The sequence below is a fragment of the Salvia hispanica genome, chromosome 6 (assembly GCF_029641045.1).
Source record: "Salvia hispanica isolate PSC_SH4W2 chromosome 6, Shi_PSC_v1, whole genome shotgun sequence".
NCBI lineage: Eukaryota > Viridiplantae > Streptophyta > Magnoliopsida > Lamiales > Lamiaceae > Salvia > Salvia hispanica.
In genome coordinates, this window is record NC_142697.1 from 14,509,846 (window position 1) to 14,652,005 (window position 142,160).

Consider the following 142,160-nt stretch of genomic DNA (forward strand, 5'->3'; position numbering starts at 1 on the left):
TTAATAAATTGTATCCTCCTTTGGAGGTTAATACGCATTAAAATTTTGACAATTTTACTGGTCACAACACTGACGCATTAAATTGTATCCTCCTTTGGAGGTTAATACGCCTAATGTTGCCTAAGCACGACCATCTGATTTAGCATTTCAAAATTTTATTTCTACAACACACTCCCATAACAATGTTCATGTGCTGATAACAAAACCAAGCTATCTCATAAATTCTGATTGAACCCTGAAACTCGCAGTTCCTTAGGATTATTGTCCCTACTTTGCAGGTGGCAATAATATTGGGAACCACTTTCTAGTTCATTCTATTTATTATGTGAGAAGTCCGCCCTTATGAACTTACTGTTTTCGTAGGATTATTGTCCCTACTTTGCAGGTGGCAATAATATTAGAAAATCAGCTTCACAAAATTTGGCAGTCCAACCGATGGAGACATTATACAACACACTTGTTGTAATCATCACTTAGATATTTTGTATGGTTTTTGCATAATTATCACTTAAGCAGATAAAGCAGATAATCCACTTAAAATAGATAAACACCAAATAAACAGATAAATCCATTTAATGCATGGCATTTAAACACACATGATAATTAACGACAATTATTTAATCCAGTCAACGGAGAATCAATTATATAATTAAGTTTTATCTTGGATAATGTTTATCCAATTCATTTAGGATTTATCAAGATAGTATGTACTATCTAAACCCATTTAGGATTATTCTAGATTTTATTTCGATAAAATCAAATCCTACAATTCAAGATAACGTTGATATATGATAATCATTATTTAAATCGTACTAGGATATTACCAGATAGAAACAATTCCACCATTATCCATAAGATAAAAATAAAATCCTATCAACCAAGATTTATACAAATCTAATTCTATTTAGAATAGACATCCAGAATATATCAAACATTTCTTATGATTTCTTAGATAAATAAATTTATCTAAATCCAATTAAATAAGGATTTCTTATATATCATCAACATCCTAATCTATCTAGGACATAAATCCAAAAGATAAGGATAACTTGGATTAATACTTATATTAATCCATCTAAGATTTGTCTTAATAGAATTAAATCTATTCAAATCCCTAGGATAAAATAAATTAATATAAATATTTATTCTAATTCATCTAGGATTTATCTTGGAATAAATTCATATAAATCCATAAAATAAGATAATATTATATTATATTTATTCAAATCTATCTAAGATTTAACTAGGAACAAATCCATATAAATCTAAAAGATAAGAATAAAATATTATATTATCATTATGCAAATCCACCTAGAATTTATCTATGAATATAATTCATATACACTCATAGGATAAGAATAAAATAATATTATCATTATCTATATCCAACTAGGATTTGTCTAGGGATAAATCCACATTAATCCATAAGGTATAAATATATGTTAGATTGTCATTATCCAAATTTAACTAGGATTCATCTAGGATTTAAATCCCTACAAATCCATAAAATAAGGATAAAATCTATAATTAATCCATGATTTAATACAAAATCAAATCTTATATAATATATAAAATCCACAAAAGATATATTCAAATTTTATTTCCAAATTAATCTTGAATTATTTCCAAAATTGAATCCAAGGATTTGGAAACCCTAATCAAATTTGGAAACCCTAATCAAATTTGGAAACCGAAGTCACAGGACAAGACATCGCGATGTCGCGCGGCTGCTCACAGAGGGATGCTGCTGCTTCGTTTCCAACACTGCTCCTGCGTCACCTCCGACAGCCTGCTGGGTATCGCAGCCGCTGCTGCCCGGAACTCCGGCACTGCTGCATCCTCTCCGCCGGCGCCTGCTGCTGCTGCGTCGACTTCGCTACTGCGACGTCGCCTTCGCAGCGCTGCAACTCGCTGCGCGCGGAGCTCCCACTGCTCCGCCGGCGCTGCATGTTCACCGCAGCTGCTGTCACAACAGCCCGTGTACTCGCGAGTCCGAATCATCACTGGCGTCACACTGCTGCTATGCGTCGCGCAGACTGCCCAGCCCGAGAGCTTGGGTTGCGACACAGCTTGGCCAGCTCGCCGATGATCGTACTACCTTTGCGAGCTATCACCGATTTGGGGCTGCTGCTGCCATGATCGACCAGACAGCCATCGCTGCTGTCACGATCATAGGTCAGCCCCACCGCCGAATGAATTGATTCACGGTTGGCGCACAAACAATATTGCATACATCAAAGAATTGATTCACGTACACAATAATTGTTGTAATCACACACGCCATCATATAACATATGCATAATCATAATTCCTAGTAATCATGGCGTAAAGATTACTTTATTATGAGAATTAGATTCCACCGATTTTTCCAAAAGTCACGGATAAAAACAACGCAATTTGGTGAGAATTGGTTTCGCAATTTATCAAACCACGCAACGAAGAAAACATGCATTCCAGAAATTCACATAACATGAAATTAATCCACATAATCAGAGCCAAAAATTGGCTCTGATACCAATTGATGGGGTTTTGATGCCCCTTGCACAGCGGAAGACTTGTACAAACAAATAAATCAGACACGGATCTATTTGACCGATTATGCGATTAATCAATTCACATGTTAAACAGATAATTGCATGCTAGAACGCAAATAATTCATGCTTAGAAAATATAAATCCTAAACATGATTTCTACGGTTTAGAGTTACCGATTTGATTCTCCAAAGAATCGTCGATTGCTCGCGCCTTCTCCACGTGATGATCTTCAATACTAGACCACGGATCTTCTCTCTGGTTCCCGAACTGCATCTCGATATCAGGGTGGGCTGATCTTATCAAAATACTAGGACTTAAATAAAGAAGACAGAAGAAATCATTTTGGGAAAAGGTGAAGAATTCGAAATCCTCCACAGCTGGAGAGTTCGAAATTTTCGAAAATTTTGAGAATAAAAATTGTGATTATTCTGTCTCCTTTATTCTCTTATTTATATTAAGTTCCTTTTGGGCCCAGACAGGGATCTATGGAAGGTTTTGGATATGGGCTCGCCCAATTAGCTTTTTACTAATTAAATTGAACCCACAATTTAATATAAGTTTATATTGGAATATTATGAGCAGACACTACAGAAGTAATATTGAACTCTCCCCATCCAAATCCGAAATTACAAGTAATCTGGGTTTCCACTTTGTTTATTATTTATTTCTCGCGATTAAGATATAAATGTCCATTAATTAATTAATGTCTGCTATGGACTTAATTAATTAACATCTTATTAATTCCAAGAGTGGACTTAGCAAGAAATATTTATTTATTATTCATAGAGTAATAAAACTCCAACTGGCCAGTTTTCCGAATAATAAAACCTTGTTCGAGCTCCTCTTGAGGACATTATCAAACGAGACTCACCTCGCGCACGTTTCAACATAATAGCAATCCTAGCACCGCTAGATATTAATCACCACTACCCAATATATCAGGATTATTGGGTTGCGAAAAACCTGCACCATTTGATAAGTCAAAGTAGTGCATAATCAATATCGTATGCTCAATGCTAACATATGTAGATTAAGAAATAGTATTTTATCAAGACCTAGTCTTTCAGTAGATAGCATAAAGACACGTCTTGCTGTTAGATCCGTTCAGTGCTATAACACACCAATGTCATTTTATTTCAGTAAGGCTTAGAAATATGCGGACTGACATTGCAACCTTTCACGATAGGTAGCCAAAGCCTATCTAGGTTGTGAAATTCTTCTTTTTCTTTTGCAAAGCATTGCATAGATCTGACCGTGTTACCTTAAAGTGGACGACGCCCACAACCGGTCTACTAAGCAAAAGACTTAGACTTTGTTTACTTCTTATGCATTTAAATGTTTATAAAACATCATATAAATGTACAAGCAAACACAATGTAATAATTATAGTGATTCTATTCGTGCGAGACTGCTCGAATAATACTGAGTCGGGTTAAAAGTGAATTGTAGAGTTTTACGTACACAAGCAAGATTCTATTCGCGCGAAACTTGCTCAAAACATGCTTTTTAGTATACCAAACCTAAAAGGAGAAGTCCAGGGTAAGGTGTTATAAGCTGGACGAAGTCCAGAAGAGAAGAGAGGAGAAATGGAGGAATAAGCTGGACGAAGTCCAGAGAAAGAAAATATATATATATATATATATAAAGAGAAGGGAAAAAATAATATAAAAAAGGAGGAATAAGTTGGACGAAGTCCAGAGGGAAGTTGTCTAGAAGGCAGGAATGATAATAGCCTGACCTAGGAAAAGGAGGAACTCTCATAATCCGACGCTTCAGTGGTGTAGCATTAACTTAAGAGAGCATCGATCCTAACATCCCAGGTGAGGAATGAGTGATCGAGTGAATCCAACAATCGAGTAAGTAAAAGGCTATCTTGACAAGCTGACAGATTGGCTAGGTAAGGGAAGGGAAAAGGCCTATTTGGAGGAGTGCAACCTATTGAATTGACCTTAATCTTGTGGGGACAGATGTCTAAAAGTTGAAGCTAGCTCATGTGTATGTGTTTGTATGTTTTTCCTAAACTTTTTAAGTTTTTAATTGTGTCTAGGTCTAGGAGTCGGTCAGGAGATAACCTTGCTTGAAATTCGTCTTATTCTTTTTCTTTTCTTGTCTTTATACTTGAGGACAAGTATGGTTTAAGTGTGAGCAGTTTGATAAGGCTAATTTCATGCATCGGTTATATGGTGAAAAGCGTTACAATTTGTTGGGTCTAACACGTTTCCTAAGCCAGGTGTGTGATAAAATCGCTAGATCGAGGGAATGCTGAAGGAAACGGTCTAGCAGAGGAATGAAGTGAAGTGAGCAGAATTCAAAGGAAAAGAAGGTGTGACGGAGGGAGTCAGTAGCTGAGGGCAACAAAGTCTATCTATACCTCGCTGGGCCCCACTCCAACGCCTATATATAGAAGAGCATGCAACGCACAAAATATCACTTTTCACTCTCTTTAGCTCACGCACACAACACACTTGGGAATGGGAGATCTGGGGTAGTTCGGGTTACGAAAGGGTCATTTCTTTAGAAAATTCTCAGTTGCAACATCGTCCGCGTGTGGACGAAGAAACAATCTCTTTTAATTTCAGTTGTTTTGCACTTTTGCGGTCGAAATTCACTTTCGGGAGTGACTTGACTGTTGATGTTACTTGTTATCTTTTCGCTTCTGTTGGTTTGCGTTTAGTTGTGATATTTCAAGTTGATTTACGTAGATATTGCTGCTGAGAGTTTATTTTAACAAGTTTTATGTCGATCTCTGTTTTATTTTGATGTTGTGGTACTCGATTTGGGAATTTGGTGATAGATCTGTGGTTTGTTGACTGATTGGAGGTTGTTGTTTAAATCTGAAGTGATGAAGTGTTTCTGTTGGGTGGAGTTCGTGTCGGACGCTTGGATCCGGAGTGGATTTAGCGTCTGAGGCTGGATCTAAATTGAGAAAGGGAAATTGTTGGATGGATTTTTTGAGTTTTCTGCTTGTTTCCTGTTTTACTTCGTCTAGCATCTGTATATCCGTTTAGTTCTTTGTTGTTATGCATCAATTTGATTTAGATTTAGTTTGCTCTGCTCTGATTTCGTTCATGTTGTTTTTCTTATGAGTTTTTACGCAATTTGGTTGAAGAAGATGATGTCGCTGTTAGTTAGTACCCGAGTTAGTTATTCTGCCAGTTTTTCGTCCGTACCCTGCTTTTTCAGTCATGGTCCCCACAGTCAGTTTGTTTCCTAGGTCTAGGTAATTAGAGTAGTTTTCTTAGATCTGGTAATTGTGCGGTTAATTTTCCTTGCATCGTTTTCTTTGTTACTTCGCCTAGGTCTAGTTGTTAGCGTAGCCGTTTTAAAATTCCCAAGTCAAGTTTATTTTGTTTTTCTCAACCCAAGAAAAATGCGTGGCAGCAGCCAACACCAAAAACAAGTCCAAATCCTTGAACATAATTATTACGCATCCTTCTCTGTGGGATCGATCCCTACTTCCCTATACTAAGTTTAGTAAAGTGGTTGAGGGTCTTTGAAAGAGTGCTCTGTGTGTCCGACGACCAGGATTTCCTACGACCAATGAGTTCCTAGACCGCGTGATCTAGTGGATTTGCTGGACTAAGGGAACCTGTTTATTTCATTCTGTGCGCACTGTGAACACAACGAAATACGTACTTTCACTACTCTACCTTCATCCACCAAAATTTGTCCCACTTTGACCCGACACGGATTTTAAGAAATGTAATGGAAAGTGAGTTGAAAAAGTTAGTGGATTGTGGGTCCTGCTTTTATATATTAGTTTTATAATAAAATGTGAGTATAAATGAGTTAGTGGAATATGAAGTCCACCATAAAAAATAGTAAAAGTGAAATGGGAAAAATTTTGGGGGACGGACGGAAATGAAGAAATGGGATAAATTTTGGTGGACGGAGGTAGTATCATATCGTCACATCTTCACTAACAACATTAGAAATAAATTATCCTTAAATCTCAAACTATGAAAGGCAAAACCTTAGGGTTCATAAACTCATGAATTTATGAGTTTATTGTTAGGTTTGGTATACTGAAAAGCATGTTTCGAGCAGTTTCGAGCGAGTAGAATCTTGCTTGTATACGAAAAACTCTACAGTCCATTTTTGACCCGATTCAGTATTATTCGAGCAGTTTTGCACGAATAGAATCAGTATATTATTACATTGTGTTTGCTTGTGCATTTATAAGATGTTTTATAAACATTTAAATGTATAAGAAGCAAACAAAGTCTAAGTCTTTTGCTTAGTACACCGGTTGTGGGCGTCGTCCACTTTAAGGTAACACGGTCAGATCTATACAATGCTTTGCAAAGAAAAAGAAGAATTTCACAACCTAGATAGACTTAGACTACCTATCGTGAAAGGTTGCAATGTCAATACGCATATTTCTAAGCCTTACTGAAATAAGATGACATTGGTGTGGTATAGCACTAAACGGATCTAACAGTGTCTTTATGCTATCTACTGAAAGACTAGGTCTTGATAAAATACTATTTCTTAATCTACATATGTTAGCATTGAGCATACGGTGTTGATTATGCACTACTTTGACTTATCAAATGGTGAGGGTTTTTCGCAACCCAATAATCCTGATATATTGGGTAGTGGTGATTAATATCTAGCGGTGTCAGGATTGCTATTATATTGAATCGCGCGCGAGGTGAGTCTCGTTTGATAATGTCCTCAAGAGGAGCTCGAACAAGGTTTTATCATTCGGAAAACTGGTCAGTTGGAGTTTTATTACTCTATGAATAATAGATAAGTGTTTCTTGCTAAGTCCACTCTTGGAATTAATAAGATGTTAATTAATTAAGTCCATAGCAGACATTAATTAATTAATGGACATTTATATCTTAAGCGCGAGAAATAAATAATAAACAAAGTGGAAACCCAGATTACTTGTAATTTCGGATTTGGATGGGGAGAGTTCAATATTACTTCTGTAGTGGCTGCTCGTAATATTACAATATAAGCTTGTATTAAATTGTGGGTTCAATTTAATTAGTAAAAAGCTAATTGGGGGAGCCCATATCCAAAACCTTCCATAGATCTCTGTCTGGGCCCAAAAGGAACTTAATATAAATAGGAGAATAAAGGAGACAGAAAAGACACATTATTATTTTCTTAAAATTTTCGTCTACTCCATCACAGAGAAGGGGACGATAAGATCAGCCCACCCTGATATCGAGATATAGTTCGGGAACCAGAGAGAAGATCCGTTGTCTAGTATCGAAGATCATCACGTGGAGAAGGCGCGAGCAATCGACGATTCTTTTGAGAATCAAATCGGTAACTCTAAACCGTAGAATTCATGTTTTAGGATTTACTTTCTTTGAGTATGAATTATTTGCGTTCTAGCATGTAATTATCTGTTTTACATGTGAATTGATTAATCGCATAATCGGTCAAATAGATCCGTATCTGATTTATTTGTTTTGTACAAGTCTTCTGCTATGCAAGGGGCTCCAAACCCCAACAATTGGTATCAGAGCCAATTTTTGGCATTGGCTCTGACTATGTGGATTAATTTCATGTTATATGAATTGTTTGAATGCAGGTGCCAATTACATATGCGATGGTTTTCTCAATTTTGCGTGAATTATTTGTGGCCTGTTCAAGAATCAATCGATTCTTATTATTATTCACATGATTTTGTTCAAACAAATATGTAATGATGACGTGTTTGCTTCTTTGATTATATACGTGTGCAATTGCTAAATGATTGCATGTATATTGGCCATTGAATAAAAATCACCACCTAATTAAATCGCGAAGGCTGTACCGTCGCGCCTTGTGCAACGATTATGACCGCGGCGCTGGCTGATCGGGTTAATCGTGGCAGTAGAAACAGGCAACTCCGTGCAGCAGCGGCGGTCTGGCAGCGACGCTTGCAACAGCAGCGTCGGAGATCGCCGAGACAGCAGCCGCTGCGCAGGCAGCGTTGCAGCAGCAGGCTTGAACGGAGAGGGTTTCCCGGGCTCGAACGTCGACGGAGATGGATGCATTGTGAACGAATTTGTGACTGCAGCGACGTCTCCGAGCAACGACAGTTTTTTTGTTCGAGTGGGAGCCGAAAGGTGGGTGCGTGCAGCGGTGACAAGGACGACGCAGCAGCGACGTCGTCACGTAGGCAGCAGCGGCGAATTTCGAGTGGGAGTACGGCGACGCAAGATTAGGGTTTCCCTATGCGTGACGTCGTTTTGTCTCGTTTGGTGACTTCGCTTTCCAAATTTTGATTAGAGTTTCCAAATCCTTGGATTCAATTTTGAGAAATCAAGATTAATTTGAAAATAAGATTTGAATATATCTTTTGTGGATTTTATATATTATATAAGATTTGATTTTGAATTAAATCATGGATTAATTATAGATTTTATCTTTATTTTATGGATTTGTAGGGATTTAATTCCTAGATGAATCCTAGTTAAATTTGGATAATAACAATCTAATTTTTATCTATATCGTATGGATTTGTATGGATTTATTCCTAGACAAATCTTAGTTGGATTTAGATAATAATAATATTATTTTATTCTTATCCTATGAGTTCATATGAATTTATTCATAGATAAATTCTAGATGGATTTGGATAATGATAATATAATATTTTATTCTTCTCTTATAGATCTATATGGATTTGTTCCTAGATAAATCTTGAATAGATTTGAATAATTATAATATAATATTATCATATTCTATGGATTTAACTCCGAGATAAATCCTAGATGAATTAGGATAAAATTTATATTAATTTATTTCATCCTATTCATTTGAATAGATTTAATTCTATTAAGACAAATCCCAGATGGATTAAAATAAGTATTAGTTCAAGTTATCCTTATCTTTTGGATTTATATCCTAGATTAATTAGGATAAAGATGGTATATAAGAAATCCTTATTTAATTCGATTTATATAAATTTATTTATCTAAGAAATCCTAAGAAATGTTTGATATATTCTGGATGTCTATTCTAAATAGAATTAAGATTTGTATAAATCTTGGTTGATAGGATTTTATTTTTATCTTATGGATAATGATGGAATTGTTTCCATCTAGTAATATCCTAGTACGGTTTAAATAATGATAATCCCAGATCAACGTTATCTTGAATTGTAGGATTTGATTTTATCGAAATAAAATCTAGAATAATCCTAAATGGATTTAGATAGTTAATACTATCTTGATAAATCCTAAATGAATTGGATAAAGATTATCCAAGATAAAACTTAATTATTTAATTGATTCACCCTTGACTAGATTAAATAATTGTCGTTAATTATCCAGTGTGTTTAAATGTCATGCATTAAATGGATTTATCTGTTTATTTGGTGTTTATCTATTTTAAGTGGATTATCTGCTTTATCTGCTTATGTGATAATTATGCAAAAACCATACAAAATATCTAAGTGATGATTACAACAAGTGCGTTGTATACGGTCTCCATCGGTTGGTCTGCCAAATTCAGTGAAGCTAGTTTCTAATATTATCGTCACCCACTTTGTGGGGACAATAATCCTACGAAACAGTAATTTCATAAGGGTGAACTTCTCACACAATAAATAGAATGAACTAGAAAGTGGTTCTCAATATTATCGCCACCCACTTTGTGGGACAATAATCCTAAGGAACTACGAGTTTAAGGGTTCAATCAGAATTTATGAGATAGCTTGATTTTGTCATGGGAGTGTGTTGTAGAGATAAAATTCTATAATGCTAAATTTGATGGTCGTGCTTAGGCAACATTAGGCGGCCATGCCATGTTTTGTGGTCTCTGGACTATTCGTCGGTGTTGTGACCAGTAAAATTGTCAAAATCTTAATGCGTATAAACCTCCTTTGGAGGGTACAATTTTTTAATTTTGTTGTTGTAAGATACATAATTGTTTTGTGGTTATTTGTGATTATGTATTGAGCATAAGTATGTGATAATAAGTTTATTTGCCAAATCTTCATCATGTCATTCAACTTTAGTCTGCGAACTTTAAAGAAAGTAAACTCGAATGCCTAAATTATGTAGACCGGAAACGAAAATGGATAAGATTCTCATCGCTGAAAGCTTGGAGTTTATACTCAATGATTCATGTCCTCCATTTCCTCGACATAATTCCACGAAGAATGTTCGAGAATGCATTATGCATGTACTTGACAAGCTCTTTGAGGAATAAGGTCAAGCTATTTTCCTTTAAGTAGCTCGACAAGTATTGTTTAATGACGATGAAAGATGGATATCAATAGAATCTGTCAAGATGATTCGATTGGAATATCCTAGAGTGACAAAATGTTTTGAGGATCTTTTGATCACTCAAATAGTTTCTGACACAAGTCATCGCCTAAAGTAACAAGAATTGACTACAAGAAGGTTTAATTGAAAAGTAGAAAATCTTCAGAATAATAGTCATTATGTTACTGTTAGAGGAAAGTAACATGATAGATGATGAATTCATAAAGACTGCATTTTTCTTATGTCCTAGTTCATTTGAACAAAAGACTAGATATGGAAATGGGAGAGCCTGGATTGTCATCGAAGTTCGTTTAAAGCGAGAAAAGATGCTTTGTGAGTTGGATTGACCTATTTTATAGAAGGACAATGACTTACATGACAATGCAACTTCTAAGTAAAAGATCTTGATCTAGTTAGGTTATTTTTGTTGCAGTGGGAGCTATTAATGCTCAACTATTGTTTTATGGTTGATGCTTAAGGCATCATAGTATTAAAATAATATAAGTGCGACAAGGTTGAGTATTCAACAACACATCAACTTCTTAATCATTGAATGATAAAGTATTTATGGCTCTTAGCCTTAAGGCCAAGAAAATACTTAGAAGTTGTTCGAACTGATCTAGACTATTAAGATTTTAACATTTCGTTAAATAGCTTGAGAGTTGAGAAAGTCTATTTGATGCACTATGAGTTAGAATCATTTGATTTTTCAAGAGATTCAGAATACTTATAGAAGTGCAACATAGAAAGACTAGCAAGTCTCAATGGTTTACACCATAAGGAGACGAGCAAAGGGTTATGATCAGTAGTGGGAGTCTAATCTCCATTAATAAATCCAAGCATTCATCTAATGAATGGGATAGTTATGTAAGAAGGAATCGAAGTCTTTCTAAGACATGTTTGATTATGTGATGAGTTGTACTCATTAAAATCTTATTATTGATGGGATAAACATTAAGAAACTACTAACATCAGTACCTTCTACAAAACACGAGTTGTGGACTAGAGCGTCTCTAGTCTAGCACATCTCAAGGTGTAACGTTGCTCCAACACGTGTTGGAAAAGTATCCAAGAAATTGGAGTTGAGTACTAAGGCATGTTTTAAGGTTTTTCCCAAATGATGTAAGGTTATAAGTTCTGTAATCTTCAAAGATATAATTCTTGTATGAAGATCAAGAGATGAACTACAAGCCTAACAGCGTGATAACTCTCAATATAAAGAGAGAGATATCGGATTTTCCACATTACCAAGAAGTCATACCATTAGAAAATTTTGCACTAATAAAATCAACTTCAGTACCTAAGATTGTAAGAACCATATCGTAGTGGGAGCGTTCCACTGGAACACAACAAGTTCATGGGACTAAGAGTGTCGTAAGACTCAGTCTTAGATTAACTTGAACATAATCCCTTTAACTACAATGTAGTGTTGGTTAATTTGGATAATCATCTTTGAAAAGATGATAGATTCCATATTACAATCTAAGATAGACAACATGTTTTACAAGACTTGCAATACTACCTACAGGCTGTGTCAGTCAGTGGGAGCAAGTATCTTTGCAAGTGTAAATGTGGATCTCAAATGGATAGACAATGACAATGGGTTATGCCCAAAGAGAATTATCTTCTCGCTATCGTTGTGCCAGGATTTATTCGATCCTATTGTCTATTAGAACTTACATAAATTAGAATGTATGTATTATGATTGTCTAGACAGCCTTCTATAAATAGAAGTCTTGAGGAAATCATCTACTAGAACGTCCTAATGGATATGTAATTAAGGGCAAGAAACACATGATTTGAAGCTTATAAAGACCTTCGTGGTCTTAGGCAAGCATCTAAATCAGAGTGTATGTGTTTTATCAAAATTGTCAAATATTTGGAATTTGACTTTTGCCCATAGCAGTGTTGTAAGCACAAGGAAGTTGAAAGTGCATTAAATATGGTATTATTGGTACTCTACGATGATAAAATCTACAAAAGTTGCAAACAACTAAGATTGACATCTGGCGTAGGAAACTGGTTGTCTGCCCAGTTTAAGATTAAGGATTAAAGAGAAACTAATTACATTCTGAGTATCTAAGTCTGTTTAAGATTGCTAGAAAGAATGATGAGATTCTCTTTGGAATCCTATATATACTGCTTGGAACGTTTTAGCATTAGGATTTCCATGCAAAGGTTTTACCTTTCAAGATGGAATTGTCTTGTCTCTAGTCGAGTGTCGTTTGACACTTAGTGAGATCAAGAATAATGAGACTAGTTTTGGAGATAGATGTCTCATGTATGCTATTATGTGTACTAAGTTTGATATTAGTTGTACTTTTGCATAGCAAGTATATATCGTATTAACCATGGCAAAGGATTTTGATTGAAGTAATGAATATACCATAGTGCTTGAGAAAGACTAGTAACTATATTCTAGTTTACCAGTCATTCATGTAATGTCCTTGGGGTTACACTGTCTTAGTTTTATGACTAATCAGTGATCGAGTAAGTCGTCCTCTGAATATGTGTTTACTTTAGGAATATCTTCATAATTGCTTTAATCGTAAGTTTGAGTATGCATATGAGTATTATTTTTTTATTACTCTAGTGAAGGCTAACTCAAGGGACACACGAGTTTATTAAGCTAAGCAATCACATATGAGGATGAAATTAATTAAAGATCAAGTACGCAGCAAAGACATTATGGTGAAACAGATATAATCAGAGAACAACCAAGCAGATTTTTCTTTCACCTTGTGAAATGAATGGTAGTTCGATATATCTAGTACAAAGACCTACTTTGAGTATAAGTGGGAGAGTTTTTGGCAGTGGGTGTGGGTATACTCGAAAGCATGTTTTGAGTATAAGTGGGAGATTGTTAGGTTTGGTATACTGAAAAGCATGTTTTGAGCAGTTTCGAGCGAATATAATCTTGCTTGAATACGAAAAACTCTACAATCCATTTTTAACTCGATTCAGTATTATTCGAGCAGTTTTGCACGAATAGAATCAGTATATTATTACATTGTGTTTGCTTGTGCATTTATAAGATGTTTTATAAACATTTAAATGTATAAGAAGCAAACAAAGTCTAAGTCTTTTGCTTAGTACACCGGTTGTGGGCGTCGTCCACTTTAAGGTAACATGTTCAGATCTATGCAATGCTTTGCAATAGAAAAAGAAGAATTTCACAACCTAGATATGCTTAGACTACCTATCGTGAAAGGTTGCAATGTCAGTCCGCATATTTCTAAGCCTTACTGAAATAAGATGACATTGGTGTGGTATAGCACTGAACGGATCTAACAGCAAGACGTGTCTTTATGCTATCTACTGAAAGACTAGGTCTTGATAAAATACTATTTCTTAATCTACATATGTTAGCATTGAGCATACGGTGTTGATTATGCACTACTTTGACTTATCAAATGGTGCGGGTTTTTCGCAACCCAATAATCCTGATATATTGGGTAGTGGTGATTAATATCTAGCGGTGTCAGGATTGCTATTATATTGAATCGCGCGTGAGGTGAGTCTCGTTTGATAATGTCCTCAAGAGGAGCTCGAACAAGGTTTTATTATTCGGAAAACTGGCCAGTTGGAGTTTTATTACTCTATGAATAATAAATAAGTGTTTCTTGCTAAGTCCACTCTTGTAATTAATAAGATGTTAATTAATTAAGTCCATAGAAGACATTAATTAATTAATGGACATTTATATCTTAAGCGCAAGAAATAAATAATAAACAAAGTGGAAACCCGGATTACTTGTAATTTCGGATTTGGATGGGGAGAGTTCAATATTACTTCTGTAGTGGCTGCTCGTAATATTCCAATATAAGCTTGTATTAAATTGTGGGTTCAATTTAATTAGTAAAAAGCTAATTGGGGGAGCCCATATCCAAAACCTTCCATAGATCCATGTCTGGGCTCAAGCAATCGACGATTCTTTGGAGAATCAAATCGTTAACTCTAAACCGTTGAATCATGTTTTAGGATTTACTTTCTTTGAGCATGAATTATTTGCGTTCTAGCATGCAATTATCTGTTTAACATGTGAATTGATTAATCGCATAATCGGTCAAATAGATCCGTATCTGATTTATCTGTTGTGTACAAGTCTTCCGCTGTGCAGGGGGCTCCAAACCCCAACATTTATGCTCTATTAAAATGTGATAGAAGAGATTAGCTACCTTGATTTAGCTATATTCTACCGATTACATGCTTGATTTACCAACGAGCACCCTAAATTGAAGAAGAAAAATGCAATGTGTAATGAAGGAGGGGATTGTCGTTCCTGCTTCCCCTTAGTCCCACACTCTCCAAAGATAATTATTTCCTCAATAATATCTTATATACACATTGTACCATCATATCATCATTTATTGGAAATTTAGAATCAAATAATAAAACTTGGAGTTGGGAGAGGAAAAGTGCTGATCTTAGAGGATGAAGATTAAGGAAGAATGGTGTATTTAAGTGTATTTATGTGTGTCCTCCAACTATTATATTATTATGTGGTATTTGCATATGCCAAGTGGCACTATTTTATGTACTCCCTCTGTCCCCGAATAAGAGTTACTAATTTCCATTTTGGTTCGTCCCCAATTAAGAGTAACACTTCATTTTTACCATAAATAGTAAGTAGGTCCCACATTCCATTATCTCATTTCACTCACATTTTATTATAAAACTCATATAAAAAAGTGAGTCACACATGCCACTAATTTTTTCAACCAACTTTTCTTTTACATTTCTTAAAACTTGTGCCCGGTCAAAATGTTACTCCTAATGGGGACGGAGAGAGTAATACATTTGTCTTGATTTCACTAGAACTTTCTACTAAGTAAACATTTAGGGCTAATTTATCTTCTAAAAATACATTAAAAAAATCGTTCCTTTCATTTATAGGACATAATTTCTTTACAACTTTGAAATAACTTGCCACAATGTCATATCGATAACTTACAATTCAAACAATAATTTTTTTTTTTTTTTCATTCTAAGTCATATATACACTTTAATTCAAGCTGCTCACAATATTTAGACATATGAAAATTATCATTCATATTTATTAATTATCACTATTTTTGATATTGTATCATTCACCGCAAGCCCCGATTCATCAATCACTTAATTAGAATAACAAATTTCTTCTAGGAACATTTTTGGGGCGTTACATGTATGAAGCCGCAGATTACATGTGCATAAGACGGTGCGCGATAGGATCGAAACAAGACACACAATGCGCGATACCAAAACCCACATTGAGCTACTAGAACACCTATTCCAACACATTTGTTAGCAAAATCCGGACACGAGTAGTGGATTTTTTAATTTTATGAATTTAACTGTGTAATTTTTATTTTTTATGAATTTCACTATGTAATTTTTAATTTTAGGATTTTAATTATGTAATTTTTAATTTTTAGGGTTTTAATTATGTAATTTTTAATTTTTTAGTAATTGGTAATAGTATTTCGGGTATTTGTAACGCAATATAATATTGTGGAAACGTTTTTATTTAAATTGAATAATAGAATGGTGGGACCCTTGAGCATGCTCTTGCGGAAGAGCATGTATATGGGTGTTGTGTTCTTGCGGAAGAGCATAGAGTAAAAAATGAATAAAAGTGGGTCCAGACCCACATCCATGCTCTTGCCAAAGAGCATGGATGTGGATACTCTACTGGGTTGCAATGGTGAGCTATAGTGGTATAAGTGTAAATAAATTGACATATATAGGTAATGAGTTGGAGTCCACAAATGGAAATGCCATATTTTTATGAAACAACGTAAATGGAAAGTGCACATAATTTTTATGGGACGGAGGGAGTATAATGAAGAAAAAAATGACATTTATTAACTCCATAAATGATAACCCCCCCCCCCCCCTCCCTTGAAAAGTATGAACTATTTTCTTATTAGTTTGTCCCTGAAAAGTATTAAATTTCTAATTTTGGAATAGTTAAACAACACATTACCCCTACACATCATTATATTTACAACTTATATCATTAAACTACACTACTAATGATATGTAGTTCATTCTCCACTAACACTACTAATGATATGGATAACACCGGTGATGATGATTGTTACAACCTTGAATGTGAGGGGTATGAAGTGCCCCAAGAAGCAACCGGCAGTTGTGGACTTCATCAAACAAAACAGAATGGATGTTTTTGGCCTCCTAGAGAAAAGATGGACATTGATAGTATGATGGACTTTATGGGGGGACTTTTTCCTACGTGGAATTATGTACACAACTTAGCTCAGCTTTCCGGAGGAAGAATTCTCCTTCTCTGGAACCCGCAAGCAGATGACGTTGACATTTTTAAAACTGAAAAATAGGTCATTCACACAAGAATCAGGTGCACTCGTACGTTGAATGAGTTTAACTATTCTATTGTTTATGGCCTCTACACTGACAAGGAACGAGACCAAATTTGGAGTTCGGTTGTTGATTTTTGTGGACAGGTGGACCCCTATCTCATCAGTGGAGACTTTAACTGTGTCATATCTCCGGAGGAACGAACTAGAAGAACTCGACGCACTCCTAACAAGGAATCCAAGGAGCTTGTTGCTACTTGTGCAATTCTTGGTTTGCAATTCTTACTTACAGCCTCAGGCTGCGAGTTCACCTGGACGAATGGTCGGGCTACCTCATCTCAACACGCTTCCCTCCACTAGGAGCTAAAACATACCACTCACCGGCTATCACTATCCTCTTTGGGAAATTTAGGTCCCTTCCTAAACCCTTCAAGTTTTTCAATTTTTGGCTAACACATGCAGGATTCGAGCCTCTCTTGAGAGACCACTGGAGGACACCGATCCAAGAATGCAAGCAGTTCATTCTTATGGAAAGGGGAAAGGAATTCAAGAAGATTCTCAAGTCTTTCAATTTCAAGGAGTTTAGCAATCTTTCACCGAGAGTTAAGGACTACACCAAGGAGTTGGAAGATCTTCAGCTGGTAGCAGACAGAGATACAAGGAATGCAGGGATTCAGGAGCGTATCAATGAAGTCAGATCGAAAGTTCTTTTCTACAACACATCAGAGAAGGCTTTCTATGGACAGAAATCATGCCTAAAGCACCTTCTGCAGAGCAACAGGAATACAACTTTCTTCCACTCTCTTGTCAAGAGGAACAACTCGAGGAACATGACCACACTCTTTTGCAGAGAAGATGGCTCTATGACGAACGATCAAGATGAAATTATGGAGGTACTTGACAGAGGATACAGACTTGATGATGAAGACAATGGAGGCCTCACCCGAGAGGTAACCACAGAGGAGATCAAGGAAGCACTCTTCAACATCAGTATTGATAAGTCACCGGGTCCGGATGGGTACACATCAGCCTTCTACAGGAAGCATTGGGAGTTCGTTGGGGAAGATTTGGTAAGGGGAAGGCTCCTTAAAAGCCTCAACACAACAGCCATTTCTCTCATCCCGAAGACAACCATGAACCCAACGGTCAGTGACTTCAGACCGATTACCTACTGTAACGTGGTCTACAAAGTAATCACGAAGATCATCTCGAAGCGGCTCGGGTTGCTGCTTCTCAAGATTATTAGCCCAGCTCAATCGGCTTTCATCTCGGGGAAGAGTATCATGGACAATATCTACATTGCTGAGGAGATCATGAGAGGTTACACAATTAAGAGAGGATCACCGAGGTGCACTGTCAAGATTGATCTCCGGAAAGCTTATGACACAGTCGACTGGAGTTTCTTGAGGGACGTGCTCACAGGTCTCAACATCCACCCTTCCTTTGTCCACCTTATCATGGGGTGCGTCAAATCACCTTCGTACATGGTCACGGTGAATGGTATCAACCATGGCTACTTCAGAGGTAAAAGGGGTCTTAGGCAGGGAGACCCCATGTCTCCTTCTTTGTTCATTTTCTGTATTTGTCTCGTTTGCTTCTTGTTCGCACTTCTAGGGACTTTCAGTTCCATAGTAAGTGTGAGCACGTGGGCATTACTCACCTTGCTTTTGCAGAACTGTTCGGCAGGGGAGACTTGATTTCTATGCAGATTCTGGCAGACACCATAGACGAGTTTTCGGCGTGCTCAGGGCTTGGGATCAACCAGGGAAAGTCTAACATGTTTACTGCAGGCACCATCAATGTACCCAAGGAGACTTTGCTGTAAGTGTTTGGCTATCTAGAAGGCTCCCAATCAAGTATCTGGGCATTCCGCTTGCATCGAAGAGGCTAGCTTCCTCAGACTATGGCCAATTGATCGATAAGCTGGCGGACAAAATAAAAAAAAATGGCCAAGTAAGACTCTTTCTTTCGCTGGGCGCTTGGAACTGATTACATCTGTCTTGTAGGGCGTGGAAGCTTACTGTCTTCAAGCCTTTTTGATACCTGAGACGGTCATCGAGAAGCTCATTGGGAGTGCCCGTACTTTTCTTTGGGGAAAGAAGTGTGGTAAAGTTGTGTGAGATGATGTTTGCAAGCCGAAGAAGGAAGGTGGTTTAGGAATTAGAAACCTCAAGGCTTGGAACTCGGCACTTTATGCCAAGATCTTATGGAACATTCACTCGAAGAAGGACTCTCTCTGGATTCATTGGATTCATGCAGAATATATTGGGAACAGAACGATCGGGGAGTGGATGTCACACAAGAAGAGAGACTCCTTGTTCATCAAGAAGATCTTATCCATCCGGGATGAAATGTTGGGAAAGTGCACTAGAGGAGATCACAGCCCTCTGGAGCACATGGTTTGTGGGAAAAGGGGTTAATGAGGCTTATGACTGGTTTAGGCCTAGAGGTGAGAGACTTTTCTTGGCTAAGTATGTTTGGAAGGACTTTGTCCCACCTAAGTACTCATTCATTACTTGGCTTACACTTCGAGAACATCTTTCCACACGGGATCGCCTCCACCTTTTGGATAATTTGGACACCACTTGTCAAATTTGCCTACAAGAGGAGGAATTAGTGGATCATCTTTTCTTCAAGTGCTCGAAGACTTGGGCAGTTTGGGAGAAGATCATGCTTTGGCTTGACATTGCGAGGAGAACAACAACGATTAGGAGCGTCATCAAATGGGCAGGACGACAAACTCAAGGTTCACAGATTGTCCAGATGGTGAAAAGGATTGCACTCATGGCTACAGTGGCGATCATTTGGAGGACCCGGAACAAGAATATCTTTGATGGGAAAACTTAGGACGCAACTAAGGTCATCTTTGAGATCAAAGAAGTTACCTACAGCATCTTGTACTCACACTTTACACATGAGCAGGCTCTTCTCCACCTTCCAGACAAATGATGGAGTTCACAAGTTTTGGATGGTTGGGTATTCGACGCACTTTGAGTCACTCATCAGGGTATTCTTTTCCCCCTTGGGAAGTTTTATCCCATGGGGTTTTTTTCCCAAGGAGTTTTAACGAGGCCCGCCCACTCTGTGTTTAAATGGGTGACTTGAACTGTGATCGTCCTTTTTGCGGGCTGACCCTATGTTGTTCGTTTCTTGGTCTTTACTATGTTGCTTTGTACTAGCTAACTTGTGGCTACTTCTCTTTTATCCTCTGGTATGCCCGAGTGTATGATGTAAACGTTTGGTTTTGATTCTTTTTGTTTTATTTATTCATAAAAAAAAAAAAATCTCCACTAACACTACTTACACTATCATTCCCCCCTCCTCCCCCGTTCTCTCTCTCTTATTCCACCACTTATACATTAAAACTTTTATCGAATTAAATATACATACTTTTCAGTAACATATAAAAATAATAATAATGAGATTATAACATCTTTTCAGTAACATATCAAAATAATAGTAATGAGTTTATAACATGTATAAAAGGACTTATACATCTCTGAAATATGATTTTCCTATTTCATGGATTCAAAATATGTAAACCTCATTTTCAAAAGACCAATTTTAAAATTCACTCTTAAAATAATAAAAAATTACATATGGCATGTGCATGTATCATTGGATTACACGAGTACTCCCTCCGTCCCTCATTTAAAGAATCATTTTAACTCGGCACGGCTTTTAAGAAATTGTTTGTCTTTATGAAGGAAAGTAAAGGGAGAAAGTGGATGGAATGTGAGACTCATTTAAAGTATTAGTTTTATATTGGATTGTGAGTGTAAAAAGTTGGTGGAATGTGGGATCCTCATACTAAAAGTGGAATAAAGTAAATAGTTCTATAATCGTGGACAAACTATAATGGCAAAAGGATTCTTTAAATCGTGGACGGAGGAAGTAATATCTAACAAATAAAAATGAATATGAGTTCTCATTAAATGGCACTGTTATATTACTTACCATTGTTAAAATTGTCATAAGATCATCTCCAGCCATACTTCAAAAATGAGTTTTGACGTGGAAATCTTCTCTAATCATACACTAAACTCAAACTTATTTTCGGTGTTTTTTGTGAAACAACACTAATTATGGTGTTACAGCAAAAATTTTATGAGACAAAAACTAAAAAATGGTGTAACTTTTGAATTTGGTGCAAATGATTGGAGTAAAACTACTTTTTGATATGACGTATACTCAAAAATGCGTTTGAGTTTGGTTTAAATGGTTGGAGATGGTCTAAGACACATTAATATTTTTATTAGGTTGGATCAGTAGATCACTCATACACCACATTTTATTTATTTATAAATAAAATAATTAATACTCCATCCGTTCCATGTTAATAGAGTCATTTTTATTTTGGGAAGTTCCAAGTTAATTGAGTCATTTCTATTTTTGGCAAAAAGTAATTCATCTTTTTACTTTATTCTCTCATCATCTCACTAACTTTACTCTCTCTTACTCTATTCACCATCCATTTAACACACTATTCTTAAACTCCGTGCCGAAAAGAAATGTCTTTATTAACAAAGAATGGAGGGAGTAAAAGATTTCATGAAAATAAAAATACAAAAATTAAAAAAAAAAAGTTTACAAATCTGAACAAAACAAGATGTTACTATACTCACATTATTTTTTCAATATGAGTTTCCAAAGTTTAGGGCTGAATTAGTATTATAATTCATATACGTACTCCTCTACATCCCTGACACTGAATCGTTCCTACACAATTGGTTGACCAATTCCCAATTTTGTAATTTACCAATATGAGAAACTTGAATATCTAGCTCATTTTAATTTTTTTTCAATCTTGATTTATTCTTGCAAGATAGTTATGAATATACGAATCGAGTCGTTGACCATTAAATTAATTTATAGAATTTCAAGAAGTCGTGCTTGTTGCTAATGCGATTGCTATGATAATGTGGGCAAGGATTTATTGTCCCTCTGCTAGACCGAAAAGCTTAATATTAGTATTTTATTAGTCAACTCTTGATTGAGTTTTACGTGATACAAAATGAGTAGTCCATTTATTTAGATTGAAATTGCGGTGCACTCTATTAATTCACCTGCTTCGCTTAATTTCTTATTGTTAAGACCATGGTTATTGATACGTTTACGTATGCGTTATACCTCTTGTCGAAATTTTGCTCTTTTCACCCCCTAAAAGATCAAAAAGAAATTGTCGTTTTATTATTAATTAGCTCAGCCAATTTCGACAATCTTTATGAGGTTTGTGGATCCAAATATAAGTGAATTAATTCTCTTTTAATATGCTAGAAAGCTACTTGTTAGAAAATTATTCTAGCTACTCGCATTAGGCAAAATGAAAATGGTCTTCATGAGTTTATCTTGAATCGTATTATATGTTTGATAAAAAAAATAATCTAAAGTTGTAATTGATGGATTGACTATTTTCAAACTTATTTAATCATTATATACCTTCAAATATCCAATCCTATTTTTTTATTAAAGAAACATTTAATTTGAAAGTTTATACAACATGATTGAAGGTATTAGGTTTGGCTCATAAGAATTCATAACTTAGTTATAAATGGATAGCTCATAAGAATGAATTTCATAACTTAGTTATAAATGAATAATCATATGATAATGAGTTATAGTCACTTCTCCAACTTAATAATCTCACAACTTCATCCTAGATGGATAATCATATGATAATAAGTTATAATTACATTCAACTAAAATAAATTTATAATTTATCCTAAATAAATAATCATATGATAATAAGTCATAGCTATGGGTGGCGAAACGGGTTACTCGCAGGTACACCCGATTTCAACCAAATTTGTTGTCCCAATACCCGCCCCGCGATATATCGGGATTACCCGATACCCGTGTCTAGTATCTCGTACCCGACAATGTGGGTACCCGTACCCGACCTGAAATCATGATAAAAAATTTGAAAACCATAATAGTCGTCAATGTTCCCTAATCTACTTAATTAATATCAATGGTAAGCTTTGAATAGATTGAAAATAAAAGTGAGAGAACACTCTACTATAGCTAGTTCCGGTGAGTTTTCAATTGTATGTTCATTGGAATTTAAAAATGTTTCAAAAGAACTCTTAGATTATAGTATAAAGTACTCTCATTGTTCCACCTTAATAGAGGCGTTTCATTTTCTTCACTCATTATGAAAAAGTAATACTAATATAAATACTCTTCTGTGCATTATTATCTCTCTTACTTAACTTTTTCTCCATTTTAACTATTTATTTATAATTTTTCAAAATGAGTGCATATATGGCTATTATTATTTAACTATTTACTATGTTTTCTCCACTTTAACTATTTGAAACGCCTCTTTTAATATGGAACTGAGGGAGTATTAAAAGATGGTATATGGCTAATACTAATGATAACGGGTATTATCGGGATTAACGGGTATACCCGCTACCCGCAAAACTCTAAAACAAACTACCCAATCCCCCCCTATTTTCCGTTATCGTCGGGTAGCGGGTACCCGATACCCGGTGGGTAACGGGTCGCAATGAGAATTGCCCATTCAGGGGCGGAACCAGGAATTTATAAGGAAAGGGGCAAATTTATCTATGAAGAAATGTTAAGAATTTGAGGAGGGGCATATAGTGAGAGATTGCAATAAAAAAAATTTATTTTGTACTCCCTCCATCCCACATAATTCGTCCCACTTTGACCGGGCACGGGTTTTAAGAAATGTAATGAAAAGTGAGTTGAAAAAGTTAGTGGAATGTGGGTCCTATATTTATATATTAGTTTTACAATAAAATGTGAGTAGGAATGAGTTAGTGGAATATGTGGTCCACTACCAAATATCGTAAAAGTGAAATGGACAAATTATGTGAGACGAACCGAAATAGAAAAATGAGACGAATTATGTGGGACGGACCGAAATAGAAAAAATGAGACAAATTATGTGGGACGGAGGGATTATAACATATGTGTGTAGAAAAATATGAGGAGGGGCATTTGTTAGGATTAGTATACTGAAAAGCATATTTCGAGCATGTTGCACGGATAGAATTGCTTGTATACAATATATTCTATAATCCACTTTTAACCCAGAGCGAGAAGAAGTATTTTTATCGCATTGGTGTTTGTTTGTGCATTTATAAGATGTTTCTCAAACATTTAAATTTATAAGAAGCAAACAAGTCTAATTCTTTAGCATAGTAGATTGGTCGTGAACGATGTTCACAGAAGGTGACGCAGTCGGTTCTTTGTAGAAGAGAAATAGAATTTCACAACCTAGTTAGGCTTTGGCTACCTATCGTGAAAGGTTGCAGTGTTAGTCCGCATGTTTCCTTACCTTAGGGAATAAACGACACTGGTGTGGTATAGCACTGAAGGATCTAACAGTTGAGATAAGTCTTTCTTGCTATTTACTGAAAGATGAGGTCTCGGTGATTGTTATTTCTTAATCATTGTTGACATAACATTGAGCATACGATATTGATTGTGCACTACTTTGATTTATCAAATGGTGCGGATTTTTCGCAATCCAAGAATCCTGATATCTTGGGTAGTGGTGATCAATGCCTAGAGGTGCTAGTATTGTTATTGCAATGAATTGTGTGCTATGTGAGTCTAGTTTGATAATATCCTCAAGAGGTGTTTGAAAAAGGTTTTATTATTCAGACACCTGGCCGGTTGGAATTTATTCCAGAATAATAAATAAAGATTTTGAACTAGACAACTCTTGGAAAAAGATATTAATTAATAAAGTCAAATAGCAGACTAAAATTAATTAATGGATATTTATATCTTAAACACGGGAAATAATAAATTAAAGAGGTAAAGCCCGGATTACTCGTAATTTGGGATTGGACGGGCAGACAATATTATTTTACTGTAGTGGCTGATTATAATATTATGTTGAACTTGTATTAAATTGAGGCTCAATTTAATTAGTAAAAGTCTAACAGGTTTGACCCAAGTCCAACCTCCATGGATCGCTAATCTAGCCCATAATAACTCTATATAAAAGGAGATTAGAAAGGAGATTAACTGATTTTTATTCATTATTTTTCGTGCTCCCCTCTGGGAGTGGACGAAAAATCAGTTTTCTCAAAAACTGATATTCTGTCTTCTTTTTATTCAAGCCCTTTTCGATTCTGACAAGCTTTGCCCACCCAAAGGTCATAATCTGAGTTCGGGATATAGATTAGAAGATTCGTGGTTGAGTACAAAGAACATCACGTGAAGAAGGCGCAAGCAATCGACGATTCTTTAGAGAATCAGATCGGTAATTCTAAACCGTAGAATTCATGAATTAGGGTTTAATTTCCTTAAGCATGAATGTACGTGCCTTCGTGAATGCAATTGATTGTTTAACATGTGGTTAATTGATCCCATAATTAGTCAAATAGATCTAAATGCATGATTTATTTGTTTATGTGTGACTTCCGTTGTGCAAGGGGCACCAATCCCCAACAACATTTACCATCCCATAAGATAGATTCGCCCATGTACCCATTATTCGCTACCTATTTTGCCACCCCTAGTGTTGTGACAGAATAGAGCTATTGTATAATCGAGGTAAACAGAAACATAAAGAAGACACAGATTTACGTGGTTCACCAACGTTGTTGGCTACGTCCATGGGCAGGAAACGGAGAACAAATTTTATTCAGAGTGTTTTTAGATTATGGCTACAGATTGGATCTGATTGGATTTCAGATTACAGAATTATGTCCTCTACTCCCGTATAAATAGGCACACATGATAGACTGGGCCTAGAATGACAATCATATCCCAATTCGGAAACATAATCCTATCTCAATTAGGAAACATAATCTATACAGATTCAAGGCATACTAACAAATCTCCACCTTGACTTGAATTCTCCCTTGCAAATGCATCATTACAATGCTAGAAACCAGACTTCTCCTTCCTTGCCTCAGATTTTCCATAAACCGAAACTATTTCTCCCAGTGAATTTATCGACCTTCACGTTCAGAGCAAACATCTTGATCAATTAACACAGAAACCCTAACAGATGCGGAAGTCAGAGACCCTAGGTTCGAAAATCAGGCTCTGATACCAGTTTGTTGTGACAGAATAGAGCAATTGTGTAATCGAGACAAACAGAAATGTAAAGAAGACACGGATTTACGTGGTTTGCCAACGTTGTTGGCTACGTCCATGGGCAGGAAACGGAGAACAGATTTTATTCAGATTTCGGATTATGGCTACAGATTGGATCTGATTGGATTTCAGATCACAGAATTATGTGCTCTACTCCCATAGGCACACATATGACAGACTGAGCCTAGGAAACATAATACTATCTCAATTAGGAAACCTAATCCTATACAGATTTAAGGCATACTAACACCCAGTCATAGCAATCAAACCACATCCAGCGCGCGAAAGTGTAGGGTTTATATCAATGTAGCCGCATTTAATTTGCGTTCGATCACTTTCCTATTTTGAATGTATCTCACCATTCGCCAAAATCACATTCCATTGAAGAAATACAAAACCAAAATTTAATTAAGGACAAGATACATTAATCATTAATCCATAATTACATGCTCTCTTCGTCCCCGATTAAGAGTCACACTTTTTCATTTCGGTCTGTCCCCAATTAAGAGTCACACTTCATTTTTACCATAAATAGTAAGTAGGTCTCACATTCCACTAACTCAATTCACTCACATTTTATTACAAAATCAATATAAAAAAATGGGTCACACATTCCACTAATTTTTTCAACCACATTTTCTTTACATTTCTTAAAATTTGTGTTTGGTCAAAAGTGTGACTCTTAATCGGGGATGGAGGGAGTATTTTGCAAATCCGCGGGACTGATTTGGGTATGTTATTGTTTTTGTAGCACAAATACGAAGATATCAAGTTTGTTTGTTCTATAATCTTTGAACACGGTGGGAATAATTGTATTTGTGCAATCCCCATATATATTTAGTTGCCGGCTACAAACAACCATTGCTACTAATAAATTCTTTTTAGTACCAATCTCATCCTCCGCCACGATATGTGACCCAAAAATCTAGTTGGTTTCTCCCAACATGCTGATGCTCCTCCTAAATCCAAGCCTATTTTTGGCGGCATCTTCCTCCATCATATTTCTCATATTTTTGTTCCGATTATTTCTCCAATGGGCGGACGTTCACCACCACGTGAAGGTGCCCCAGCTCGACGATTCGACTCAGAAAGAGAACCCGTTCTACCGCCGAGTCGCGCTCTACATCGACTCGCTCCCCTCCCTCCACGACTCCGACTACATCAACCTCCTCTCCGGCCACGCCCCAAACGACATCGTTTTATCCCCCGGCGAGGATCAGGTCATCCCCGACACCTTCCTCGGCGCCCGCCTTTCCTGGCTCAACCGCGTCGACAGAGACGAGAGGACCAACGTCGTCGCGCGGAGCTTTGTGCTTCGGATCAAGAGGAAGGACAAGCGCCGGATTCTCAAGCCCTACCTCCAACACATCCACGCCGTCTCCGATGATCGCGGCCGCGAGATGAGGATTCACGTCAACGGCAGCGGCCGCTGGAATTCCGCCCCCTTCGATCACCCCGCCGATTTCGAATCCCTAGTGATCAGCCACGATTTGAAGAGCAGGATTCAATTGGAATTGGAGATGTTCGCCCGCTCCAAGCAATACCACCACAAATTAGGGCGCGTTTGGAAGCGGAGCTACCTCCTCTACGGCCCCTCCGGCACCGGCAAATCCAGCTTCATCGCCGCCGTCGCCAATTTCCTCAATTACGACATCTACAGCGTCAATCTCTGGCAGGTCACCGACGACGCAGATCTCATCTCCCTGTTAACGCAGAGCTCATCGAAATCCGTCGTCGTCGTCGAGGATCTGGACCGCCACGTCTCGGAGAATCCGGCGAGGGTTTCGACATCGGCTCTGCTCAATTTCATGGACGGATTGCCGAATTTCCAGGACGAGAGGATCATGATCTTCACCATGAGATCCAAAGAAGGCGTGGTGGATTCAGCCCTGCTCCGCCCGGGAAGAATCGACGTCCACATTTACTTCCCATTGTGCGATTTCAATTCATTCAAAACTCTAGCCACCAATTACCTAGGCGTGAAGGAGCACAAATTGTTCCCGCAAGTCGAAGAAATCATCCAGAGCGGCAGAACCATGAGTCCCGCGGAGATCAGCGAGTTGATGCTGGTGAACCGGAGCTCCCCGAGCCGGGCTCTGAAGAAGGTGATATCGGCTTTAGAGTTGAGCGCTATGAAGGTGGTGTCTGGCAGCGCCACCACATCTCCAACGGCGGAGTCGTTGCCCAAGGAGCTCCGCAAGGTGTACTCAATGTTGAGGTCGAAGAGCGCCAAGAAGTCCGCATCGTTTGAACCTGACCATGAAATTGTTGATAGATGACAACTGATTACTACTTTCCAATAGATTTTAGTTTTAGTTTTTAATTCGTCTGCATTTGTTAGGTTGTACATTGTTAATGCAAACCATTCATGAATAAATAGTGAGTATGGATTTCAATTTTTTTTCTCCTATGTGAATGAGTATATAAGTTACACTTAATAGCATTAATGGTTTGAGGTTAGATTTATAAAACACAGATAGAAAGGTCCTATACATTAGGTGAGTGATTATTGGTGAATGGCAATGATTGTGTGTGTGTGTGAAGTTCTTGAGCTGTCTCATTCTTATAGTAATAATGATTTTGAGTTTAGGCAACTGCCGTCGCAAACGTTGGCATTATAAATTAGACAGAAAATGAATGTTTATTCAGGTTACATGCAAGTTGTCTCAAGCGATAAATGCACGAGTAAGTAAATGGCTGTTCAATACCATTATTGTATCATATGCCTATCTATGATTGACCCATGCTGTCATTTGCACGAGCAAATACCTCACTATTTATTTCATTAAATCTATGTATAAAATACTTCAAGCTAAAATCAAGTTTGCTTGTTTGCAACGCAACATTAAGCATTTATGTATTGAGTAAATTGTCTAACAAATCATAAGCTTTGATGAAATTTTAATCCATCATAAAATTTAAATTTATTCACAAAAAATTTAAATTTATTCACAATAAAATTTAAATGTATTCACAATTATTTTATGACGAACATTTTTTATGAAATTACATTTAGTATTGTACTTTAAGGATATCTTCGTACTGCCGATAAATAAATTAAACAATGATGTCTAGAGACTAGACATAAAAAAAAATAGTTAACAAACATCAACAATAATATGTTTTGCCTATGGATAATTTTTATCTAACAGATATGATTATCATCAGCCACATGATGCCGTAGGGATATGAGTGGCAAATTTCCTCCGACAGCGATGGTTTAGCCTCTTCCCTCCGGATAGCATACATACAAACACATGACAATAATACTATGGCATTGTTCGATTGTCATGACTCATTATCATATGATATCCATCTAGGATAAGTTGTGAGATTATTTTAATCTAACAGAATTGCCCATGACTCACTCGTTATCACGTAAACATAATATGCATTTAATCATAACATATACCAAACAAATCACATTTGTACTAAAAGAATCTACCGGTTTGAGCTCATCAAAAAGCATTTGAAGCCAAAACACAATCATGATTCATGGTGAGTTATACTAATATGAAGATCGAAAACACAGCAAAACTAGCACATACTGAGAAACAAGAGTCAGCAAGAACAGGTAGACAAGTTCTTCATCTCACTAACTTCAGACTGAGCAGCTTCGATCTTCAACCCTGACAACAGCCCCCCATTGGGCTTCACCAAATTGCTGCTATCCAAGGCCTTCTTAGAAACCACATCATAGATTTCGTGAAGCAGCTTCAGAAACGCAGGCTCCACATTCTCACCGCTGAGCGCCGACGTCTCAAAGAAGAACAAATTTTGGGTCTCTGCGAACTCCACAGCATCCTCAGCGGGAACAGCTCTGGAGTCGACGAGATCAGCCTTGTTACCGATCAACATAATAACAATAGAGGCGTCGGCGTGAGCCCTGAGCTCATCCACCCATCTCGCCACGTGGTCGAAGCTCTGCCGCTTCGTCACGTCGTACACCAGCATTGCCCCCAGGGCTCCCCTGTAGTACGCGCTCGTCACAGCTCTATACCTGACTTAATTAATTTTACAACAATTATTACTATCCACCAAAATACAACAATTATTGCAACAATTACAGACCTCTCCTGGCCGGCGGTGTCCCAGATCTGGGCCTTGACGAGTTTAGAACTGATGGAGACGGTTCTGGTCTGAAATTCGACGCCGATGGTGGACTTGGAGTCCAAGCAGAACTCGTTCTTCGCGAACCTCGACAGCAGCTGAGTCTTCCCGACGGCGGAGTCGCCGATCACCACCACTTTGAACACGTAGGCTATCCTCTCCTCCTCGCTCATCTCTTGATTCATTTTTCGTCTTCAAAATCAGAGGAAACAATTACAAGGGGATGTCTGATAAAGTAAAGGCGGTTGAGTTAAATAAATAACGCGGAAAATGAAATGAGTATTGATAGTGATCCACTGCTTTCACTCTGCTTCATCAACTGTTTTCACCTTTTTCCTCAATTCAATCACATTTTAGATCATATTTTGTACTTTTCATTTTTCTATTGTTTTTATTTCTGCATTATTTTTATTTATGTACATCTGGACAGTCCTACACACAGTTGGATATATTCATTTAAATTAAAGTTTTTTTTCTCAATTTCTTACTCCAGATAAAGAATATAAACGCTTAATAATGAGCAAAGTATATTTTGGTTAGGTTTTATGGGTGTAAAGGCTAGCACTTTACCATAATCTCGGCCGTGATCCAAGGACTAATTCTGTCTTCGTTATACTACAAATATTCGGCTATATTTTCAGAGATTTCAACTCAAATCAACTTTATTTTCTTTTTAACCTTCTAATCAATTATGTTAAAATTCAAAATTTTCTGAAATTCGAAAGTGAAAAAATCTTGCTGAGAAAAAAAAAAGGAAAAAAAAGAGGAAATTGAATACGTACGAATATTTACCAAATAACCCATCAAATAAATCATAGTATCACACTTGATCGATTCATGAAATTTTCTCCAAAAATTCAGTAAAAGATTTAAAGCTAAAATTAGTAGCAAAATATATAAAAATGTTATTTTTATTTATTGAATTTCATTCTTAGATTATTATCTATCCTACCTAACATGCTAGGACAGGAGCCTTATAACTTATAGTACTAGTAAGATGCACACTTTTACCAAAATTGAACAGCCCATATCACAAAAGGTAAAATGATTTAAAAGTAATGGAGTTTGGCCTTTGGGTGTTGACCTCTCAAATATAAGAAACGGGTCATGACTCATGACTCATGATATACAAGCATACCACAGGGGCTATAAAAATAAATCAATGTATTCGTACTATCTCGGACGGAAAAAGGTTTGTAGAGGAACCGATGGAAAATGTAATCACATTCTACAATTTGTTGTCTTGCAGAATATATCATCATACAATATAAATGATGTTATCTATAAATCTATAATTTTATGGCCTTTAGATAATGAATGTTTGAAAACCTATTTTCCTTGAATTAATATTTCATTAAGTAATAATTATTCACAATACAAACATAATTTTTGGACAAGACAAAAAGTAAAACAGGAAATATGCGTTCAATCCTCTATTCTCTTCAAATTGCGGGACCCCTTTTTGGATGTCGGTGAGAGCTGGCAGTGGCATTGCACGGCTCCCTTGTCCTATCTCTTCACATCCTTGTTTTCTCGTTTGCTTCCCCTTTTAATTTCATACTCCCTCCGTTCCACAATAATAGAAACATTTCATTTTGCGCACTCATTTAGAAAAATTATTATAAATAGTTAAAGTGGAGAAAAAGTTAAGTAAGAGAAAGAATATTGTAAATAAGACTCGTCTCTATATTATTCTCTCTCTTACTTCACTCTCTCTCCACTTTAACTATTTAATACTCCCTCCGTCCCGGCTAAGATGATACATTGCTTAGCCGGCACGGGATTTTAGGAGTTATTGGTTAAAGTGTTTAATTGGAGAGAGAAGGTGAGTGCAAATATTAAAGTATAGATATAAAGAAAGATGGATATTTTAATAGGAGTGAGAAAAAGTGGTTGAGTATATTAATTGGAGAGAGAAAGTTACCAAAAAATGAAATGTGTCATCTTAGTTGGGACAAACTAAAAAGGAAAACGTGTCATCTTAAGCGGGACGGAGGAAGTATCATTTTTTCAAAACGAGTGCAGAAAATGAAATGTCTCTATTACTTTGGAACGGAGGGAGTACTATCTTATTCATTTCAAATAAAAGTCACATCTCATAATTTTAGTCCATCCCACAATAAAAATTACTATAACTAATTTTTATAAGTATGTCTCACATTCCAGTAACTTATTTCATTCACATTTTATTATAAAACTATCATAAAAAGATGGACCAAATATTCCACTAACTTTTGAAATCCACTATTCTTAACATTTCTTAAAATTCATGCTTAAACCAAATGTGAATCCTATTGTAGTACAGAGAGTGTAGTAAAAAGTAGGTGGAAAAAGTTAATGAAATATTAGTCCTAGTTTTATATACTAATTTTATAATAAAATGTTTCTATAATAAGTTAGTGAATATAAGGTGAATTACTAAAAGTAGTAGATATAAGGATTTCAACTAATTGGGTATAAACAAGAAAGGAAATTGAATTAATGAGGACATGGAAGGAAATTGAATTAATGAGGACAGATGGAGTACAAGTCCTCAAACATCATTTACCCCACCTAGTTTGATATGGAGTATCATATAGGAGTAATATTCATCTTGAGTATCCATATTGCGAAGTTACCATACCTAGAAAACTTTTCAATTGAACTCTTTGTTATCCCATGATGACTAAAGAGTATTTTAGAACTGAAGACTTTGGCTCTGATACCATCATATTATTGAATCTAGTTTCGGTTCAATCTAATACCACGAAAATTGAATAATAAACAAATAAAATAGTATAAAAATTTGGATGATAAAAATATTATGTGATTCTGTCAATGTCATCGATCAATTATAATATATAGAAATAATTAATAAAAGACTAACACCAGTTTTGAGATATAGGAATTAGAAAGCTAAGTAGGGGGGAGAGCACAGAAGCTCTGTAACCGTGCTGATGTACTATTGGTTGATCTAAAACCATTCTTCCCATGCCCATTCTATAGCCAAAAGGTAGAAGAGAGAGTCCACAAAATTTATTTACACACGCACATATCTCAGCTAAAATTTTAGGAGCCAAATATTCCTTGTTTGAATTGCACGCGAAGTGAAAAAAGATTTTACTATGCATTTAACGCACTATCGTCCAATAGATCTCCACCTTATCACCTCTGATAAAGCCCTAACGGGCTAATCCACCAAGAGGTTCTTAAGATTCTCGATGATCTTACTAGTGATTTGTCTTGCACATTTCATAATTGAATGATAAATTGGTGTCCTCACATTAGTACTCATTTGTTTCACTATTCATTCACACTACTAAAATTTTACACGTGTATGTTAACTTTACATCGCATTGTCCGAAGAAAATCATGGGAAATTGATTATTCAAATTTTGAAAAATCCAAAATAAATCAGAATTTGACCAAAATTCGTGAATTTTCATGTAATTAACCCATATTACTATTACTTTTGGTAATTAACCCATATTACTATTACTTTTGGACGTAGATGGAATGACTCCTTAAATGAATTTGTATACAAGTACAACGACAAAAAATATTATAGAATGAAATTGTAAACATTGCCACAACTATTTTAAAAAAATTCCCATTTGAATTTATGTGGAGTCTATTTGTTGAGACTCCACAAGCTCCAAAATCATCCAAACCTGACCCCATTCCATTCCCATCGAAAGCCAAGCCATGGACACCCTCTCAACCTCCCTCAATCCAATCTTCACTATCCCCAAATCCAATCTCAAAAACCACCACCACCACCCTTCAATCCCATCCAAATCCAAACCCAAAACCACCAAACTCTCAAACAAAACCACCTCTTTCACCACCCAAAACCACTTCCTCCCTCCCCACATCAACTCCTCTCGACCATCCTCGCCGCTCAAACAGTACCCCAAGCCACCGGAGCCCCACCACCGCCCTTCCACGGGCTACGCCGTCGCGCTGCTCGACGCCGCACGGCGCCACAACGCGGTGGGCGCAGTCCGCAGAGACGTCGGGCGGCTGTTGAGATGGCTGCGCGACGACCAGCTCCGCCACGTGATGGCGGACCCTGATTTGACGGCGAAGGGAGAGTTAGTGAAGGAGGTGGTGAAGCAAGGCCGGTTTGAGAAGCATTTGGTTAAACTGGTGAAGCTCTTGGCGGAGAAAGCTAAGCTGGATTTGTTGGTGTCAGTGTTGTCGGAATTCGGAAGGATTTGTGACGAACTTAGCGTGAGGAATGATCAGGTGGTGCTGGTTCCATGTGGGGTGAAAATGGAGGAAACTCAGATGTTGGAGATAGTTGAGAGGATTCAGAGGGTGACTGGAGCCGATAAGGTCACTTTAACAAAATTAGTTCATCCTATAATTGTGTAATAATACTCCATTTTGAATTCTCATGCTCTGTTTGATTTAATTTGTCCCCGGTTTTCAGTTATCATTAAAAATACAACATATTTGCGTTTTCTTTCTAGTTTATTTGTATATCGTGGTTCGATGGTTTTGATACTAGGATTTATTAAGGCCGTAATTATATCTCTAAGAGCACTCCCAATGCTCTCCCTAAAAACTCCCTTATTTCTCCTTAACTCCTGCCACATCAGCGCCACATCAGCACCAAAATTTATCTCCAGTTTTTAGCCAACTTTTAGCCAACTGCTCCAATGGTTTCTCCCTTATTTCTCCCTTATTTCTCCCTAACTCAACATTTCATTTTTACATCATTACTAATTTAATTGTTTTATTTTTGTATATAATAAAGCTAGCTAATTTAATTTATAAGACAAAACAAATAATAGTAATAAAGTTCGTTGTATTAAACACGAGTAAACATTACAACGACGAAAATTAATAAAAAAAAATAGTACAGGAATGGAAAAAAAAATTCAAAGTAAAAAAATTCAAGGGCGGTGGGCGCGGTTTCTATTTGCCCACAATTCTTCGATCATATCGTGTTGTAGTGCTCGATGGGCCTCCTTTTGGTGTATGTCCATGAACGCCTTGAACCGTTCATGTTCGTTGTACGGTACACCCAGGCGGGCGGACTCGGACTCGGTTGAGACACCGTGACTCGATGATGCAACACTGGTGTCGTTGGTGACGTTGAGGACGCCTTCGTGTTCATCCTCGATGATCATGTTATGCATGATGATGCACGCATACATGATGTCGGCAATATCCCCCTTGTAGTAAAAGCGCGTCGGGCCCTTTACCAGTGCAAATCGTGATTGGAGCACCCCAAACGCCCTCTCCACATCCTTGCGCGCAGACTCTTGCGCTCGGGCAAAATACTTTCTACTATCTCCGATTGGGCATCTGATCGTCTTCAAAAACACGGGCCATTGCGGATAGATGCCGTCAGCCAGGTAGTACCCCATGTTATGCACATTGCCATTGGCCGTGAATTCGATGGAGGGGCCTAACCCATTGATCAGCTCGTTGAAAAGGGGCGAGGAATTGAGAACATTTAGGTCGTTGTTCGACCCGGCTATACCAAAATAAGCATGCCAAATCCAAAGCCGTTGGTCGGCAACGGCTTCAAGAATGATGGTGGGATGCGTACCTTTGTAGCCGGTAATGAACTGGCCTCGCCACGCGGTTGGGCAGTTCTTCCACTGCCAGTGCATTCAGTCGATGCTGCCGAGCATCCCCGGAAAGCCGTGGGTCCTCCAGTGCCAATCCAGCAGGAACTGGCAGTCAGCTGCGTCTGGCGAGCGAAGGTAGTGCCCCCCAAATATCTCTCGCATGCCCTGACAAAAATTCTTCAGGCACTCGTTGCCAGTCGTCTCGCCGCATTGCAGATACTCATCGAACATGTCGGCGGACCCTCCATATGCCAATTGTCGGATGGCAACAGTGCATTTCTGCAGGGGCGATAGACCGAGCTTCCCTGTGGCGTCTCGCTGGAGTCGGAACTCGGGGTAACGCGCGGACAACGCATTAACAATGCGCAGGAAGAGGGAGCGGCGCATTCTGAATCGGCGACGAAATACATCTGCCGGATAACGTGGTTCCTCAGCAAAATAATCGGCGAACAGCCGATCGTGCCCACCAGCGTGGTCGCGGGGGATGTATCGGCGCCGCCTGCGGATTGGCCGTTGGGGTGGCTGCTGCATTCGAGCAAGCTCGCTTTGTATGAAACGGGAGATATAGTTGTTGACTGGGTTGTTGGCGAAACCCGCGACATCCCATCCGGTGGGAGCGGGAGGTACCTCCTCTTCGGAAGAAGAATGAGATATCTCCTCGTCGGACCGAGAATGAGAAGATGATTCAGAATTCATTAAATATAGATGGAGAGAGAGAAAATAAATGAAGAGAGAAAATGGATGAGGATGAGGAGAGAATGAAGAGAGAAAAGGGATGAGGATGGGGAGAGAATGAAGAGAAGGTGTGAATTTATAGGGGAGTAAAAATAGCCGTTCGGTATTAAAAAAAAAAAAACGCCGAAAATACGCCGAACGCGCCCTACAGTGGCCGGCGTTCACTCGGCGATAAATCGGCGTTAAAACGGGAACCGGCGTTAATTCTACCGAATTAACGCCGGAAAAACGCCGACTTCTCCCCATTGCCGGCGAATACTCGGCGATACCCGGCGTTAAAACACCGGTTTTTATCGCCGAGTGCATTGGGAGTGCTCTAATATAAAACTTATATTATCTTATTTATCAGGAAACAAAGTAAGAGAGAGGTAGAAAGAAAAATTAATTAAAGTATTATTAGTGGATAATGAGTCTCAACTCACTAGAGAGATAAGACTTTTCAAAATTAGAAAGTGCATATTTTTATGAGACGAATTAAAAAGGAAAGAGTGTATAATTTTTTTGGGATGCAGCATATTGTGTTTACTGAATATATAAATTGGACAATTAATTGGATAGTCAACACTCAACAAATAATTCTATTTTTAATGAATTTTTAAGTGAATACTAGTACTCCATATAACATGGGAAGATATATACATATTGGGCTTCAAAAATTAGGTGGTGCCGCACTGTCATTTACCGGATATGGGCCTTTACATTTATTTGAAATCTGAACTAATGTCATAATGTGATCCTTCTTAAATAATTTGAATAAGTTATAAGAGTATTTAATTTTAGGCGCATATATGCTGATACAAAATAGCAAATTAATTAAATTTTTTATACATATAAAGTTGGCGGAAAATACACAAATTAATGAGACATTTAGGCCTACTTAACCGGCCGGTTCCAGTTATCCGATCCAGATCAGGTATCCGGTTACAAATTTTCATGAATTCTGGAATTGGAACCGAACCAGATCCGACCGGTTCCAGTTCGGAACCGACCGGTCTTACCCGACTGATTGAACCGGATCCGATTTGTAGTTTCAATTTTATTTTTTTTTAATTCAACACCTAGAAATATAGCAATTTATACCTAGAAATTTAAAGAAACACATAAAAATACAAATCAACAAGATAACAATATTCATCATCCAATATTCCAATACCTAAAAACAATATTTCAATAAATACCTAAAAAGTATAACACCTAAAAATTATAATCAACACGCAACAAAATACTGACAAGTATACACCAAAACACATGCAGCACCATACACACACACAACACCTTACACACACATATCCTCAACACAGACACACACACACACGCGACATATACACACACAGCTTCTATAAGATAATTGGATACTAATTAATATCTTATAAAATCTAAAATCGAAAATTTAATATTGATTTATTATTTGGTTCCGGATAGAACCGGAACCGGAATTTTTTAGAACATTAGAACTAGTATCAAAACCGGAACCAGAGAACCGATTAAACAGGCCTAGAGACATTAGTAATCAATTGGTTTTGGTATATATTACTCCCTCCTTTTCTTTGCAGTCATATTCTTTTTTAGGTTGTCCCATTGTAACTGAGTCATTTTCTTTTTTTATCAAAAATTAATTTACTCTCTCTTCATCTTTCTACCTTTTTCCTTTCTATTTTATTCTCTTTTTACTTAACTTATTTAAAACATTTTTTCTTAGATTCCATGCTGAAAAAAATTGTCTCTACTACAGAGGGACGGAGGGAGTATCAATTAATAAGATGGGCAAGTATTTGGCTCTGAGATCCGGACCTAAAGGACATAAACAAGCACTGTTGCGCACCTTGGAGGCTTGGATTATAATTAACCAGTAATCACCTCTCTAATAGAGACTGTAAATTTTTATTTAAATTATTGGTAAGAGCATCTCAAAGGGGGAAATATAAGTTGAGAAGGTATATTTCTTATTTACTTTCTCAAAAAGATAATTATGCCTTTTTAAAAAATAATGGACTCTAATGGAAGAAGGTAAATTAAAAAGGTAAATAAAAATAACTAATTTTTTACCTTTTCTTCCAAGAAAACGTAAAGATATCTTCTCAAAATGAAAGAAGGTATAATACATCCCCAAATATTTTTTTCATTGGAGCATGAAATTTTATCTAGAAGAGGTAAATATGGTAGTTATTTTTTTTACCTCTCTATCTACCCTTTCCCTTGGACATGCTTTTAGTACACTTAAAATGACTGATGTTTATATTATTTATTTCATTTTATGTTTTACGTAATTTGCATAAGTGACGTTTAAATTCTGGGGCTTCACTAGTTTTTAGCTTCAATTCATGATTGAAGTATGCAACACCACGCTATGTGAAAGTTTGTTTGGGGTTCGCAACTCCCAAATTGCAATTTAAGTACTCGTGATTTGGACTCTCTTTTGAGGTAAATGCAAATTATTATAGAATTATGTTTTAATTCATAATTTAAAAGTTACTATAATAGATGTCACATTTTTCTTTTTAGTTCCCACAAAAGATGTCGCTATTCTTTTTTTTTGGAAAAAGTTCTCTTTTACATTAATATAAATATAATATTTTCTCTCTTACGCAAATCAACGTCTCTTAAAATTTCGTGTTATTATCAAAGTATGTCATCTATTATAGGACGGAGGGCGTATGAAATCGATTAAACGTCAACAAAAAAATTATAATAAAATGATGATTTTTGTCCACTAAACCCTATTTTATTGCTCACATGCGATCTATTGTGCGCTTGCATTTATTTGGTAATACTAGTACTACTATTTAATTTAAAGAGTTGGTCTCCTATAGTCCTATGAGATCAAACGTCACAAATCACCCTGAATAAAACTTAATCACCCCAAATAAAACTCATTCGCTTTGATTAATGCTCTTGGCGATGTAAATAAAGATAGAGACCAGAATGCATTAATGAGGTCGTATATAAGTCTTCTATTTTATTTTAATGTGTATGGTTGCGGATCCTGGAATTGAATTCCCTATGTCAATATAATGATCAATTATAACGTATACATATAATGGAGTCAACAAGGTCTTTCCCTTCATCAAAACTATCAAAATGATTTCCATTTCCTCCTAATTTCCATCTCCACAAACATTCACATCAAACTTCAATCTCCATCTCACTTGTGTAATTTATAGAAAAGGAAACTACTTTGAAATTTTGCATTATTTTAAATGAGATTTGCTCAATTAGCTCTATATATGAAAACTGAAAAGCATGCATCTTTCCGTGAAAAGCATACTCCATCATATGAAAATTCTTTCATTTTTAGTCCGTCTCCTAAAAATAACAATTTTTCATTTTAAAAATCTCTCTCTTTAAAGGTGAGACTCATTTTCTATTAACGCGCTTTTCTTTCTCTCTCTCTTACTTTACTAATTTTGCATTAAAATCGTGTCTCATTTCAAATATTTCTATTTTTAGGAGATGGAGGGAGTACTATTTTTCCGATGTCTACGACATGCTTCCATGCACCTTTTACTTGACCTTATGTCAAATATGTGTGTATTTTCAATTGCAGCAAACACATTTAGGACAATGATAAAATGAATTTCAATTTTATATCAAAATTTAGATTAGATATAAATCTTTAGATTAAAAAATAGACGGTGAAGATCTACTTTTTTTTTATGCATTAATTTAATATGACCAGAGAATTAAGGACTAAAATGGTTCAATTGATAATTGTATAATGTACATATATAATTCAAAAATACTAGATAGTTTTTGGTACTGCATATACATATAATGTATTTAAGGCATCCAATCGTGCAGCATATGTCATTAAACCATAACTACTTGCAGATTCTCTATTATAAACATTGAACTTAGGGCATTATTGATTTAGGATATCTCCAACCATTTACGGCAAATTCAAACTCATTTTTGAGTATGTATCACGCCAAAAAGTAATTTTACTCTAACTATGTATACAAACTCAAATTTACACCGTTTTTTAGTATATCTCACAAAAAATTTGTAGTAGCTATACAATACACACCTATATTTGGTTTTGTTCCGTAGAAAAATGCAAAATTGGATTTGGTGTGCAGTATGATTGGAGAAGTTTTTTATACCAAAAATGAGATTTAGTGTATAGTTGGAGAAGGTCTTACGACATCGTAGCAATGTAATGAAGACACTATTATGTAAGTAGTTATAAAATGTATAAATTATATTCTCATGCAATTTTTTTCATTGGAATGTATGCAATTGAGACTCGGTTATAATCTTCATAAATTATTTTTAATTTGATACTACTATATAAAAAAGATAATTTAAATTATAAAATTATACACAAAATTTAAGTTTTAGGAATTTTTCTAAAAAATTTTAAGGATTCAAATTAATTTCCTAATTTATCCTTACTAAATAAAATAAATCATAGTATAAATATGCCGCACAGCGAAATCCGGAAGGGTTGAACATAATCCTGTTAGGTTGAGATCTTTTAGCTTAATTGAGAATTGAGATGCATTTTCAGTCACTCATCCACAACATTTTCGAAATGTCAACTGCAAGTAGATTATGTCAACTCGAGGGTATTATCGTCAATAGCCTACACATCAAATGTCAATAGCCTGCACATCAAATGTCAACAACTTATAGTTGACATTATATGTGTATAGTTGACATGAATTGTATATGTAGTTTACATTATATGTGTGTAGTTTACATGAATTGTATATATAGTTGACATGGATTGTACACATAATTGACATTATATGTGCGTAGTTGACATAAATTGTATATGTAATTAACATTATATATGTGTAGTTGACATGAATTGTAGATGTAGTTGACAAAAAACTAAATAAAAAAAAATAAAAAAATAAAAAAAAAAAGTACTTATTGAATAGAATGTACCATGAAATTACCATTATGCTCTTTCATGAAATAATTTATTAATCTTAAAATATTTTCCATATGACAAATTCTGAATCACTCACGCTGATAAATGCATCTCAATTTTCAATCTAGTTTACTCTAAATTTTGATATAAGAGTCATTTTTATTATAACATATCTGACATGTATTCGAATCTCTATTGCTATTAAACAGAAAGAATCTTACCAAATAATTTGTATTTTATTTATTGTTAAATATTTGTCTTTTGTTTTGACTTTGTTTTGTCAAACTCATTGTATACATGTGGTACGTTTATATAAGACATATATGTGTGTGTGATATACGCGTTTCGGTGGAAAGCGTGTTGTGGTACAATTGATAGGAATATCAGTGATCATTATCTTTATAGTACAAAATTAATTTGATAAATAGGTGGATTAGTGGAAAGCTGGAGAAAATTTCTCTCGTAAATTTCTTAGTATGTTATTGTTTGTCCGATTAAATATTTAGAGTTTGAGAATTCAATTATATTAAACACAAATTAGAAGACCCCGCTATTAAAATGTCGTGAATGTTTTAATTAAGGATTTATCATGTATTATTCTATTTATTAATAAAAACATTTTAGATTTCATTTATGGGTCGAGTAATATTAGTAGAAGAGAAAATATGCATTTGTTAATTAAGACTAAAAACAAACAAAGAAATGGAAACATGTTTACTTCGCCAAATGGCAGAGAGTCATAGGCTAGTTGACTAAACAGACTCCCCACGAAATTACTTCAAGTCAAAACCAACACTATTAGTCTCGAAATTAGTTCTATTTTTTGTAGCTTTGTGGCACATCCTCAATTAAAGAAGAACTTCGGTTACCATTTGACTATAAGCTAAGCAATTTCGTTTAAATTCTACCATCACACATTCACACTAACTCAACAACTAAGGTCAGACCCTTTAATATAATTATAGAAGTACTGCATATCACAAAATCCAATATACTGGAATCCATAATCATTTGCCAAATGTCATTAAAATAAAAACTATTGTTTCTCAAATCATAATTTGGACCAAAATTTGGTATATCTAAAAAATTTAAACTTAGATAGCGAGAATCATAAACTTAAGTAATACAGTGAATTTTCCATAAATTCGGTGAAAATTTAGAGTAAATATTAAACTCAAGTAATGTAATACAAAAGGACTTGGTTTACACTTTACGGTCGGTAAAAGCACCGGTTTGGCAACCTACGTAATCCAACATACTATGTCAAAATCAATTCAAGGAAAAATCAAATTCGTGATAGTTTACTACATAATATAAATTCATGATTTTTGTGACTAAGTTTTAAATATATAGAAAATACATAATTTTAACCAAAGTTTATGATTTTATGACCATTACCCATGTAAATATCATTTTTTGTAGTATGTATTAACCGTATTTTAAGAGAGTTTTATCTTTGTAAATATCAACGGGGTCATTGACTGATCTAGGTGGGGCCGAAGAGGGTCGTCCGACCCCATCGCCAGCCCATGCTAGCCGGAAACTCTATTGGTTTCAATATCTAAAACATCCCTGACCCCATGGTATGCAGGAGCAAGGAAGAGAGTAATTGTGGTCAATGACTTTGCTACTTCTGTGTGTGTGACTACAAATTCAGAGAGAGAAAGAAATGGGAGTTGTTGCACAGGTAGGGGCAAGGATGGAGATAGTGTTAAAGAGGAATAAAGAAACGTGAGAGAGAGAATGAAAAGGTAAACATATATGAATTGTTGTTGGACCATATTTCTTTCTTCAAAGTTGCCTTTCTAATGCTACTGGCTAATTAATTAATTAGTATACTTCTTTTATCTTAGTGTAAGTGGAACATATTTTTAATTTAGCTTTAATTTATTATATAGTGTTCTTTAGTAGGTTAAAGCAGGAATAGAAAACAGAAAGTGATGTAGTATAATTTTAAATGTTAAAAAATGTCTTAATTTTAATAAAATATCGATAATTAGATAATTATTTATATAATGCTGATGATTACATTTAGTACAATTAAATTTTAGTTTTAATTGTCGATAACTTTATCCATCTTTGTCACTTCTCATCCACAAAACTTTTTGTTGCGGAGCTTATGATTTTACCTTAGTAATTTCAAGTTTTCATAATCGTAAATATAGCAAAGAAGATATACACATTATTTAAGGTAGGCTGCGATGGTCAAAAGCGACTCAAGCCATATATTTTGAGGCGGCATTTGAGCAGGAAAATGAGAGTTTATAACGCGCAGAAATTATTTCAATGAGGATGATAGTGACAACAATCACGAAGAAGTTACAAAGTGGACGACATTCGAGTCGGAATACGACATGGTATTGTTCACTGCGTCCGATCCCACAAAGTCAGTGAAAGGGGTAATCAATATAGTACTCCCCTGTTTCATCACTATATCTTCCACGTATTAAGAAAATCCAAAGTGGAAAATCTTGGTGTTGGATGTCGAATATTTTCCGCAAACATCAATGAATTGAAGTGTGTCCCGATTGGGAAACTACCAGGAACAAGACCGGTACAAATACACAGAATCCTCTAACTTAGTAAGCAAAGTCGTTACTTTTAATATTTTTGGGTAAATTTATTACGTGCAACTTGGGACCCTTTAGTTTTTCCTTTTACTCATTCAACACAAATCCGATTTCAGCTCATCATTTCATGCAAGATTGTTACCTTTTCCAACTAGTCTTGCTGAGACCGATTTCCACTGCTAGAATCTTCTTCTTGCACCCGTCTTCGTCCTGGAATGAGCAACCATCAAGTCGTCTACTAGGTCAGTTGTTCTTCACCTTCAAAACCCCTCTACCGTTGACTTATCTACACATTTATGGTCTTCACTTGAACTATTGTGTTTACGGTTTTCGTTATAAACATCTGATTGTTTTGGTGGCTCAGAGAATCTCATAAATTAGCTAATTCTTGATTGATTTCGTCTTGTTGCCCCTTGCAAATCGAGCTGTGTTGTTAAAGTTTTAGCCTTTTCGGGTCATTTCAGTGGTAGAATTGTTTAATTGGTGAAAAGATGAGTACAGTTAGGGTTTAATGATATTGATTATTGGGTATGTATGTATAGGTGCTTGAAATGTGATAGCTGGACCTTTTATGTAGAGCTTCTTTCAACTGTGTGGACTATGGCTGATTGGTGAATATGGTGATGGACGTAGCGATCAATTCGGCTGGTCCATTAGTGGACGTCGCCTCTCAGATTATTGAGGCTATAATTGAGATTGTGGTTGCATCTGAAAATGTCCTTGTTGGCAAAAGAAGTTTTACCAAACTCTCGTCTTACTTGAATGGGCTTGTTCCACTCTTGAAAGAGTTGAACAGGGGACACATTGCTTCCTCCGAAGGCATAGAGAACTTCATTGAGATTCTCAACCATCAGGTGAGGGAGGGGAGCAAACTGATCAGGGAGTGTACTGAAAGAAACCGATTTTACCTCTTGGTGAATTCACGCTCAATTGCTAAGCAGATTGAAGCAATCACTAAAGAGATTGTCTGTGCAATCAATTGCATCCCTTTTGCATCTTTAAATATGTCATTACAGATGAGGGATGACTTTGAGCAGCTCATTACCAACATGCAGAATGCTGAGTTCAGAGCTGCAATGGCCGAGGAAGATGTTCTGGAGAAGATAGAGTCTGGCATACAGGAGAGGAATGTTGATCGAAGCTATGCCAATGATTTGTTGGTCTCAATTGCAAAGGCTGTTGGGGTTTCAACCGATCGTTCGGCATTGAAAAAGGAATTTGATGATTTCAAGAGTGAAATAGACAATCTAAGCTCGATGAAAGACAAGGCTGAAGCAATACAGATGGATCAAATAATTGCTTTGTTAGAGAGGGCGGATGTAGCATCATCGCTTGATGATAAAGAAAAGAAATACCTAAACAAGAGAAAATCTTTAGGGGTGCAGCCATTAGAGCCTCTCATGTCATTTATTTGCCCAATTACAACTGAGGTTATGGTTGATCCAGTGGAGACTCCTTCTGGGCATACTTTTGAGAGGAGTGCCATTGAGAGGTGGTTGTCTGAGGCGGATGAGCCATCATGTCCCATTACTTCAAATCCATTAGAAATATCAATGCTTAGGCCTAATAAAACCCTGAGGCAGTCTATTGAAGAATGGAGGGATCGAAATAACATGATCATGGTGGCTTCCCTCAAGTCCCGGCTTTCCTCAGAAAATGAGCAAGAACTGATTGATTGTCTCGGACAGGTCAAGGATCTCTGTGAACAGAGAGAAATCCACAAAGAATGGTTGATCTTGGAGAATTACATACCAACTCTTGTTAAGCTGCTTAGTGTAAAAAATCGGGAAATCAGGAATAAAGCTCTTTGTATCCTTTGCCTGCTGGTGAAGGACAATGACGACGCTAAGGTACTTATCTATCGCCACCTGTTTACACCTTATAATCTATATAACAATGACCTGTTTTTTTTTACATTTGCCTTGTGATGCATTTTTCAGGAAAGGATTGCCACAGTTGAGAGTTCTATTGAACATATTGTTCAGTTTCTTGGGCGACGTATTGGGGAAAGAAAATCAGCTGTCACATTATTGCTGGAATTATCGAAATGTGAAGCAATTCGTGATAGCATCGGGAAGGTCCAGGGTTGCATACTTCTTCTGGTAACAATGTTGAGCAATACTGACCTTCAAGCCGCCAGAGATGCGAGGAGTGTTTTGGACAACCTTTCGTACTCTGATGACAATGTTATCCTCATGGCGAAGAATAACTATTTTACATATCTTTTGGAACGTCTTTCTTCAGGTGTGTTTTTTGTCCTTTTTTAGCTTTGATTTTTCAGTATGTTAGATATTATTCTCCGAAATAACCTGCGGGAGTTCTTAACAGGTTCTGATCAGGTTAAGATGAGAATGGCAAAAACATTGGGGGAGATGGAATTGACTGATCACAAAAAAGCATCCCTCGTTGAATGCGGTGTTCTGGATTTGCTACTTGGCTTAGTTCCCCACGATGATGTTGAAATGAAGATAGTAGCAGTTCAAGCCCTCCTCAATATTTCAAGCTTACAGAAAAATGGGCAGGAGATAATAAAGAAAGGTGCAGTGCGTCCGTTCCTGGACATCCTCTACCGCCAAACATCATTGCAGAGGTTGCGTGAGCTAGTCGCAGCTACTATTGTCAATCTTGCTCAGTCAACCATAACTAAAGAAGATTCTGATTCAGAGCCAGTTTTGATGTTGGAAACTGGTGATGATATTTCCGAACTCTTTTCCTTCAGTACTATGACAGTCCCTGCTCTGCAGCAAGAGATTTTCCGGGCATTTCATGCAATGTGTCGATCTCCATCTGCTGATGCTGTCAAGTCAAAACTGAGAGAGGTAAAAACATTACAACAGGGTAACTATTAATTTTTTAATATTGCAAACCGTTAGTCCTTAGACTATTCTAGGTCTCCTTATAATGTTTAGAGAAGCATGGATAATCAATTACTTATAGGATATCCTTTCTGTTTGACATAGTGTTCTGGATTGGGAGTTCGCTCGTATACAATTTATAGATGCCTTCATTTTTGAAATAGCTGCTTTTAGTAAAATGGCTGATAATAGGACTTTTTGCGTAGTGATATGATGTGTTGCTAACTCTATCATCAGGATTGCCAAAATATTTTAAGCTTACAATTAAATTCTTCCATGTCTTAACCGATCCATTATTTAATCCAAGTCTTACATATTTTGACACTTTCTTATGACGTTTATCATGTCAGAATATCAGAACAGGCTTCTATTCAAGTGATGTTGTGGCGTTTTTATTCAAATACCGGTGCTTTAAAGCACACCACTTTATGATAATATTTTTCTATCTGTGCAGTTTAGTTTAGAACGCGTGAGTAACGCTTTAGATGAAGAGCTAAATCCACCTTTTATTGTGTTTCTTGTTTGGGAGTAGTTGAGGCCACCTAAAATCCCAGAGATGCTTTGGAGATCTTCTTTCTTGTTTAATTATGATGATAAACAGTGATAAATTTCTCTACACATTATGGAAATTTTGACAGTTTCAACTTCATAATAATTAAGATGTATGGTAGTTTCATTGATTTTGACTTTTGCCTTATTGACTTTCCTTGGCAGTGCTCAGCTGTGCAAACCTTGTTTCGACTATGTGAGGTTGATGATGCCATATCATTACGTGCAAATGCTGTGAAGCTGTTGGACTGCTTGATCGAAGATGCTGAAGGAGACGAAATTTTGGAGCATGTGACACAAAATTCAATCGAATCACTGCTCAAGATTCTCAGTACTTCAAACAACCAGGACGAGACTGCCTCTGCACTGGGCACAATTGCTAGCCTCCCAGAGTCCATTCAAATCTCCGAGTGGCTGCAGGAATCACGCAATCTCCAAAGAATATTTGGTTTTCTTTCCGATGATAGAAACAGTGCACACCAAAAACCTCAGCTTTTAGAGAACGCAGTGGGAGCTATATGCCGTTTAACCACTCCAACAAGTCTGGAGTTACAAAAGAAAGTAGCAGAAGCAGGAGTCATCCCCTTGTTGGTACGGTTGCTGGAGGTGGGAACCAGCTTGACAGTAAAACGAGCAGCCACTTCTCTCGGTCATCTCTCACAGAGCTCACGTAGGCTAACCAGACAGATCTCAAGGCGCTCAAGCCTTTGGTGCTTCTCTGCATTGCCAGAGGCAGCTTGCCCCGTCCACCATGGGCTTTGTACGATGGAGTCTTCATTTTGCCTAGTAGAAGCTAGCGCAGTCGAGCCACTGAGCCGTGCTCTCAGAAGTGAAGATGCTGGAGTCTGTGAGGCTGCTCTAGACGCCCTCCTAACGCTAATCGACAATGAATTGCTGCAAAGTGGTTGCAAGGTGCTAGACGAGGCCAACGCCATTCCTGCTATGATCAAACTGATCAGCAGCCCTTGTGCTAGCCTGCAGGAGAAAGTGATGAATTGTTTGGAGAGGATTTTTCGATTAGTTGAATATAAGCAGAAATACGGAGATGCAGCTCATATGCCATTGGTGGATTTGACTCAAAGGGGAAGCAGGCTGAGATCTTTAGCAGCAAGAATACTTGCTCAGTTGAATGTGCTCCATGATCAGTCTTCTTACTTCTGAATAGTAAGTAAGCATTCTTTTTTTTATGTGAGTTTAGATGGTAATCACTTTTCTAAGTGGGATTATGTTACTCAAGGCCACTGCTGTTTATCTCAAAAAGAAAATCACTGCTGATTGGCCATTGGTGAGGACAGATCTTTCTTGTTTGTATACTAAAATTCTTTTGTAATGTGTAGTTGATAAGATCAATATTGTATATGTAAATTTTGTTAGTTGGAATAAAATTTTATATATCTCACGTTATTGACAACATATTCTCACTTTAGTTTGAGCTCTTTGAATCACATTGACGTTAGTTATTGTGAAATACTATGCTCTTAACTTATTCTTTTAGCTGTATAATCATATGGAAGATGACATGGATCTTATCATCTCTATACGGTTATACAGTTTTACTCAGTTTATGATTCTGATTCTACATATGCAATAAACAGATTCACTTATATCATGATACAAGTACCCTTAAAACAGATTTACAAAGGAGTAGTAACTAATACAGATTGTGCGATATCAATACAGATTCATTTTTATAGCAATACCGATTCATTTTTATAGCAATACAGATTGAGTTATATAGCAATATAGATTCCACTATTTCGTAATACCAGTTGAAATTTTTTAGCTTATCACTATATAGACTTTTAGAGTTGAAATTTTTTAGCTTATCACTATATAGACTTTTAGAGATGATGCCACCCATTGGAGATGATGGCACCGAGACTAGCGGCGGGGGCGACGCGGAGGACAAGGAGTGAGCCGGGGGTCACATTTGTTGAAGCTTGGGTTTTTTTTTTGAGTATGTAATTTTTTTTTATTATTTAATTATGTAAGTTTTTTTTTTTAATGAAGTTGTTGCATTTTCTCCGTCCGTATTCGTGTCGAAATTTTAATTCTCTAATGTAAATTGAATATTTGTGAATTTTTTTATTGGGGGAAGTCCGCGTGGGAAGGGCGAATTGTGCAGTGGGAAGTCCTTATAACGTGGCAGAAGGTGTTTTTGGGAAAGGCGACGGGAAGTCTGCAGCACTGGAGATGTTATTAGTATTCTGTTTTTATTAGTATCTTACATACCTCTTTCCCCGCAAAAATTACTATACTAAACTTTATAGTACTATTATAAATAAATACACAAATACAATCAAACTTTTTTGAGATTTTACATTGAAAATCAATTTTTAATTTTAATTCATTTAAATTAAATACTAATCATTCTTCAATAATTTAGAAAAATATTAAAATTATAAATTAAATATCAACATATTTTTAAAATATAATTTTTATTGAATACTACCTCCGTCCCCCAAAATTTGATACAGTTTACTATTTTGGTCTGTCCCTGAAAATTTGATACACTTCACTTTTACCATTTTTTGACATTGAACCCCATATTCCACTAACTCATTTCTACTCACATTTTATTATAAAACTAATAGTACTTTAAAAGTAGGACCCACATCCCACCAACTTTTTCAACTCACTTTCCATTACATTTCTTAAAACCCGTGTCAGGTCAAAGTGTAGCAAATTTTGGGGGACGGAGGTAGTATCATATAATTATTTCAAATCAAACTTGAAATAGTGCAAAATTTTGTGCATATCATTTCCTCTTTATTGTATAGACTAACATAATAACAAAATTAACTTATAATTTTATTCAACTGAATTTAAAATTTAAGATATTATAAATGTACAATTTATTTTGTTCTTATTTTTAAATTTGAAAGAGAAATGTTAAGTATGTTTTCTCTAAACTCTAAACTCTAAACAAAGCCCTAGATAATTCTTAATTCATATTTCCTCATCACAAATTCACAATTACGCCAAACACACATACTCCCCTACTTCTCCTCTCCGATTTCCTTCACCGTTCACGCCTCATCCGGCCACAGCCCGCCTCCGTCTCCTCCTCCTCCATTCTGATATATTTGGAAGCTTGAAGCTTCACAATAAGCTTATTAATTGGTAAAACCTTTTTTTTTCCCTTTGTATTCTAACATTGAATTGAAAGCTTAGAGTAGGAGAAATTTGTCCTCGGGCTAGAATTTGTGACTTGAATTGGGAGTATTTCATAGTAACTGGATTTTTATGTGATGCTCAAATTTGTGTTGGTAAAATTATGACTTAGAATTTGGGGTATTTTTGATCGAGATTGGAATGGTAAATTGATGTATATAGCCTTGGATATGCAACTCTTCCTTTCCAGATACGATGATGGCAGCAGGTCTGGTACATCTATGTTTTGAAAGTTTTGAAGTGATCGCGTGATCACCTGTTTCGAAAGAATTCCCAAGAGACTTTTTACGGCAATAAAATCCTTCAGTGATTAGAACATTTGTTCTATATCATAAGAGTAGATAAATTCACAGTTTAATAAACAATTCAGAGCCAAATTCGTGCACTGTGATCAACATTATATAGTCTAGTTTCATTTTTAGTTACAATGGTCTGCCAAATAGAGTTTTACATGAAAAACTGACATGAAATCATGAATTGGGATTTCTGAGCACAAGGCTCAATGTCTCTTCCAGCAATGATTAGATTTCGATGTGTTTATTGATGAACATTTTAATGTTTGAGTTTTCTTTACACATTCTATTTCTAGCCTAATTATCTGCTTATTTTGTGAATGCTTTCAATTTAATCCATTTGACTCCAACTTCGATTGATCTGTCATTTTCCTCCGATTTCCACAAATTATGTTTGAGTTGTCTGTACATTAGCTTTCAGTGCTTTGTCTAAAACTTTTCTATGTGTATATGCAAATTGATCGATGGTTATTGCACATTTGCAACAAAGCATATGAATTTGTTGAATCCAGGATTGGATTCTGGATCATTTTGTTTCAGTGATGTGTTTCCTATACGTTGAGTTCTGAAATTATTCAGAAGTATAGATCAATGAATTGTTAATTATGTGTCGATAACAGTTCAGATTCTGGCAACAAACTTTATCCATCGATACAAGATATCCGGCAGCAAATCTATTGTGATGTAGGCATTTTGGTATTGATCGGAATTCGCCTTTTTTCTAATGGATCTTTTGATAAAATGCAGCAGGTTGTCCAAGCTGAAGCTTAAATGGAGTTCTGCCCAACTTGTGGGAGTATGCTACTCTATCAGTTGCCACAGTTGGGGCACCCTGCCCGATTTACCTGTCCGACGTGCCCTTATGTATGCAACATAGAGAGCCAGGTGACTAGAGTTCTTGCATAAGTCAATGTGGTTCTACACACACACACATATACACACACACACGTGTCAGTACTCAGTACTTACAGCTATTGATATGTATGCATAAAACATGTTCTTTAACAGGTTAAGATAAAGAGACATGTGCGCTTGGTTAAGAAGACAATGGATCCTATTTTTACTAAAGAAGACCGGAGGAACTTTCAAGAAACTAAAGGTTTATTTCATTTTACTCTGCTCCTTCTAAAAACTTTGGTTATAATTGGCAAATCCATGTCTCATGTTGCACTTGCATAACAAAGCTTGGATTATACTTGTGTCTCTTGGTGACACACGCAACTATAGGTGTATTCTTCTTCTATCAATATCTTGCAACTCCTATGGTCCAAAATCATGGATAAACTTTTGACATTCCTTGTAGAGATGATACTAATGTCACTCTTTCTCATAATCCAGACATTTATAACAAACACTCCTGATCTGTTCTTGTCTTGCAGAGAGCTGTCCCGCATGCAATCATGATAAAGCTGGTTTTATTCAAGTGCAGACTAGGTCAGCAGATGAACCCATGACAATCTTCTATGAATGCCGAAAGTGCGAATACACTTGGAGAGAGGGCTAGTAGTTCTTCATGCTTTTATACCCTTCAAATCGCTTATGAGCTTTTTGTATTTCGGCTAGGTTCCATTGAGACATTCTAGTGGATTCAGATTCTTGCAAAATATACAAACAAGTGCACATGCCATTGTTCCTCACCTCAAGATTAGTAGTTCATGAATTTATCTTTCTTTACATTAATTTACAATTTACATTGTATGCACATACAATAAGATCAAACCTGAATTTGACCTTTCTATTACAAAATAAACAGGCAAAGAAAAAACTATGAAACATCTTTATACAGGTTCAAATAAAAACTTGTATAATCAGTCTTCACCCCTCCTTGAAAAACTAGAGGGGTTGAAGGGGTAAAAAAATCCGCACAAGGAAGCAGGCCACATCCAATCAAGGATGTTTCAAAATACACATGACGACGACCCAATACGGAATCAAAACAAGAAAACAAACTCGTTATTTTTGTTGGAGTTGAAGCAAGCTCTATCAATGAACATCTTTCTTTTTCACCATCCATCGACTCTTGGCGGCCTCTATTGCCTCTTGCTTCATCTTAGGGAGTTCTTGAAGCCAATGCTGATACTGTGCCTCGATTGCATCGAGTTCTGACTTGAGATCAAAATCAGGGTCTCTGTCGCTCAAATTCAGTGTCGAATAACAGCTTGTAAAGCTCCCGGTTTTAGAAACTTTCTGATCAGGGTAACTGGAGTCTGAGTGTTCGGTCAAACGGTCCATCGATGGCCATCCAATTCCCATCCCGTTCATTCGACTCTCGCCAGAGTGGTGATCTCTGAACTCCATGTCAGAGGCTGACCCAAAAGATCCCTTCGACGTTTGATTCTTCAATGAGGAATAGTCTCCAATGGTCCCAGAATTTGCTGATCCCTGTGATAATTTGCTTCCTCCTGTAATCATATATATGGAGGGAGATGTGAACAAACCACGATTACCGACTCTCAATGTACCAAAAAAACATTAAAAAAAATAACAAACCATGATTGCTGGACACTGAATTTGCCTGTTTGTGCAAATTGCGAGCTGGGAAAAAATTCTGACGATCAATCTGAAAGTAGGAGGAATTCCCTTGCTTGCTCGTTGGTTCACCCTCCCATAAGTCTGACACAAAGGTTAGGCCACTACCAAATTTATCGCGGCTGGCAGAGTAATCTGAAGAAGGTTTCCAGTCCGGCAAGATCCTCGATATCAAGTAATCAATGAACTCCGCAATGAAAGATACATCATGATCGGCTAAATCTAGCTGTTCAACCATTTCAGCTGCAACAGCAAGGGCAGTGTCGGCGTCAAGGTAGAATTGGAAGTGTATGTTTCTGACTCGGCCTGCAAATTGAGCAAGAAAGAGATGATGCTAGTTTCCTACGGCCAAAGAATGAACAATCAAACTCAATGCTTACCTCCCTTATCAGCAATTCGCAAGGTAAGTGAGATTGAGTTTTCATTGATCTTGTTTCCCCTCAATCTGAACTCATTGTTATGATGAGTCCGTTTAAATTCCACCACCGAGGTAGGAGGCGTCCCGAAATTGTACTCTGCAGATACAAACTGGTTATATTCAGGGTCTATATCCATAACTTGAGGTCCGTAGTTCAATGAAGTGACAGATCTGGGGATCACATCAGGTACAGTCAAAGGATCACGAATGGATTCTCCAGATAGCTCAACTTGAAGGAATGGATCTTTGAGCAGTTCCTTAGCAGACAACCTCTGAGGAGCCGGAACCAGGCATCTTTGGATAAATTCTTTCACCTCTGGAGATGCCACTCTTCCGAGAGCAGCAGGTAAGATGCCCTACAAAATGCAATGCTATAGAACGACACACATAACATCAGGAACAGAGTCAAAGTGAAGGCAAGAGAGCTTACAGATGTGACCTTCTTATATATTTGAGCTGGATTCCTACACTCGGAGTAAGGATACTCCATACTGACCATTTCCAACAAGCACATTCCAAAGGAATATATGTCGACTAGTTCGTTATATTCTTCTTCATACAGCTCTGGAGCCATAAACTCCGGTGTTCCTGCCAAAACAGTCAACTATTTGAGCACACTTCTAAGGAATAATTCCTGTCTGCGAATTCAGAAAGCTGTATATATATACGAACCAATTACACTTTTAGCTGTTGGCTGTTGCATGATGGTTGCCAGACCAAGATCTCCTATCTTAACTTCTCCTTGGTTTCCATTGACAAATATATTGTCACATTTCAAATCCCTATGAATAACAGGTGGGTTTTGGCTGTGAAGGTAGTCTAGGCCTCGGAGAATCTGCCTTGCCCAATTCTTGATAGCCTTCATGTTAACACTTCTGTGCCTCTTCCGGTATCTGATCATAAAAATCCGAGTTGTTGGCATAAATCACTCGTATCTCTTTAGAAACAAGAAAGAGAAATAGAAACAAACTCACTGCCTCAGGCTCCCAGATGTGAAGAGCTCAGTGATCATGTTAATAGTCTTCTTCTTGTCATCAATCCACGCATCATATAACTTTATAATGTTGACATGTTTCATGTTCCGAAGAAGATGAACCTCAGAGTATAATTTTTCCATATCTTCAGGTGACTGCAGCATGTCAGTTATTTTCACTCGGTTCCACGCTACTTCTATTCCATCAAGTTGGTCAAAAGCCTTGTATCTACACAAACACACAACAAAGTTTCTCAATTCACACTTCCTTCTAATCATAAACTAACTACAAAATCTAGAAAATAAAATTGAAATATTTCAACACGTACACAGTCTTGAATGCACCCTTGCCTAAAACTTCATCATACTGCAGAAATACAAACACAAGCCGTCAAAGCCATATAAAAGACCACCAACACCAACTAGGCTAATGTACCAATACATATAAACACTAATGAAACAAACTTGAGTTTCACCATGTAAGTGGTTGATACAAGCATCCTACAACTTCCTAAAACAGCAGCTTTTCACAAAAATACAGCTTTATATTTACAGTCTATAGGGTGACTTAGATTCCAATCCAATGTAGTTGCATAAAAATGGAGTTTAGCCGCAAATACGCAGAGCTGGTTAGATCAAAATTTACCCGAGCATATCGACTCTTGGTGCATCGCTCAACAAAACCGGACTCTCGGTAACCAGCCTCGATGAGACGAGCAGAACTCAGTGAGGGCGAAATACCTAGGGTTTCCACATTCCCATTCCCAGTTCCGGTGTGGATTGGGCGCGGAGATCCCAATCCAGAGCCCGTTCGCAAGCCCGTACCTGAGCCCATTCCTGTGATCAACACTCAGCAGGGTGGCCGATACCAACAACCACCAATAAGAATATTCAGAAGAAACAGTAAGTATCCATAAAATGGAGATAATGCAGAATTTAGAATGATCCGGATCCGATCCCAGGAAAAAACAATGCAGCAGGAAATTACGGGCGATGGAGCGCCCGTGAATCGGGATCGACATTTCTTATCGGCATGGAGATTTAAGAAATGCGGATGAATGGAGAGGTGTGGGATGGTAACGCTAAAGAAATCGGAATGAGCCCTCGCGGTAGGGCGACGGAGTTAAGTAACGTATGGGGGCGCTAGCTGATTCCATTTGGCAAAAACGATGAATCTGCTTCTGCAGTAGCATTGCTGCGGATCGTGACGCGATTGAATCTGATTTTTCGATTCTCAGTAATTGTAATTGTGCCAAAGAAGGGGGGAAATAACCATTTTGAAAGAATCAGTGGTGAAAGAAGAATGAGGAGAAAAGTAAGGATTGATTTGATGGAGGTTATTTATATGAATCTGATGGCGGAAATATGGGCGGAACAAACAATGGTGAGGCGGAGGAGACGGCCTTATTCAAGTTTATCATTTTTTTATTTTTTATTTTGCATTCAAATTTATGATAGGAGTAGTTGATTTATCTGTATCCTGGGCCAATACAATTATAATCTAGGCGACTAGGCGAAGCCCAAATGTTACATTGTCAAGACCATGACAAAAAAGGCGAATTAATGAGTTTTCTAGGTTTGTTTATAGAGTGACATAAATGGTATCTGATCTTTCACTTTCGCACATAAATAGTATTTGATCTTTATTTTATATCGTTTTTGGTACCCAGTGACAAAAATAATCCTAGGTACCAAATATGTGATTTTTTTTCATGGAGGATATTTTTGAAAATTTCAATTAAATAGTACTAAATATGTGATTATTTTTTCTTCCTTTCTTATTTCTCTTTTTCTTCTTTTCTTTTTTTTTCTCATTTTCTTCTTTCTTTTTAGTGTTTTATACATACTACATCTTAGTTTATGTTTCTTCTTCCTTCTTTTTTTTTCTTCTTTTTCTTCTTTCTTTTTAGTGTTTTATACATACATCTAATTGCATTCATAATATAAATAAAAAAAAAAAATACCTAATTAATTAATTATTTAAATTAATTAAATCAATTGAATATTTTTTATTAAATTATTTTATACTCATTTTAAGGTTGAAACACCTAACTAAAAATATTCAACTTTTTATATCATGAATAAAATTCACAATGTTAAATTTTCATTAAGGCTATATTGATTAGTTGCTAATTTAATGTAAAATAATACTAATAATAACAACAATATTTTTAATAATAATTGTAACATAATATTATGTGATTATAATTTATATAATTATACTACAATTATTTATTAATTACCATCGATTTTTAGTATTATAAAAATAATATTATTATAATAATTAAATATAATTATAATTATATTTAAGTATATTTGAACGATATTAAAAATGAATTAATTATTAATTTATAACATCAAAATAATAATATTAATATTGATTAATAATAATAGTATAAAGAATAGGAGAATGAGAGAAGATATTATAATATCACTTTTGGTACTAATTTTTCTATGTCCAAAATACCCTCTATGACATAAATGGGAAAATATATTTGTTTAAAGGGCATTGTGGGAAGAAAATTGCATTAGGTACCAAAAATGTGATTTATAGGTACCGAAAACGATATAAAATAAAGATCAGGTACAATTTACGTACGAAAGTGAAAGATCAGGTACCATTTATGTAGTTCACTCTTGTTTATAACCAGTGCACTGCACATAGAATTTTACTCCCCTATCCTTAAATATTAGACAATATTTGAAACGGCGCGAGTTTTAAATACATAATTAATAAAGTAAGAGAGAGATAGAAAGAAAAAGTGATTGGAGTATTGTTAGTGGAAAATGAGACTCACATCTAGGGATGTCAATATAGCCCGCAACCTGTGGACGGCCTGAATATCCCGCCAAATTTATAGGGTTACGGCTGAAAATTTCTAGACCAATTAGCCCGCACCCGATTAACCCGCGGCCCGTTAGGACCAGACCCGAAAACCCAATGAGTTGGCCCGAAAACCCGATAAAATTTCTATTATTCTATTTTTTACTCCTAATTCGACACTTCATTGATTAATTTTATAATATAGATAACTAAAAAAATAACTTTCAATTTTATATTAAATATATAAATTATATATTGAATTTTTATTAATATAATAATTGATAAATAAATTAAAAACTTCAAATTCACTTAAAAAATATGTAAATTTCTAAAACATGCATTAAATTTCACGAAATATCTCAAATATTAGTATTTGATCATGTTTATAATTGAGTTTGAGCATATATCTCAAATTTATCATAATTAAATATTTTACATTTTATGAATATAACTAATTTTAATCATTATTTATTGGATTGATCGCATGTTAATCTTATCGGTAGCAACCCGATTAACCCGTTGGGCTAGCCCGAAACCTGAGCTTGTATTGTAGGATGAGGGTTGGACTTTTATAACCCGAAAGAATTCACAATCCGATTAGCTCACACCCGATTGACCCGCAACCTGAGTGGACCAGCCCGATTGACATCCCTACTCACATTTTTAGATAGAACATAGTTTCCTTAAATAGAATTGGTCTATTTTTAAGGGACATCCCAAAATAATAAATATGGTCTATTTTTAAGGATGGAGGGATTATTATTTACTCACATTTTTAGATAGAACATAGTTTCCTTAAATAGAATTGGTCTATTTTTAAGGGACATCCCAAAATAATAAATATGGTCTATTTTTAAGGACGGAGGGATTATTATTTTATCCAACAATAAAATTTTTAAAAAAAGGAGTTTGGAAATGTTGATATACAAAGTTTTTTTTAGGTGATATTAAAAAACTTACATAGTAGTAGTAATAATTTTTTTTAAAAACAAAATCAGTTTAAATTTGAAAATGCAAATTAATTTTTACTTTTTAGTGAATGTTCAATATATATTATTCCATTCCTTCTATCTGTGTTGAGATATTTTTTTAAGCGAAAGTGAGAAAGATAAATATTAGGGATGTCAATTGGGCTAACCCGCTCGGGTTCGGGCCAATCCACTCGGATTGTTGGGCTATTTGGGTGCGGGTTATTCGGGCTGTGAATTTTCTAGGTTATAAATTTTCGGTCCTAACCCTAAATCTTCGGGTTACGAGCTAAACCACGGGCTATTCGGGTCAGGAGTAATCTTATATGTTACTTTCTATCTAATCCGATATTCTGAATTATTAAAAAGCAGATTGTCGTCGCCAATAGTAAAGTATTATCAAAGTGATCAAGAGAAAGAAAATAATAGCAATTGAAAATTGAAACAAAATAGATAAACATATCGTTTAATTAATAGCACACATGAATCTGACTACAATTAACTAGAAATCATGCATTTCATATAACCCTAACTTCAATTTGAGAAAGAAGATATAATTATCATATTTTTTTCATATCAATGTTATATTTAATATTGATATTATTAAATACACTTCATATAAGTATATAATCCAAAATTTTAATTATATTTTTATATTAAATGCTCAACCCGCCGCAACCCATCTGGGCCAGCCCGCATAATTTAATAAGGATTCCAACGAGATCTCAATTGCATATGTTCCGACGATGTTCGGGTGATGAAATTTGATAAATTATATTTCAATTTTCGTACATGTTGATAATCAGCTTTTATCAACAAATGCAACAAAAAATCTCAATATATTGTAGGCAAAATCTCAATATTATGCATGTCCAATCTCAATAAAAATGTGTTGATATTTTCTTGTCCTTGTGTTGATATTCTAATGTCATATTTTTGATATTTGTAATACACAATGTTGATATAAAAAAACACCCACGAAAATTATCATATGATAACATAATGACGATATTACCCTTTAATTGATATTTTGTCTACTATTTATTGAGATTTGTGAGCTTTAATCTCATCCACTCATTTTAAAATCAAGGGTGGAGATTTAGTCTTGATTTTGGATTAGGATGCTATAAGCATTAGAATAGGACCCCACTGAAATAACATGTTTACAATGTGATTCTATAGATTGCTTGAAAGGGATATAACATTACAAATTTATATGGAAAAGTAAACGTCCATGAAGATCAAAGCACATCTCTTTCGAACGCGACTCCTACCAAGATTCTAAGAAGAATTTATTTTTCCCAGTTATGATTTCTTGACGAGGGGAAAAGGAGGATAGAAAAGTAAAAAAAAATGGGCAACATGCTTTAGTGTAATCATATGTCTGTAAATCTACCTCATTTTATTTGTGACTATTTCCTGATAGAAAATTCAATTATTATATGACTGCTATGCTTGAATGTGCTTTGCCCCTTTCCCATTCTTTATTCGTGGATTGTCATGTTCTTGGTTCAGTCAATCGAGTTGGAGAATTATGATCATTTGCAGCATTAAAATTCCAATCTTGGATTAAATGTGCCAAGGTTTTTTGGTTTTGGGGAAATCACCATGTGACTGCAAAGTAGGTAGAGTCTTGTGTTGTTTGAATAAGGTTTCTTGAATGTGCTTTTCCCTATTCTGTGATGCATGCCCTTCTTCTGCAGATATGTTTGATCAGTTTCTTCTTAAACCCCTTCTAGTTTTGTTCAAATGGACATATTATCTTGTGTAACTATGGATTATTTTGGTCTTTCTTTGCAGTTATGAAGGTATTACCTACCCTGGACTATCTAATTATACAGGTATCTTCGTCGAAAGCAGCAAAGCGGTTCATTTCACGCATGTTTCGCCCTGTACTGCAAGACCGGGGAGAAGCGGACAGGCTTCTTCCGTCATTGGTGCATCGTTGGCAGCTGCTGATGCCAAGTCCGGTTGGGTGGCTACGATGACTGCAGGAATGTACTGCGTTGGTAGATATGCAATTGACATTGGTGTCAGAACCGATGTCGTCAAGGTCTCTGTCGAGGATCTGGCTATGAATCTTGGTTGGGGTAGTAATGGAGACATACCTCATGAAAATGTGGTCTCTAACACCCAAGATATCAGGTGGTGTTATGAACTATGCACTAATTTATGCCTATGTTTTGTTGTTTAGATATAAGTTAATATGTCACTCAACTGAACTTTTCATTTGGTGTGGTTTGTATATGTGATTTGGTGGAAACTGTTGATGGATTAGTTATTTATGTTTGTTGTCTTGATCATCTCTCCTCTCTTGCTTACTTCATGCAAATATGGAAATGGGACATAAATTTCTTGAACTGCAGAATGTAAAGATGACATTTTTAGAATAAAGTTTGCATTTTTTTCCCTCTGTCCTGAACAAAAATAAACCCAAATTTTGTTGAACAACTTGTGTGCCACTGCCACAGCTATTTTCCTTCTCTGTACATGGTCTTCGCCAATTATAAGCAACCAACTTTACTAAAAGAAAGCATAATTTGGTTGTTTTCTCACAAACTCAGACCTTCTGAAGGGTCTTCATCGCCTTGTCTTCCTTCATCAACAGCCTAGTTCCCTCCTTTCGAGCTTTGTCCTCTCTTGGCTTCCTCTGCAGTTTCAACCTCAAATTCCGCCTTCTCCGCCACTCCATTCACTGCCCCCGCAAGCTTTTCTGTTCTCGCCGCAATCTCTATCAGCAACGACGAAACTGTTACCAATGGAACTACTTCTACTAGAGTCACAGCCTCTCCGGCCTTGGCCTCAGCCGGCAGGATGGGCTGCTTCGACAGTGATTTCAAGGCGTTCTCGAGCTCTTGAACTGCAATCCTCATCTCCTCCACCATGAAATCTATCCTTGTTGGTTTCTTCATGATGCTCATCACCACAGCAAGTTCTTTCATCACAGCTGAGGATTTATTGCTAAGTCTCACGCAGAAGTTGCCGAAATGCTGCTTCAGGGCATCAGGAACCTGTTTAGATTAGTTACAACACCAAACTTTAACTTCCTATGCTGACAAAACTAAACAAGTAGTACTAAACCATGCTGTCACATTAAAATTCACCTTAGCGTCCGAATTCATGCTCCCGTTAAGTGCCTCGATGCAGTAAGCACAGCTTCTGATTGAGGCTCCAACCTTGACATACTCCAACCATGGATGTCCGAAATTGAACTTGCCATGTGCCGGCTCCCATCTTGCGAAATTAGCCTGCAGAAACGAACCAAATTTTGTAAGATTTTCCTCAAATTGATTGTGTTGTTCTTTAAACTTATCAAGCGGAGAAGAACACGAACCAATGATTCTTCGGTGGCCTTAGAATTAAGGGCGCATTTGTAGCCTTGCAATGTTTTGTCTGAAGTTCCACTATTAGTACTGAAATAGTCAGCCACACATCCTGAGTTGAGAGCAGAAAAAACTCATCAGTTCCCTCTTTTACTTTTTTTTTATAATTATTTTACCAATTTTAGAATCTATTTCATTGCTATGATTGTGTTTATTACCATCTAAGGAATCAGAGAGCTTGTCCATGTTGTTCCTGATGAGGTTATGGAGCTCGGTTCCTGCCCAAACAGGACAGAAAAGAATGGTTGTAATGATGCAGATGGAGGTGCCTATTGCAATGGTGGAGAGTCTGTGATGAGCCATTTCAAAGAGCTTCTCCACGCGGTAGCCAGATACTGATATGAGGCTGAAGGTCAGGATGAAGATCATCGCCCCATAGTCGAATCGAGCTTTTATCGATGGAATGAAACGCGAGAACGTGGCTGCAGTAGCTGTACATATACTTTCCATGTTAGATACTAGTATGTTTCAACATTATTAGTACTAGTAGTATTTTTTTTAATAAAAAAAAGAAAAAAGAAAGTTAATCACCTAGAAGAAAGACTGAGACTTGAAGAATGATGGGCTCAAACCTTTCTCCAGATTGGCTAGCAACCCAATGAACACCAACACCCAATGCTCCAGCCAAGAAAGTCCCAGTTGCCCTATTCACACATTTACATAGAGTAGCCCCTGCATATATACATATGGAGTCATTTACAAGAGAAAGAGGGAGGCATGGTGAATGTAATTGATAAAGAACGTACCAACGGTGTACTCAAAGACGACCACCACAGTCATGACAGCCCACATAGCGTTGCCGCCAACTCCATCATACAAGGGCCTCATGTAATAGAAGAGGGAAACCAGACAGAGCGCCAACCCCACCTTAACACAATGTATCGATTTCTTTGGCTCGTTTACGCCTAATCTCCATGCTCGTTGAAAGAAGCCACCCACCTTGGACACGAACCTTTGCAATCCAAACCTGCTCTCAGCTTCTAGAACTCTCGACGTCCCATCTCCCATGTTGATCCTCCATTCTACTCCTATTTCCTTGTTAGTGTTAGTGTTGGTGTTACCCTCCATTTTTCTACCTAGCTCTTCTCAGCTTTCACAATCAAGATTTTCACTGTCTGTCTTCTTGTGATTAGATGCTGCTCTAAACATGCACACATTACACACATATATATGTAAGAAATTTAGAGGTTTAATTCGGACACATGACTAAAATACTCTATCGCACAGGCCCCACTTCCGACATTATTTATTTATTACTCCCATGTCTGATTTTTTGAGAGCTTCCAATTAATGATTTATATTCATTTTTTTTATCATGTTTGTATCTAGATTTTAACAAATTGATTTGAATACATAAATTTACATGATCAAAATGGGAATGAGACCCTTTTGGTAGGTCACCTTAGTTTCTTAGCAAAAATATTTTGGTTTTTTATTACTATCAATTTTCATCAGTAATAACTTTAACGTGAGCTCAGGAAAAGCCATGCAAATGGCCTAAATCATCCATATCTTCTCTCTCCACACGCTCATATTCAAATACAGTATATAATTTTTTCTTGTCCTCTAGCAAGCTTTATGTCATGAATAAATAGTAGGATATACCCTAATCTTTGGAAGAACAATGTGCGTATTTCTTCAATAAATACTCCATATTTCTTCTTAATTACTATATCTAATATAAGTCATAAGTCGTAGTACTAAATTACTACTAATAAAGAGTGGAGCCTTTTAGCATCCGATAAAAGAGAAAACAAATCATATGTGAAAAATGAGGAAAATTTGACACTACTTTGAATTTGTTTGTTCCAAGTTGCTATTCTTTATAGATATATCTTGCAGTAAACTCCAGTGAATTCTAAATTATACAGCATAAATGATTTATTCAGATTTTAATCGAACGAAATGACCTAAAATATTTAGGTTTGGTTCTGAGAGAGGAAAACAAAATGACCTAATTCTATTACACAGCTGACTTTAATGACTTTTGCCGGTTACCAAATCATTAGTTCTATATTTATATATTTGTAAATGCTACTGTTCCACTTTTTGTCTTATCTCCATCACGAAAAAGCCCTCACACATTAGCACTAATGTGTGCAAATTAGGTCATGAAAAAACTTAAATCCAATGATCTTGTTGATGTTTCCCATTGATGTTCTTTCCAATATTAACATAATATTGGCGTTCCTTAAATTAATTGCACTACTATGATTTTTCCAATATCAATTAAAAATTAACCTTATTAAAAGTGAAAAAAGTTAAAGATATCTCAAGTTCAACCATCATGGAATGTTAGTCTTGCTTATCATACTTCAACTTTCGTATATTCTTTAAAAGAATTTACTGACCAACTCATACATTAAATAAAAATATTTTCAATTCATAATCGTTCTAGAATGTTCTCTGCTGCTTTGCCAACGAGATATTTCAGTTATTTAATAATTTAAAATGTTCTATATGTACACAACATATATGAATACAATTAATTGGTTCAAATAAAATTAATTTTAATATATAAACAAAAAAATATTTTTCGCCATAAATCGCGAGATCACCACTTTTAAAAAAAATTATGAACCTTGGTTTGAATTCTATAATGAAATAAAAACCATTTCCTTTTTGAACTCGTCACCTTTTTTACCAGTAAATTCGTCATATATATGCCATAAATATAATAGTTTGTACTAATTTATACTGTAAAGAACTCTTTACAAAAGACAACCACAACATATAATGTTATAGGGATGAGTTATTATTATGATAATTTTGCAACACTGAGAAAGTGAGGATAACTGGATAACGCACCTAACACAATACAAATACTACTAGTAATTGAATTGTGAGAACACTATAGTAATATTAATAAATTAGAATTATCAATCAAAGTTCATGCATAATAAATTTTATACTTTCAGTAGTGTAATTGAATCTCATAATTTCTTTCGGAGAAGGTATATAAAAGTGTATTCATTCATATAAGTATTCAAATAGGAATCCTTAGATATTGTTGATTTACGTTTTAATACATATAGTGGTAGCTTTATTAATTTGTGGGTTGTGGCTTTGATAAGAGTACATCATCGTGCTGCATGACGTTATTTACCACCTTACACGTAGATGTCATTACCTAAGTTGCAATATAAATATTTCCACACGCCTTTTTTATATATTATTGATTTTATTATAATCACTTGGCTGAGGAACCAAGATTTTCTTTTCAGAATCACACTACATTATTTTAGGTTCAAAATGAAGCTGTTGGTTTAATTTCATAAAATCTGAATCAGCTATTTAGGCTTGACACTTCGACACGAGTAATTGGTAAATTATGAATTAGGCCTAACTTTAATATTATTACCTAATCCTATATATGTACTACTCCGTAACACCAATGTTGATTGACCAAAATTCAATTAATATAATAAACTTATACTATGGTGGTTAAAATATCAAGATATTGATGTTGACGTGTCCGGTGATCTACCGTCTACCAAATTAACTATCGTACGTATCAGATGATATGGAATTCCAACTCTCATGCATACCAAACTTAATTGCAATTTTTCTTAAATGAAAATAAACTAATATGACAAGTATATAATTGATTTACAATAATATCGTATATATATACATTGGTTCAACCACGACAGTGACTAATTAATTTCAACATGTATATACTCTGCCAAATGTCAAGTTCACCTCTTGTAAAAACTAAATACGTGAATTTGAAGTTCAAAAAGTGTTAGCTCATTTTCCACAACATATTATTATAAATATAAAGGAGGATAATGATTTTAAAAAAAAAAAAGTAGATTTAAGGGAGGAAATAATGTTTGATGTGTCTTGTGGTGGCAAGTTGCCCATTACATTGGAATGATATACTAACTTATTACTTATGTAATTAAGATATGTATGGCTTATCAATTTCAGCACTACTGCGTGTCATCTGTTCCTTTACCTTCTTACTATTTTATTTCCTGTGAAATTTATACTATTGAAGTCGAGTTGGATGGTTTTAGTTCACGTTAGTTAATTGTTGCTACTTAACTCGGCTTAATTAGTACAATATTCGTTGATCATTCTATACGTACAATGGGTGGCAAAATGGGTAGCAGGTAATGGGTTATTCCCATTTTGATCCGATACCCGCTATCCGATAATAACGGAAAATGGGGCGGAATTGAGTACGTAGTGTGTTTTAGAGTTTTGCGGGTACGGGTATACCCGCTACCCGTTAGTTCCGATAATACCGTATTATTAGTATTAGCTATTTACAATCTTTTAATACTTTATAGAATCTTAAAGTTCTAAGAGTTTTTTTGAAATATTTTTATATTCTAACAAACATACACCAAAACTAGCTATAGAGTGTCCCCTCACTTTTTTCTCAATTTATTCAAAGCTTACAATCATAATGATACAGTAAATTTTGGTTTGCATTTAATTTTGAATTTGGAATTTGGTAATGTGCAAATTACATTAAAATATACAAATATGATGTACATACATACTCTGATCATATTTTGATTATTTTACTAAGTGAGACTAGAAATCACCATATTTGTGCATATAGTGATACTTGGAATTTTTGCATGAATATCGAAGAACGAATTAAAAAACAAAAATATGAAATCATAGTGCGGCAACAATCTCAAAATTTATTATTATTAAAAAAACTCAAAGCATAAATTTTAATCGGTTTCATGAACTCAAACTTTAGTTTGAAGAACTTTCTGCACGATTGAAGGATCATACTCAACATCTGGGTTTCGGATCGGGTACGGGTTCCCGCAATGTCGGGTACGGAATACCCAACACAGGTATCAGGTAATCCCGATATGTTGCGGGGCGGGTATTAGAACAACAAATTTGGCTGAAATTGGGTACGGATACCCGACTTTTCGGGTGCGGATATCCACGGGTAACTCGTTTCACCACCCCTAACATCCTAGCAAATTTGTATATGTAATAATAAAAAGTCCGTCGATAGAATACAAACTATATTTATTGGATCACTAAGAATTGAGCGTAAAAAATATTTATTTCTGATTTCGGAAAAGAAACCGAATTATCATCTAAGAATTTACTAGTTTCCAGAAGAACGAATCAATAATTAAATCATGATGTGTATGTGGTTTTACAACTGTTTTCCCTATTCTTTTGTTTTATTTTGCTCTTACTTACATTGATACAATTTCAAATTAAATCCTATTTCCAAATGGCTACGTTTCCCTTATAATTCCATTTGTTTAATACTCTGGTTTATCTTTATGTTTCCATCTTCTATATGTTTAATACAATTACTTATTAAGTGTAATTACATGGAGTATTATATTTTTAGAGCACGTAAATAATTGCATCATTCTATTATATTTTACACATAAAAGTGGTATTTTGTGTCTTAAAAATTCAAAAAATTGAAAAAATATCATAAACTACTATGTAATTATGCCTACTAATGGTAGTATATATTTTTTCAAGGACTATATCATTTAGGACCAATTCATGAAGTTCCCTCTTTCGGTAGTATCCGTCAAACTCATTAAAATTATAAATAGTTATTGAGTTCTCGGGTAGATATCCTTAATAATTATAAAAAAAATCACAAATATTCAAACACAAGCAATTCTGTACCTTTGATGATTCGATTGTCATGCCATTTGATTTTGAGCCTAAAGACTAAAAAGAAAAAGAAGTTGTGGAAATGATCGTAAAACTTGAACTGGGCTTTTCATTGAGTTATAAGTTAAGATTAGATAAGCCCATTTATCAGAACCAGCCTTCCATTAGTATATTTCTGAAACCTCTGTTCTTTTTGCCTTAATAAAGAAATAAGGCCCAATTACTTAGACGTACATTTTCCCACGACGACGGCAAATGGTAGGCATATAGTCATAAACGGAGATGATTAGTTTTATTAGGGTAAAGTAAACACCTAGTGATGTTACAAAATAAAAAAATGTCTTAAACGAATAAAATCAAGCGTAACGCTTTTGTATGTTATACTTATACATGAGATGTTTTAACTACAAAAAAGCAAATGTAGTGAACGGAAATTATAGGAGAATTATGAACAAAGTGATCATACGCGGCCACATATAATCTTTAGTAGCATAGCAACAATTTTTTGACAAAAAACAACAAATGAGTAACACGACTATCCTGAATATAATTAAATCGGTGAGATATCATTTTAGCTATATGGATAATAGATCGTTATTCTAGGGTCCTCTTCTAATGCTTTCAGCATAATAATCCCAAAATAAGACTGAATCTAAACTCTTAGATCTTGAGATGAAAGGCTGAGATTCAATACAAAAATTATCAACAACCAGAAACAAAGATTTCAACAAAAGGGTACAATGGTCAATTCACGTTACAGTGCGTGGGATTTAATTTTAGTTCTCACCGCATTCACACTTCTTCACCCACCACAACAAATTTCTCTTGCCGATCAAAACAAACGATTCATTTCTCTCCATCTCCTACTTCGAAAAGGTTGCTAATTTCTCCATCTTCTCCAACGAAAAAGCTCCAAATCACTCCATCTTCTCCGGCGAAAAGTTCGACGTAGGGAATATTTAGAGATTTGGAAAAATCGACGGTATTGACCGTATGTTTTAAATTTAATCTTCGAAATTTGTTTTGAACTTGATAAAATCTCAACAAAAACGAAAGTAATACATTAATATCCAGCAAACGACTTCAATATGAGTTCAAGGAATTCAATCGGAAGTGATTCGGCAGAAGATGCATCGAAAGATATTTTTTAGCTTTAATTTATGATTTCTAATCTCAACAAAGAATTAGGGTTCAGTTTTTGATAATATATGTTTAAAAGGCTTCAATACTTGTTTTGTTGTTAAGTTTGTTAAACTACGTAAATGGAATCTTCAATTATTAACAAGCTTATAAGGAAGATGAATCTTAAATTTCTAAGTTGACTTTTGTTGGATTGATTTCTAATTTCATCTATTATGAGGAAGGTTAATCTTCAATTTCTGAAAGCTTGAACTTTTGTAGATATTAGTTTGTCAAATTATAAGTTCATAACTAATTACACACTGCACCTTTATCAGATTATTATAAGTTTGCTATATCTAGACAAATTGTTGTGTTAGCCATATATTGATAATTTCTTACACATGTATTGATAATGTGTTAGCTATAGGTTGATAACTAATTACACACTACAGTTTTTGTTTGCTACACTTTATCATATCTAGACCAAATGTTGATATTGTGTTACATAAATGTTGATAATGTGTTAGCTATAGGTTGATATTTGTGAATTCAACAGTCGGCTAGAATCATTGTGTTACTTGACATAAGTTTCTTGAGAAACTAATTATCATGGTTTACGTTTACCAAACTTAGTTACCAATTTCACACGCTGCAACTTTTGTTTCATATATCTAATACATATATTGATATTGAGTTAGCTAAATGTTGATAATGTGTTCAAGTTAGATATGTGTTAATAATGTATTAGCTATATGTTGATGATGTCTTAGATATGTGTTGATATCTGTGAATTCAACAGCGTGTTAGAATGATTGTACTCCCTCCGTCCCATTGAAGATGACCCACTTTCCTTTTTAGTTTGTACCAACTAAGATGACCAATTACTTAAAATGGAAACACCTTTATCTCTACTTTATTCCTTCTCTCTTACTTTACTCTCTCCTCTCAACACACAAAATAAATTTACATAAAATCTCGTGCCGCCCAAGAAAGGGTCATCTTCCTTGGGACGGAGGGAGTAGTATTTTGCATAAGTTTGAAGACAGGAAAACAGAGGAGAAAGCAGGAAAACAGAAGTTGAAGAAAGAAAAGCCAGAGAAAGAAAAAGATGAGGAGGAGACAAAAACACTGAACATAAAGAGGACAACCAAATACTTTGTCAATATGTTGGAACGTTTAATTGATAAGCAAAAGGCCGCTGCAAAATTGATGTGAAAGCAGTTATTGCAACTTGGGAAAAACAGTAGGAAATTTGAAGGATTATATGTTAGCTAAACTTCTTTAGTGACTATGCTGCCGTTGAATATTTTGTAAGTAGAAATACTAATGGCATTACCTATATCATTTTGGACATGTTACGTGTGTGTATCTTTTGTTAGTATTGAGAAGTATCGGAACTCATCTATAAAATATTAAGAAGTACATGATTTCGTATTGTTTCAATGTTGTGTTAATATTATTTTGTTATTCACAGCTATATTGAGAATGTGTATAGGCCAATTATTGAGAATTCCAAATAGTTATGTTGAGAATTATACACGGGTTATTGAGGAATCCAAATAGTTATGTTAAGAAATTATACACAATTTGTTGAGAATTCTAAATAGTTATGTTGAGAATTTATACATCATTTATTGAGAATTCCAAATAGTTATGTTGAGAATTTATACACCATTTATTGAGAATTCTAAATAGTCATGTCGAGAATTTATACACTATTTATTGAGAATTCCAAATAGTTCATACACCATTTATTGAGAATTCCAAATAATTATGTTGAGAATTTATACACCATTTGTTAAGAATTCCAGATAATCATGTTGAGAATTTATACACCATTTATTGAGAATTTCAAATAGTTCTGTTGAGATTTATACGCCATTTATTGAGAATTCCAAATAATTATGTTGAGAATTTATACACCATTTATTGAGAATTCAAAATAGTTCTGTTGAGAATTTATACACCATTTATTGAGAATTTAAAATAGTTCTGTTGAAAATTTATGCACCATTTATTGAAAAATCTATAATGTTGTATTGATGTCCATTCGTTTACAGATAATTGAAAACGTAAGCAACACCTAATGTTTTGAACAAACTTAATAGTATATGAAAAATAAAATGAGATAACATTCAGAACATAAGTTGCAGATTACTATTCTTCCATACCAACATGGAAACAGGAATGCTAAGAAATATCCAAAACAAAGAACTATGTATGCCAATAGAAAGAAATAACAGTGATAGGAACAACTAATTTAATTCTGTTTTTCACTCTTCCCTTTGTTGCAGTTCTTTGAATCATGATTAACCATTTTATGGCATTTTCCACGTCGTCTAGGAGGTTTAGCAACCGCCTTCTTCGCTGCCTCCATCTTAGAAGGCAACCTGGATCCAGATCCTTTACACTTTACCATATTTGCCGGATGAGCGTGTATGACATCAGGCCTCATGAAAGTCCAACTTTATCGATGTGTATACTTTAAATATTGGTCAAACTTCTGAGATTCAGAGAATCCGCTAGATCACAGGGTCTAGGAACTCAGGGAATCCTTGAAATCCTCGGTCGTTGGGCACACAATCTTTTCTGTTTCAAAACCCTCAATCCACGATACTAAAAATTAGTATAATGAAGTAGGGATCGAATCCCACAGAGATGGAAGCGTAAGGAGGCATTTAAGAGACTTTGGAAAATGGGTTTTGGCTACTGCCACACAACTTTGGGTTGAGAACTTAACTACTAGACTCGGGAAATGTAAATGATCTATTCTAATAGCTAGACCTAGGAAGAGGAAAAATTAACGAAGGCATGCATGACGAAAACAGAGATGTAAATAGGTCAACACTTCGGCAACGAGATTTACCAGACCTAGTGAACAACTTTCCTAAAATGCCTAGACAGATGAAGAACAGATCGTGGGGACCATTTCCTAAAACAGTAAAGGTACGAATGAAAAGCTGCAAATAACTAACTATGAATTTAACTAACTTCATCTTCACCAACGACTCATGATCACAAATGTAGAAAAACAGAGTAACCATCAAATCGGAACAGAGCATGTCGAATTTCACGATCGAATTACGATTAACTAAGAAAATAGAACATATCTACTACCGCTAGACGAGGTAAATGAGAAAACAGGAACTAAACTTCAAAACCCATGCAGAATTTAAAAGATCTAAACATCGGACGCTTCATCCGCTCCGGATCCAAGCCATCCACAACAAACCACAATACTTCCCATCTCCGATCACTGCAATCCAACCAAATTCAACCGATCAACTACAATTCAAGCACAATTCAACTCAAACAACACAGATCAAGTGCGAAAAGCATCCAAGGTAAAGCAACAATCAACGCAAACATAATACGAAAACGCAACATAAACTTCCATAGCTAAACGATTACGAATTCAAGAACGATTCAATAAAACAAAGCCGAGCTTCGAACAACGAAGACTCGGGGAATTCCAAAGTAGAAATTAAAACTGAAAGCTGTAAATTGTTTCTTCGCCTCATGTAGAGACGGTGGTACACAACGATGATCAAACTACGAACCCGACCCCTTGAATTTGGTAACCCCTAAGTGTGTGTGTGTAGAAGTGTGAAAAGTGAGCTAAGAGCAAAAATGAGAGATCTCCCATCAGATGTGTTACGTGCTCTTATTTATAGGCGTGGAGTTGGTCTTCTAGAATCTTCTCTTGAATATTCTTTTTTGCCCTCCGTCTAGAAATCTCCTCCATCTGGTAAATTTTTTCCTTCTTCTGCTCTTCCCGCCAGATTCCTTCACTAGGTGATTTCCTCCCTTCCTTTCTGGATCTGACTGTTTCTTCTACACACCTGACTTAAGAGCTGTGTTAGACCCAGGAAACTGCTGAATTTAACCCCATAACCAATGCATGAAATTAGCGTTATCACCTCACAACACCATACAATTCATCAAACCTCTTCTTTTTCTCCAACACAAACATGTATCAGAACATGAACATTAGAATAAAAAATTTATTAAAATTACTAACGAATATATGAAACAACAGCGCGAATCAAAACAGAAACTTCAAATACAAAAATTGAGAAAATGCACATCGAATGATTCAAAATTAAAACATAACAACACAATTATTAACATATACCTGCCATTATTGAACAAAGACAAGCAAAATAGCTTCGAAAAGAAGACAAACGCGATAGGCTGATGAGATCGGCGGAAATTGACGAGCAAAATATCTTTGAAAAGAAGAAAATCCTGATAGGCTAATGAGATCGGCAAATATTGAACAGAGAGAATCAATTCCTCTAATTTATAACAGCGTGATTCATAAAATATGAATTTGGAAAGAAAATCTTCGAGATTTGAAGACCGAATTTGATGATACGAAGAAAAGAAGAGAAAAGAGATTTTAGGGAGAAAGAGATCTAAGCGTGATTTGGAGTATTGGCATGCCTAATAATTTGGATGGACTAAAATACCCATTTCATATTATTTAAACTAATAAAAGGAAAAAAATAAATAAAATCTAGGCTAAATCAAGCCATTGGATTAGAAGAATGAACGGTTATAATTTAGTCTTGATTTAGGATTAGTAATTAGTTAGCAAATGATCATGTCCCTGTTATCCTACATACATTTCGAATAACCGTAATGCACTCTTACTAAGCATGTCTAATTTATCAACACAATTAATTTCCTTCCAAAGTCTTCCCTAGTTAGAGCATCTCCAACGCCGGACGTCCAGGCGGGCGTCTGACCGGCGTGCCCGACGTACATCGCGGACGTCCCCCATTACGAGATGCAGGGACGGACGCGGACGAACGCAGCGGACACCGCAGATCCGCGGCGTTCCCGGGACGTCGGCGGGTGGACGTCCGCCATTGTATCATCCCGACAGACTTCCGGCGCGGACGTCCCGTTTCGATTTTTATTTTATTTTTTACAAACTCTATATATACGGCTTGTTGAACTTCATTTCATTCGCACCACTCGTGTTAACAAGTTTCTCTCTCTGTACGTTTCTTTTATTATTATGGCAAGTGGCAGTGGAAGTGGCAGTGGAAGTGGTAGTGGTACGGGTGGTTGCGGTGCTGGTGACTGTTGCCAAATCGTTATGGATGAGCTGCGGGCCGTTACGTCTAGGGAGATAAATCGGGTGTTACAAACGGCCATGCAGCAACAGCAGCAGCTGGCGGTACCTAGACCCATCCGTCGTCGAGCTATAGTACCTCGGGACCGCATCACTGCACACCATCGATTGTACGCGGACTACTTTGCTCCAGAGCCGCGGTTTGGGGACAACTTATTCCGCCGACGTTTTTACATGAGTCGTCCATTGTTTCTTCGTATCGTTGGCGCTTTAGAGCGTCGATACGAATATTTCAGGATGAGAGAGGATGCGGTAGGTAAACCCGGTCACACGCCCATTCAGAAGTGCACTGCCGCAATCAGACAGCTGGCATACGGAGATGCGGCCGACATGTTCGACGAGTACCTCCACATCGACGAGTCGACTGCCCGCGAATGTCTGGAGTTTTTTTCTCAAGGTGTTAGGGAGATATTCGGGGATACCTATCTTCGGAAGCCTACCCCCCAAGACTGCCAGGAACTGATAACTATGCACAAGAGTCAGCATGGGTTTCCGGGAATGTTGGGTAGCATAGACTGTATGCATTTGGAATGGAAGAACTGTCCCTCCGCCTGGAAAGGGTTGTACACAACCGGTTTCAAGAGCAAGCATCCCACGATTGTCCTTAAAGCGGTAGCTGACTACCGGCTGTGGATTTGGCATGCATATTTTGGAGTAGCCGATTCGAACAACAACATCAATGTCCTACAGTCGTCCCCCCTTTTCAACGACCAAGAACTTGGTGTTGGTTCGGCTGTCAGTTTCGTCGCCAACGGCAACCAACACAACATGGGCTACTATTTGGCGGATGAGATTTATCCTATGTGGCCCGTCTTCGTGAAGACGATCAGATGCGCAACAGAAGATAGGAAGAAATATTTTGCGAGTCGTCAGGAGGCAGCGCACAAGGATGTGGAGCGGACATTTGGTGTGCTCTAGAGTCGATGGGCGATACTGAAGGGTCCATCCTGGTTGTGGCATTTGGAAGGCATCGCTGATATCATGTATGCATGCATTATCATGCACAACATGATTGTCGAAGATGAAGGTTCGGCACTGATTGATTGGGCTAGTGACTATGATGATGGTACCGGTCCAAGCCACGGTGTGGCCACCCCCAGTGGACGTATGGGGGTACCCCATGAAGGGGCCGACCGGGTGCGTGCGTTTGCCGACATGCGCCAACGACAAGCCCATATTCAACTCCAGAACGATTTAATTGAAGAGCTATGGTTGCGTCGGGGTCGTCGTTGATATGTTTATGAGTGTAATTTGATTAAGTTATTTTTTTTTGTTATCGCTTTTTTTAATCTAATGAAATTATTTTGCACTTTGTTTAATTCTGTATTCGTGTCGAAATTTTAATTTCGTACATTGTTTAATTCCGTAAATTGTTTAATTTGGTGAAATTGTGAATTTTTTTTATTGCGGGAAGTCCGCGCGGGAAGGGCGAGGGACATCCGCCACTGTGCAGTGGGAAGTCCTTATGACGTGGCAGTATTGTAAGAGATCCTTATGACGTGACTGAAGGTGTTTTTGTGAAGTCCGTTGAGAAGGCTATGGGATATCCGTCCCCATTAGAGATGCTCTTAGGGCGTATTTTAGGCCTGGGGATTCGGTCGGTTCGGTTCTGACCGAACCGATTTATCGGTTAACCGACTCCCATTTTTTCTATCTAGAACCGAAACCGAACCCTTAGTCGGTTCGGTTCCTTAAGGAACCGATCGGTTCGGACCTACAGGTTTTTCGGTTCCACCGAAGGAACTGAAATCAATTGCGACCGGAGAAGCGAAGCAGCAAAAGCGGCAGTCGGCGCAGTACGTAGGAGCATCGGAACAGCAGCAGTAGAGAAGAGGGGCTAGGAGGAGAGAGAAACGGCGGTCAAAGAAGCAGCGGCGGTCGGTGCAGCAACTGCGTCGGAACAACAACTACCGAGAACAGTGGCAAGGAGAAGAGAGCAATGGCGGTAGGTGCAGCAGCCGCATTGGATATCAACGACAAAGAAGAGTGACGAGGAGGAGAGAGCAGTGGCGGTCGGCGTAGCAGCCGCGTCGGAACAGCAGCAACAAAGAAGAAGGAAGAGGAGGAGATAACAACGGCTCTTTCTTAGAAAGAGCAGCAAGTCAGCCACTGTTCTTCTTAGTTAATGTCTTTTACAATTTTTATTTAGTTTGATGGATGATTGATTAAAATGAATATGGTGAAAAATTAAAATTCAATCAACTATTACGGTTCTTCGGTTATAACCTTTCGGTTCTCGGTTAACCGAGAACCGCCTAAATCCAAAACTCACTAACCAGAACTGAACTTTAACCTTATTTTTTTCGGTTAACCGAGAACCGGGATCCGTTTCCCCACTCCTAGCGTATTTAATTGGATTTACTCTCCCAACGAAAATTACATATAGTAATTGTAGTAGAAAAAGATTGACGGCGCTGATTATATCAATCAATTAATTACTCAAATTTTTTATAAATATTTTTGTTTAATAAGAAAAAGGCTTTATCTTGAAGTAGAGACACACGATCGGTAAAAGCAAAACAAACACGCCACACGCCTACTCCCATCATCGACCACTCCGAAGTCGCCCCGCCACCTTCTACAACGCCGTTCATCGATTATTCGGGTCGGATCTCCGTCGAATTCGGATCCAATCGCGATCGGCGATGATGGCTAAACTCTACGTGCAGATGGCGCCGCCGGCGGATCTGAACCGGAACACAGAGTGGTTCACCTATCCTGGCGTATGGACTACCTACATATTGATTCTCTTCTTCTCATGGCTTGTCGTTCTCTCCGTCACCAATTGCACCCCCGGCATGGCATGGACGATCGTCAATGTCTGCCATTTCCTCGTATGTTATCGCCTTGTGTATTTTCTAATTTAATTTGTTTTTTGTGCGTATTTAATTTGGGTGTTTTGTGCCCTGGGGTTTATATAGTTTTGGTTGTGGCTTAGCTTCTCTACCTGCGCCCGAATTGTAGCTCTGATTATTCTGTGCGGCAAACATGATGCTCGAATTTTGATTTGAGTTAGTATTTTATTTGTTTTAACAGTTAACAATTTAATTCGGTCCCGAGATGATTAAAGTTGGATGATTTGTCAAGTTTGTACTTGTTGAGTGGGCTCGATTTTAGGTTGGAGAACTAGCAATTGAGGATATGTTAGAGGTGCAGCTCAGAAATGCTTTTGGCTATTAACCCTAGCCAAGATGTGAGTTGTTTGGTTCATTTGTAGCTCGATGTTTATGTGATTATTCTAAGATTAATCTTTATACTTTGTTCTGTAAATTTTCTAACTCTACATGGTCTCTGATTTGTATGGCTCACTTGAGAATATATGACTATGAAATGGGCTGCTTTTTGATCTCTCAACTGCTGACAAGTTTTTTTTACTGGGCTTGGGTCTATTAGTAAAAGTTAGGCTCTGACTAGGTGACTCAGTAATCCTGTAGCTGTTGATTATGCTAGTTTCTCACATGATGCTTGAGCTGGAAACTGGTGTGTACAAGTGTTTGTGGAGATTCCTTCTAATATGGTAGTGGTTATTACATCTGATCTTTTTTTTTTCATAATTCTGTTGACGTGGTCACTTCCTCCTTTCTGTGTTTCACTTCCGGGGTTTGATATTTGTGGTGTTTTTGTACCCTTGTACGGATAGTAGACATAATCCTTTTCCATAGTGCCTAGTAGGCAGGGAACATATTTTTTGACCTTTAACACTTGGGGGAAGGGACTCTAGTATCAAATATTAAAATGCTTGTCTAGAGACTTCTATGGTTTCTCTTTACTGAACAGGGCTCTTGTTGCATGCAGTCTGATAGCTTTAAGAATCAATAGGAGTGTGTTTGTGTGTCTGTAGTGCGATCACCATGTAGTTCTAAGTTCTTCAGATGATGTTTAGTTGGTTTTTAGATGACAATCGATAGGCTTCTGATGTGCCTAGAACTGAACTTTTTGTGCTAACTGAAGATCAATAGGAGATTCTCTCTGACACAACAATTCTGGTTCTATATGTAGGTAACTTACCACTTCTTCCACTGGAAAAAAGGGACCCCTTTTGGTGATGATCAGGGAATCTATAATGGCTTGACATGGTGGGAGCAAATTGACAATGGAAAGCAGCTCACTCGCAATAGAAAATTCCTCACAGTTGTTCCAGTGGTTCTGTAAGCTCTCACCTCCTTTAGTTTTGTTGTTTTTCTCTGGGAATAATGCTGGATATCTATATCTTTTAAGATAGTAGTAGTATATCAGAACGAAGATTGCTGAGTATTATTGTATCACAATGTTTGGTGGCTTCACCCTGATATTGATAAAATTTTATAGTTAGACACATGTACTGTAATTAAAAAATCAAAATTCAATGTGCTAATGTTTTTATCTCCGGATAAATACTTTTCTTGTTTACCAGACCTGTGAAAAGTGGGCATCAAATGAATTCCTGAATAACTCTTGAATTTTTAAACAAACAACATAATGACAGGGCACTTTTCTGACCATGCTTCTTTCTCTATTGGAAGACCCTATTGAAATAATGGGACTTGGTCAATTAGAAACAATGTTATCTTCCCCTCCTGTACTTTCTCATTGAGAATGTGTGAGAAATTTGGTATTATTTCTCGCTGCATATTAATCAAGCTGCCTTTTTCACTTGCGCTGTTGACAGCTACTTGATAGCCTCTCACACAACGGATTACCAGTACCCAATGCTGCTCTTCAACACATTGGCAGTACTTGTGTTGGTTATTGCTAAGTTCCCTAATATGCACAAGGTCCGAATCTTCGGAATCAATGGGGATCTGTGAACTGCCTCTTCTTCCAACAGTTCATCTTAACTTAGTAGTTGGAGAATACTTTATCCTCACAATATCTGTAAAGAAGGTTATGCATCTTTGGTGTATAGAATCTGCATCTGGAACCGATAAATACGTTTTGGTCTATGTAGCATATATTTCACTACTGTTTTTACGGGCACTCTGAAAACTGAGAACCAGTATATTGTAAACAAGCTGTTTATTCACACTAGAAATTTTGTATACTTGGAAGATCAGTTATGCTATCAGTATCTTGCTCAGGCTTATAATCGATATTAGTATCTTCGACTGCCCTTATTGGCTGAAAAACATGTACTATATCAAGAATTGAACTACTTCAATACTTGCACCATTTATGCTCACTTTTTTTTTGAAGTCTTGGATCTCCATAACTTGGAATCTAGGACTTCATTAGTAAACATATACAGTTATACTTTTCTTTCTTCTGTAGACACACTTTTTGAATTTGGTTTACTTTTCTTGTGACACAGTTAACTAATGAAGTCCTAGATGTCTGACTTAAGGCAATGTTTAGAGGGACCCTTGAATACTAGCTCCAAATTAGTGTATAGTTTTTGTGTCGGACTTTTTGTTTGTGGTCTGAACGTTACACATTTGCTATGATTGATATTCACGACTGATGACCGTATATGTAATTAATCAGCCAAACAATTGATTAGGTGAGATTTTTGGTTGAGGCAGGTAAATTCAAATTTGCTTTTGAGGTCTGTTTTCAAATGACTATCAAGGTTTATGGATAAAACCCTTTATTTTAACAGTTTTAAATTCTATAGAAAATTAGAATGCCCTCCATTTGGAGTTGAAAATGTATGTTGGCTGTCAATAATTCAAAATCACAGGGCATTGCAAGTGTTGTGTTTTTTATTATGTCAGTGATTACTCTTATTTGAAGTGCTTTCTTAGCTGGAAGAATCTCACTCAAGATGTGACCATTATTATTAAAAACATGCACCTTAAAGACTTCTATCTAGGGATCGAGGCTTCTTTTTTCCCATAATATGTTTTGGGTGGGGTGTGGTGTGATGAGGGTAATTAAATACTAGTAGTATCAACTTTTCGTTAGACCTTGATAGAATAAAAAACGTGTTCTCTTATTTGGAGATACTAGAATTTTATTCTCGAATAAATATCTCATTTTAAACTTTTACAAAAAATAAAAATGGTTCCAATTTTTTTCATTTTACTTTTATCATTTATGCTAAAAATACTTTAGACTCCTAATTTTTAATGCTATAATTCGAGGTGTCTATAATAAAATTGCACACTTCATGTATCATGAGCTCTGACGGCTGGGAAACTTATTTTAATTAAAGATAGGTAATTATTCGGATGCACTTTAACACAACAATGCCATCAGAAATGGGGAACAATCCCCAAAAGCAATACCTCCCGTTGCTAATATCATCGCCCTGCAGCTTTTAAGCTTTACGGTGGAAAATCATATACATATAGGTACTTTTAATTTATGCAGATAATAAGTAATTCGAATGTAAAATTAAAAGCAAAAGTTCATGATAAAAATTTGGTGCGCTTTATCATCTCCTCTTTTCGAATCATTTAATCCTTTAATTAAGACGATTTAATGTACACAAAACTTCACGAAACCTGTCACTAAAAGAGATCACATTCATACAGAAGCTAATTCTCAAGCATTTAATTAGACGAGAATAATATCACACAATACTATACTACTACATAGACATAAAATGTGCATAAATCTAGTTGCACAATAAGCAACAACTTTAATTTTGGTAAGATAAGGAAAAGTAGTAGAAGTTCACTTTAGGCAATGGAAGCTACCAAGTTAGCTTCAATTACTACTTAAAAGTGAAATTAATAAAAAAGAAATACATATGTATGTTAGCTCTGAACAACTCCCAAACAGCTAAGCAACCATGACACAAGAGAAAGGAAAAAGATAGACACAAAACAAGAAATAAATATGGATTTAAAAAAGAGAAAAAAGAAGTGATGAAAGCAGCCTATTAATTTCTTGTTATTTTTCTTCACCAAGCTGAACCTCCACCTAACATTCCATTCCAGAATCCATTCGAATTCTCGTGCCCCTTATCTTGATTCTGATCCTGATCGCTGGAGTTTCGTCTGGTCGCACCCAACGTGAACATCAGGCTCCCGTTAACGCTCTCTTGAGGCACGTTACCAACGCCGAATGAGAGGGGCTGAGGCTTGCATTCCTGGAAGGGGAAACCGGATGCGAAGATGGCGTTGTTCTGTTCGTCTGTGGCCATGGGGAAGAGGGAGTTCAAGCCTCTAGCTGCAATGACGCCATTGGTGAAGAAATTTAGGGCTGAGAGAGGAGGAGGAGGATGAGGAGTTGTGGTGGAAGAGGAAGTGTTGGTGTTGGTGGTGGTGGTAGTGGTGGACATGTCTCTACTGCCTTCAATCTTGGGGAGGTCTAGAAATTGGCTGTAATCAGCTTGGAACCCTAGATTGAGATCATCATGGATTTTAGGGTTTTGAGATGAGAATGGGGAAATGCTTGGAGGGTTCAGATCAGGGAGCTTGTGTGAAGAGGAGGAGGAGGAGGAGGATGAAGAGGATCTCTTGTTCTTTCTCGAGCCACCGCCCACCGGAACGTTCCTTAGGGTTCCGCCCTCGGTCCAGTAGCGGCGGCATGTCTTGCAGAAGTATCTTGGCTGGGTGAGGCTGTAGTTGTTGTAGTAGCAGAATTTGGTGTTGGTGGAGTGGCATCTTGGGCAGTTTATGGCTTGGTCTTTCTGTGGCCTCACTTTTCTCTCCGTTGCTGGCTTGCTACATGCATTTGGAGCTGCTTCTGCCATGGATCTTGCAACTCCATATTCCTTAGATTCACAAAAAAGGTCAGAGATTTGGTGAAAAGGGGGTTTTGCAGATGTGTTTGGGATTGCTGAAAAATTCTACAAAAATAAGACTATAGCTAGTCCTAGCTAGCTAGGTAGAAAACTAGGATGCAGAGAGAAATCCTGATCCTTCAACAAAATTCAGTTACTACACGTGCACCATATTTTTGGATGAATTCAAGAAAGATCTTGGAAACCTAATCTCAGGAAAAAGAGGTAAGCTCACAAAATTAAACCAAGAAAAATTAATCAGTCTATATACATGAACCCTAGCTAGCTTGTTCTAATTAAGCTGAGAAAAAAGAGTAAAAAAATGAAAAGAAATGAAGGAAAAGTTGAAAAACTCTTCGCACCTGAGTCCACTGAGCACTATCCATGGATGTTTCTGAAGATGGAAAGAAAAGGGGTTATTGTTATTACCAAAAGGCAAAGTGATGGAGAAAATTCACCTAGTTTGTCTGCAGCTGTCTTTGATGCAAGGAAAGAATGTTTTTGAGTTGTTTGTATGCTGGCTTTCTTTTTTCTTTTTTTGAGTTGGCTAACTTTATGGATGATGGGAGGAAAAAAGGGGAAATGCTGTGGATTGTTTGTTTTGACTGCACTCATATCACTTGGATAATAATATAAATTTTGAACTTTTTTGTACTAATCTTTATTTAAATCTCTGGTTAGTGCTTTGTGAATGTATATCTTCTCTGGTGGGTTTCTGCTTTTTTGACTCTGTTTTCTTCATATTTGATCCCCACTTTGTTAAAATATGAATTTGGAATTGATTAATTAGTATTGTTAATTTTTAAATTATGGTTTAGTCAATTTGTTCTCCATCCAATACATGGATGTTTCCTTGGTTGTTATTCTATTAAGAAAAAGAAAGCAAGAAAATTCATCTCAACTTTCCTAATTCTTATTGATTACAAAGGGGTTTAAAACTTAAAAGGGTACATTGTCATAATTTAGAGATTTGAAATTTAAAAATAAAAAAGGCATCATTGTTTCACAATTAAAGACACATATTAGACCATCTTTTCTTTCCATATGCTTTATTGATGGATAGTTCTTCCTTTTTATGCTTCTAAAGGTTGATGTGTTTGCATGTTCAAAACCATCATCATCACAAGAAAACCCTTTTTCTTTAAGGAGAAAGTGACTAAATGAGAATGTTATTATAACATGCATGAAAAAATTAATTTATCTCATGACTTCATAATATTATATATTAGTCTAATAAATCTTGATGAATCTTTTAAGTGTTAAACATCCATGCTTTCTAGCTAATAAATATTTTCTCAACTGATAAAACATTCGTCAACTACTTTTAAAGATGAGGCCAAGGGAGATTGTTTACCAACCAAAGCATTTTGCAATTTAATTTATCCTAATTTGTTTGTATATATCTTTTGCATGCGTGTAACTTTCTATAATGACCATCATATATGTAGGAAATTTTATTCCCAGCCACTTGAGTATTTTTGAAAAAGGGAGTCGTTGAATAATCATGTAATATTACAAACAAACCATGATATTGAAGTCCAAAATCTATATATAGTATATATTTCTCTACATAGATAGTAGTTTTGTTTGATCATTGTATACGTATACATGTGTTAATCATGTAACTAAAAGTACCAGAGATATATGAGTCTGATTGATATACATGTGGAAATGAAACAAGATAGGGATTTTTCTAATCTCATGAAAGGCGATGGTATTTAGAACATTGGAATTGGTAAGTGGGAAATTTCATTTTGCTAACTTTTGTTTATGAATTATGACATTTTTACTATTTCATTCTTTATTAAACAATTTCTGTGTATGCTCTCTTTTCTGTAAGACTCCAAGAAAAGAAATACTAACAATAAGGTAAAGAGAATAACTAGCTAGCTATCATATTGATTTTTTAATATATAAACACTCATTTAACAATGGGAAGGGAATTTTTGAAGGTATTATATCTTCATCAAATTTTGAAGAGGTATATTAATTATCTTTTCTCCACATAAAATATAAATATGATAATTTTTTTTTATATTTTTCATTTTGTATTTTTCACTTGAAATTCACTAATTTTTAAGAATGCATATTTACTTTTTAAAAAAAAGTAAGCGATAAATATACTTTTCCTATTTGTCTCTTTTTTTGGAGATGCTCTTATAGCTTCGTGACGCAATACTACCGGCTGAAACCTAGCCAAGCAGCTAAGCCAATCAACACCTCAAGTCTTCAACTATGTAAGACCTTTTTTGGTATGATTGAATGAAATAAGAGTGGAATGAAATGAAGATAGGAATTAAATGCAATAAAAATAATACTAATTTAAAATACTCCCTCCTTTTTTAAAAATAGGGAGGTTTGAAACGACACAATTTATTCCATTCCCTTCGTTTGCATTTCTTTTATACATTTATTCCATTCCCGATCATTCCATTGTACCAAAAAAATACTCATTTTAATGTACAATTTGACAACGTAAGAGAGACGGAGAAAAATTGGTAAAGTAAGAGAGAAGGAGAGAAAAAAGTAATGGAATTAATGTTAGTGGATCATGAGGTCCATTTTAAGTTGTTAATTGTAGTGGTATGAATGGTAAATAAATTGATGTATAGGGGTGTAAAGATTTCCTAAAATAGAAATTTTGAAAATTACTATTTTTAAAGAACGAACTAATATGAGAAAAGAGTTGTTATTTTTAAAAAACGGAGGGAGTAAATACAATAGAAGTAGATATCACATTTCATTCCACCATGCTAAAAAGGACTTAACTATCCAGATATATAATATAGCCCATCAAATTAAGATTGATCTTAATTAGCTATAAGTTAGCCCATCAAATTTGGATTGATCTTAATTAGCTGGTACTCTTAATTTAATATTATTAGGAATTTTAATTGAGATCATGATACACGCGATACGATCCTAAATCAAGGAAAAGACATGATTGGTAGGTGTAATATACTATTAGCTAATTTATGAATAATGAAAACTGCTGGAGTATGGGCCATTATTTCACAAATAATAAAGCTGAGGGACTAATATGCAAATTTGGGAAAAAAGGAGTTCAAAATAAGGGTTGGTCAACGGCTGAGAATGGGGGTTGAAAGCTGGATGCTTCAGCTCGTTCTGTTACACCAGAGAAACGGCCACAACTCTCATATATAAGCTGATCTTGGCGGTTATCAGCATCAGAAGGAGCGATACATTTTCTGTGTGAGGAAATCATTGTAATTTGAGGTGAGCTCTCGCGATTGAGCTAAGTGATTTCTTGTGTGTATCTTCCTGAACTTTTGAATCTCTCTTCTGTAATTCTTGTGTGTGAATGAGTAATAAAGATTGAGTGCTTTTCCCGTGGATGTAGATCACATTGATCGAACCACGTATATCGTTGTCTCTTGGTTTTGTTTGTGCTTTCGATTTGTTCATCGCAATTTCGATCGATTCATAACAAATTGGCGCCGTCTGTGGGAATCGATTAGGGATTGATCGGCGCGATGTCTACGGCGAAGTTTGAAACGGAGAAATTCACTGGGAAAAATGATTTCGGCTTGTGGAGGCTGAAGATGAAAGCTGTGATGATGCAGCAGGGCCTCTGGGAGATCTTGAAGAATGGGGATGAAAAGCCAGCTGCAGGAGCGGATGAGAAAGTCGATCCTAAGGCTCAAGAACTCCAGAATAAGGCCTACAGCACTCTGATACTTAGCCTCAGTGATCGAGTGTTAAGGGAGGTTTCCAAAGAAGAAACCGCGGCTGCAATTTGGGCCAAGCTTGAGTCGATTTATATGACCAAGTCTCTGGCTAATTGCCTACATCTCAAGCAAAGGTTGTTTACATTCAAGATATCGGAAGCAAGAAGTGTTTTAGAACAGCTTGAGGAATTTGGGAAATGTGTTGATGATCTGGAGAATATCGACGAGCAAATAAAGGACGAAGATAAGACGCTGATGCTCTTGAATTCGCTGCCTAAGTGCTATGAGTCATTCAAGGACGCAATACTCCTTGGAAGAGACTCCAAGATCACCTATGAGGAAGTATACTCTGCGTTGAAGCTGAAAGAATTTCAGAAATCTGCAGGTAAGTCCCTTGATCCAGCCTCTGAGAGCTTGAATGTCAAAGCTACCAACAAGAAGCCAGATGAAGGCAAGAAGCAGAGTAATGATAAATGGAAGGGAAAGGCTCAAAAGGAGATGGATCAGAAGGAGACAAGAACATGCCACTGGTGTAAGAAACCAGGGCATATCAAGAAGAATTGTTATGGATGGAAGAAAAAGCAGGCTGAGGAAGAAAAAGGAAAAGATCTTGTAGCAATTACTGAGGAAGCAGAGGAAGCTCAAGCACTTACCGTTACTAAGAAGAGTTCTATCTTGAATGTCTGGATCATGGATTCCGGATGCAGTTTTCACATGACATCCAACAAGAGATGGCTGACTGATATGCAACCAGCTGAAGGGAATGTCTTGTTGGGAAATGATCAAGTCTGCCATGTTGAAGCAGTTGGGAGTGTCAAGATGAGAATGGAGAATGGCTCTATCAAGATTTTGACAGATGTAAGGTACATCCCATCAATTAAGAGAAATCTGATTTCTCTGGGAATGCTTGAAAATAAAGGATTCAGGTTTTCTTCTGCTAATGGAGAAATGGTAGTGACTAAGGATGGGGCAGTCGTCATGAGAGCCCAGAGAATTAATAATCTCTATTACCTACAAGCTGAGGTTATTGAGGGGGATGTAAATCAGGAAGAGTCTCAACAACCGATCAATTGGCATTCAAGATTGGGACATGTGGGGGAAACTGGGCTGAAGCAACTGATCAAGCTAGGATTAATCCAAGTGAAAGATGATCAGACCATTAAGGAGGTTGGATCCTGTGAAGAATGCATATTGGGAAAAAGTAAGAAACTCCCATATGAGTCAGGAAAGCATACTTCAACAGAGCCTCTACAATATGTGCATAGTGATATCTGGGGACCCTCTCAAGTCAACAGCATAGGAGGTGGAAGGTACTTTTTATCTTTTGTTGATGATTTTTCTAGAAAGCTTTGGGTTATTATCATGAAGGAGAAGTCAGATACCTTTAAGAAGTTTCAAGATTGGTGTTGTGAGGTAGAGTTAGAAACTGACAGATCACTCAAGTGTCTTAGAACGGACAATGGGCTTGAATTTTTGTCTTCAGAGTTTGATCAGTTTTGTAAGAAGAAAGGTGTGAAGAGGCATAGAACGGTTCCTCATAACCCACAACAGAATGGAGTCGCAGAAAGGGCAAACAGGACAATCTTGGAAAGGGTGAGGTGTATGCTCATCTCTTCTGGTATGGGAAAGCAATTCTGGGCAGAAGCAGCAACCACTGCATCAGTGCTCATCAACAAATGCCCATCATCTTCCATTAATGGTGAGACACCAGATAGTAGATGGTATGGCTCAACTGGTGATTACTCTAGATTAAGGCCATTTGGCTGCAGGGCTTATGCTCATACAAAGCAAGGAAAACTTGAGCCCAGAGCATTGAAATGTGTGATGTTGGGCTACCAAAAGGGTGTGAAAGGGTATAGGTTATGGTGCACGGAAGATGGGATGAAGAAAGTGATTATTAGCAGAGATGTGATCTTCAAAGAAACTGAAATGTCATTTCTGAAAAGGGAATCAGAGAGATCTCATTTTGAGGTGGAGCCACCTGATGAGATAGAAAGTCCTGGTGATTATGTAGAGAATTCAGAGAACATCAGCAACTCTGAAGCAAATGAGGAAGTTGTCCCGGAAAGAGTCATAGCCAGAGATAAGCCCAAAAGAAAGATTAAGCTTCCTGCAAAGTTTAATGATTACAGCATGATGTATTATGCACTTGCAATAGCTGAAGAGATGGATTATCATGAACCGTCATCTTACAAAGAAGCTGTAAGAAGCCCAGAGAAAGATAAATGGCTCAAGGCAATGCAAGAAGAAATTGACAGTTTGTATAAAAATCGAACATGGGTTCTGGTATTGAGGCCAAAGAATCAGAAAACCATAGGATGCAAGTGGATCTATAAGAAGAAAATAGAGGCTTTCAACAACAACAAAGTGAGGTTCAAAGCTAGGCTGGTAGCTAAGGGCTTCACACAGAAAGAGGGAATCGATTATAATGAGGTTTTCTCACCGGTTGTTAAGCACAGTTCAATAAGGATCCTACTCGGTGTTGTTGCTCACAGGGGATGGGAACTACAACAACTAGATGTAAAAATAGCTTTTTTACATGGAAAGCTAGAAGAGAAAATATATATGGAACAACCGCCTGGGTTTGTGAGTCCGGAAATGAAGATAAAGTTTGTATGTTGAAGAGAAGTCTCTACGGTTTAAAGCAGAGTTCAAGGCAATGGTATCTCAGATTCAATGACTTTGTTCAGAACATAGGATTTGAGAAGTCCTTATATGATAACTGTGTTTTCATCAAGAAAAGAGATGGAAAGGCAGTGGCTTTTCTTCTACTTTATGTAGATGACATGCTTATTGCAGCCGAGCATCAGGAAGAGGTGGAGGAAATAAAAGCTGGACTAAGATCAGAGTTTGATATGAAAGATTTAGGGGAAGCAAAACGAATTCTAGGGATGGACATTGTAAGAGACAGAAATGAGAAAAGGATTTGGCTCACTCAGAAGGACTACATTGGGAAGGTTCTAAAGAGGTTTCAAATGAATAGCAGCAAAGCAGTTTCTGTCCCATTAGGACATCAGTTCAAACTTAGTGCTGATCAATGTCCTAAAGATGGTGAGCAAAGGAAGGAAATGGACAGAATCCCTTATGCAAACATAGTTGGAAGTGTGATGTACACTATGGTCTGTACAAGGCCGGATATAAGCCATGCTATCAGTGTGGCTAGCAGGTTCATGGCTGACCCGGGATTGGAACATTGGCATGCTCTAAAGTGGATGCTCAGATATCTTGTGGGCACTCAAGATTATGGAATATTGTTTGATGGAAACCACATAGGAGAAGGTGGAGCTTTGATGGGATTTTGTGATTCTGACTTTGCAGTGAGTATTGATACCAGAAAATCTCAATCTGGATATGTATTCCTCTTGTATGGAGCAGCAGTGAGTTGGAAATCGAGTTTACAATCGGTTGTTGCATTATCTACAACGGAAGCTGAGTACATTTCTCTCACGGAAGCAATCAAGGAAAGTTTTTGGTTGAAGGGAATGTTGGCAGACTTTGGTGTTGAGCAGGATGCAGTGACAGTGTTGTGTGACTCAAATAGCGCGATATGCCTTGCTAAGCATCAGACATTCCATGAGCGTAGCAAGCATATAGATGTCAAGCTGCACTTCATCAGGGATGGGATTGATAAAGGGTCTGTGAAGGTATCGAAGGTGGGGACAGAGGACAACGCAGCTGATATGCTGACCAAGACTTTACCGGCATCCAAACTGAGGCATTGTATGGATCTGGTGGGGTTGCTAAAGCAGTAAAGAAGGTGGAGTTTTATGGAGAATACAATCTGCATTGCTCACTAATGTCCCAAGGTGGAGATTTGTTGGAGTATGGGCCATTATTTCACAAATAATAAAGCTGAGGGACTAATATGCAAAATTGGGAAAAAAGGAGTTCAAAATAAGGGTTGGTCAACGGTTGAGAATGGGGGTTGAAAGCTGGATGCTTCAGCTCGTTCTGTTACACCAGAGAAACGGCCACAACTCTCATATATAAGCTGATCTTGGCGGTTATCAGCATCAGAAGGAGCGATACATTTTCTGTGTGAGGATATCATTGTAATTTGAGGTGAGCTCTCGCGATTGAGCTAAGTGATTTCTTGTGTGTATCTTCCTGAACTTTTGAATCTCTCTTCTGTAATTCTTGTGTGTGAATGAGTAATAAAGATTGAGTGCTTTTCCCGTGGATGTAGATCACATTGATCGAACCACGTATATCGTTGTCTCTTGGTTTTGTTTGTGCTTTCGATTTGTTCATCGCAATTTCGATCGATTCATAACAAAAACTAACTTTATCGTACTATAGTCGTAACAGGAAGTAAATATTATGGTGTTCAGTAGTCAAAATATTTAAAGGCAGACAAAAAAGGGGCGTGTTGGTGAACTTCAATTTAATTAACCTAATGGGAATGTGAACGTTTCATTTCGCACCATACCATATATCTCCCACTCTGCTATGTAACCAAGACCTTGGTCTGCGACTATGTGTCATGAGTTTTTCTACGATGAAGTTTCTTCATGACTAAAGTTATGTTGTGAGACTCAATATCTCCCAAGAATCAAGCAAAGTATTGACTACCATAAATCAAGTATCTACACACCAACACTAAACAACTGATTTAATACGCCTTGAAAGTCATTCAAATGATTTCATATTATATACGTATATTTTTGAAGAAAATATAATAGGTCGTGCATCGCACCAATGAGATACTAAAGCAAAAATTTTATGGTTTTCCCTTTCCTTGATTTTAGTACCGAACATTTAAATTAAATTTTGGATAAAGTTCCTTGAATTCCCACTCTTTGTATAAATATGATTAAATAAGTTAATGCTTTCATATTACCATAAAAATAAAACTTTGCATGAGATACATTTTTGTGTTCATGTTTATGAAATTATCATCCCTATAATAGCATCCACAATGGCAATAGGTCAGCCATAGGCCAGCCACTCTCTCTCCCTGTCACGTCATCAGCACTAAAAATTCACTTGCCACATCATCATTTTAATCAAATAGGCTAGCCTAAGGCCAGCCACAGGCTAGCCGCAATAAAAATAATTCAAAAACAACTACATTTACGGAATTATATTTACGATAAATTATGGAATTAAATTTACGAGACATATACAGAAAAATTCATTAATTTCATTTAAAAAAAAGTACATTCATTCAAAAAAAATTACATAATAAAAAACTATCGCCGTGCAGTCTTCCGTGCCCACAACTCTTCAATTATATCCTTTTAGAGTTGAATATGAGCATCAACTTGGCGCATGTCGGCATGTGCCTGGAGCCGGCCGGCTTCATCGTGAGGTACTGAAGAGTAGTTTAGAAGCTAATAATGGTTAGCGAAAGAGTGTTCTAAAATTAATGAAGAAAACCCTCGGTCCAGGAAATCCGCTAGACACTGGGTCTAGAAACTCAGAGAACCTTGAGCTACCTGTGGTTGGACACACAATCACTACCTTAACTCCCCCTTCAAAACCCTCAACCTGCTTTAGCTAAGAAAACTAGTACATGGAAGTAGGGATCGAATCCACAGAGATGAATGTGTAAGTAAACATGTTCAAAGACTCGGGAACTATTTTTTAGCTGCTGCCACGCAATTTTTGGGGTTGAGCTTTAATTCCTAGACTTGTTAATTGAAATATTCTACTCTAACAGCTAGATCTAGGCAGAGACATAAAAGCATGCATATTAACAGAAATAGAGCGAGACAATTTGCTAGATCGAACGAACAGTTCCCTAAATTAACCTAGACTTGGGAAAGAAACTAGACGTGGGGACCATTTTCTGAAAAGGTAGAGTACGATTGAAAAGCTGCAAAATAACTAACTAAAGGACTAACTAACAGTGACATCATCTTCTCCAATATTTATCACGAAACAACCAGTTAAAACAAATAAAGAACGTAGATCGAAGCAAAGTAAACGAAATTAAACCAATAAAATTAAAAACAGTTAAAACTAAAGCAGATCTACAACTACTAGACGAGGCAAAACGAGAATACAGAACTTAAACAACTAAATGAAACGAGACAAGCAGATCCAACCACGGGACGCTTAATCCACTCCGGATCCAATCCATCCACAACAACCAAACATCATTTCCGTCTCCGATCCTCACAAGTCTACGTAGATTCAACCGATCAACAACAGATTTCTTACAAAACAACTCCAAACTCAGATCAACCAACAATAATCAGCAAATCAAACCTGAACAACACGATAAGATAAACGAAACAAAAGCAGTGATATCCATAGCAAAATACGAAGTATCCAACGATAGCAACAACACAAGGCCGAGCCTCGAACAACGAGGACTCAGCGAGTACCAAAAGTAGACAGAAAAATAAAAGACAATTGTTTCTTCGCCTCCTTAGAGACGGTGTTGCACCACAAACTTCCGATGAAATGAGAATCCCCCTAAAATTTCCCCCAAGTGTGTGAGTGTGTAAAGAAAAATTGGAAAACTAAGCTAGGAGCTGAAAGTGATGATGCTTCATGTTGATTGCGTGCTCCTTTTTACAATGGATAGAGCTTCTAGACTGTTCTTGTAATGCCCATTTTGCCCTTCGATTCGATGCTCTTTTGTCTAGCGCTCTTCTTTTTTCAGCTTATTTTTCCTGCCGACTTCCTCCACCAAGCGATCTCTGTCTTCTTCCTGGGGTTGGCGATTTTCTCTACACACCTGGCTCAAAAAGGTTTGTTAGACTTGGGAAATCACAGAATTTATCCCTATAACCAATGCATGAAATTAGCCTTATCAGGTACCCCCACCCCCCCTTCGTACGTTGGGGGTGACCACGCCGTGGCTTGGACCGGCTGCATCAGTATTGTCATTGGCCCAATTAGTCAGTTGTACGCCTTCGTCTTCGACAATCATGTTGTGCATGATAATGCAAGCGTACATTATATCAGCAATGCATTTGACATCCCACAAACGCGTTGGACCCTTAATTAGGGGTGGGTCGATACGATATATCATATCGAAAACGTTGTATCGTGTTTCGTATCGAAAATATCGATATGAAAGAATTTCATATCGTTATCGTATCGAAAGTTTCGAAATATCGAATTTCAATATATCGAACTTTCGATATGGATAATATCAATATCGTTATCATATCGATATTTTGATATATCGTAAGATCGATACGATATATCGAAATATCGTTATCGTATCGAATACATGTATATCAAAAAATATAATTTCAAAACTGAAAAATAACACAAAAATTAATAAAACTTCAACACAATAAAATAAATAGTGTTCTTATTAGGGTTTCATATATATATTTTCTAAATATATGAATGAATTAAATGGATTTATATATATTATCTATGTATTGAATTTCAATATGTTTCGATATATACGATATATATCGAAAATATCGATATGTATCGTATATTCGATATAAAACGATATATCGCGATATAAGGAAATTCATATCGTTATCGTATCGAAAACTTACGATACGATACCGTATCGTATCGAAAATTACGATATACCGAATATTCGATAATTTTTCGATATTTTTCAATACGATATGAGCGATATATCATTTTTTCGGTATTTTTCCCCAGCCCTACCCTTAATTGCCGCCCATCGAGACTGGAGCACACCAAATGCGCGCTCCACGTCCTTGCGCGCCGACTCCTGCCGTTCCGCAAAGTAGGCTTTCCTGTCATCATTTGCGTACCTGATCGTCTTCACAAAGACATGCCACCTAGGGTATATCCCATCCGCCAAGTAGTAGCCCATATCATGACGGTTATCGTTGGCCACAAATGAGACGGCCGGACCGATGCCCTGACACTTCTTATTGAAGAGGGGCGACGAGTTGATGACGTTGAGGTCGTTGTTCGACCCGACTACCCCAAAATACGCATGCCAGATCCACAACAGGTAATCAGCTACGGCCTCGAGGATCATCGTGGGATTCTTTCCCTTGTAGTCGGTCGTGTAGGCCCCCTTCCAGGCAGTTGGACAGTTCTTCCATAGCCAATGCATACAATCTATGCTGCCTAACATCCCGGGGAACCCATGCTGCTCCCCGTGCATCTGCATCAGATACTGACAATCTTGGGGGGTAGGGCTTCGAAGGTACTGATCACCGAAAATTTGAATCACGCCCTGACAGAAAAACTTCAGACATTCCAGAGCAGTCGTCTCACCGATGTGGAGGTATTCATCCCACATGTCTGCCGCGCCTCCATAGGCCAACTACCTGATTGCCGCCGTGCACTTTTGAATAGGGGTGTGGCCGGGTCTGCCAGCCGCATCGTGCCTGAAGCGGAAATACAGATATCGACGCTCCAAAGCGTCAACGATACGCATAAACAACTCTCTGTGCATTCTAAAACGCCGCCTGAACATGTTTGCGTTAAACCGCGGGTCCGATGCGAAGTAGTCGTCATATAGCCGCTGATGTGCAGCTACGTGATCTCGATCGATCACTGTTCGGCGGTGGACAACGGGTTGAGGGCGAGGTACTGCCTGCTGTTCGACCCTTTGCATGTACCACTCTATCTCGCGGTTCATGTAGGCCTCCATAGCCTCGTTCATCCGTCGTTCGTACTCCTCAGCATCCCCACCACTACCACCACTACCACCACTGCTACCACCCGCGTTACTCATCGCTCGATGTTGCTCTTGTACAAAAATTTAGAGAGAGAGAAAACTCGTTAAAATAAGTGGTGCAAATGAAAATGTAACTAAAATCGTGTATATATAGTGTTTCAAAAATTTTCAAAAAAAAAATAAAATTACGCTGGCCGATCGCTCGTCGATCGGCACGTCACAATGGCGGCCAGCGCCTGGAAATCGGCGTGCGCTCGCCTGTTTTTTCGCCGAAATGCCGCTGGCCGGTTCCAATAGTTCGGCTAGCCGACCGGCTAGCGACGTGAATCGGCTAGCCGGTGCGCTAGCCGCCATTGTGGATGCTCAATAATCCCCTTCCTTAACTTTATTACCGAACTTCTGGACCACGCAAATGGTCTTTGAACTATGCGGTCCCTAAATTTTAAAAATATCAAGAGTAGTCCATGAATTAAAATATAATCGCATGATACTTTTTTCACTGTTCATTACGAATCTGTACAAAAATGTGTGATGTTTTCTAATAGTTTGAGTGATTCTTAATAAGAATTAGGAGTATCCTTTACTACATTAATTTGGCTGTTAGTGTTAATTAACTGAAAATATGTCTATCCTTCAATAATCTATCGGGCTCCGGGCTTTCATTGGAGGCCAAGTCGTCCAAAATGCTGCCGGGAACATATCAAATTGAGCTGTGCGTCTCGTTGCTCGCTTATTCTTCGATAATCGAATGTTGAGTGAATTCACCTTTTGCTTGAATTACTTCCATGTTTTACTTTAATTGGATAACCATAATTTTCTTCTGCTATGCTTCTAATTGGATTGTGAGTTGCAAATTAGAAGGTATTCACAGAGATCTCGCATGCAACCTTACTTCATTCATGCTTGTTTCATGTACTATATTTCGATCGATATGCATCTTCAATATTGCATGACGATCTTCTGCAGATAAATAGAATTCAAATATGTTTCACTTTGGGTTTTGTTGTTCCCTATTGCCTTTGAAATTAGCTCTGGAATTTGGAAAGAAGGGTGATAAAAGATGAGATGAAACTGATGTATGAAAGGTTTCACCAAATGAGATGATGAATTGATGATGTGTGCTATGTGTTTGAGTTACAACGTCTGAAATCTCATCGACTTATAATCAAGGATATAAGTTACATGAAAACATCACTCCAGATTCAACTTACTTGCTCTTTATATTTGGTGCAGGAGTCTCTTCACCATATATGCTTCCCTTACACCTTAACTGACTAATACTTACACAACTAATCCCCGATTTTTGTTATTATCAAGCTTCTTTAAAAGAAGGTGTGTCTTCTGTGCAAAACATCTTACTCACATGAGTATCTCAGTCGTGACAATTTCCAATGTCTGAGTTGTGGAACACTCATTTGAGCAAGATGTTTTCCAATGAGGAGACTCGTCATGCCATATCACGTCTCTGAGAGGGCCTATTTATACTTGTTTCCAGGCCTCAGGGGTGGGTTTATCAAGTAACTTAATGAAAAATCTCAGCTACTCTTATCTTATAGTGAGCCTGTCATTGTTTAACTGAGAGGATGTTAAAATATTGGTAGACTATCTTTCATTGTCTTTCTTTGTGTTGTTAGAGTTGCAGTACAGAGAATAATTGTACTTACAACAAGATATTTGTTAGTACATTAAGTTAGTACCCTCCTTTGCTACTATAAATAGAGGTATATGTTGAATTAATTAGGAAATAGATTTGATCTTTTCCCTCTTGAACTTGAGTCGTTGTTAAGGTATGTGTATAAATCATCTTAGTTGTTGTGTAAGTTTTCTTCTGTTTCTTTTTTTTACACTTACTGTAACTGTGGTTTAATTTGCATCTTATTGTTTGAGGATAACCATGGTTTTTTCCACTTTTACGTTCTGCATGTGCTCTGATCTTTGAGCAGCAGCGAGCATTGATTCCATAAGGTACGTTTCAGCATATTCTGCTTCCAATTCGTAGAGCCCACTCACACATGTCAATGAACCAAGCTATTTCACTTATTGATCTTGAATTTCTTGAGATGAATATGCTAAAAATAAAAACCAATAGGCAATTGGTTGGTCCAGAGTTGATTTAATCTTGCCTTCTTTTAAACATTTATGAACAGACAAAATAGAATGAAAATGCCATGGTGATGTGTGGTTTTGTACACTTTTGATATGTACTTTGTAACTTTTATAGTACTGCCATATTCTCAATGTTTTCAATCTGAGTATTATATAGTAATTTATATTCCTTGAAGAATCAGGTTGGCATTTAATTGCTGTATATGTTTGTTGTAGAAACTTTCCATTTATAATAGGTATAGCATCTTCTACCTCCTGCAGCTTCTCTTCCTTCTGTCTTGCTTTTTTGAAGAGGTTATCATTATAGCTTACTTTCAATACTGCCATATTTTTCTTCTGAATGAGCATTCATATAGAGATGTGTATAATTACCATCCATCACATACAACAACGGCTTCTAATAGGTGAGAAAGCTAACAAAATGATCTGGAAACACAGATTTTTATTGAGACAACCAAGACCAAGCCACACATAGACATGCATAATACACACTTGCACGAAAGAATCTGATCATGGAAAATATCGAAAGTCCTCCTGGTGATTCTTGTTTATCCACCACATACAAACACAGCTTCTAGCAGCGAGGGTAATCAGCTGGTGGGTGAGGGAGGGTCTCCAGTGGTCCTTGCCCATTCTTGACGATAATCGCCACAGACAAACCCCATGATAAATGTATCTCCAGATGGCAGTGCATAAACCAGACCCCTACACCACATTCATAGAGTCTCATCAAGTTTGTTTCATGTAACGACTCAGATGTCTGTGTTAGTATGTGTGTATGACGACGAACGTGCTAATGTCTTTGTATGTAGTATTCCTCTTATGCAGAGATGTTATATTATATAAATACGTCACTTTTTCTGTTATGCATATCATTACATTAGGTGAATATTTGATGCAAAGACTGATTTTAAGTAGATACAATACCTGGATTGTCAGCTGTAAATCTAATTGCTGCCCATCCACCAACAGGAACGCCAATGGTGTTCATGTAGGGTGGATCCACCAAGTTGAAATTAGCAGTATCTGGATTGTAGTTTCCCGTGCCATAGCCCACGACATAGAAACTGTAGCCATGAAGATGAATCGGATGATTCTCAGTCGAGACAGTTCCAGTATCCTGCAAGATGAGCTGAACCCTTGTCCCATACTCGAGCACAAAAACCCTCGTCCCATTCATAGAGTTGGTGTCAATAGGAGCATTGTTAGGCGCCCCGTTAACAAAATCATAGAATTTTAAGGGTGCCCCAGGGAAATCATCAGTGAATATGCCTGCTCTATCCCTGTAATAAGCTTCTAGAAGTGAAACATTAGGCCTAATAAAACTTATATTGTTCATGGAAGCAGCAAACACCCCCCCATTGGTCCCCTTACAGTTTTTCTTTGGGTTTTTTCTAGTACACTTCTGCACATTCACACCTATGGTGACAAACAAGTTCTTGTCAATCACTTTAGGAACATCCGAGGTGTTCAGACCCCGGAGCCCGTCCATTACAGTTTTAACCACAAGATTATCGTTGAACCTAGGTAGCATGGCTGGTAAAGATATGCTGTTTGGTGTTGCACCTAGGTACTGAAAATAGCCAACTGAGGTTATGTTTTGAAAGGGTACGTTTCTTGCAGACATGTATGGCCCGACAGCCATGGAGTATCTGCTTATTGGCTGATTTGCTGTGACGAGGACGTTGAGGGTCTGGCCCGGACCGAGCATCACCTTGTCCGTGGGCAGCGCCTTGGTGTACTCTGCGTCTGCTTCGACTATGGTAAGCTTGTGGTTGGCGATTGCAAAGAAGTTTTCTGTGTTCAATCCTGCGTTGATCAGCCTCAGCAGGTAGGTCTTCCCAGGCACCACGTTGATCCTGTAGACATCTGTGGAAACGACAATGTTTCTTGTTAATTTTCTACTGCGTTTACCTTTTTCTACATCTATATTTTAAGTTAATGCCATAAACGTGTATAGCATGATGTGAACTTGGTGTATTTTGTCATAAAACAGAGAAACATAGGCAGGTGTTACCGTTGGCAGAGCAGTTATAGTTGGGGCCAGGGTGGCCGTTGATTGTGTAAGCATCAGCCTTCGGAGCGCCTCCACCGCTGGCCAAAACTGCCTGCTCGAGCTTTAGAGCATCTTTCAACCAATATTCCCCTGTTATTTGCAAAAAAGTGTTAAGACTAATTAACAACACTTAAGGTAAGTATACTTCCATAGAAGTTAGTTAGCCATAATTAAGAGATGAACCTAGTATAATAATATGCTCCTCATACGGGTAAGGAAAAGGGTAGGGGACGCCGGGTTTGGGGTAAACGATTAGAGCGCCATAAACGGTTGCCCGAAGCCAGGAGAAGTGAGCATGCCAGAAAAAGGTTCCCTTTTGTTGAACCAGAGTGAACTCGTAACTGAAAGTCTGCCCGGCTTGGATGGGGCATTGCGTGACGTAAGAAGGGCCGTCGAACCAGCACGACAACCGCTGCCGGACCCCATGCCTGCACGATATCACATGGTCAAACTAATCATGGGAAGGGAAGGGAATCATCAATCAAGGGAAGGGTTTGTATACTACCAATGGATTGTGGCATTATGAGGCGTTAAATTGGTGACTCGAACAATGACTCGATCATCTTCTTGAGCATAAACTACCGGACCTGGGTACATTTCGTTAATGGTCACGATCTCCTTGCTACTGCACAGCTTCGTCACCCTCTTCGTTTGCACCTATCATCGATACATACATACTTCACTCAATACAGTAATATATTTTCGAGAGAGAAAGAGAGCTAGAGTGAATATGAGACCTTGAAATCGTAATATCTTGTGGAACCACCACCAGGCCATCTCTTGATTCCATGGACGCTATGTGAGATGGAAAGTAAACTCAACAATGCACACACCAAGGCAGTGATTGTGGTTGCCATGGAGTGAGATGGTTCGAACTAGCTCAAGTGAAGGGCTATTTAATGTAACAAAACAATCAGATTAATGAAAAAATAAAAACGTAGCCAATAGCGATATGTATGTGTTTTTTTTATTAAGTTGATGAAGTTAGATGGAAAATATTAGTATTTAAAATATAGTAATTGTCTACAGCTCCATGATTACAATTTTGTTATAATTTGCTTTTAGTCGACTAACTTGGTCATGCGATTTGGTACATTACGAATTACGATCATTTATTAAGTTGTTATACTTATATTACTCACTGTATGTGTTGCCTTAGAAAGGTGACTATGATCCAATACAATGAGATTTTCATAAAGTAAAAATAGTGTTTTCCTAGATATGATCTTACTACTGTTTCCTATTCATTTTCCATTTTTCACATCCATTTATATAATTAAGAAATGTTTTTTCGAGCCTTATTACTGATTTGTACAAAAGCAGTTGGCCTAAACAAGCCCATGCAATACGTATAAGCTAGCCCGTCTCTAAATTATTGGAATTAATTTTATTTAAGTCACCAAATTCAGAATTATATAATTTTGAGGCTTGACTTTAATGCACTGTACCCAGCGGTCTTGTCGAAATAAGAATCTCTGATTTTCAATTGCTCATGCGTAGGCATTTTAAGCAAATGGGTAGTTGGAATATGTCCATATAAATATATACATAAATAGTGTGTGTGTGTGTGCGTGTCATGCACAAACTTTTTCTTTAATAAAAGAGCAGGCGTTTGCAGGAAGAAAAAACCCCAGTTATAGGCGCTGACAAATTGAAATTGTATAAGGATTGATCGTTACGGTATAACTAACTTCTTAACAAATCTCAAAATATAATGCAAAAATTTCATGGCTTAGACAATTTTTTCTTCCTACGTCACATAATTAAATCGGCAGGTACTAAAATGATCTAATATTCGACTTCAGCCAATCGAGCTACAACAACTATAAATAGGTGACAAAGATACCACAAAGTTGTAAATGAATTTTTTATAAAGTCAAGATGGTAATTGAGTTTATTAAATCTACAATCAGATGTAAATGAGTTTCCACGTACACAAAATGGAAAACAAAAAAAAAACATATTGAATTCTAAGTAGAACTGTAGAAGGTAATGAACAGGTTAGAAAGATCCTCATAATTTGGCTCATTAAGTATTTTCCTATTGAAACAGAAAATATTCAAGATGACTCCATGAATCTTATTTCATCAATGACTGAATCCAAAAAATCAGTTTTCTGAGGCAATCTCATTTCAGCAGTAACAAAATCTAACACTGTAAAAATCTCATTGGATCTGGAATGACACTTATCTTCGACTAAAAACTTGTGGAGTCTGCCTCCTTCTTCTATAAAGCTGTGGCCTGCTGCTTTAGAGGTGTTGGAGCCTTTCATGAACTTCCTCAGCTTCGCCACTTCGTTCCATTTGTTAGCTTTCGCGTAGATGTTGGAAAGAATCACATAATTCCCAGGATTCCATGGCTCCAACCTAAAGAGTTCCTCAGCAGCTCTCTCGGCAAATTCTACGTTTCCATGAAAACTGCAGGCTCCGAGCAAAGCTCCCCATACGACTGAATCTTGCTTCATCGGCATGGCCATAATTAGTTCATAGGCTTCTTGCATTAGTCCCGCTCGGCCTAGAAGATCCACCATGCATCCGTAGTGTTCTAGCTTTGGCGTGATGAGAAACTTTCGCTCCATTGCGTTGAAGAGCTCCCGGCCTTTATCAACCATCCCTCCATGAGTACATGCTAGGATCACACCAACAAACGTGACATCATCCGGGGTGATTCCTTCCCTCTGCATTATCAATCACAAGCAAAAAAGGTCAGTTTAACCAATTTGGTGGGATACAAGTATATACGCAACACTGTTCTGCTTCTTTGTTCGAGCAATCAATCTCGAACAAAGTCAAATTGAAGCATTCAGAAAGCTCACCAGCATTTGGTTAAACAGATCCAGAGCTCCCTGACATCTTCCATGGACAGCTAAACCCATGATCATACTATTCCAACAACATAAATTTCTACCGCCACCAATTTCATCAAACAACTGCATTGCCTTCTCAATCACGCCACACCTTGCATAGAGCTCCAACACCGCGTTACAGACAAAGGCATTTCTGAAATAGCCATTTGCACGAGCATAAGCCTCGATCCTCTGTCCCACCTCCAATGCGCCAAGATTAGCACAAGCCGGAAGAACACTAGCTATTGTTACATGATTAGGCCTAACTAACCCCTCTCTCTCCATCTCCAAATACATCTCCAAAGCCTCCCTATATCTCCCATTCTGCGAATACCCCGACACCAAAGCAGTCCAAGAAACGACATTCCTAGACGGCATAGCCAAGAAGCAGCGCAACGCTTCGTCCAAATCCCCTCTTCTTGCATAACCTGAAATTAAAGAATTCCATGTGGGCACATCTTTGCCATCCATCTCATCAAACACCTTTCTTGCGAAACGCAGCAAGCCCATCTTAGCATACATGTCAACCAATGCGGTCAAGGCATAGGCGTCGTGATCAAGCCCGAATTTGAGAAAATGGGCGTGGACCATTTGGCCGTGGGAACGACTAGAAAGCTTGGCGCAGGCGACGAAGAGGAGAGTGAAGGAATGCGGAGTGGGAAGCAAGCATCGGTGAAGGAGTTGGGAGTAGAGAGAGAAGCATCGAGAATGCGGGCCGTGAGAAGAATGGGCTTGGATGAGCTTGTTGTAGAGGGAAATAGTTGGGTGGGGTAAACTGTCGAGCACCTTATGTGCATAATTTACGTTGGGAATTTCTATTACTCTGGTGATTAGATCTTTGGCAAAATCTGTGCCGACCCTCAGTGAATGGGCGTGTAATTGTTTAAGTTGGTTCATGCGAAGGATCGGACTCTATAATCTGTAGGTGTTCTTGAATAATAGACCTACTACAACCTCGTACACGTCAGAGCTAATGAGCGCCAATGCCGCAGAGTATACAATGACCCTCAATCCTGTTTATTTGAATCGGCACGAGTTTAAAAAATTATTTCACTTAATAAAAAGTTATTAACTATATAAATTATTTAATTGTAAAGTAAACTAGTGAAAAAATTGTTTGAAATATAAATTCTATTTTTATAGGAGTATTAATTTTATAGTAGAATGTGTAGTTGTTTTATACTATATGACTTCCACTTATTAAAAATGAAAAAAGAAAAAAAAAAGAAAAAAAAAAACTAACGGATAATAGTGCAGTTATCAGTGCGGAGCTGTGATAAACTTGAGATCACGGGTTCAAACCCCGCCATCCGCTAAAAGAATTCGGTCTTAATCCACAAACCCGATCGAACAAGATTAGTCGGATTACGTTAAAGGCGGGTTCAATACGGTCAAACCCAAAAAATGAAAAAAAAGGTAAATATATCTTTAAATGTCGAACAATCTAACAAATATGCATCTCTATTAGTAATTGAAAATTGAATCACATAATTAATTTCCAAAAGTTCATTAGATATTTTTATCGCTACATGATAACGGGTACTCCCTCCATACCATATTAATTGAGTGTTCTGGGAAGTCTCAACATAATTGAATATAATTGAATGATTTTTATTTTTAGCAGAAAGTAATCCGCTCTCTTATTTTATTCTCTCGTAATCTCTCTTACTTTATTCACTATCCATTTAACACAATAATCTTAATCTTCGTGCTAAAAATGGACGTCTCTATTAATAAGAAACGGGGTATAGTATATTTTATTTAAGATAGCAACAATTTCTTGACAATACATCTAAATCGTAATTAAAGTTGTTAGGATATCTAATATTGCAAAATTAGTTACCTCATGTCCTAAAACAAATTATATACATCAAGGTTTCATGGTGTAGTTGGTTATCACATCAGTCTAACACACTGAAGGTCTCTGGGCGAAGCCAATTACTCCCTCCATCTCTGATTAAGAGTCACACTTTGACCGGACACGAGTTTTAAGAAATGTAAATAAAAGTTGGTTGAAGAAGTTTGTGGAATGTGAGATCCATTTTTTTATATTGATTTTATAATAAAATGTGAGTGAATTGAGTTAGTGGAATGTGAGACCTACTTATTATTTATGGTAAATGAAATGTGACTCTTAATTAAGGACGGACCGAAATGGAAAAATGTGACTATTAATCGGGGACGAGTATTTTTTATTTTCCAATAGAAGCGTCCACAGACAAGTTCCCAATAAATTTAAAGGTTTGTCTATTTTAAATTATAGTGATACACAATCAGAGGCATGTTGGTTTCGTGGTGTAGTTGGTTATCACGTCAGTCTAACACACTGAAGGTCTCCGGTTCGAACCCGGGCGAAGCCAAAGTTAATTTTTTTAATTTCCCAATAAAAGCACCGACGACGTCGTACACGTCTAACCGTCTTCCCCAATCGCCAATCCCCACCACACCATTCCCAATTTTTCATTTTGATGTCGGATACAATTGCTCATCGCCAATCCCCATATCTTCATACACTAGTAGTATATTGACTCTAATTAGATCTCCCGCATAAATTCACACTCCACACCCTTTTCTTAAAACAATTGACCACCCAGCCATCGGAACTATGTCGGAGAGCTCAACCCGATCCAAGGCTGACCTCGCGGCGTCTCTGCGGCGCGCTTGGTACCATTTGAGGCTGTCGGTTCGTGATCCCACTCGGGTGCTCACTTGGGACGCCATCGTTTTGACGGCAGCTAGCCCTGAGCAAGCCCAACTCTACAACTTGCAACTCACCCGCGCCAAGCGAATGGGCCGCATTGCCCCATCTACCGTCACTCTCGCCGTTCCTGACCCCCACGGCCACCGCATCGGCTCCGGCGCCGCAACTCTTAATGCCATTTTCGCTCTCGCCAATCACCTCTCTGTCATCGCTTCTGCGGTATCAATTTCACCTATTTCGTTTCTTCCCATCATTTTTTCGAGTAATCATCATTGTCTGTGACTCTAGTATACCTAAATTGCCTGTGGATGTGATCTTCTTAGTGCTGCTAGATTGAATGTGATCTTCTTTTGATAGAATACATGGGGGCAGTGAGGTGAAATGTTAACCTACATTAACAGAATTCAATCATATGCCTCTTTTTGTAGGACTCTCTTTTTCATTCTTCATCTTGCACTGGACTTTAATTGGCTTGTGGTGCTCACATAACTTATCAGATACCTTCTTTGACATGAAGGACTGCAGCTCTACCTCTTCAATCTCGAACAGCTCTAGTGGAATTCCACTTCCTTCCCTTGTTGAAATCATAAAAAAGAAGCATGTCTTACTCCTTCACGCTGGAGGAGACTCTAAGAGGGTTCCATGGGCTAATCCTATGGGGAAGGTTTTCCTTCCGCTTCCGTATCTGGCGGCAGATGATCCTGATGGTCCAGTACCCCTGCTCTTCGATCATATACTTGCAATTGCTTCTTGTGCAAGACAAGCTTTTCGGGATGAAGGTACCTTGTTCTGTCCTGTTAGCTGTAATAAGATATTCTATAATTCAAGCTTGGATGCATCGTAATTGATACTATCGCTTGCTATGGTTGTGAAGCTTGGATCATATACTAGGCTAGAGTTGTTATGGATAGCATTCCGATTAATTAAGATTTCAAATAACAGGCGGGATGTTCATAATGACTGGGGATGTTCTTCCTTGTTTTGATGCTTTCAGCATGGTTCTTCCTGAAGATACAGCCTCTATTATTACTGTTCCTATAACTCTTGACATTGCTTCCAACCATGGGGTTATTGTGGCATCCAAATCTGAGTCAACAAATGATTACGGTCATGTCCAGTTGGTTGATAATTTGCTTCAAAAGCCTAACTTTGAGGAACTTGTCACTCACCAAGCAATCCTTGACGATGGAAGAACGCTACTTGACACTGGAATTATAGCTGTCAAAGGTGAAGCATGGGTGGATCTTGCTACGCTTTCCTGTTCCAGCCAACCATTGATTTCAGGACTTCTGCTCAGCAAGAAAGAGGTTATCAAATTTTCTCAGGGATTTCTTTGCTTGTAGGTCTTAATCAATTTGCTTCTTGCATTGATATTTCAGAGACTCCAGCTCGTAAGCTTCTTGAAGCCTCTGTCTTAGCTTCTAATTTTTATCATGTGCAGATGAGCCTATATGAAGATCTGGTAGCAGCCTGGGTGCCTGCTAAGCATGAATGGTTGAAGAGACGCCCTTTGGGTGAAGAACTTGTCGCAACATTGGGAAAGAAAAAGATGTTCAGCTATTGTGCTTGTATGTTGAGTAAAAATAGTTCATGTGCTATTAATAGATTTTGAAGTTTATATCCCATTTATTCTGTTTGGGCTTTACATACTAACCCCACTTGATATATATATTGGACATCGGTTTCTTTTTCATGCCAATATATTTGATTCCATCATGTCTCAATTTTGTGCAGATGATCTCCTGTTCTTGCACTTTGGAACCTCAAGTGAAGTTCTTGAACATCTTAATGGTACTGGTTCTGGACTTGTAGGTAGGAGGCACCTCTGTTCAATTCCAGCCACCACAGTGTCTGACATTGCTGCCTCAGCTATAATTATATCTAGCAAGATAGCTCCTGGTGTCTCTATTGGGGAGGAATCACTTGTGTATGATTCCGCCATTTCAACTAGTGTCCAAATCGGTTCTCAGTCAGTAGTTGTTGGCATAAATATTCCTGAACTTCAGCAAACCACGAGTGGGAACTTACTGAAATTCATGCTTCCAGATCGCCATTGTCTCTGGGAGGTTCCGTTGGTGGGATGCACCGAAAGAATCATAGTATATTGTGGTCTGCATGATAATCCAAAAATTTCGCTTCCAAATGATGGGACTTTTTGTGGGAAACCCTGGAAAAAGATTTTAGGTGATTTAAGAATTCAAGATACTGATCTATGGGGCGCAAAAGAAAGCAAGGACATGTGCTTGTGGAATGCTAAAATATTTCCTGTACTTTCCTATCCGAAGATGCTACAATTGGCGACATGGCTTATGGGTTTAGGCAATCAACGTGATGAATACCTCTTAGATTTATGGAAAAGGTCTGACAGGATCAGTCTAGAGGAGCTGCATAGATCGATTGACTTCTCTAACATGTGGACAGGCTCCATTAATCACCAAGCAGATCTTACAGCAGGGATTGTTACCGCTTGCCTTAATTTTGGTTTGCTTGGTCGTAATCTATCTCAGTTGTGCCAAGAGATTTTGCAAAAAGAAGCCACTGGTGTTAAAACATGTCAAGAATTCTTGTCGCTGTGCCCTGATCTTCAAGCTCAAAATCCTCAAATTCTTCCAAAGAGCAGGGCTCACCAGGTCCACCTTGATCTTTTGCGAGTGTGTGATGAAAAAGAGCTGGCTGCTGAAATGGAGCACAAAGTGTGGGCCGCTGTTGCTGATGAAACTGCTTCAGCTGTCAGATATGACTTTGAAGGTAATAAGACTATCATATATGGCTTATGTATTTAGTTCATTCAGTGTAAAGGAGCATTATAGCTAATTCTGTAACTGCTGTACTGTAACTATCCTAGTCATTCAGTACATTGATATTAATCTTCTTTTTGTTTTCCAATTTGGTATAGAGCAAGAAACTAGCACATCTAATAGTATTCTGGAGCAACCTTTTCACCACAAGAAGGTAAAGGTGGAGTTACCTGTTCGAGTAGATTTTGTCGGTGGCTGGAGCGACACACCTCCATGGAGCTTGGAGCGTTCTGGCTGTGTACTGAACATGGCCATTACACTAGGAGGCTCACTTCCTGTTGGTACAATCATAGAAACTATGACAAGGCCCGGACTCTTGATTAATGATGATACAGGAAATGAGTTGTACATCGACAATGTTACCTCCATTGTACCTCCATTTGACAGTAGTGATCATTTCCGGCTTGTCAAATCTGCATTGTTTGTCACTGATGTCAAAACTAAGATGAATCTTCAATCCAGAGGATTGCATATAAAGACATGGGCCAAAGTCCCTCGTGGTAGCGGCCTTGGCACTTCTAGTATCTTATCAGCAGCAGTTGTCAAAGCTCTTCTTCAATTAACCAATGGAGACGACAGTAATGAAAATGTCACCAGGCTCGTTCTCGTCCTGGAGCAGGTCATGGGTACTGGAGGTGGCTGGCAGGATCAGGTTGGTGGTCTCTACCCCGGCATCAAATTTACATCGAGCGTTCCTGGAATCCCATTGCGGCTTCAAGTTAATCCTCTGCTCGCTCCGCCTCAACTGATCACGGAGTTGCGTCAACGACTTCTCGTTGTATTTACTGGTCAGGTATGAGAACATCACAGATACCTCGTTGGCATTCCCAACTTGTCTCCAATTGTCTCCAATGAAATATTTGTTGATATGAGAATGCAGTTGCGACTTGCTCACCAAGTCCTGCAGAAGGTGGTGATTCGCTATCTCCAACGTGACAACCTACTCGTCTCGAGCATCAGGCGCCTTGTCGAACTAGCTAAGGTCGGAAGGGAAGCTTTAATGAACCATGATCTAGTCGAGCTGGGGGACGTAATGCGGGAGGCGTGGCGGTTACATCAGGAGCTCGATCCATACTGCAGCAACGAATTTGTCGACGCACTGTTCGCATTTGCTGATCCGTATTGCCAAGGATGCAAGCTTGTTGGCGCTGGAGGTGGTGGATTCGCATTGATGCTGGCTAAATCTGCTGAGTCCGCAAAGAAACTGAAGCAGTTGCTTACTGAAAATCCTGAGTTTGATGTTCAAATCTACGATTGGGAAATATTTTTAGGTAAGTAGCTACATCTAATGTAAAGTGTCCATGAAACAATTATTGTTTGCATATAATGATTTCTTTTTATGATTCTTTATAATAGATACGTGCAACATGTATTGGTATTTTTTCTTGAATTTTTATTATGGGTACATTACTTTCTTATTCTTTTCATGAAAGCGAATATCTCTATGCCAAAATCTGCAGATTCTCAATTTAACATGAAAATTCGACTTTGGACTAATTCCAGAAATTAATCTCACTTCTAGTCTTCTGCCGGTGGTTGAATTTTATCTATGATGAAATTATATGAACAAAAAAAATCTTAAATGTGTATTCTTATCTTACTTTGTTTATATATTAATACAATGACACTGTGTTTTCTTTAGATTAGGGTAGATAATTCATCTATGTTAGACTTGATGACTTAAATGATCTAAAATACATGTTCATATCATTTCTGTTTGTATATAGGTACAGCTGTCAGTGTCATGTGTTGAGTATATGTATTAATACTATGATACCCATTTTTCTTTAGTATGGTTTAATCATTGAAAATATAGGAGTTTATTTAGGTGATGTAATATTCGTTGGCTATAAAAATAGAGGTGCTAAAATGCTCAAATTCAGCATATGCGTTAATGATTGGCGTACTTAGGAAAACCAGAAAATTGGTTGAAATTGAGTTTAGACAAAAATCTAATAAATTTCATAGTAATCGCATATCCAATTAGGTCCACTAAGATAAGTTAATTTCTCCTTTGACAACTATTGTTAATATTCTATGGTTCACAATCAATAACTAGTGTAAATATTCACTTTCAATTAGGTGAGCAATCGTGTGGGTGGAGTCATCTTGAAAACGATCCAATCTAATAAAGTTTAATCTAAATTTAATATAAATTCGTTAACAATATAATAACGGCACAAACTAATTTATATGATTAAAACATGTTATTACAAAATTATAGTTTATTTTTAAACCAAATTTACACATCAAAACCCTCAATCTATATATTACTAACTCATTTCACTCGCATTTTAGAGTAAAAATTAATACTCTCTCCGTCCAATAAATATATGGGCATTTCTATTTATGAAAAGTTGTCCCCAATTCATTAATTTTATACGATAATATATTTACAACATATATCACTATGGTCTCACCATTACAACTCATTAAACACTAATAATTGTATGAGTCTCATTATCCATTAACATTACTTTAACTATTTTTCTCTTCATCTATCTTACTATAGTAATTATGCATTAATTATCGTGTCATTTCAAATGCACATATTTTTAGGGACCGGAGGAAGTATATAAAAGTGAGACTCATATTCCACTAACTTTTCAACTCACTTTCCTTTACATTTGTTAAAACTCGCGCCGGAACTAAATTGGACAATTATTGAGGTCATGGACAGTGGCGGAGCAGAAAATAATTTTAGCAGGGGCTTTACTATACAATAAAATACTTTGTGTGAGAACTTTATTTGAGCACCATCCTCGTTTGTTGCAGTGAAGATTTGGTATACCATGGTATATCGAATTTACGGTATTTCGGTACACCGCAATATAGGAAAATTGATACTGTTATCGTACCGAAAATTGCGATATACCGAAAAATTGATATTTTTTGGTATTTTTTCAATACGGTAAGTGCGGTATTTCGATATTTTTCCCCAACGCTCGGACGGAGAGAATATATAAAATAAAACAAACAATACAGTCGTTCATCATACAACCATAAACCTCATACAAACTGATCACATAAGATATGTAGCATCAAACAAGAATGAAAAATTCTAATTCTTTTACTCAATAAATAAGAAATCTCTATATAATTAAATCACATATTCAATATACTTATAATCATCAATTTTCCAATAAAAATTATGAAAAAAATGTAGAAAGAATAAGATTTTGTATAATTAAATTGAAAAGAAAAAATATAAGAGAAATCCTATGAAAAAAAGACCTAAGGAATAAAGTACTACTTGAAAAAGGACGTCTCCTACACTTCATATACCAATATTTTAATATTTGACTTAAAATAAAATTGGCCGGTCCCACACAACTATGCATTATTGCTATAGGTTTGGTGTTTCATATTTGGTTAGACGAAATGGCACGAAGCATGTTGTCAGACCATTGTATCCTCATCCAAGCTTCGAAATTCCTCTAGCTATCCCTGGACCCTAAATAAAACCGGGAAACGAAATCTGAATCTTTCAAAAGTCCCTCCAAAAAATGTCCCACTATACGCGGTCTGCATCGCTTTTAAATGCAGCTTCTTCCACAATCACGAAGCATGCTCTCCTAAATCCGTCATCACCCGGTGGTTCTGACAACGGCTTAGCGTCAAGTTCGGAAGTTGTTACCGTGGCGCTGTTCTTTTCTGAACTTTTCCCAGATCCTTTAAAATTTACGAGTTTGTTGATTTGGTGTTGTAGGTAAACATGTCTCAGCCTACGAGTTATGTTGCTCCTGGAGTTGTTGGTGCCGTAGGTGGTGCAGGAGTGTATTTCCATCAACTTTGTTGTTAAACGTCGTTGTAGTTTGTCTATGTTCATGTGTGTCTTCGATAGACATGTAACATGTCGTTGTTAGGTAACCCCGACAAACCAATGAGGAAGTTTAAGAAGGGGGACCGCACCCGTCGGATGTGGTCTTAGAGAGAGGAGGAAATTCTCGCGGCTACTTTGATGGAGCTAGTTGCTTTGGGGTGGGAATCCAACAAAGGGGTTTCGGTCGGATTATCTCCAAAAGTGTGAGGATAGCATTCGTGCAGAATTTCCAACTTCCGACATAAAAGGTACAACGCATGTTGTCTCCAAAGTCACATCTTGGAAAACCAACTTCACTAGCCTATGTAACATTCTTGATTGGACCGGTGTTGGGTTTAACACGAATGGCGACTACAAGATAGACATCGACGACGATCAATGGGAACATGTTGTGCAGTACAGAAATACCAACGATTTATGAACTTTGGATACCGCATTATATGTTGTTATTTTATTGACGTTCTTCTTCATAGGTTGACCCCAAAGCCAAGTTCATGTGGAACAAGTCTTGGCCATTCAGGGAGACTTGGAAATGCATCTTTAGAAAGGACCGTGCAACCGGCGCAGGTGCTGAGAATATATCTGAGGCTGCTGTTCGCCTCCACGATGGTGCTGGTGGCGGCAGTCATTGCGACGAGAGTGACTCACATCCATCCATTGTTTGGAACCGTACCACTCATTGATGTCGACGACGCATAAGAGAATCCAACTACAAACCCCAACAACTCCGGCACCATCGATAAGCCAGTGTATACCGTGAAAACTGCAGGAGAGAAGTGTAAGGAAGTTCACACCGACGCAATGCTCATGGACTTTTTGGAAAACTTACATGCTGGGACGAACACAAGGTTGGAGGTGATTTTGTCAAGAATCGGGTACGACTTTGATCTCGGCCATGCTCGAAAAGCGGTGTTCGACAGGCTTAGTGACATCGACGGTCTTACCATTGACCAGAAGTACCAATTGTGCAACATTATGGGTGACAAACCGCAAAGGCTCGAGGTCTTCATGGGTATGCCTGCACATGCTCGTCTGGGTTACCTTCTGAAGTTGATGAACGAGTGAATGTTGGAGATGGAGTTGTGACATCGTTAGGTCGTCTAGTATTGATGTCGGTATCGTAGTAGTGTGTTGTTCGGGTAAGTCTCTTCAGCTTCCTTCTCCTTCTCCCTATGTTCTTCTGCTGTTCCAGCATTTTTTCTGTACCTTGTCTCACATTTTACCAAATGGTTTTTAGCGAAATGGCAGAGATTCGTGCTGACATTAGTCCATTTGAGAACCAAGGTATCAGTGTCGAGTTTTCAGTAAACGTGTGTTTATTCTTTTTCCAGATGCTTTGTGTTTTGCACTTGAAAACTTATTCTTTATTTTGCACTTTGAGTATTTGTTTTGCAATTCAGTTTGCCATTTTTTGGGATTTGCTAGTTTAAATTTATTATAAGTTGGAGGAAAAAATAGGTTGTGTGTGTTATACCCTTTGCGTTTGTTGGTTTACCTTCAATATTATACAACCTACTATTGTGTGTATTATACCCTTTGCATTTCCTGATTTGCTGGTATCAATCGTCAAAAACTGGTGTGTATTATAAGTGGGGATTTGCTGGTTTGCCTTCAGTACTATACCCTTTGCATGGTGTGGCTATTTCATTGTAGTGAATGCATTCCTTGGTCGCGTTCGGAAATGTAAGACTAATAGAACTAGGCGTAGTTGGTCTGATCGAGAGGAGGAGATACTTGTTGTCTCGCTGAAGGATCTAGCAACACATGGGTGGAAATCCGACAACGGTTTCCGGGTTGGGTACCTTGGTAAACTCGAGGAAGCTTTAAAGAGGCATTGTCCCAACTCTAATATTAAAGTGAATCCCCACATTGTGTCCAAGATAACTGTCTGGAAAAAATCCTACAACTCGCTGCAAGGTATACTATCGCGTTCTAGAGTTGGATATAACACGGATGGGGAATATAAGATAGATTGTACTGAGGAGAAGTGGTCCCAGATTGTGAGGGTAACTTGACTTGTTCCTTATACTTTTTTTACTGATTTGATGCAGAGATTATATTTAGTGACTTTCATGTAAATATATATTGTTTTCATTTTTGGAATTTGTCATTGATAGGCTGATCCCGAAGCCCGGTTCATGCGGAACAAATCTTGGCCCTACTTGCCGCATTGGCAAGTTATATTTGGGAAATACCGTGCAAACGGACCGGTTGCTGAAGATCTTAGAGAGGCAGAGATTGAATATGATGCCACGCAAGTACAAGAACTCAAAGCCCATCATCTGCTAACTTGGAGGACATATCTGCATTTGGACTTGGCTATGGCACTGAGAAGCAAGTTGCAGACAACACTTCACTCACCCACGAAGGTGGTACCCCTACTGGGAAGAAGTGTAAGGCTGTAGGAGGAAGTTCTAGCATGGGGAAGTCTGACACCAACAATGACGGTCTCAGCTTCTTACAAAATTGCATGATGACACGAACGAATGACTCCAAGCCCTCAGCCGCCGCATTGGGTATGAGTTTGATTTGAGCAAGGCAAGAAAGGTGGTCGACGAGATGCTTGGCAAGCCTCCGACCTTGAGTAAGGCACAAAAGTTCAATGATGGGGAGCTGATACTTCGTAAAGTGGATCACCTGGACTTCTTCCTAGGGATACCGGAGGAAGATCGGGAGGATTATGTCCTTCACGCACTTGAGCACTTCGACCACAACTGATGTTGTTCCTTTGTCCAATCCATGACAGCCAAGTATTGGCACCTTTTGTCAAGCAAATTGTAACATGTATTGCTTGATTTTTATGTTTCATCCAACACTTTTCGACTGATTTAGTACTAGCTATGGTGTTTCTGACTCTAATTTAGTGTTTTATGGCAGCCTTGTATAGGCCAATAGGTTATTTTAGGTGGATTGGTGCAATATTATTATGCAAATGACTGTTGTTTTTGATGTACTGCTTCTGATCTACTCACCATAGGTTTTCATTGCTTTTACACATGCCCTGCTCCATAAATTGATGTGGCAAGATGGATGTTAGGCCAACTGTGACACCATTTATAATTCTCCACATTCTCACTTTTATTGTTACCTTGTCTAATAACTCGTGTTTTCAAACATATGATACATTGCTTTATATATTGATGCACAAATTTGTAAATAGCCTTAAAATAATGTGCTATTGTCTGTTAACAAATTTTTCCTTCCCTTCTAGTATCTCATTCAATAGCAAATTTTTGTTTAATATGTAGAAAGAATCGGGCTTTTACAAGAAGAGTTAGACAAAATATGACCCACTCAATAGGAAATAGCTAATGTGTGTATGTTACTATCATCTTTACTTATTATATCAGCTTCATCCTACACACTTTGCAATTAATTTGGAGAAGTATATTCCATCTACATCTACTTTGAGGTATTAATTGACATCCCAAATTATTGTGTCAATTTATTCTTTGAAAAATTCATTTCTTAATATTGTGATTGACATTAATTGACATCCCAAATTCATTTCTCAATTCAATTCAACTCTAAAGAGTCTAAAAATTTATTTCTAAATTTTGTGCAACTGGACGTACATGTTATTCTTTTTGATAATGACATTTGCAAAGCCTTTTTTATGCAAAAAATATAATTCCCATCCAATTTACTTGATATTTAATTTATGAAAAATAATGTCATTATGCTAAATTTGGAATATTTTAAACATCCACCTAAAAATTCAATATTCATACCATAACATAAAACATCCATGGAACATTGAAACTCTCATGGATGGTTCCTCGAAATGACAACAACAGTATAAGCATGCATACTAGCTTCAGAACCATAATTTCAAAGGGTTCATATTCAGTACAAATTTAGTAATAAACGAGAAAATATTTGGCATAATTAAAAGCTTCAAGCATCGGTCTTCTGCCCATACTTCCCCCACCAAGTCTTCGTACTTGAAGACACACATGAGCTGCCATGCGACGAAGCCTTAGGATTACCCGGCCTGTGAGGAGGAGCCATTTCGAGCCTCCGTCTGAGCTCCCTGTCAGACACCGAAGCATTGTTTTGCCTCTGTAGCTCACTTTTCCCATCTTCACGAAAGAGTTTACAACGTGGACCGGTCATCACTGGTGAACAGACGGAGACACTCCCTTCGCCGGATGTTGCTTTATGTACCTTTGTGCGTGCTTTTTTGCGTGTGCCAAGACCACGAGTTCCACCATCTGGTAAATTAGTAGAGTCTGAAATCAGTATAACTTGAGTCTTCGTCGCATAAACAGGCTCTGTCTTAGTAGGATTATTCTTGAACAGCATGGCTAGCTTGGAAAACTCCGACTCTCCATTTTAGTATTAAGCACCGACCAATGCATTTTTCTAGGAAGTAAACGTAAAATGTCAACAAAAATTTAATAATAACAACTTACAACAGAGCAAAGCAATACCTTCAGTATCGACTCCCAAACTGGAGTGACAGCTACTATAGTGTTGAAATTGACGTTCCAAGAAACTCCCGCAGTGTGCACCACATCATCGAAGAGTATGAAACATTGCTCGAACAATTGAACCTCTCGTATAACTCCGACCATCCACCTTGAAGTCATTCTTCATCCATATGATGATGGTCAACAACATGCTATCTACCTCCGGAGTCCAATTGGACTTGTAGAAGAAAGTTTCTTGAGCTGGGATTCTATTCTACATGTTTTAGAAGTTGATTATTTTAGAATTATGAACGAGTTTGCATACCATAAAATCATATATATATATATATATATATAGTGAAAAACCTAAATACGAATTTATGATTTTTTGTTATTTCATTTCATATTGTACACATACCTTACCCTCTAGCCTCACGTGATGTCAAAACAAATGGCAAAACAAGGCAGGTGGCCGATTCTATTTAGCATGCACATGGGAATAACAATTAGGTGGTTGGTGATGTGCCATTGTGTAAGCTTTAGCATGCACAAAGATTGTCAATCTCTTCCACTCACGTGAAGGTATTTGCTTTGTCATCTTCCTACATATTTGATACAGCCTGGCATTTGGTTATTTTTATACTTGATATTGCAGCAATTCATTGGAATCACATCATTTCAAGATACTCTTTCTTCTCTTCCATACAGCCATCCTTGCCATCACGTTCCCGCGTGAGTCTTTGCGTGTGTGTGTGCGTACATACCTACTCCGTACATATCCATTCTTCTCGATCTAACTCTAGTTCCATTCTCGCAGGCACGTTAGACCCGCGTTCAGCAAGCACTACTCCGTCTACCATGACGGAGAGTTCCTTGTGAGTTTTTGATATAATTTTTTTTTTAAAGTGTGAATGAATCTCGATATTGCAAACTCTTGTTATAGGACATTCCTCGCGAGTGGATCTCACGACACGGCTACAGGACTCTGGACTCATGCACGTTGGAGCTTGTCAATGGACTACAATGGCCCGTTCATTTGACCAAGTCCCGGTATGTCACTTGGTGTTGATGAAGGATGGTTGGAGTTCGTTCGTAGCGCACGGATAAAACCGCATGATTTTCTTGTTTTCATTTACAATGGTGGTAGCGTTTTCCAAGTTATGCGATTCAATGATCAAGTGTGGATGCCGATTTAAGACCCCACATGTATTCAAAGTTTATAACTATTATTAGTTGAATGGTTTGGTTATAAGTAAGTTAGAGTCCAAAATAGAGGTGTTTATTTTGCAGCCGCATAAGACCTAGCAATGCAGCATCGTCGTGATGGCGATACTTCTAATGATGATACGGACATCGAGCGTTAGATGTGTCATTGTATCTTGGAGGCAGAAGTTATGTTCTGATCCTTAACACAGCAGACGGTGTGTTGTGCTTCATCAGATTATGTTTTGTGCTAATTGATTCCCCTACTTTCTTTATTTCTTATTTATGTCGCATGTGGTTAGATGTTCTGTGTCAATTTCTTTGAATTCCTTGCTATTTTATACTCCCTCCGTCCCATTAAATATGCAACGTTTGTTTTTCGGCACAGGATTTTATATAGTGTTGTTTTGTGAGTTAATGAAGAGTGAGTAAAGTAAGAGAAAAGAAAAAGTAGAGAGAGTATTGTTTCCATTTTTGGAAACGTTTCATTTTTAATGGGACAGACCAAAAAGGAAAATGTTTCATTTCTAATGGGACACAAGGAGTATATCTTTCTCATGGCTATGTCATTTCTTTAAGTTATGATTATGTTTGAAGATTTTTCGTATACATAAAATATATATAACGAACACCTTCAAGTGGTAGCGAACACCTCTGTATGGGGTCAGGAATCCGGGACTGTTTGCATAGTCGTTATCGCAGAGGTAGTAGTTTCCTGCGGGCATCATTTGGTTAAGTATGTAAGCAAAACAAAAATTGGGATGTAATGAAATAAAATACGAACTGCCATACGGACAACCATACCAAACAGTACCCTCAATCCGTGTGGACGATTAACAGCATCACGTAGAACGCGGGCATCGTGAGTCGACCCCTCCCAACTGGCAGAACATATGTAAAATGCATGTGTCAATCACAAGTGCTAGTATGTTTGTCGAGATTTGACCATTGCGTGTTCGGTAACGTGGTTTGTCCGCATTTGACACCAAGAATTTAATGTATGTACCATCGAGGGCTCCCAGACAACCCTATAGATAGTTATCTAGTTCTTTAAGGAAAAACTGTTGAATATATTGGTGGAAAGTTGTTTCATAAAAACGATTAAAATGTACCTTGAACCATTTCCATCTGTAGTTGACACAATTATCAGTAATAGGCTCCGGCTTCGCCATGAATCGTGAATGCATATTGATTACAGCTCGGAGAACTTTGTGAAATCAAATCCACAAAGTCTGTTTTTCTTATGATGTGCTAAAACTCCCAAAAAGATCGCAACTTGTTCTTCGATGCAGACAAAGCGTTTATCTCGTTAGTAGCCTAACCCGAAACAACACACACAGTTTCCCAAAGGCATTTCGGTCCATCCATAGGTTCACAAGGCAATCAGTATCAGTTAAACCTACTAAACGATCAATACGATTTAGCTGTATTGGTACCCTCTCAAGTATGTTGTATGGAAGTAGAAATTGGGACCTTTTCCTTTTCTTAGATTTAGCTAAACGACTGACTATGAGGTACAATATACATACCCTCGATATAAAGTATGTCTGGAGTATATCATGTAACAAGCTCACTACCTATTCATGTTTGTGATAGGAAATTACCTTCGAGAAAAGTGTGTTGGATTTCGGCCCCTCACCGCCGCCGTCGGAACTATGTAGAGATAGATAAGTATTTTGGAGGATGAACGTGGAGAGAGGGTTCCCCAAATTTGAAACTTGTGGAATGAATTAGAATTTTTGGAATGCTGATGTGAGGGCAAATAGGTAACTACCGACAATATTATTTAATTTCCTGGTGCGGAACAACCTCTATCGGGTGCGCGTTCACAAGATACACTACACGCGAATATCAGCATTTTTTACTTGGGCTTGTCGTAATCAGTTTATGACAAACCAAACACCTGTAATGTTTAGATAAAATCCCCTAGCTTGACCTATCAGAAAAACCAAATAGACCCTTAGATGATAACGCACACCTTTGTAAGGCGTCAAGAAAACGTTGTTGTATGCATATCCATTGTCGCATAGATAATAACATCCAGATACAATTAAGCACGACATATGTTATTGTAAATACAAGACAAGATAGGTTGACTGAACTACATGCAGTCAATGCATGCGTGAGTTGGTAGATTACCGACCTTGAGGTACCTTAAGATCCCCATCGCGGCTCACTGCATCGCGTAACACTCGCGAGTCACCTTCAGACCCCTCCCACCCTGGTAGCACGTACACAAACTGCATGTTACGGTCACAAACTGCCAATGCATTGGTTGGTATTTGACCTTTGCGAGTTCGGTAACGCGGTTTATCTGTATTTCTCACTAGTACATTGATGTGTATACCGTCAAGTGCACCAAGACAACCCTGGTCACAAACAACACCTTATTAACAATGGAAAACTTGGAAAAATAACACATAAATACGATGCAATGTGGATGAACCCCACCAGAAACCACTTCCAACGATAGTCCACGCAATCGGCTGTTACAGGCACCAGCTTGGACAACAAAACCCCATGTAGGTTCAGGACAGCCCCCAAAACTTTGTTAACGTAGAGTGATACAATGGACCAGACCTCCAAAACTAAGACTTGACCACGCGGTTCTTTTGGTGGTGAGCTAAAACGCTAATGAACATGGCAACCTGCTCCTCCACACTGACACATTTCCTAGTTTCAAACCAGAATGAGCAGCGAAGATGCGACACAGGCGACCGAATGTGTTCCGATTCATTCATAAATTAGCAACGCAGTCTTAGTCAGTAACATTTACCAAACAATCTAGGTACTTTACTTGCATCGGGATTTTCTTTATGACACTATATCGTCGTACGTGTTCGAGAACAACCCTTCTTTTGCGATTACTGGTACATTTCATGTACCTATACACAAGGGTTGTTGTTTCTATGCGTAGCTCATGCATTATATCCTCTAATAGCATATACAGGCGAGCTTTCTAACTACTGGAAGTTCTCATCTATTCGAACAACAAATGTATGGAATAGCAAAACCAGTAGAAGAACTAACAAGTTTGCTAAGCAACGGAATATCGGTTACCTTTCAAATAAAGAGCTTCGACCTAAGATTCTGACGTTGTCGGAGTCCGTTGTCGTCTCCCACCAAACCGGATCTGGATTTGCAACATGCAATCGGTCAGATGTTAGACCAGCCAAAAAAAATCAGGAAAATAAACAAAACTGATGGATTTCAGTCGTCGACGACGTCCCTGCACCGGCGGTAAAGCGAAGGATCCGTAGTCGGAACATAGACCGGATTGTGGAGCGCAGACCTAGAGAGAGAAAGTAAAGACAAAATGCAATGCTACAAATGAACACGGAACACAGAGATTGGGGGAAAACCAAAAAAAGTCAGGGTCACATTGGTAATCTCGCCGTCAATTCTGCAACATTGTAGCGGAGGAGAATTGCTATATCAAGTGCGAGTCGTGATTCATTACATGCAAATGTCAAGATGCACATTGCGGGCCTGCGGTTTATTGAGGGCCTTGCCTTTTTAGTTAGTCAACATCAAACCGCCTTTAGCTCAATTGTTGACAACCGAACGGGACCTAAAACTCAGTCACATTAATTGTTCATTACCTTTACTTTTAAACCACCAGCGGCCATTATTGCTTTCTTCTGCGATTTCAAAAACTCAGATTCAGCCCCTTTCAACAATTCAACCTTCAACATTTTGTCTTCAGAGCCATTGATTTTGTTAGGGCTGAAGAAGATAATTCTCCAAAATTTCAAAAATTTACAAGCAAAAAATAAGAAAAATAACGCTTTGGCAGGGGCTTAAGCCCTTCCTTAAGCCTTATTGTGTCCGCCACTGGTCATGGAGGGAGTAATATTTAGATTTTATAAAAACTGTACTTGCTTGGATATCTTAATTGGTTCATACAATACTCCCATCATCCTATAAAAATATGGACATTTTAAATAACACGAGTTTTAATGTACAATTGGTAAAAAGAGAGAATGAGAGAAAAAGTAACATGAGTATTGTTAGGCCCAGTTCGGTTGGGCATATTAGGTGGAAGATTATTTTTGGCCCATGTTCGGTTTGCCCATGTTTCAATCTTGGATTGAAACAAAGATGCATAATCAGGAGATAGCCTATCATGGCCCAACAATCGATTTTCCATATTATTATCGTTGGGTACAAACAATCGATTTTCCATATTTGCCCTTTACTTTTTCTGTAAATACCAAGGCTGCCCTCCTCAGATTTGCGATACAATGATCTGTGATATTTCAGATTTGGAATAGAGAGAGAGAGATAGAGAGAGAGATTCAGATTTGGGAAGAGGTAGAGAAGAAAAGGCGATCAAATTTGAGCTGAGGTAATTTTGATTTATATGTTGCGATCAAGGATTTCTAGTGAAAATTTAGGTAAATGCTTGTAGATTTTAAGGTATCCAGATTTTAGGGATTTATCCATAACTACAGAAACTTAATTCGAAAATTGGGGGAATACAAATTGGGAAGAAAGGTTTAGCAGATAGTTTAGTGGTAGTTCACTCTGATGCTTTTGGACAGGAATGAATTTACTTGACTTACCAATTTTTAGCATTATTTTACTGATGAATTAGTCTTTCTCCTAAATACACGGTAGTTAAAATAGCACGCTTTGTAAGAAGATATGCTTGCCGCATAATGAAACATCACTGCATTCTGCACTTCTTCAGCAGATTTCATGTCTTCTGCTAATTTCTTTCAACTAGAAGTTCTTTTTAATTTCATTCCCAATTTTTCCAAATAAAAGATATCAAAACTTTTAGTCCTATGAATTAATTTAAGCATATTATTGCCTTGTGTCTTAATTGCATGTACACCGAAGGAAATTCAAGTGTTCCAAGTATATAAATATAAAAATATCTTCAATGTATACATGGAGGTGTTGTATCTTGTTGTCATTGCTTGTGCAGTTTATGCTTACTTAAAATTCTACAATAGAAAAATGAAATAAAAATGCATATTCCATAACTCTTAGTAAGAAAGTGAATGTCATCCCATAAACATGAGCAATTTATACGTTTAATTAGATAGAATATGCATTCATAGATTTATTTGATTGTTTGTATTTCTCTATGGTATTTTGTGGTGATTCATCTAACCATGATGTTTTTGCTTTACTTCAAGTGTTCACATTCTTTACTTGACTATGATGTTTCAAATACGTGTAGGGTGTGGAACTGACTGATAGTAGTCACATATGGACCAATACGAGAAAGTATTTGGGCTCTTGTTTTTGCACCATTTAATAGGGAAAAATTCATTCTTTTTCATGATATTGCTTACTTATTATTTATATGGGGAAGAGCCTTTTGTACTAAGTCAAGAAAAAACTCAAATTAGGTATAGCTTAATAAAGCGAATGCCTACCCAAAAGATATTTTTGCACAACCTAATCGAAACTAATGATGTTATATGCATCAATATGCTTCGTATGGATCGACGTTGTTTTAGTAGATTGTGTAAGTTACTTCAAATTCATGGTGGACTTCGTTCTTCCAAATATGTTTCTATTCAAGAACAAAAGTAGCTATATTTCTAAGGGTCCGTTCACTTTGTCAGATATGGCACTAATTGGGCTTAATTCTTGGGGAATTATGGTGTTCAGTTATTTTGTTTATAACTACCAAGCCCTAGAAACGCTCAAGGCCCGCACTGTTCCTCTTAGACTTTGTTCTTTCCAAAACACAGCGTCGACTTGGGAATTAATTACGGGAGCGCATCTCACCTACAGAAAAGAACTTGAGATTACGATTTTACCCCTCCCACAAAGCGTGTATCCCAAATTGCTAGGTTATTTTCCCCCAATTCTCACCGAAAGGGAACTGCGAAATTCCTCAGCCTTACCTCCGCTCACCTCGACTCTGCAATCTTCGCCAGTGAGAGCCGTAAAGAGGGTGAAGATCGGTTGTCCAAGGTTAGCTTTTACTTGGTGCTGGTTCCAATTCACAGTCCAAATGCGTGAAATTAATTACATAGAATCAAAATTGCAAAATTTCTAGGCACAATTAGTTCTTAAATCACCCTCTACCTTACACCACTGAAATTATAGTCGGTTTGTTAATGGGTTTCAGCCCAACATGAACACTCACGATTAGCTGACCTCCATTTTTGGCGAATAGAGCAAGTTTTGTAGACAAAGACGGAACTGACGTGGTCCATCAGTTTGTGAGTGTTGTAAACCCCATCTTGGAAGGCTTTCTTTCCTCAAGGTAAAACTTTTTTTGTTATACATATTTGAACACATAGAAGTTGATGTTTGTTGTCGTGGTTATAGAGCCAATGTTCATTCCCATTCCATCTTCTGGGCCCCCTAATTTGTGTGTTTTCCTTTCCCATCCGTACACCCCTTCCCTTTGGTGGATTGCATTCAATGATGCTGCTCTCCTAGAGTGATTACGATGTGAATTGTTAAGTTAGTTTCGTGACAATTAGCGATATTCGGCATGGCGCACCCTACTACCAATTATGCCCATTTGTGTATGTTGCTCGAAGACATATTGGTTGAGTATCGCATAGAAGCGACTATAATCATACACAGATTTCGGCGTGCCCACACCGAGCATCGTAGGCGGCGAATTCTGGAGGAAGCCAGGAAGTACATTGTGCTCAATAATATTCCTGACTAGTTTAATTGTGTGCACAAAGTTCTAGCAGCTATTTTAAGCCTACATTCTGTCTTACTAAGTCAACCCACTCCTGTCCAGGCGAATTGCAATGACCATCGATGGAAGTGGTTCAAGGTATTTTTCACTCATCCCAGTGGCTGCTGGCAATGCATGTTTTAAAATGAGATTAACACACAAATTTCCCATTTATGCACGGCTGCCTCGGGGCGCTTGACGGCACGCGCATTAATGTGTTGGTCAGTGCTAGCGACAAGCCTAGATATCGCAACCGAAAGGGTCAGATTGCTACCAATACTTTGGTGGCATGTGACCGAAACATGCAATTCGTATATTTTTTACCTGGTTGGGAGGGTTCAGCCGGGGACTCCCGTGTACTTCGGGATGCAGTGTCAAGACCTCACGGTTTGAAGGTTCCACGAGGTATGTTGAATGAGTGGATAAATCTTTTTGAGATTCTATGTGTAACATTCGAAGATATGCTTAACGAAATGTATTATATTGATAAAGAAATTTCTGTGTTATGATCAACTATGGATCAATATTTTGAATTAAAAACTGATACATTTTTTTAACCTGATATTGAGCATAATTTATAATAACCTGCCAAATAATGTATGAAATATTGTGAAAAGATAATTAAAATGATTTCAGATGTTGTAATTAAGGCACAATTTCTTTGCTGGGGAATAATTTTCCATCGGCCATGGTTGCTCCAACTCTCAAGGTTATCTTACTTCATTTCTTTCTACATTTTTGGTGAATCGAATTTGTAATTGGTGGAATAATATAGAGTCCTGGTGGACCTTCGATTCTAGTTTTTTTTTTACCCCAAAATTAATTGAAAATTGAGCATAGAGACACTGAAAGATCTAGTTTAATCTTTTTGACCCCACAATTAATTGCAAAATTGAGTTTAGAAAAGCTGAAAGATCCATGCATCTCATGTTTGAATGAGAGGTGATTAAATTCTTAAAATTGCTGAAGGATATATTGTCATACGAACTTGTTATCATGTTTACATCTTTTCAAGTTGATGAAACTATATTTTTATTATGGGGTTGAAGTAGCTACATATGCATGATGTATTAGCCTTAAGAATCAGATGCTATTATATGATTAAATGGTGGAAGCAGCAACATATTTTTGTTCTACACTACGAACAATTATAATTTTCTTTAACTATTGGATAAAAATCAATGTTCGTATTTGAAAATTGTGCTGACCGAATTATTTGAAATTTATTTAAAATATTTATTCGGTGGATTTCCCAGTTTAGTAAGGGTGGTTTCACGATGTTCATGATTTTTTTATAAATAGTGCATACTGAGATTTTTGTTGGCTTTGTGTAGGATGTTACTATCTGTGAGATAATGCGTACGCTCATAGCAATGGATTTATGACGCCGTACAAAGGGGTGCACTACCACTTGAAGGAGTGGGTCCAGGAATGTCAGCACCACAAAACCCGAAAGAAATCTTCAACATGCGACACACCAAAGCGAGAAATATCATTGAGCGTGCTTTCGCGGTACTTAAGATGCGATTGGGCATCCTTCGAAATGCTTCATTTTACCCAATAAAGACACAAATCCACCTGATTATGGCGTGTTTCCTCCTACATAATTTCATTAGGCGGGAGATGGCTGTAGACCCAATTGAAGTTGAGCTAGATGTAGACATGAACACTGCGACTGATCATGATGAACAATTCATAGGATTGGATTATGTGGATTGCATTGAGCCTACTCCCGAGTGGACTGCAACTCGGGATAACTTGGCAGTACACATGTGGAACAACAGATAGGCTGTTATGAACGCGGGAAGATACTATTTGAAGTGTCCTCAGAATGGGAAGCATCCCAGATCATTTCGATTGGCAAGCTTTTGTAAAAAAAGATTTTGGCTAGGTTATCTTTCTACATTACATTATGTCAAACTTCAAAGACAAGTGATATCCAGATTTTTGTCTATAGTTTTTGTATGTGGCGATCCTTTTGTAAGCCTACATTTTGAAGGATGGGCATTAGATGCATAAATGGTTAAAATATGTTGGCACACATCTTCAAAAATATTTCACAACTTGCTGCATTATTTAAATACAAATTGGATGTGACTGATGATTTACAGGTGCATATCTTCGCCTATGATTAATTAGCTCTCATTAAATTAATGAATTATCAACACCAATCAAAGGCCAACACAAATATGGAATTACAACTTGGCACCTAGTATACTACAAATTTGGCGGTGGGATGTATTCAAGGTGTGATTATTGGGCTGATGACATCAGTTATTTGTTGTACAAGAGGTGAAATCATTCCTACTGGGTAGATAAGTCTCCATCACATTTGATGAGGATCCAACTATTTATATTTATCTTCGGCAAGCCAAGTTCATCACCCTCACCTACACTCTCAGTTGTGCAATTTCACTCTAAAACACAAACCTTCCACACTCTCACTTTTGCACACAAAAAAAATGAACGTCCCAAAGCAAGATGCCTTCCTATACTATGGTGTATGGACAGCGTCAACCGACACGATTTTGTTGGACACCATCATAGCTCTCAAGAAAGAAACATGGTGGAAGGATAGCCACTTCCCGAGTTGGTTCGTTATGACAGTCCAATAAGAACTCAAAAATAAGGTTGTTGTAGTTTTCTCTGAAGAAGATGTTGCTAAGAGGATCGACGTCTTGCACAGGCGGTACCTCATTTTTAAAGATGTTGTTCAGCGGTTCGGCGCACAGTGGGACCAGCCAACGAATGCCGTTACTGCATCCGACGATGTTTGGGAGAAGATCATGAAGGTCCAAATTAACTTTTGTGTTCGTACATTAACATTCTTTACTGTCGAAAATATGAACCATCATAAGGTGTTTAACTTATTACTCGAATATTGCCTGCAGTATAACTGGTTCGCAGGGGCTTATTATTACAACGGCGAGCCCGAGCATTCGAAGTTGGCGTGCTTGTTCGGCATGGATGATGTGAAGGTTGAAGGCGAGAATGAGGTTAGAGTGATATCTGACAGTACCGAGAAGCTGCCAACTGAGGAGATGGGACCGTATGACATTGGTGAATTGAACAATGAGGTGAACTCACCGTTGGTGTTCCCTCCTCCTACTGTCTGCCGCAAACTTTTCGAAGACGATCAGACTCCGACGGACAGAGAATCAACGACTGATGTAGGCATATACTTCATAGACTTGACCCATGATGGACAACTTCGATCCAGGTTTGAGAAGGGTCCAGCTCTACCACCACCAAGCACCTTCAAAGACAAGGCAGGGGTGTCAAAAGCAACTGAAGTTGGACCCTCAAGGATGTTGCCGCACGCCAGCTCCTGTGGGTCGAACTCACCCCTTGGGAAGTGGTCTCACTTGAAAAAATGACCCTAATCTGATTAGCTAGCGGGCGAGGCAAGTCTACCTAAACCACCAAAAATATTAGTGGCATTGGACTTTGCCGTTTTGTTTTTGTATGCCGCAATTATATAAGCCTCTATAAACGCATTCTGTTTGTAATTTTGAATTTGTGTATATATGATCTCATACATGGGAGATCATAAAGTGATCTCATGGACGAGAGATCTTAATTTTCCTTGGCATGGCCACCTACCCCATCATTTTGTGTAATTTGGTAACTTTCGTGGCCTTATGTAATGCTATATTTGCTGGGTTATGGTATTCTATATATTTAACTAAATCATAAATCGTGTGCATTTGTGTCTCCTATATTGCAAGGTTGCTTATTTGTGTGAATCTGATGATGGATTAGCATTGAACAGCTTTTGGATATTAATGCATAGATATACAAAAAAAAGATCCATATATATTTGATACAAAAAGTTGATAGCCATAGGAAACTGTTCCATAGGCTTCAATCCACCAAAACAAAAGGTGTTTAGCTTGATACATAGCAGAAACACAACATTCAAGAACTGAAAATGCATAATACTACAGTTGGAAGTACCACACGTCTATGACCACTGTACTTAGCCATATTTGGCATAGTATTCACATACAAAATAGATTAATATCCACCACACACAACAACTCCACATCATCATTTGTTGTTCTTTTGCATTAGTCGCCTTTAGTAACCAAGGCGAGCATTTGAAGGCATTCCCATGAAGATCTCTAAGCTATGTGATTCTTTTCCAAGTATCTGACAAAGGTCATACCTTTCATCTAGAGTGAGGCCCTCAACAGTTTCAAGCTTGTTGAACACCTCTTGCCTCATTTTACCCAGGTCAAACTCATATCTGATCCTCGCTGCAATTACCTCAAGCCTGGAGTTAGTTTCTGAATGCGGATTGCCTAGGAATTCCATGAGTTTATCATCACTTGATATGTTCTTGCGTTTCAAGGAACCAGATTTGTTTGTGGAAGTTTGCTTGTCATCATTGCCTGAGCCTGTGTCGTTGATGTCAGCATCATATGCTAGAGGGTCTGCATTGTTGACCGGGGTATTCTCAAGCGATGGATGATAATCATTCGCGTAGCATTGACTCCCAACTGATTGTTGTGCCCGCAGTCGTTTAGCCGACTCTGCAACGTCTTCAGCCTCACCGCCATTTGCCCGATCTTTTCCAAATATAACGTTCCAAGCCTCCCAAAAGGGCCATGACTTGTGGCGCATAAACCGCGCCTCTATGTCAGCCTGCACGGATTTATTGATTAATCTGGATTTCACTCATTGACCACATACTACATACATCAACAATACTGATGCTATCAATCTCATAGCTGCAGATTTACCTGGACGATCTGCTCCCATTGTCGATCGTCGCATTCGATCTTGTGATCAGCGGTGAAGCCAACACCGGTCCTCCCTAAGATACGCCGTAGGCTAATATGGTTCTTTTTTCCAAGCTTGAATTTTAGAAGTGACATGCGGTGTCCCTTTCAAGTCAGTGTTGGAAAATTCTTTGCGAATACTATCCTCGATTCTCTGAAGATAACCGGTACGGAATCCATTATCTGATTTCCAACCAAGTGCTACAAGCTCAAGTAAGGCTGTGACCAGAATTTCTTCCTCGCGAACGATCCACATTTTGCGCGACCGGTCTTCCTTGCGAAATTTCTGTCGCGCCGAGCCATTATTACCTATTCAATAACACAACTCTCAATTTCAAAACCTGCCAATAAATTGCATAGTGAAGAACATTGGAGGCCTTTATATATCAATCTGGGAACCTAGAAAACAGACCTTCGCTGTTGTTACCAATCCCAGGACTCCCAACAGGACTCCCAACAGGACGTTTAATCTACGACATACGTTGTACAAGATTACCATTAACATAGAAATATAAGGGCGTCTGGGTACAATTACAGACATAGTATTTTGGGGAAATTGCATCTCTTTATCTCACAAAGAAAATGTGGAGTAAAAGGCAAACGAGAAGAAATCACATCACAATAGAACACCCAAAATGCATAATCTTCAACAATCCACATAATGCCCACTCAATTCAGCTAGATGCAATGCAATCGAGCGAAAATTTGGGGGAAATACTTGAGTTTGAGCTTTTCTATTCAATGGAAATAACACAAACATAGCTAACTTGGGCATACTGTTCACCTGTGGCGATACCGATCCCAGAATGTGGCGCCGATTTGTGAAATCCCTACTGCGTATGATCTACTATTTGTAGGGACTGTGCTTCGAAAATTTTTAAAAATGCACCCAATTTTTTGAGTTCGCGCTGAAAATGAGAAATTTACATTTAAATGTTGTGCTGGGGTATTTTTGCCATCACAGCTAAAAAATACCTTTTAAAAAAAATGTAATTTAATACCTAACGCCTAACCAGCCGCAATTCTTGATCATTGAACTCTTGTTTGAAATCTCCAATTATGTGGGGCCCACCACTCCATATCTAGCCCAGAATTAATTATGTTTGTTTCGTATAGAAGAAAGTGAACGCCTCCTAAATGTTATAGCTCAACACACTAAGATTAGAGTAATAGGTTTTCATTACATGAGGTCATACGGCACAATAAGTAAATACATTAGAAATGTCTTGTGGGCTGTCATGATTGTGCATCGGTATATGTTAGTTACACCCCAAGCAGTTGAGGAAGGTTCAAGAGATAGTACATGGAAATATTTTCAGGTAAGACTATCGAGCCTTTTGTAGACAAAATTTAGTTTTTCTTCAAGGATGTTTGAAAAGATTAATTGGTATTCCTTTTTTAGGGTTGCCTAGGTGCACTTGATGGCACATACATCTAGTTACAAGTCCCAGCAGTAGATAAACCTAGATATCTCTCAAGAAAAGGTGATATTGCAACAAATGTTTTGGTGGTATGCGATAGAAATGAGAGGTTTGCGTATGTATTAACTGGATGGGAAGGGTCTGCGGCTGATGGGCGAGTGTTGAAAGATACAATTAGTAGAGAGAATGGTTTAAAAGTCCCAACTGGTAAGTAGGCAGGATTAGAATATAGTTACCTGACCAATACATAGTACACGTTCACTTAGTAATATAAATCATTTGTTGGCCTTATATAGGTTCCTATTATTTTTGTAATGGTGGTTACACAAATTGTGAAGGATTTCTAGCCCCGTATCGTGGATTTAGATACCATCTTCGAGAATGGGAGGCCGTTCGAAGAGTACCTCAAAATTACAAAGTGTATTTCAACATGAAACATGCTAAGGCGAGGAATGTTATTGAGCACGTGTTTGGACAACCAAAAAGCCGATGGGCCATTTTACGCAACAATTCTTTTTATCCAGTTGAGACCCAAAACATGATAATCATGGCTTGCACGTACTTGCATAATTTTATCAAGGAGAACATGGAGTATGATCCTGTGTTTGGCGATGAATAATAAATCGTTCAACTTGAGCAAATAATGTTAGCTAATGACGGTGAACATGAAGAATATATTGAAGTTGTTGAACCGTCACAAGCTTGGAGTGCTTTTAGGGAACAACTTGCTCAACAAATGTGGCTAGACCACTAGAATTATGTGATAGAATTTGTTTGATATTTTGTACTATTTCCTCCGTTAATCCATGTCAAATGGAACTGTGAGTTTTAAGATACCTTGATTAATGAAGATATTGAGATGATTGATCTTTAATGTGTGTTGTGGGAATGAATTAGATTTACTAGTTTATAGGTTATTTTTATGATCTTGCAAATCTAAATGTGGTTACTTCACCAGGGTGCTTGGAGAACATTTTTTACTTGTGCTCTGTGTTTATGATTGTAACTGGTTGAGAAGTTAACTGAAAAATCAATGCGAGTTAACTGAATTAGCGTCAAGTTTTAGTAACAGGTAAGTTGAGCTTCAATCACTCTTGTTGAGCTGAGGTGGAATAAAGTTGTAAGTTAAGCTCCAGTTGCGCTTGTTAATATGACCGGGAGTCTAACTTGAGAATTGTTTTCTGGTTTTGTACATACACAGAATCTGACCCAGAGTATTGCAGAGTGAGTATTGCAGAGTGCAGACTTGAATTCATCCAAAATATATGTTGTATCTATAAGCATGTCTCTTAATATGCAGTTTATACTATATCGTAACATTTGTTACAACTTAGTTACCTCTATACATGCAGGAGCTATGAGTTCCTCACATAACAACAACTTTCCAAGACCCCCAGATCTTTTAGTGATGCCAACTCTTGCCTTGAATAAGGAAAGAAGAATTTGGACACTTACTGAAGAAGATGCTCTATTTGCAATTCTGAAAACAATAGTTGCAGATTGGCGCTAAGAGAATGCATTCCGATCAGGCTATCTAGAAGCTATTGAGAAACAATTGAAAATTTGGTTTCCTGGAACTGATTTGAATACGACTAATGTGCATTCTAAGTTGACAATATGGAAGAGGCATTAGTATCTCGTGACGAACATGATCAACACTAATGAATTTGGTTGGAATGACTCTAGCACATGATTACAGTTGAGAATGACGTATGGAAGCAATATGCTAAGGTAATATTTAACGTTATTATGCATTAGTTTACTTATTTTGCTTGTAAGGATTTTGACAATGAGTTTCATGTATCCTATTGAATAGACACATCCACAAGTTAAATGAATGCGATTCAAGTCATACCGATTGTTCCAAGACTTGGTTGAGATCTTTGGAAAGGATCGCGCAGGAGGAAAAAGTTCGCAGGGCACAATAGACCTTGCTAAAGTTACAAAGAAACAACAGGCCTCGGTAGATCTTGCTAAAGTGGCAATCCAAGAGCCATATCTACCTTACTTTGATGTAAGTGATTTCCCTCCCATCTTCAATGCAAACACTCAAGATGACTCTTTCTCCAATAATAATGAAAACATCAGCCATGAGTTCCCCCACAGCTATGTACCTTTGGAGGAGGAGGTCGCAGATACACCTTCTCCAGATGAAAGCAACTCAATCAATTCTACCAAAAGGGATGGTGATAAGAAAACTAAGTCCACTAGAAAACGTAGTCGGCTTGAATCTGCAACCTCTAAGGACTCGGTTATTGTTGATCTCATGGATAAATTCTTCAAGCAACAAAATGAATCGATTGGTATTTTCGTCGACAAACTTGATAAACGGAGTGAACAATCGACGAGCAGCAAATCTGAAGTTGTTGACAAGACAAAGCTTGTTCTTGAAGCTTTGAGAAAAATAGCTACACTCACTGAGGAAACTCGACTGAGTTTTGCATACAAAATTACAGTTGATGCACGGGTCACAGATTTATTTCTCAATTTCACTGAAGGTGAACGTATTACATTCGTGAACATGATGCTGGCCAACAAGGTATTGCCATAGAACTTACCAAACTTTTATGTCACGTATGTCACCAAACATTGGGTGTTATTTTGATGATATGTTAACAGTTGTGGCTTGTTGTTTTTGCTGCTATTAAACAATGTATGTAGGTAGTATCAGTTGGTGATGTTGGTTATAACAGTTGTGACAGCAATGTATGTTGGTTGCTTTTGATGAATATATATATATATATATATATATATATATAGGGGAGCACTAGGGTGCCCCCTTATTTAGAGTCACAACGTACATCCAATCTGGTGCTGCCATATGGCACAAAACATGCAATATTTTAAACACAAAAATGCAATCTAGTTGTACATGCATTTTCGCAGATTGCATTTTTGTTGTATGTAAATTGCATTTTATAGTGTTGAGATTTGCATTTTCACATAAATTGCATTTTTTATTGTTAAGTTTTGCATTTTCACATATAAAAATGCAATCCGTCTATATATAAAATGCAATTTAAACAGTCAATATCTAAAATGCAAAACTTAACAATAAAAAATGCAATCTGCATATAACAAAAATGCAATATGCCGAAATTCATTTATAGCTTCTACAAATGCGTATTGCATTTTTCAGTATACAATATTGCATTTTTCGTGCCATGTGGCAGCACGTGGTTGGATGTACGTTGTAACTTTAAAATTAGTTGTTATACTAGTACACCCCTATATATATATATATGTATATATAGGGATGTATTCAAATTTTTTTCATATCTTTTGTCCTTTTTCCTTCTTAATCCTAGCCCCACGATTTTGTCATCTGACGGTTAGATTAATGCCACGTGTCATTTAATAATGCACATTTTCATTCTAATAATGCACAGTGGCTAATAATGCAACATTATAGACTAATAATGCACATTTTCATTCTAATAATGCACAGCGGCTAATAATGCAACATTATAGACTAATAATGCATTGATCACAACCATCCAATTCAAGGATCCAAGGGCTGAGATTAAGAAGGAAATAGGACACTTAGGGTGCAAAGGAGCCTAACGCACCCCTATATATATATATATATATATATATATATATATATATGCAGCTAGATATAACTTGATGATATTGGCAAGTTTTGATATTTCATATGCTCATATACTAGTATATAATTTGATAGAATTTCTTTGTGTGCCAAAAGAGTTTGGTGGACTGTAAAGAGTCAAAGTGCATTTAGTCTAGTTGTTTGTTGGAGTACTACAAGTGCAAGCATCTTTTGTTTTTTTTCTCCAGGATGATGCATTGATGCTTAAGAGATGGCAAGAATATGAATATACACAGATATATTGAGGGAGTTCAGAGATAAAGAGAGAGGGGGAGGGAGGAAAGGACATACTAATGTTCAGGTGTTTCATATCCCAATAATTGTATTTATTTATTCAATAAGTTTGTGAAGCTTTATATTGAGCAGCTAATTATTTCTAATTTAATATGATTGAATTAGAGCTTAGGATCATACAATTGAAGATTCAATATGATATTTGAATTTGATTATTGTTTAGAGTTATGTCACTCACCATTGTTTAACATGTAAATAATGACAATTATTATTATTATTATTATTATTATTATTATTATTATTATTATTATTATTATTATTATTATTATTATTATTATTATTATAACTACTACATATTTTTATCATATTCCTATATTTTCTTATCACTTTTTTCTTTTGGAAAAAACTTCTCTTCATTTTCCAAATATTCTCAATATTTTAGGAGCTAATGTTGAGTTTAATTAAAAATTGAAACATAAATTAATACCGTGCCCCTTCATATTTGATGACCTGCCAGAATGCTACAAAAATAAATAAATACTCCCTCCGTCCCACTTTAGCAGTCTCATTGACTTTTCTGCCCTGTTTTTGTAAAAATGATAAAAAATAGTTAAAGTGGAGAAATGGTAAAGTAAGAGAGACAATAATGTAGATAAGAATCTTCTCTATATTATTCTCTCTCTTAATTTACCATTTCTCCTCTTTAACTATTTTTTATCATTTTCACAAAAAGAGGGCAGAAAAGTCAATGGGACTGCTAAAGCGGGACGGAGGGAGTATTAGTTAGCGAGATTAAAAAATGCAACAAATTAAGAAGAAAAAATATATGTGCCGTCGATATTCTGAAGTAAACTACTCCATATTAGACATAATATTTGGGAGAAGTATTGTTAGGGGTATCTTAGTGAATACACATTATCTTGATATTATATAATATTTTAAACCAAACACGTCTTCAATTATATTAAAATTAACATTCCAACCAAACACCTTTTTAAAACCATGATTCAATCTTTGCTCGTCCAAGATACAATCTTGGTATTATTTTATCTTGTCAGCCAAACACTCACTTAGTGGATAATAGAGCCCACACATTAGAGAGAAAGATATTACCAAAAATAGAAGAGGTTATTTTTATGCAACGGATCAGAATAAAAAATGTCCATATGAGTATAATTTTTGTGTTAATTATAGAAAAGCAAAATTTTAGATTTTCGATATTTTTTTTGTTTTTGTTGGATATGTAGTGCAATTTTGGTTTTCGGGTTTGACTTTTTCAGATTTTTTTGGATATATTTATGAAATTTGGATTTTTCTGTTCGGATTGATTTTTAAAGTTCAAATTTCATTTTTTCAGATTCCATTTTTTAGATAATTCGGTTTGATTCAATTTTCATCACACAAAATTTCAATTTTTCAGATAAATTCCGTTTGGCGAAAAAACTAAACCGAAAATCGAACGTCCAACCCTACTTGTATTCATCGGAACCCATCTTAGAGCATCTTCAATGGCGGCTAGCGGACCGGCTAGCCGCTCCGCGCACGCTGGCCGGTTCGCTAGCCGACCATTGGGACCGGCGAGCGCAAAATCGGCGAGCGAATCGGCTAGCCCACGCCGATTTGCGGGCGCTAGTTGATTCACTCGCCAATCCGCTGACCGCCATAGTAGCGAGGCGACCGGCTAGCGACCAGCTAGCCCCCCCCTTTTTTTAAAAAAATTTTCGAAACTCTTTATATACGCAATTTTAACGTCATTTTCATTCGCACCACTTGTTTTAACGAGTTTCTCTCTCTCTTAATTTTTGTACAAGAGCAATAACGCTAAAAATGGAGAACAACAACGACTCTACTCCAGTGATGTGCGGGTCGCAAACTCCCACGATACCCGTGGGAAGTGGATGGAGTCCGATGGGCGGGTACTACAATATGTACCCTTGGCCACAGATGATGCCGGGGATGGGGGCCGGTGGTAGTAGTATGCCGATGTGGCAGGGCGGGCCGGGGATTGAGGGGATGCCGGTGATGCAAGGGTGGCAACCGGGATGCAGGGGTTGCAACCCGGGATGCAGGGGATGTCGGGGGGTGCAGCCGAGGGCGGACAATGTCTATCGCCTCAGTCTTGACTTTTTGACTGCGTCTTCCCACACATCGACCTCAGTGGAGACTCAATTAACTGGGGATGATACTTTCTCCCTAGAGGAGTTGTTGCAACAAGTTGATCGATATGGGGACACTCCCATTCTACCAAGGGGAGTAGGTCGGGGTCGGGCCGCACCGAAGAAGAAGAAGAGGGCCAAGGGCAAAAAGGGTGGTCGGCAAGTCATCGCAGCTGGCTGATGATGACAATGTACGGAGGAAGTGGACGGATGAGGAGAACGTTGCGTTGTCCAAAGCTTGGGTGAGTGTTTGCGATGATCTCCTCCAGTCGAACAATCAGAGGATCGTCAACTTGTGGACTAAAATTGCAGCAGCCTACAAGACACATTGCCCGCACGGGAAGCCACATAGCAGGGAGGAGTGTCGGAAGCAGTGGGACTGGATCAGGGCTGCGGTCTCCCGATTTGCACGCCAACAACCTCCGCATGAAGACCAGAGGCCAAACTGACGACGATGTCAGGAGGATGGTGGAGGCGCAGTTCCCCTTGAAGGGGGTTTATAAGGAGTTCACCTTCTGCAACTGCTATAAGGTGCTGATGGATTCTGAGAAGTTTCGGGCCGATGTCGATGCTAGATGGCCGAAGAAGCAGCGGTTGGACCTTGCCGGTGATTACAGCAGCAGCGGTGGTTCCCACGACCTCCCCGACGATGCTCAGGATTTCCCGTCCCCTCCATCGTTTACTCGCCGCACCCGCCCGGTTGGTCAAAGGACGGCGCAATGGGCTTCTAGGGGAGTCGCCCAGAGGTCCCAGGAGGTCCAGTCGGCATCCCCCTACTGGCAAGTCGTCAATCGAGCTCTCCCACCTCGCGCGTCAACAAACGCAGCTGAACATGTGGAAAATCGTAAATCAGTGGAAGGCGGCAGATGACCCTGTGGAGAAGGGGTTTCTTTTTTAGATCCTTCAGAGTATGCAGGCCGATTTGGCCCACGTACGTAAGGCCATGGGAGACGAAGGAGGCTTAGATGCAGCAAATTTTGGGTTCCCTGGTAGCGGCGACGAGGAGTAAAACGGGGATGTGTGTGGAAGCAGGATGGTTTTTTTTTAATTTTGTAATTTTTTAAATTTAAATAAAAATATCGCATTTTCTCGTATTTGTGTCGTAAATTTAATTCCGTATTTTGTGTGATTGTAGTTTATTTGTTTTTCATAATTTTGTTGGCCTATGGCTAGGTTATTTCTTGTCCAGTTTCTTGTCTTGATGATGTGGCAGAGGAGTTTCTGGCTAGGCTATTGCTAGCTTATGGCTAGGCTAAAGCCATTGGAGATATATGATCTAACCCGGGTCGACTTCTCCAAATAGAACAGACACATACAGAGTGAGAGGATCCGACAGAAATTGGAAAGATGGCGGTGATGCAGAAGCTGAAGATGTTCGTGGTGCAAGAGCCTGTTGTGGCAGCTTCTTGCCTCATCGCCGGCGTTGGTCTGTTTTTCTATTTCTATCTAATTCTAACCTTCCTCTTCGCGCATTCCGAATTCCGTGGCTGAAGCTGGATTTCATTTTGCTTGATTCACCAGTGCTATTCCGTTAGATAGAGTTAGACTTCATGGATTTAGAATTGCCGAGTCAATCATTACCTATTGTTTTTATTCCACATACCCTAAATCCAGCTTCAGAATAATATTTTAATGTTTACAAATTTCATTTTTGGTTGTTGCTACCATACAATTTGGAATTGGACATATGCTCAAGCCGTATTTTTACTACTCCATCATCAAATCTTTTTTCACATTGCAAATTTAGTGAACTGCTCTTTTCTTTGACCTTGTCCCAGAAATTAGGGGAAATTAAAAGGCTGGATTGTTTCAATGCACTACAATTTCGAATAAAGATATGGTATATGTTCACGCCAGAATTTTTTTAATTAAAAAGTCGTGTATATGTAGCCTTTGAATGGAAAATATAGTATAGTGACGATCTTGCTTTCAAATGATGATGGTCTTTCCTTTTTGTTGATTATCTCTTGCTCCATGTTTCAAAAACATCTTTATATAGGTAACAATTTGTGTCCTCTCATTTTGTGAAAAATGATACATCCATTTCTAAGAGATGTGGCATTTTTGAATTTGCAGGACTCTTCCTTCCAGCTGTGGTGAGGCCTATACTGGATTCATATGGAACATCCAACCAAGGACCCAAGACTTGTATGAGTGATGTAAGTCATATGTTGCATTAGGCGCATTTTTCTCTGTTCAAATTGCAGTTAGTTCACAATTAATATGGTAGTAAGTAAGATTTTTTCCATGGATCACTTGGTTTCATCTGTCACTAACTTACCATGCTTCGGATTACTAGTGAATAGCCTAATAAACTGTAACTGTGTCTTTCTGTGGAAGCTAGTATTGTTCTTGCTTTTGTTGCCATCTCATATACACACCACTATGGAAACTATGGATCCACTTTGGTCAGCTGTATTGCTGGTGTCATTTTCCCTAGCACGTGGAACTCGTCTTGTACTAACAAGAATAGTAGAAAACTCGTGGCTTAATGCATATCCTCTATAGTTTGTGCCCCTCAACTCTCTGTTTGGGTATCATCGTGCTTCCACTCCACTCTTTCCAGCTTCTGATGATACTGTTTTTTGCTCCTACCACCTACTACTCTCGTGCTGTTAATTTCCTGTCGGATAGGCAATTTGTCTTTGACAATAGATTGAATAGTACTCTCTCCGTCCCCCATTAAGAGTCACACTTTTCCATTTCGGTCCGTCCCCAATTAAGAGTCACACTTCATTTTTACCATAAATAGTAAGTAGGTCCCACATTCTACTAACTCAATTCACTCACATTTTATTATAAAATCAATATAAAAAAAATGGGTCCCACATCCTACTAACTTTTTCAACCAACTTTTCTTTACATTTCTTAAAATCCGGGCCCGGTCAAAGAGTGACTCCTAATAGGGGACGGAGGGAGTAGTAATTCACAACTATCTCATCTCATGCTTATGATTCTGATGGCTGGACTTGTTGAAACTATCTTCTGTTTCTTAATTTGCAGATAGTTGCTACTATGATTGAGAAAAAGAGATAAATGTCAGATTCGGATGTCATTCTGCAGCTTCATGAGAAAAAAATTAACTCAAATCTGTATGTTCCATAAATGTTACTACTATTTTTTACAATTACATTCTACATTGTAAAAGCACGAGAAGACTTGTATGCGAATTTTCAAGGTTTCAGTCACATAATTCGTTGTATGATCTTTTTTCTGTTGTTCTTGCTGCCAACTGGCTTTGTTCTGTATGAAATCTTGTGTTGCTTTTTAATGTAAAATCATACTCCACATTGCTTAGTTCTTGGATGTGACTTTGTCATTATTTGTTGATGATAATTGTTAGGATTAGTATTGAAAAGCATATTTCAAGTAGTTTACACAATTAGAGTTGTTTGCATACAATAACTCTGCAATCCACTTTTACCCAAGGTGAGAAGAAGTAGTTATTTTATCATATTGTATTTGCTTATGCATTTATAATATGTTTTTCAAATATTTAAATGTATAAGAAACAAATAAGTTCAATTTTTCTGCTTAATAGACCAAGGACGTAGCCAGGAATTTATATGGAGGCAAAAATATACATAGGCATAATCTAGATATAAAATTTCTAATATGTTTCCTTGCAGTAAAAAGTGTCTCTCTTTCTGTTGAAGCCAGTCTATTGCATTGCAACATATTAGAAGTTTTGGGAAACATATTTGAAGTTTTGTGGTTGAGTACGAAGAACATATTGTGGAGAAGCTGAAAGCCATTTTCCATTTTATAGAGAATCTCTTTGGTAGTTTTAAATCATAAAATTTATTATTTAAAATTTAATTCTTTGTACATGAATTATTTGCGTTCAAATTTGCAATTATCTGATTAGCATATGAATGTTATAAATGTCATGGTTCACCTCAACTCCAAAAGTATGTATCGAAGTCAGCTTTTTGACTCTGATTATGTGGATTCATTTTCTGTTATTTGAATTGCAAAACATGAGTTTCTTCGTTAGCTATGGGTTGTTTCACTCGAAAATCGACCGCGAAGGGCACACTCGGCGAGCATGTGTAGCCCACGCTTGCGCCGAGCTGCATGTGGCCGAGCATGCCAGCCTCAGCATCGGGCAACAAGCAGCAGAGGAACGAAGCACCGGATGCCCATGGACAGCCGAGAAAGCTGGCGTTTGAACCGAGGGCGTGTCCTTGCTGGAAGAGAGTGTTGGGCTTGCGACCAGCAACGCCGATGATCTTCCGTTAGGAGACTCACGCGCTGCGGCGCCGGATGACAATGGGCGAGACAGAAGTGACGTGGAACAACGCTGAGCAAGGCACATGGCCAAGGCAGCAGCAACGGGGCCGAGCATCGTTGGTCCCGGTAGCAGGACTCGCCTAGCGCAACTGCGGCATTATATTGAACGCCCGAGATGATTCAAGATTGATTCAGAATGTAATTTCTATGTATCTAACTTAACTTGATTGTCTAAATTATAATTTTATTAAATTACAGATTATTAATTGGTTAGTACTAATACAAATAGAATAGTGTCATAGTGGTAAAATATTTCTCGTCTAATCAATAGCCGGGACCGTGGGATGATACGTGTAATCAGGTGGTGCTGTGTTATTCTAAAAATAAACCTGGGTCGTATTAAAGTATGGGCCAAACCAGTACGGAATAGGACCATTTTTCTTGACGGCCTTTATTTGTTGGGCAAAAATGTGCACTACTGATAATTCTTGGACCACAACCAACACGCTATAATTTTCAATTGTACAGAAACAGAGGACCACAACCTACTAAGAAGATTAATTTCAAATTTACAGATACAAACAAATTCTAACTAAATGATCAAACTGACAAAACTGTCCACACAAAAATGCAAAGACATCAATCAAAACACAGAGTGTAGTGTACAATTTATACAGACTGATTATAGCTATAAATCAGCAACCAAAACAGACAAAAGACAAAAATCCAATTCAGCTACCCCACCAGATTCCTTGGACCGATTACCACTTCCAAATCTACCTAATAAACTTTGATTAAACACCCACAAACATCTGTATTTACAACAGCATGAGAGATGACTATGCTGCCTTTCTACTTCCATCCCTCCTTCACCTAATGCTAACATACCAAAGCAACAAGCATCACTCCTAGCCTACCACTTAGTATACCCCGAATCTAAACCATTATTAAAGACGAGAAATCGGATACACTAAGTTCATGCTTCTAACTTAGGTTGTGATTCTGAGCTTATGATTGCTGCGGCTTCACACTCTGACGGTGATATAGGAAGCTTGCATCTCGGCCTCATCTTCTTCACTTCATCACTAGAATAGATGCAAATCTTCTTAGCCATCTTACAGAATTCCCTGCAAAAAAAATATATGTTGGAATTGATCATGAAAAGAGTTTTCCATGCTATCAAGATGAACTACTTACTGCCAAGGGTCATCTCCCACGAGCATCATGTCTCCCTCATTGTCGGTGTAAACCACCTCCCATTTGCTGCGAGGGCGAAGCTCTCCCTTGATATCGAACATACTCTCCAGTTCCTCAATGAGATCATCATAGCCACGAAAAGCAGACAAGTCCATGCCACGCCCCACAGCAATCCCTTGCATTTGAACCTAATAAGGATACGCCGTCATAACTAAATTATAAATGCATTTCCATTAGTTCATTAATCAAAGGGATTGGTTACCTTGATCCGAGTTCTTGAAGATGGAACATAATCCTGTGGTCCCTGAGTATCATTCGGAGGGGCCTCCACTTGAGCATCATGTCTTTCCTTTGATGAAGCCAAAAGGTCGACGCCTGGTTTTTCATCAGTTTCAGGCCTCTTAGGCGGCAAGTCAGAGTCCGGGATAGTGCTTGGACGAGGCAAAGGTACTTCTGTTTCCGATAGAGGGGGGATTTTGTTCGAGTTGTTCCTCAAATCAAAGCCAAATAAACGGCATGCAGGTGCAGTCTCTGACTTTTTTATTTGGTCTGGACAATTACTTGCCCTTGATGACACAGGAGAGTGATAATTAGGAAGAGCAGAATGTAACAAAACATTTTTGTTTTCGTTTGTAGATTCTCGAAACAAGCTCAGAGAACCATTTAAACTTAATAGAGATGGACACGCTCCACCAGAATGTGGTGTGGAACTTGGGAGGCTGCTGCCATGGTGATCTTTCTGCTTAGGAGGCCAGAAAACTTGTTTTTCGCTGCTTTGAACATCGGAATTACTAGTTAGGTGGCTCAATTCGAGGGACGTGGTTGATTTCTGATACCAGACAGGAGATGCAGCAGAAGCAGTAGTAGTTTCTACATCAAGAACAGGTCTCACCAATCAAACAACTAGTGTAAATATATGATGACAAATAGTATGTTATAATGTTGTATACCGGTAAGAGGTAGATCAAGAGGTCGAGGCCTTTTGATTTTTGTAGCTGGCTGTGATGCATCAACAGAAGCCGAAGCTACAAAGGGCTCGATCTCCCATAGTGAGACTCTGTCTGGCCGCAGTATAGTCGCAGGTTCGTCCCATTGCACCTGATAGAGAAACATACACACGTATATATCTAAGTGAAATTCATTTTATTTTTCAGACGAGATAAGCTATGGTTTTGGAATTGATAGTAACCTTGAGCGAACGCCATGCAGATTCAGTCCACTGCGAAGAGAGGTCTCCAAATCCAGTAATAGTGCCTGTGAACCTGAAAATATGTAGTTTTGTACCATTGTATCAGAGCAATCAAGCTGGGGGATCAAGTAACGAAAATGCGGGAAATCAAACATATTAAAACCTTCTCTCAGGTGAATCTTCTCCTTCAAATCTCATTTTGAAACGCATGCCAACTGAAAACCCATGTTTCATAGCCTCTAGGTATTTATTCAGCCCGATAATGAACTGACTTGTCCTGCTCGTAGAGTGCACAAGGTGAAGCAAGAATCTCATAAAGATGCAGCAGTAAGAAAGTGAAAGGAGGCAAGAAAGAAATACCGTGGTTTGTAGTAGACCACGAATAAGGTTTGTGTTGTAATAGCATGTGATGCAGTTGCAAGCACGCCAAGATGCATGCTTTGGCTGGAAATGACAGAGGGTGGCATAGAGCTCTGATGTCGAGCAAGGTGGCGTATGCCAACACGCAATTCCCCATTCTCACCCCTGTGATTCAGAGTTCAGATTCAAAAGTTAATAGTGAAGCTGCATTCAGTAAGCACACAACGAAATAAAAGTAAAGAATACCTCAAGAAAACAAAGCAATCACCAGCAGCCAATCTCTTTGAGGTGACAAACATACTCCATCCAGTTGTAAGTAAGTGTCTCCTCGGTTGACCTGACGAGAAGCAAATTGGAGCTCCAGCAAGGGTTAGAAAAGGGGTATGCGCATTTTCTTAAGAACAAACACGATAAGTTTCTCATACACAACGTTTGGCTTCAAATCCAAAAGAAGTAACAGCAAAGAAAGTAAAATGCAAGTGTACATGTAGACATAATACCTCTGAATATGTGCTTGAAACGCCACTCGTATCCATGCAGATCTTTGGCAACCAAATCCTGGGTTGGTGTTGGTTGGCTCATATC

The 142,160-nt window shown here is 37.5% G+C and overlaps 16 protein-coding genes, 1 long non-coding RNA gene, 1 other non-coding gene and 1 pseudogene across 25 annotated transcripts in view; 11 read left to right on the top strand and 8 right to left on the bottom strand.

Annotated features, from left to right (window-relative positions):
- The first annotated feature begins 26,959 nt into the window (after positions 1-26,959).
- LOC125207218 (AAA-ATPase At2g46620 pseudogene) lies at positions 26,960-28,550 on the top strand (annotated as a pseudogene).
- A 1,013-nt stretch (positions 28,551-29,563) lies between these two features.
- On the bottom strand, positions 29,564-30,593 carry LOC125207219 (ras-related protein RABA3-like). The gene is made up of 2 exons (XM_048106466.2): positions 30,226-30,593; positions 29,564-30,154 (listed from the first exon to the last, which is right to left on the bottom strand). Exons 1-2 carry the CDS (start codon positions 30,447-30,449, stop codon positions 29,716-29,718), a joined length of 663 nt encoding a protein of 220 aa, XP_047962423.1. The 5' UTR covers positions 30,450-30,593; the 3' UTR covers positions 29,564-29,715.
- Positions 30,594-33,899: 3,306 nt separating this feature from the next.
- LOC125204380 (ATPase, F1 complex, OSCP/delta subunit protein) lies at positions 33,900-34,717 on the top strand. Its single transcript, XM_048103036.2, has one exon. The coding sequence runs from the start codon at positions 33,949-33,951 to the stop codon at positions 34,618-34,620; it is 672 nt and encodes a 223-aa protein (XP_047958993.1). The 5' UTR covers positions 33,900-33,948; the 3' UTR covers positions 34,621-34,717.
- A 9,032-nt stretch (positions 34,718-43,749) lies between these two features.
- Positions 43,750-48,824, top strand: LOC125207398 (U-box domain-containing protein 43-like). 2 transcript variants are annotated; one of them, XM_048106722.2, is made up of 6 exons: positions 43,750-44,021; positions 44,126-44,251; positions 44,552-45,859; positions 45,950-46,253; positions 46,338-46,828; positions 47,579-48,824. In XM_048106722.2, exons 3-6 carry the CDS (start codon positions 44,627-44,629, stop codon positions 48,572-48,574), a joined length of 3,024 nt encoding a protein of 1,007 aa, XP_047962679.2. In that variant the 5' UTR covers positions 43,750-44,021; positions 44,126-44,251; positions 44,552-44,626; the 3' UTR covers positions 48,575-48,824. The 2 variants fall into 2 exon arrangements, with proteins under 2 accessions (XP_047962679.2, XP_088917946.1); XM_089061820.1 differs by having other exon boundaries at positions 43,750-43,993.
- A 1,534-nt stretch (positions 48,825-50,358) lies between these two features.
- Positions 50,359-52,517, top strand: LOC125205738 (uncharacterized). 2 transcript variants are annotated; one of them, XM_048104829.2, is made up of 4 exons: positions 50,359-50,536; positions 51,631-51,765; positions 51,889-51,979; positions 52,260-52,517. In XM_048104829.2, exons 2-4 carry the CDS (start codon positions 51,652-51,654, stop codon positions 52,382-52,384), a joined length of 330 nt encoding a protein of 109 aa, XP_047960786.1. In that variant the 5' UTR covers positions 50,359-50,536; positions 51,631-51,651; the 3' UTR covers positions 52,385-52,517. The 2 variants fall into 2 exon arrangements, with proteins under 2 accessions (XP_047960786.1, XP_047960785.1); XM_048104828.2 differs by having other exon boundaries at positions 50,362-50,536; positions 51,628-51,765.
- A 148-nt stretch (positions 52,518-52,665) lies between these two features.
- On the bottom strand, positions 52,666-55,774 carry LOC125205737 (serine/threonine-protein kinase WNK8-like). The gene is made up of 8 exons (XM_048104827.2): positions 55,447-55,774; positions 55,130-55,167; positions 54,802-55,029; positions 54,500-54,720; positions 54,258-54,415; positions 53,790-54,183; positions 53,371-53,715; positions 52,666-53,282 (listed from the first exon to the last, which is right to left on the bottom strand). The coding sequence occupies exons 1-8, from the start codon at positions 55,633-55,635 to the stop codon at positions 52,864-52,866; spliced, it is 1,992 nt and encodes a 663-aa protein (XP_047960784.1). The 5' UTR covers positions 55,636-55,774; the 3' UTR covers positions 52,666-52,863.
- A 5,246-nt stretch (positions 55,775-61,020) lies between these two features.
- Positions 61,021-63,087, bottom strand: LOC125206256 (aluminum-activated malate transporter 10-like). Its single transcript, XM_089062071.1, has 6 exons — positions 62,722-63,087; positions 62,507-62,647; positions 62,134-62,406; positions 61,927-62,027; positions 61,697-61,840; positions 61,021-61,603 (listed from the first exon to the last, which is right to left on the bottom strand). Exons 1-6 carry the CDS (start codon positions 63,041-63,043, stop codon positions 61,202-61,204), a joined length of 1,383 nt encoding a protein of 460 aa, XP_088918197.1. The 5' UTR covers positions 63,044-63,087; the 3' UTR covers positions 61,021-61,201.
- Positions 63,088-73,748: 10,661 nt separating this feature from the next.
- Positions 73,749-74,783, top strand: LOC125206257 (uncharacterized). The gene has a single exon (XM_048105537.2). The coding sequence runs from the start codon at positions 73,749-73,751 to the stop codon at positions 74,781-74,783; it is 1,035 nt and encodes a 344-aa protein (XP_047961494.1).
- A 1,570-nt stretch (positions 74,784-76,353) lies between these two features.
- On the top strand, positions 76,354-78,930 carry LOC125203190 (ORMDL family protein). Its single transcript, XM_048101497.2, has 3 exons — positions 76,354-76,699; positions 77,865-78,013; positions 78,514-78,930. Exons 1-3 carry the CDS (start codon positions 76,511-76,513, stop codon positions 78,650-78,652), a joined length of 477 nt encoding a protein of 158 aa, XP_047957454.1. The 5' UTR covers positions 76,354-76,510; the 3' UTR covers positions 78,653-78,930.
- A 1,461-nt stretch (positions 78,931-80,391) lies between these two features.
- LOC125203893 (dof zinc finger protein DOF2.5-like) lies at positions 80,392-82,081 on the bottom strand. The gene is made up of 3 exons (XM_048102406.2): positions 81,972-82,081; positions 81,876-81,907; positions 80,392-81,504 (listed from the first exon to the last, which is right to left on the bottom strand). Exons 2-3 carry the CDS (start codon positions 81,897-81,899, stop codon positions 80,689-80,691), a joined length of 840 nt encoding a protein of 279 aa, XP_047958363.2. The 5' UTR covers positions 81,900-81,907; positions 81,972-82,081; the 3' UTR covers positions 80,392-80,688.
- Positions 82,082-94,326: 12,245 nt separating this feature from the next.
- On the top strand, positions 94,327-96,755 carry LOC125203895 (uncharacterized). Of its 2 annotated transcripts, none has more exons than XR_016133016.1 (2): positions 94,327-96,183; positions 96,328-96,755. It is a non-coding gene; the product is annotated as an uncharacterized LOC125203895 (long non-coding RNA). The 2 variants fall into 2 exon arrangements; XR_016133015.1 differs by having other exon boundaries at positions 94,327-95,748.
- LAC6 (laccase 6) lies at positions 96,312-98,891 on the bottom strand. Its single transcript, XM_048102403.2, has 6 exons — positions 98,683-98,891; positions 98,451-98,602; positions 98,129-98,373; positions 97,907-98,035; positions 96,817-97,758; positions 96,312-96,594 (listed from the first exon to the last, which is right to left on the bottom strand). Exons 1-6 carry the CDS (start codon positions 98,800-98,802, stop codon positions 96,464-96,466), a joined length of 1,719 nt encoding a protein of 572 aa, XP_047958360.1. The 5' UTR covers positions 98,803-98,891; the 3' UTR covers positions 96,312-96,463.
- Positions 98,892-99,838: 947 nt separating this feature from the next.
- Positions 99,839-101,861, bottom strand: LOC125203892 (Pentatricopeptide repeat (PPR) superfamily protein). Its single transcript, XM_048102404.2, has 2 exons — positions 100,761-101,861; positions 99,839-100,622 (listed from the first exon to the last, which is right to left on the bottom strand). Exons 1-2 carry the CDS (start codon positions 101,685-101,687, stop codon positions 100,005-100,007), a joined length of 1,545 nt encoding a protein of 514 aa, XP_047958361.2. The 5' UTR covers positions 101,688-101,861; the 3' UTR covers positions 99,839-100,004.
- A 1,215-nt stretch (positions 101,862-103,076) lies between these two features.
- Positions 103,077-103,150, top strand: TRNAV-AAC (transfer RNA valine (anticodon AAC)). The gene has a single exon. It is a non-coding gene; the product is annotated as a tRNA-Val (tRNA).
- Positions 103,151-103,209: 59 nt separating this feature from the next.
- On the top strand, positions 103,210-107,688 carry FKGP (L-fucokinase/GDP-L-fucose pyrophosphorylase). Of its 5 annotated transcripts, none has more exons than XM_048102398.2 (7): positions 103,210-103,710; positions 104,009-104,270; positions 104,434-104,798; positions 104,933-105,059; positions 105,226-106,239; positions 106,388-107,082; positions 107,170-107,688. In XM_048102398.2, the coding sequence occupies exons 1-7, from the start codon at positions 103,396-103,398 to the stop codon at positions 107,566-107,568; spliced, it is 3,177 nt and encodes a 1,058-aa protein (XP_047958355.1). In that variant the 5' UTR covers positions 103,210-103,395; the 3' UTR covers positions 107,569-107,688. The 5 variants fall into 5 exon arrangements, with proteins under 5 accessions (XP_047958355.1, XP_088917967.1, XP_047958356.1 ...); XM_089061841.1 differs by having other exon boundaries at positions 103,210-103,691; positions 103,975-104,270; XM_048102399.2 differs by having other exon boundaries at positions 103,532-103,710; positions 104,017-104,270.
- Positions 107,689-126,471: 18,783 nt separating this feature from the next.
- LOC148923261 (uncharacterized) lies at positions 126,472-127,017 on the bottom strand. Its single transcript, XM_089059897.1, has one exon. The coding sequence runs from the start codon at positions 127,015-127,017 to the stop codon at positions 126,472-126,474; it is 546 nt and encodes a 181-aa protein (XP_088916023.1).
- Positions 127,018-130,433: 3,416 nt separating this feature from the next.
- Positions 130,434-131,147, top strand: LOC148923262 (uncharacterized). The gene has a single exon (XM_089061441.1). The coding sequence runs from the start codon at positions 130,434-130,436 to the stop codon at positions 131,145-131,147; it is 714 nt and encodes a 237-aa protein (XP_088917567.1).
- A 4,718-nt stretch (positions 131,148-135,865) lies between these two features.
- Positions 135,866-137,893, top strand: LOC125203894 (uncharacterized). Its single transcript, XM_089060442.1, has 3 exons — positions 135,866-136,022; positions 136,673-136,755; positions 137,600-137,893. Exons 1-3 carry the CDS (start codon positions 135,944-135,946, stop codon positions 137,630-137,632), a joined length of 195 nt encoding a protein of 64 aa, XP_088916568.1. The 5' UTR covers positions 135,866-135,943; the 3' UTR covers positions 137,633-137,893.
- Positions 137,894-139,444: 1,551 nt separating this feature from the next.
- LOC125203890 (auxin response factor 18-like) overlaps positions 139,445-142,160 on the bottom strand; it is a 4,528-nt gene continuing 1,812 nt past the window's right edge. The window contains exons 6-14 of the mRNA XM_048102402.2: positions 142,076-142,160; positions 141,822-141,912; positions 141,576-141,740; positions 141,379-141,492; positions 141,216-141,288; positions 140,977-141,124; positions 140,289-140,896; positions 140,027-140,214; positions 139,445-139,956 (exon numbers count right to left, since the gene is read on the bottom strand). Coding sequence (XP_047958359.1) covers positions 139,806-139,956; positions 140,027-140,214; positions 140,289-140,896; positions 140,977-141,124; positions 141,216-141,288; positions 141,379-141,492; positions 141,576-141,740; positions 141,822-141,912; positions 142,076-142,160 — 1,623 coding nt within the window. The 3' untranslated portion in view covers positions 139,445-139,805. The remainder of the gene's footprint in view (positions 139,957-140,026; positions 140,215-140,288; positions 140,897-140,976; positions 141,125-141,215; positions 141,289-141,378; positions 141,493-141,575; positions 141,741-141,821; positions 141,913-142,075) is intronic.

Excerpts from the sequence above, each read along its gene's own strand:
- LOC125203190 (XM_048101497.2), top strand. The coding sequence starts at position 76,511 with ATGATGGCTAAACTCTACGTGCAGATGGCGCCGCCGGCGGATCTGAAC. Across the intron at positions 76,700-77,864 it reads TCAATGTCTGCCATTTCCTC|GTAACTTACCACTTCTTCCA; the intron begins GTATGTTATCGC and ends TTCTATATGTAG. Across the intron at positions 78,014-78,513 it reads ACAGTTGTTCCAGTGGTTCT|CTACTTGATAGCCTCTCACA; the intron begins GTAAGCTCTCAC and ends CGCTGTTGACAG.
- LOC125203894 (XM_089060442.1), top strand. The coding sequence starts at position 135,944 with ATGGCGGTGATGCAGAAGCTGAAGATGTTCGTGGTGCAAGAGCCTGTT. Across the intron at positions 136,023-136,672 it reads TTGCCTCATCGCCGGCGTTG|GACTCTTCCTTCCAGCTGTG; the intron begins GTCTGTTTTTCT and ends TTGAATTTGCAG. Across the intron at positions 136,756-137,599 it reads CCAAGACTTGTATGAGTGAT|ATAGTTGCTACTATGATTGA; the intron begins GTAAGTCATATG and ends CTTAATTTGCAG.
- FKGP (XM_089061841.1), top strand. The coding sequence starts at position 103,396 with ATGTCGGAGAGCTCAACCCGATCCAAGGCTGACCTCGCGGCGTCTCTG. Across the intron at positions 105,060-105,225 it reads GATGTTCAGCTATTGTGCTT|ATGATCTCCTGTTCTTGCAC; the intron begins GTATGTTGAGTA and ends AATTTTGTGCAG. Across the intron at positions 106,240-106,387 it reads TGTCAGATATGACTTTGAAG|AGCAAGAAACTAGCACATCT; the intron begins GTAATAAGACTA and ends AATTTGGTATAG.
- LOC125206256 (XM_089062071.1), bottom strand. The coding sequence starts at position 63,043 with ATGGAGGGTAACACCAACACTAACACTAACAAGGAAATAGGAGTAGAA. Across the intron at positions 62,648-62,721 it reads CGTCTTTGAGTACACCGTTG|GGGCTACTCTATGTAAATGT; the intron begins GTACGTTCTTTA and ends GTATATATGCAG. Across the intron at positions 61,841-61,926 it reads AGGCCACCGAAGAATCATTG|GCTAATTTCGCAAGATGGGA; the intron begins GTTCGTGTTCTT and ends TCGTTTCTGCAG.
- LOC125203892 (XM_048102404.2), bottom strand. The coding sequence starts at position 101,687 with ATGAACCAACTTAAACAATTACACGCCCATTCACTGAGGGTCGGCACA. Across the intron at positions 100,623-100,760 it reads ATCTGTTTAACCAAATGCTG|AGGGAAGGAATCACCCCGGA; the intron begins GTGAGCTTTCTG and ends TTGATAATGCAG.
- LOC125207398 (XM_048106722.2), top strand. The coding sequence starts at position 44,627 with ATGGTGATGGACGTAGCGATCAATTCGGCTGGTCCATTAGTGGACGTC. Across the intron at positions 46,254-46,337 it reads TTTGGAACGTCTTTCTTCAG|GTTCTGATCAGGTTAAGATG; the intron begins GTGTGTTTTTTG and ends AGTTCTTAACAG. Across the intron at positions 46,829-47,578 it reads TCAAGTCAAAACTGAGAGAG|TGCTCAGCTGTGCAAACCTT; the intron begins GTAAAAACATTA and ends TTTCCTTGGCAG.
- LOC148923261 (XM_089059897.1), bottom strand. The coding sequence starts at position 127,017 with ATGCGCCACAAGTCATGGCCCTTTTGGGAGGCTTGGAACGTTATATTT.
- LOC125206257 (XM_048105537.2), top strand. The coding sequence starts at position 73,749 with ATGGCAAGTGGCAGTGGAAGTGGCAGTGGAAGTGGTAGTGGTACGGGT.
- LOC125203893 (XM_048102406.2), bottom strand. The coding sequence starts at position 81,899 with ATGGATAGTGCTCAGTGGACTCAG. Across the intron at positions 81,505-81,875 it reads ATAGTGCTCAGTGGACTCAG|GAATATGGAGTTGCAAGATC; the intron begins GTGCGAAGAGTT and ends TGTGAATCTAAG.
- LOC148923262 (XM_089061441.1), top strand. The coding sequence starts at position 130,434 with ATGCGATTCAAGTCATACCGATTGTTCCAAGACTTGGTTGAGATCTTT.
- LOC125204380 (XM_048103036.2), top strand. The coding sequence starts at position 33,949 with ATGGACACCCTCTCAACCTCCCTCAATCCAATCTTCACTATCCCCAAA.
- LAC6 (XM_048102403.2), bottom strand. The coding sequence starts at position 98,802 with ATGGCAACCACAATCACTGCCTTGGTGTGTGCATTGTTGAGTTTACTT. Across the intron at positions 98,603-98,682 it reads CAAGATATTACGATTTCAAG|GTGCAAACGAAGAGGGTGAC; the intron begins GTCTCATATTCA and ends TATCGATGATAG. Across the intron at positions 98,036-98,128 it reads GGAGCATATTATTATACTAG|GGGAATATTGGTTGAAAGAT; the intron begins GTTCATCTCTTA and ends TGCAAATAACAG.
- LOC125205738 (XM_048104829.2), top strand. The coding sequence starts at position 51,652 with ATGGAGTTCTGCCCAACTTGTGGGAGTATGCTACTCTATCAGTTGCCA. Across the intron at positions 51,766-51,888 it reads TATGCAACATAGAGAGCCAG|GTTAAGATAAAGAGACATGT; the intron begins GTGACTAGAGTT and ends GTTCTTTAACAG. Across the intron at positions 51,980-52,259 it reads GAACTTTCAAGAAACTAAAG|AGAGCTGTCCCGCATGCAAT; the intron begins GTTTATTTCATT and ends CTTGTCTTGCAG.
- LOC125207219 (XM_048106466.2), bottom strand. The coding sequence starts at position 30,449 with ATGAATCAAGAGATGAGCGAGGAGGAGAGGATAGCCTACGTGTTCAAA. Across the intron at positions 30,155-30,225 it reads GACACCGCCGGCCAGGAGAG|GTATAGAGCTGTGACGAGCG; the intron begins GTCTGTAATTGT and ends TAATTAAGTCAG.
- LOC125205737 (XM_048104827.2), bottom strand. The coding sequence starts at position 55,635 with ATGGGCTCAGGTACGGGCTTGCGAACGGGCTCTGGATTGGGATCTCCG. Across the intron at positions 54,416-54,499 it reads AACAGCTAAAAGTGTAATTG|GAACACCGGAGTTTATGGCT; the intron begins GTTCGTATATAT and ends CTGTTTTGGCAG. Across the intron at positions 54,184-54,257 it reads TATATAAGAAGGTCACATCT|GGCATCTTACCTGCTGCTCT; the intron begins GTAAGCTCTCTT and ends TGCATTTTGTAG.